Source organism: Choloepus didactylus, chromosome 24, assembly GCF_015220235.1.
Source record: "Choloepus didactylus isolate mChoDid1 chromosome 24, mChoDid1.pri, whole genome shotgun sequence".
In the NCBI taxonomy this organism is placed as follows: domain Eukaryota; kingdom Metazoa; phylum Chordata; class Mammalia; order Pilosa; family Megalonychidae; genus Choloepus; species Choloepus didactylus.
The window spans coordinates 1732048-1876226 of record NC_051330.1 but is presented as its reverse complement, the minus strand read 5'-3'; the positions used below and the strand labels follow the sequence as shown (position 1 = coordinate 1876226).

The window sequence follows — 144179 nt, the reverse complement described above, 5'->3', positions numbered from 1 at the left end:
AAAAAAGAGGGAGAAGAGAAAAAAGAAAAAAAAAGTGACCTACCAAAACATTTTATACCCCAGATCCATCCCAGCATTGATTTCTAGCCTTTCTATGGTACATTTGTTACTGTTGATGAAAGCATAGTATGATACTACTGTCAGCTAGAGTCCATAATTTGCAATAGGTGCATTTTTTTCCATACACCATTCTGTTATTAACTCCTTGTAATAATTTCATACATTTCTTCTACTTCATGGAGGAAATTCTTTATATTTGTACTGTTAATTGTGCTGTTTAGTTTTAGTTGATGATGTCAGTTTTATCGTGTTACTCTCTGTATTCAAATACAACATGACTGTTCTTTGGTCAGTTTTATTGATGTTTCTGACCTCTAGCTATTAATAATTTGAAAATCATCGCACCTACTCTCTCTTCCAGGCATTCTATTATGTTGTTCCCTCACAAAATTTGTTACATATGTTATTTCACCAATCTGAAGGCACACATTTTACATTCTGTTATGTCACCCTAATTTCCACATTGGTTTTAGTTCGGTATGGTAGGAAATTTCAATGCACCCATCTCAATCTCTGAATGTAGATTTTCATATCATCTCTAGGCTCCTGGTAACAACATTCCCATAGTTTTTGCATGTTTAAATCTTTGTGGATACGGAATTCTGGGCCATAATTTTTATCTCGAGTCAGTACTGTCCTTGGACCCAGTCATAAGTTGGACCTCTGCCCTGGCCTTATGACTCAATGTACCTTATGCTTTGGAGAGCCTTCCTCAAAATTTACGTCCCAGTGCAGTCAAGGAAGGCACTACTCCTGGTCCAGGACATGGGTGGATCCCCATCCTGTCTTTCCATTTGGCAGAAATGCAGAGAGACAAAGGCTCTTTGACCCTTTGCCCTGCTTGTGGGGTCTACCAGATGCCTTGACAAGCTCTGGGACTACATGTTCCTACTAACCAACTTTTGGTGATATTTATCCTCTCTATTGTTTTTTTGTTCTCTATGTCATTTATTTCTGCTTTAATCCTTGTTATTTCTTTTCTTCTACTTGGTTTAGGATTGGTTTGCTGTTCATTTTCTAGCTTCTTCAGTTGATCCATTAGTTCTTTGATTTTGGCTCTTTCTTCCTTTTTAATATATGCGTTTAGTGCTATAAATTTCCCCCTTAGCACTGCTTTTGCTGCATCCCATAGGTTTTGGTATGTTGTGTTCTCATTTTCATTCGTCTCTATATATTTAGCAATTTCTCTTGCTATTTCTTCATTAACCCACTGATTGTTTAGGAGTGTGTTGTTTAACCTCCAGGTATTTGTGAATTTTCTAAGTCTCTGATGGTTATTGACTTCTAATTGTATTCCATTGTGGTCAGAGAATGTGCTTTGAATAATTTCAATCTTTTTAAATTTATTGAGGCTTGTTTTATGTCCCAGCATATGATCTATTCTGGAGAAGGTTCCGTGAGCACTAGAAAAGAATGTGTATCCTGGTGATTTGGGATGTAATGTCCTGTATATGTCTGTTAAATCTAATTCATTTATCAGATTGTTTAGGTTTTCAATTTCCTTATTGGTCTTCTGTCTGGTTGATCTATCTATAGGAGAGAGTGATGTGTTGAAGTCTCCCACAATTATCGTGGAAACATCAATTGCTTCCTTTAGTTTTGCCAGTGTTTCTCTCATGTATTTTGTGGCACCTCGATTGGGTGCATAGACATTTACGATTGTTATTTCTTCTTGCTGAATTGCCCCTTTTATTAGTATGTAGTGGCCTTCTTTGTCTCTCAAAATATCCCTGCATTTAAAGTCTATTTTATCTGAGATTAATATTGCTACACCTGCTTTCTTTTGGCTGTAGATTGCATGAAATATTTTTTTCCATCCTTTCACTTTGAGTTTCTTTGTGTCTCTGTGTCTAAGATGAGTCTCTTGTATGCAACATATTGATGGTTCATTTTTTTTGATCCATTCTGCAAATCTATATCTTTTAATTGGGGAGTTTAATCCATTTACATTCAACGTTATAACCGTGAAGGCATTTCTTGAATCGGCCATCTTATCCTTTGGTTTATGTTTGTCATATTTTTCCCCTCTGTCTATTAATATCCTTTATTGTACCCATACCGAATCTCTTTAGTACTGAACCTTTCTCCAAGTCTCTCTGTCCTTTCTTTGTTTCTCTGTCTGTAGGGCTCCCTTTAGTATCTCCAGTAGGGCAGGTCTCTTGTTAGCAAATTCTCTCAGCATTTGTTTGTCTGTGAAAAATTTAAGCTCTCCCTCAAATTTGAAGGAGAGCTTTGCTGGATAAAGTATTCTTGGCTGGAAATTTTTCTCACTCAGAATTTTAAATATATCGTGCCACTGCCTTCTCGCCTCCATGGTGGCTGCTGAGTAGTCACTACTTAGTCTTATGCTGTTTCCTTTGTATGTGGTGAATTGCTTTTCTCTTGCTGCTTTCAGAACTTGCTCCTTCTCTTCTGTGTTTGACAGTGTGATCAGTATATGTCTCGGAGTGGGTTTATTTGGATTTATTCTATTTGGGGTTCGCTGAGCATTTATGATTTGTGTATTTATGTTGTTTAGAAGATTTGGGAAGTTTTCCCCAACAATTTCTTTGAATACTCTTCCTAGACCTTTACCCATTTCTTCCCCTTCTGGGACACCAATGAGTCTTATATTCGGACGTTTCATATTATCTATCATATCCCTGAGGTCCATTTCGATTTTTTCAATTTTTCTCCCCATTCTTTCTTTTATGCTTTCATTTTCCATTCTGTCATCTTCGAGGTCACTGATTCGTTGTTCAACTTCCTCTAGTCTTGTACTATGAGTGTCCAGAATCTTTTTAATTTGGTCAACAGTTTCTTTAATTTCCATAAGATCATCCATTTTTTTATTTAGTCTTGCAATGTCTTCTTTATGCTCTTCTAGGGTCTTCTTGATTTCCTTTGTCTCCCGTACTATGGTCTCATTGTTCATCTTTAGTTCTTTGAGTAGCTGCTCTAGGTGCTGTGTCTCTTCTGATATTTTGATTTGGGTGCTTGGGGGTTGGGTTATCCATATCGTCTGGTTTTTTCATATGCTTTATAATTTTCTGTTGTTTTTGGCCTCGTGGCATTTGCTGAACTTGATAGGGTTCTTTTAGGATTTGTAGACCAATTGAAGTCCTTATCTTTAATTTATCAGATCTACAGCTTCGTAGAGTACACTTTCTCTAACTAACCAGCAGGTGGCGTCCACGAGCCACCTGTTCTCCACAAGCCAGTTCTCCCCTGCTTAGCCTTTTTGGTGAGTGGGGGTGTGAGTCTTGTGGGGTCCAATTGGTGTACCAAGCTTGCGTGTGTAGTTGGTGTTGCCTGCCCTGTATATGGGGCGTGTTTCTGGGCAGTCGGGGCGGGGGGTGGCTCTAACAATCAAATCTCCCTGGTGATCTTAGAGTTTTAAAGCTGCTGCAATAGTCTAATCCTTCAGTTCAGTCCTGCCACAGTTTGTCTCTGACACTGACCCACAAGTCCTTGGTATTGGCGTATGGCTCCTGAGACTTGCAAGTGGGCCCCTCTTCCAAGCCGTGCACCCCGGGTCCTCTGTTGAGGGATGACTGTGCTATGTCACACATGAGTGCCATCCCCCCAGGGAAGTTCTGGGCTGCTGGGCTGTGTAGGGAGGCTCCCAGTCTGCTGAAATGATGGCTGAATGGGGCTTTGTTAATTCACACTGTTCTACCTTCCCAACTCTGGGACAATCAGCTGAGGTTGCAGGGAAGGCTAACGTCCACGCCCAGTTTTGTGGTGTGTGCCTGTTATTTGAAGCACTTCCGTCACACTGGGTTGTCTGGGGCAGTTCTGGGCTATGGGGCTGGCGATGGGCAGGAGTGTTTCCTGTCCACCAGGATGATGGCTGTGAGCGGACACCCCCCTTTTCTTGGGAAGTTGTGGTGTTTAGTGAATTTTCTCAGCCACTGGATTATTGCGTTTTGTCTCAGAGCTCTCCTAGTTCTGCTCTTGACTTGACCTGCCCAAATTGCAAGTCTTTGAAGCTTTCTGTATTGGGCTTCTTAGAGTAATTGTTTTAGAAAAAGAAAAAAGGATTTAAAAAAAAAAAAAAAAAAAAAAAAAAAAAAGGGCCCTCCTCAGAGATAATGGGTTATTGAAATGCTAAGAGACAAAGCAACCAGGGCCATTAAGGAAAGGTCCACAGGGCAGAGAGACCAGCTTTTCTTCGGGATTTGCATATGCGCCTCAGGGCCCTTCCCCTTTCTATGTTCACCAGAACTCCAAAAATCCTCCGCTTTTATTTTGGAGTTTTTCGTGTCGTTTTTTTTTTCTCTATGCCTGTCTCCTCTCTGCTGGGCTGGCTGCTCTCAGATTCTCTGGTATCTGGTCTCAGTCTATCTGTGGTTGGAGTTTGGATCAGTAGAATGAGATTCCGATAAGGGCTGCCACTGCAGTTCTCCCTTCTCCTTCCCGGAGCTGACAGCCCCTCCTCCCACGGGACTGAGCCTGGCAGGGAGGGGCGTGGGTCCCCTGGCCGCAAAAACTTACAGATTTCGCTGATCTCAGCAGTTCCACGTTTTCATGAGTGTTGTATGAAGTATGCCCAAAGTCAGATTGCTCTGTGGTGTCCAGTCCATGCAGTTCCTGGCTTTCTACCTACTTTCCTGGAGGAGTAACTAAAACATACAGCTCACCAGTCTGCCATCTTGCCCCGCCCCTCCCCTCCCATAGTTTTTGCATGTTTAAATCTTTGTGGATACGGAATTCTGGGCCATAATTTTTATCTCGAGTCAGTACTGTCCTTGGACCCAGTCATAAGTTGGACCTCTGCCCTGGCCTTATGACTCAATGTACCTTACGCTTTGGAGAGCCTTCCTCAAAATGTACGTCCCACTGCAGTCAAGGTAGGCACTAAGTCTGGTCCAGGACAAGGGTGGATCCCCGTCCTGTCTCTCCATTTGGCAGAAATGCAGAGAGACAAAGGCTCTTTGACCCTTTGCCCTGCTTGTGGGGTCTACCAGATGCCTTGACAAGCTCTGGGACTACATGTTCCCACCAACCAATGTGGTATTTTCTCATGGAAATAATTTTTTTATTAAGGCAGGGATTCCCACAAAAGATATTTTCCCAGGGCCATTGTGCCCAGGTGCAGCCCTGTTTAGGGTTTTATGGAATCTGGATTTTGGTCTTCCAACGTTGAATATAGTCTCATTGTTGGAAGCCAGACTGATATGCTTGCTCTCGCAAGAGACTTAATCCATTTTTCAAGCTGCCCAGAGGCTTCTCTGTATTGTTGATGTTCATAACTTTACCAACAGGCATCTCAGTTTTGACAACTCTGAATAAGTTTTCCCTAGTATGTTCTTCAAATCTACAGACCCAAATCTTCTTTACTTTCAGAAATGCTTTGTAATAGTCTGTTTAAAGGTCCCACTCTGTTTATTTTCTTCCTTGAATACTCCAATCTTACACTGCCTTCTTTTCATAGCTAATTTTTTCTTTATATTTCCTTTAATCTCATTTATTTCCACTTCAATTTGCTCACGTCTCTTCTTTCTTCTATGTACATTACTGTGTGCACTCTACTCAATTTTGTCTTAATTTCTGTGGTAGTTTAATAGTTTCCCTTTCCCTGAGTTTTTAATCATTGCTGCATCAAAATTCATATCCCACTTTCTTTTTTCATGTTTCTTGACGTTTTGAATCTCATCCCCATTTTCATGCTTCATACAGGTAATTGATTTGTTATATGTTTAAAATTGTGATTCATAATGAAATGTTTCTCCCAATTTTCCTCTGATCCAGGGAAATATTTTCTTTTTGCTGGTTTGTGTCCTTTACCTGTTTCTTATATTTCCTCTTCCTTTGATCACATTTGTCTTGTTTTTTTGTACTAGCTCTCTGCCAATCCTTTCTCATTACTCATCATTGAAGGATGAGTGTTTTTCATAAGCTCTTGTGTGAACTGTGCATGATGGACAGCAATGGCCTCGTTTTAGGATCCCTGGAAATGTTTCTTATGATCCTGGATGTCTTATTTGTTTGTTTAGCTTTTCCTTCTCCCCAACCACAGGGAACAGCTGTTATGGGGCTCAACAAATGTAAACCTTCTCTTATCCTACTCTGATACTGTGACAGCTACTCTTTATGAAGTTGGCTTGGCCATGTGATTTCTTATTTGTACCAACTTCCCAAATACAAACATAACCACCAACCTGTGTACATTGTCACATATACAGCAAATAAGGGATTTAGGTTTTAGACCTGAGGGTGTACTTCTCACCTCTGAAAAATATCTGTTGTTACCACTTTCTGGGATCTGCAGATGCAGAATAATCTTTCCAAGCATCCCTTCTCCACTCCCTTCTGCACACAGTGCTCAATCACAGCATGTCTGGCACCCTGTTCAAGATTCTGGTCTGGTGTCTTGACTATCTCCTGGTTTTGCTGAAAATAAACATTAAATTTTTCTTTCTAATCCTCCTTGCTACATTTTATGATTGATGTTAATTTGAGAGGGAAATGCTGATTTTCGCCTTGATATTAACATTCCTCTTTACGCTTGTGTTGCATTTCCTTTGGTCATTCACATCTAGTTTCAAGGTCCTTTTCTGTATCCCTCCTACTCTTGTGAGATGGTAGTTCAGAGTTGTGGGTATATACTGTGGCCAGGAATAGTGGCAGAAGAATTCTTTGCCCAGCTTGAACATGACTGGTTTAATATGGCATTAAAATCTTCAACTTTGTCTTCACTTGTACCATCTCTAACTATCTGGTAAAGGAAACAGTAGATACAAAAATGTTACTCATATGTGTGTGTCTTTATGTAAGACTTCTTGATCCTTATGCCTTAAGAGGAAGCTGCTAAATTACAATTAATTTCATCTGATTGTCTATGGTCATCAGCCATCGCCATTTCCCCAAATCCCTCAGATGATGTATCTATCCTATGCAGATAAGCACATGTGTACAATATTTTCAGTAATGTACATACTTCTATATACCTATTAATGGTTTAGTTTATTTGGACAGATGACAATGTGTACTCAGAACAGACACTGAGAGGTGAAGGAGGGGCAGTGGGAGAGCATGAGGATGATAAAATGTGCAATCCAGGCATTGTTCGGGTCCTGGGAGCTAGGGTCCTGCCACCAAGTTACAACATTCACGACACTGCTGTTGAGTGTCTAATCAATGAAAGACACTATGAAGATCACTCTGGGAAAATAAAGAAGGTAAGACAGTGGTTCTCCGAGTGTTTCCCAAACAGCAGCATCAACATCCCCTGTGGACTTGTTAGAAATGCAATTTCTTCGATGCCAGCTCAGACTTACTGAATCAGAGTCTCTTGGGGCTGAGGCCCAGCAATTTTATATGTTAACAAGCCTATATGTGAGAACCCCTGTTCTACTGACATAATTCATGCTTCTTCCCCAGGTCTAATTTTTAATAAAAATTGGGCCATTCTGTGTTCTGAATAAACACACTAAGTGAAGATTTTAATATACAATGTGCTATAAATATTTATATTTATATAAATATTTAGTCATTTTGTCCAGCATAAAAAAGGGAGCAAACTGAAAGGGGGAATGGCTGAGTTTTCAGCCTTAGTTTTTACATAGTTAAGAGTAGGGAGCTGCAAATTTTCTTGCAGATTCAAAACTAAAATTGCTCCCAAAGTTCAACAGTCATGGAAATTGCTGTTATTAATTTGGAACAGTGTTTTCCTTTCTGGGTGTGGGTTCAGAGAAATACAAATTTCAGTTTTCCACTGACTTATTTTTATCCAGATGTAATAAGAATGAAACAAATATTTGGAGCTGGGAGATAGAATTGTGCTACGTGGCAATTCTTGCAGGAGTGTGTTAGCATTTTCTCCTATCCATATCATTTTCTTGTGTAAATGAGGGCCTCCTAAATTGGCAAAGGGAAGGGAAAATGAATGAACAGCGATTTCCTAGTAACATCAGACAGAAGGAGCATTTTCACACAACACAGACTAGAGCACAAGGGTCAAATGATTTTTTTTTCTTTTTCCCACAGGTCACCCAGATCGTGATGGGGAGAAACAACTCCACATCTGGAGGAGGCTTCATCCTGGTGGGCTTCTCAGAGCAACCAGGGCTGGAGAGGATCTTGTTTGTGTTCCTCTTGATAATCTACCTTCTAAGCCTCATGGGCAATGGGACCGTCACTCTGGTCTCACGCCTGGACCCCCGTCTCCACACCCCCATGTATTTCTTCCTCACTCATCTCTCTTGTATTGACCTCATTCATGTTACCTGCGTCAGCCCTCAGATGTTGTTCAACCTTCGGGGACCAGACAGATCCATAAGTTTTGTTGGATGTGTGATCCAGCTTCTCATCACCCTGGGTCTCGGGGGCACTGCCTGTGTCCTTCTGGCCATGATGGCCTATGATCGCTATGTTGCTGTCTGCCAGCCCTTGCATTATTTCACCCTCGTGCCTCCACAGCTGTGCTGGGCACTGGCCAGCATATCCTGGTTTCTTGGTTTCAGCAACTCATTGATCCACACTCCTATCACAATGACCCTTCCCCGATGTGGGCACCACCGGATAAACCATTTCTATTGTGATACACCCCCAGTGATGGAGCTGGCTTGTGTGGACACCACAAATTACAAGAAGGAAATTAGGATCCTAAGTAGCATCTTCCTTGTCTCTCCTCTCTCATTGATCTTGGTTTCTTATGGATGTATTGCCCATAGTGTGTTGAGGATAAAGACTTCTGGGGGGAGATAGAAGGCCCTTGGGACCTGCGGCTCCCATCTTACGGTGGTGTCCATTTTCTACAGTACTATCATCTATGTGTACATGACTCCCAAACCAAAGTCCTCTCAGGATGTGACCAAGTTTGGAGCACTCTTATACAATCTCATTCCACCTTTTATCAATCCTGTAATCTACACTCTGAAAAATAGAGATGTCAAGGAAGCAATAAAGAAGCTGGTGATGCAGAAACAAAAAGGGTAGACATAGGTTTTTCTTAGACTCCACTCTGATAAAGAATTGGAGGAAATTTCCCAAAGAATGCTTCCTGTGAAGGTATAGATTTGGGTTTGAATATTGGGTTAGATAACAACTTGCTATGCAATCCTTATAAATTAGTGCATCTTCTCTCTGATTTCCTCTCTGCTTTAAAATTGTGACTTTCGTGGCTATTCATGTTTATTGGAGGAACCAGAAAATTTGTAGAATGTACACAAATAAATTTCTGGTTAATAAATTGTGGTGATACAGGAATCAAAGTATGGGGTTGCCATATGGCCCTACAACACAATTATAGGGTATATACCTGGAAGAACTTAGAGCAGGGTCATGGACATTTGCACACTGGGGTTTATGGTGGGAGTATTCATGATTCGTAATGGATGGAGATGGCCTAAGGGTACATTGAATGATGAATGGTATGGCGATCTGTGGTGTATACATACAATGGAGTATCGAGTGTCTACAAGAAGGAATGAAGTTGTCAGTTATGCAACTAGGTGAACCTTGAGGACAGTATGTTGAGTGAAATGAACCAGAAATGAAAATACAAATATTGTAACATCTCACTACTATGGACTAACTATAATGTGCAAACTCTGAGAATTGAATCTGAGAGCATAAGTTATTGGGGAATGGCTTATGGTAAAGTTTCTTACGTTGTAAGCTCTCACAGCAGTTACATCTATTCCTGAATTGTAATGGTTACTTCTAAATTCTGAGATGCTGAGTTTTTTGTTTATAACCTGGTTGGTCCCTGGAACTTTGGATATATCTGTGACACCTAAGACTCAGACAGATTTTGGAAGCTATGAATGTCAGCATTACTTTGTATAGCAACTGTTAAAGAAGCTGAAAATGTGATCAGTCTTCATAGAGATATGAACAAAATGGGCTTGTTTAAGACTAAAGTAAATGTGACTAAAGGGTAAAGGATGATATTGACAGTGTTTTAAAACTTCACCTTCTGTGTGAGGCCAAAGGAAGTGGTGTTTATTTGGTGCCAAATCTATATTTTCTGTAGCACACTATATAATTTAACTTGTACAGTCAGTTTATTCAAATATAATAATTTCATAGAACTTTGAATATGGAGTGAGCTCTGGTTGGCTTGTACAGGTGAGTGTGAAGCCCCAATATATCCAGGGTAATTTGGGCAGAAAATAAAAAAAATATTTGCCCAGTCCTCCCGAGGGACTGGGGAAAAATGTGGGAATAGTAAACTTCCCCACCTGTGGAATTACTGATACTCTCACAAGCATTGGGTCTTACCAATTTCGAAGGCTGAGCCCTTGATCTTGTGGCTTGCTCTTATGAAGCTTGTTACTGCAAAGGAGAGTCTAAGCCTACTTATAGCTGTGCCTGAGTCAACCTTGGAAAACCTTTTTTTGTTGCTCAGATGTTGCCTTTCTTTCTAATTCAGCTCTTGAGGTAAACCCATTGCCCTCCCATCCCCCTACATGGATCATGTCTCCCAGGGGTATAAATCTCCCAGGCAAAATGGGACGTGACTCCTGGGGATAAGCCTGGACCCAGAATCATGGGACTGAGAGAGCCTTCTTGACCGGAAGGAGAAGAGAAATGAAACAAAATAAAGTTTCAGTGGCTGTGACATTTCAATTGGAGTTTTCATTCTGGATTTTACTCTTATGTGTTATAGATAACTGCTTTTTAGTTCTTAATGTATTGGAATAGCTAGAAGGAAATACCTGAAACTGTTGAACTGCAACCCAGTAGCCTTGATTCTTAAAGATGATCATGTAACTACATATCTTACACAGTGCGACCCTGTGATTTTGAGAACCTTGTGGCTCACACTCCCTTTATCCAGTGTATGGACAGATGAGTTGAAAAATGGGGACAAAAATAAAATGAATGTCAGGGTGAATCTGGGGAGTGGATGTTTTAGGTGTTCTTTTTACTTTCATTTTTATTCTTATTTCTATTTTTTTGCAGCAGTGAAAATGTTCAAAAAATGATTGCGCTGCATGCACAACTATGTGATATTTCTGCAAATAATTGGTGGCACACTTTGGATGATTGTATGGTATGTGAATCACCTCAATAAAATTTAATTTTAAAAATTGTGGTGGTAAATAAACCTAAGAGAACTCCGTAAAAAAATGTGAATTTCTTGAGGTTATGTTCATTATTTTCTAGTTACATTTCCAATTTTTTTTCTTGTTCCATACTATCTCTTTCCTATTCCTATTTCCATCATATCCATATACTGTTTGTGTGCCATTTTGTCATATTTTATGTGAATGATTTACTAAAATGTTTATCTTAATCAAAGGTATACATGCTTAGAGTAAGAAAAGCCAACTTGTTCTACAAATCATGGTAAAATGAACTCATTTCCCCCCCACTTTCCTTTATTTCAATAGACATAACTTACAACTCTTTTAATCCTCAAATCTTTGTATTTACCTCAGAATCTCAATAGTACACATTTACTTGTACTTTACTCTTGATTTCTCAATTATAGGCATCATCTTTCCAAATGGCAAATGTGAATTTAGTTCTTCTCTTTCCCATCTCGCTTCTTACGTGTACATTCTCCATCATCCCGTCAGCTGCAGTCTGATCGGGGATTGATCAATGTTCAGTGTTCCCATTATTATGACTCCAAATGCACTTTAGAAATTAGGTACTTGGTAAATTATAATTTTTCCACCATTACTGTAAAAGTGATTGTTTTTCTTGCAGTTATAAATTATTTTGTATTTTTTATCTTGCTAGTCTCTAAATGCAGAAGTTACCAACAAATCCTGTTAGAGATTCTGAAAAGTCTTCTTTTCCGATGAACTCTTGGAGGCTTCAGAATTTTTCCTGTCTCTATTGGTTTCCGTCTGTGTCGAGCACACAACTGTAATTCCAATGTCTTTGCTTCTTTCTTAATTCACTTCCTTGTTTTGGTGGAACTGTCTCCCCTTGCTTCCTGAGAAAGGATATATGGGAAGGAAATTTTTTGAGACTTTCTATGTCTACAATGTTTTAAAATTTGCTACCATTTAACCATTTATGTGTGTGCAATTTAGTGTTATCAATTACATTTAAAATGTTGTGCTACCATCATCACCAACCATCACCTGAATTGCTGCTTGGGAATGAGCTCCTGTAGGAGGCACAGGCCTTCTCCCTGGGAACCTGCAGCCCTCAGGTCTCCTTGGGCCTTCTCATCGGTCTCGGAGGCTAACTGATAAACAGAGATTGTGGGTCCCTAGAGCTATGCCAGAGCCAAGCCAACAGCTGATTCCCAGTTTTCCCAAGTTGCCTGTCTGAGAGAGCAATCGGTGGTAATTTCCCTGCATGGAGGAGGACAATTTTTAAAGCACAGCACCATTTGCCCTTGTTCTTTTAGAGACTAGGTGGATACCATATTGGAAATTCATTGCCACTTGTCCTCACCATACTAAATCTCCTCAATGGAGTTTTGACTAAAACTAATGGTGTGTGTAACACTTAAAATTGGGGCTTATCTATTGAAAAGAGGGAGAGATGGGAGAGAAGAGAGAAGAGACTATGTAGGATTGGCTCTAAGGGAAAACTGAAGGGAGATTCAAAAAGGAAGAAAGAACAAGAATTTAGAAATATTTTACTGAATACTAGAAAAATCTGTGATTGTAGGCTTTACAACATGACTGGACTTCAATACTTATTTTATTTTCTAAAATGTCATTAGTTTCACTGTCATCACCTGTAATCAAAATCCACAAGAAACTCCCCAAAATGTTGGAGCTTACTTAAGAAATAGCTCAGGGGTGTGTGTTTGGGATTCTTCTAAATGCAGAAAGGAAGAGTCAGGTACACCCATGTGAGAACTAGCAGCTGAAGAGAAGACTCCTACCCTCACGGAGGTGGTGGTGGTGAGTGTGTGTGGGTGTGGGATGGGGGTAGGATGATCGTGCGAGTGCACACACATGCACCGGGGTGACCTCTCAGAGACCAGTGTGACACCAGGGACTGAGCAGCAGGAAGAGGCCCTGTGTCAGGCACTGACCCCACTCATCCTCACTGCACTCTCCATCCTTGGTACGTGCAGGAAGGAGGTTAACCTTCTCTCCCCGAGCACTGTTCCTGCATCCCACTGCCGTGTGTCTCACCTTTACCCAGAGTGAGAGACAGAAAACGATTAAGGAGAGAGGAGGGGGATTTGGGTGCACACAGTCCATACCTACATCAAACACTGTTTAGGAAATTTTGAAGGATTCTTTGTTTATTTCTGGTTCTTTCGGGACTGATGTGAGTGATGGGCCTTGGCACTTCCTCTGTTACAACCTGCCCATAATTAGTGCTTTTGCTTTTTTTAAACTTGAACTGTAGGAGTGGGTCCACTTGAAGAGCAATTCTAAGTAACAAAAATCTGAGGAAAGAGAGAAATATTCAGAAAAGGATGAAAAAAATGGAAAACACATTATAAGGAAAGGTTCAGGGATGATTTGATTGTACTCAGCATATAAATATTGTTAAGTGGGTTTGGGATCACTGGTTTTCCTGGATAACTGGCTACTAAAAGAGACAACCTTAGGCTAAAGCAGGTAGATTGCAGTGGACACAGGAAGTGACTTCCTAACCATCAGGGAGAAGTGAGCCTGAAACAAGCCCTAAAGGGCAATCACTGGTGGTGAAGTGCATAGAGCCTCTAGGTCGACTGCAAATTGCCCAAGAATGTTCCTCACACTCCTTTAGGACAAATAATCACAAATAATGCTTCAACAAAGAGCATTTTATATATGTCATTTTGTACTTTGTGAGAGTACAAGTAGGCTAAATATTTAGTGAAATAGCTGCTTCACAGTGTTTGCCATTCAAAATTTTGATAGATGCTGTAAATGATCTCAAGAGAGTTTTTTCTAATTTAATCATTTCATCTCTAAAAAACCATAGTGAGTATGGAGTGTAGAGTAGTTAAATTTGCATGTTTCTTCTCATGAATGAGATTATAACCTTTTCTTAGTTTCAGAATTATTTTTATTTCCTTTTTGGGGAACTCTCTCTTCACACCCCTTGTTAGCTATCAGTTTGTAATCATATTTATTTGAAGATATTTTTTATATTTTAGGAAATTTAGCTTATTATGAGGTGAATTAAAAATAATTGTTTGAGTTTTCAATTTTTATTTTGACTTTGTTTTGAAGGTTTATGAAATATAGAAATTCAGTTTGGATACTTTTATGTTTTTTGGTTTGTATTAATGTTATAAAACTCTTCTTCCTTGCAACATCCATTAACAATTCTATCATGGTTTCGTCTTGTTCTATTGTACTTTCTTGTTTGTGTTTACATGATTTTCCCATTTTTAAAAAATTTCTCCTGGTGTAAGGGTTGAGGTATGTGTCCTTCTTTCCCTTTTTTTCCAGATGGCTAACCAGGTGATTCAACATCTATTGAATAATCTCTTTCTCCACTGATTTGTGTTGTATCATTACCAAATGCTAAATTCCTGTAGGTATTTGGGTCTCTTTATGAATTGCGATCGCAGTTGACTCGTCTGGGGGGGGGGTGGCGGCCGGTTGCTAAATCCTAGGCTCTCGGGATTGCTCGGAGGGTACCGGCGGCGGGGGCTCTTTCCCGAAGGCGAGGGCGAGGCGGGGGACTTGGCCAGGTCCCCGGCGGTGGCGTGCAAAGTATGGAGGGCGGCGAAAAAGGAACAGGCGGGACACGTTTCTTTTAGGGTGAAGAAGCCAAGAGAGAGTTTATTAGGGGAGAGTACAAGCTTATATCGGGCGGTTTAGAGGGCAGGGTAGCTGTAGAGGTTAAAGGCTTGGATTGGTTCTGAGAGGGCGCAGAGGTTGTTTGAAAAGGGGCGGGAGTTGCTCCGGTAACGGGGAGTGGGCGGGCAAGGTAAAGGGGGCGGTTTTTTCCGGCAAGCTTCCCCTGACGGTTGTACTTTGGGGTGAGGAAATGGGGCCTGCATTCGGCTCCACTTTCTCAGGCCCGGGGGGCCGTGGAGGGCGCTACCACCCGTGCCCCACTACCTTTCCTAGGGGCTGATCAGTTCCCCTGGCCCAGGCCCGCCAAGTTGGAACTCGATAACAGTGTCCCGCAATGAATGCTGTTTTCTCTTCCACAGAGCTCTCTATTCAAGCATCCATAGCACATGGTTGAAATTATTCAGTTTTTAGAACACGTTGTAGTTTCTGGATGGACTAATACCATCTCATGGCAATATTTTTTAAAGATTTTCTTGGCATTTCTTGCTTGTTTAGTCTTCACATAAACTTTATGAGCTTACCCCACTCCAGATAAAATATTATGGGAATACTTTTGCATCACATCATACTCTGCTATTATTAATTGTCTTTGTCTTGTTTTTTTGGTTTTTGGTTTGAATTCAATGTTCTATATTAATATAATGAAAATGACTCCACTTTTTATTGCATTTGCCTGGCATATTATTTACACTCTGCCATTTCCCACATTTTTTGGAATCATATTGCTCAGGGTACACTTCACTTTGTTCTCCCATCGGAAATCATTTTTATTTTAATGGGGATGTTTAATTCATTTACTTTTATTGTTATGACAGATGTATTTGGTACTAATTATATTATATATGCTATGATTTGCATTTCTAGGTTTTAGGAAACTTTTCACTTTGTTGACTATTGTCTATAATCTCTTTCATGTGTGTGTATCTCCTGATAGAACAAATAAATGTTACTGTATTAGTTGTATGACAATATATTTATTTAATGATATTAAATATTAATATTAGTTAATGATTTTGATATTAAGTAATAACATTTCATAGTATTTAATTTCTTTAAAACATTTCTATGCATTTCCAATTACAAGGAATGATTAATATAATTTTCTTATCCCTTGACATTCATTCACCATTTTTATTTTTTGAATTAAATATTTAATGCAATTTTATTGAGATACGTTCAAAGAGCGTGCAAGCTATCCAAAGCATACAATCAGTGACAATCAATGGCTCACACTATCATCACAGAGTTGTGCCTTTGTCACCAGAATCAATTTACCAACATTTTCATTACTCCTGAAAGCAAAAAAATAAAATAAAATAAAATAAAAAGGGAAAGGGAAAAGAGAAAAAGCAAAACCCCAAAACACCCTGTACCGTTATCCCCCACCCCCATCATAGGTCCGTAGCCTTGCTGTGGTACATTTGTGCTGTTGATGAAAGGATATTATGATAATTCTGTCCGCTATGGTCCATAATTTGCAATAGGTGCATTTTTTTTTCAAATACCGTTGTGTTATTAACTCCTTGTAATAGTTTCATACATTTGTTCTAGATTCTGGAGGAAATTTTTATATTTGAACTGTTAATTGTACTGTTTATTATTTTCAATACTTTTTATTGTGAAACAACATATATACAGAACAGTGATGAATTTCAAAATATGATTTAAGAAGTGATTGGAGAGCAGATTTCAGAGAATGTTACAGGTTACAGTTCCACAATTTCAGTTATTTCCTTATTGTGATATACGACATATATTGTACTGTTCATTTTCACTTGATCATGCCAATTTTATCATTGTTACTCTTTGTATTCAAATATACGACTTTCTTCTTTTTCTGATTTATTCGTGTCTTTTGACCCCTAGCTATTAATAATTGGAAAATAATTGCACTTCCTCTATCTTCCAAGTATTCTTTACATTTTCCCAACGAAAATGTGTTGCCTAAGTTATTTCAACAGTTTGAAGACACAAACTTATAATCTCTTATGTCACCCTATCACCCACAGTGGTTTTAGTTTGGTTATGGTTTTAAATTTCACTGCACCCTGCTCATCTTCTGGATATAGATTTTCATATCATCTCTGGACTTCTGAGAACACCATTTACATGGTTCCTGAGTGGTCAAAACTCCAAGGGTATAAAATCCTTGGGCCGTACATTTTATCTTAAACTCAGTACTATCCTTGGACCCAGTCATAAGTTGGACCTCTGCCCTGGCCTTATGACTCAATGTACCTTATGCTTTGGAGAGCCTTCCTCAAAATTTATGTCCCAGTGCAGTCAAAGTAGGCACCCAGCCTGGTCCAGTACAGAGGTGGATCCCCGTCCTGTCTTTCTGTTTGGCAGAAATGCAGAGAGGAAGGCTCTCTGCCCTTTTGCCCACCTTTTGGGATCTACCAGATGCCTTGACAGGCTCTGGGACACCTTGGTCTTTCTGACTAATGTGGTACTTCTGCTTATAGAAATAATTTTTTATTACAGCAAGAACTCCACAAAATATACTTTCCCAGGCCCATTACACCCCAGGTTTTTGGCATTTAAGAGATCTGCTTTAGGGTCTTCCAATGCTGAATATTGTCTCATTGTTGGAAGCCACATGATTTGCTTACTCTCATAAGAGGCTAAATCCATTTCTCTAGCTGACAACAGGTTCTGTATCATTGACATTCACTCACTTTACCAGCGTGAATTTGTGTTGACTGCTTTGAATCAGGTTTCCCAAGGGTATGGTATGTTCTTTAAATTTATAGTTTCAAATCTTCTTTAATTTCAGGAATGCTTTCTAATAGTGTGTTTAAATTTTCCACTATCTTTATTTTCTTCCTTGAGTATGCCAATCTTAACCTGCCTTCCTTTCATAGCTAATGTTTTTTTTTGTATCCTTTAAACTCATTGATTTCTGCTTCAATTTGCTCTTCTCTTACTTCTTTCTTCTTTTTATGTTACTGTCTACACTCCATTCAGTTATGTCTTCATATCTGTGATAGTTTAATGTTTTCTTTCCCTGAGTTTCTTAATCTTTCTTCGGTCAAAGCTCATACACAACTTTCTTACCTTATGTTTCTGAAAACTTTGAATCTCTTCCCAATGTTTATGCTTCTTTGATGTAATTAATTGGTTAAAAGTTTAACATTATTATTTATGGTGAAATGCTTGCCCAAATCTTCCTCTGCTCCTTGGAAATATTTTTCTTTTTCTGGCTTGTGTCCTATACTTGTTACTTATATTTCCTTTCCCTTTTATGATATTTGTCTTATGTTTTTGTAGTCTCTCTGCTAGAACTTTCTCTTTACTCTTCATTGAAGGATGAGTGTTTTTTACAAACTAATTATTTGTATGAAATGTGCACGATGGACAGCGAGGGCCTCATTTTAGGATCCCTGGATTTGTTTCTTATGATCCTGGGTTTTTGTATGTTTAGCTTTTACTTTTCCCAAACCACAGGGAACAGAATTTGGGGGCTCATCAAATGTAAACCTTCTCTTCTCCTACACTGAACATGTGACAGCTACTCTTCGTAAATGCAGCTTGTCCATATGATTTCTTTTGTGTACCATCCTCCAGCTTTCCAAATCCAAATGTTGCCACCAACCTGTGCACGTGGTCACGTACACTGCACATAAGTGTTTTAGGCTTTAGACCTGAGGGTATATTTCTCACTTCTGAAAAATATCTATTGTTGCCTATTTCTGAGATCTGAAGCTGCAGAATAATCTTTCCAAGCATCCTCCCACCATTTCCTCCTACATACAATATTCAATCCTACCATGTTTGGCAGGCCTTCTCAAAATTTTTGGTTGGTGTCTCGGCTAATTTCTGGTTATGCTGAAAATTGACAATAATTTCTCCTTTTAATCCTGCTTGCTATATTTTATGTTTTACATTAATTGGAGGGGAAATGCTGATTTTGCCATGATATTAATCTCCTTTTATTCTTGAGATACATTGACAAAGGGCAAAGGGATGGGAAATGAATGAACAGGGAATTCTACTAAATTCAGTCAGAGGCAGCATTTTCACACACCACAGACTAGAGCACAATGGTCAAAGGATTTTATTTCCTTTTCTCACAGGTCACCAAGAAAGTGATGGGAAGAGACAATTCCACATCTGGAGGAGGCTTCATCTTGGTGGGCTTCTCAGAGCAGCCAGGGCTAGAGAGGATCTTATTTGTGTTCATCTTGATATTCTACCTTCTAACCCTCATGGGCAATGTTACCATCATTCTGGTCTCACGCCTGGACCCCCATCTCCACACCCCCATGTATTTCTTCCTCACTCATCTCTCTTTTATTGACCTCACTCTTGTGACCTGCATCAGCCCTCAGATGTTGTTCAACCTTCGGGGACCAGACAAATCCATAAGTTTTGTAGGATGTGTGATCCAGCTTCTCATCACCCTGGGTCTCGGGGGCACTGAGTGTGTCCTTCTGGCCATGATGGCCTATGATCGCTATGTTGCTATCTGCCAGCCCTTGCATTATTTCACCCTCATGCCTCCGCAGCTGTGCTGGGCACTGGCCAGCATATCCTGGTTTCTTGGTTTCAGCAACTCATTGATCCACACCCCTATCACCATGACCCTTCCCCGATGTGGGCACCACCGGATAAACCATTTCTCTTGTGAGACACCCCCAATGATGCAGCTAGCCTGTGTGGACACCACAAATTACAAGAAGGAGATTATGATCCTAAGTAGCATCATCCTTGTCTTTCCTCTCTCACTGATCTTGGTTTCTTATGGGCGTATTGCCCGTAGTGTGTTGACGATACAGACGTCTGGGGGGAGACAGAAGGCCCTTGGGACCTGTGGCTCCCATCTCACAGTGGTGTCTATTTTCTACAGTACTCTCATCTATGTGTATGTGATTCCAAAGGCAAAGCTCTCTCATGATGTGACCAAGTTTTTGGCACTGCTATATAATCTGATTCCACCTTTGATGAACCCAATAATCTACACTTTGAGAAACAGAAGTGTTAAAGAAGCAATAAGGAATCTGGTGATGCAGAAACCAAAAGTAGAGAAATAGATTTATCCTGAATTCACTCTTTTAAAAATTGGAAGAACTGTCCAAAGAATCTTGCTGAGGAGCTGTTGATTTTGCGTTCAGTAATGGGTTAGGTAATGCCTTTCTATATAATCTTTGTAAATTCCCCCATCCTCTGTCTGATTTCCTGTCTTCCTTATAATACTATTTTTGATGGATATTCATGGTTATTGGGGAAGATATGTATTTCTCTCTGGTGATAAATAAATCTAACCAAGAGAAATGGCCCTACAATTTGTGAATTTCTTTAGGTTCTGTTCATTATTTGCTGGTTACATTTCCAATTTATTTTCTTGTTAAGCATCATCTCTTTCCTATATCCTACTTCATTTCTGTTCATAAACTGAGTGCCCTTTGAAAGTTTTTATGAATTGACTTATTATTAAATAGTCATACTTTTATCAAAGATATCCATATACATTGTTTGAAGAGGTAACTAATTCTCTAAAACATACTAAAATGAACAGGAGAGTCAACTTTGAACCTATTTTCTTTATTTCACCTCTTTATTTCCAAATCTTTTTGTATTTACTACAGTATCCTCATAAAAACATATACTAATAATCTTGATTTTTTTTCAGTTTTAGGCATTGTCTTTTGAAACAGCAAATGTGAATTTAGTTATTCCTTTTTCCACTGTATCCACATTTGTGCACACTCTCCATCATCCAGCAGAATTACAGTCTGAACTGGGTGTGATCAATGTTCATGTTTATGTTATTATGACTCCAAATGAACGTTAGAGTTTAGCTTGTTGTTGAATTATAATTATTCCACCAATCCTGTAAAAATTATTTTTTTCTAGCAGTTTTAAATTATTTTACATTTTTAACTTGCTTGTTTCTCAATAGAGAATTGACCAAGATGTCAATCTCCAACTTTCTGTCAAATGTTTCAATATTTTTGAATAAAGTCATTCTTTTTAATTATTCTGCAAATTCTTCTGTTGGAAAAACTCTTGTAGTGGCTTCTGCCTTGCTCTAGTCTCTGTTGGTTGCCCTCTGAGTCAAGCGTACAGCTGTAATCCCAATCGCTCTGCTTCTTTCTCAATTCACTTCCTTTTCTTGGTGGAGCTGTCCCCAATAATTTCCCTACAAGGAATATATGAGAAGCAAATTTTTTGAGACCTTCTATATCTAGAATATCTACCCTCATTCTTTTTTAAAAAAGAAATTTCACCATTAACCAATATATATGTGTCCAATTCAATGTCATTAATTACATTTACAATGTTGTGCTCCCATCACCATCATCCATTAGCAAAATTTTCATATCAGCCAAAAGAAATTCTATACTCAATAAGCTATAACTCTCTAGTCCTCTTTCCCTTCCATCCCTTATAATTTCTAATCTATTTTCTGTCTCTATGAATTTGTTTATTCAAAATGTTTCATGTAAGTGGAATCATAGTTTATTTGATCTTTGTTTCTAGCCTAATGTTTTCAAGATTCATCCCTGTTGTAGCAAGTATTAGATCTTCATTCCTTTCTGTGGCTCAATAATATTTCTTCACATGCACACAGCTTTTTTGATTATCCATTCATCTGTTGGTACATACTTGGGTTGTCCCACCTTTTGACGATTGTGAAAAGAGATGCCATGAACGTTGGTATAAAGGATATGAGTCCCTCCTTCCATGCTTTTGGGTTTGAGTGGTTTAGTGGCCAGTCAAGCCAACTGGTTAGGATTTTCTCTGTTGGAAAATTTGTGACTGCTGATTGAATCTCTTTATTTGATATAAATCTATGGAGATTGTCTATTATTTTCTAAAAATATAACTTCTTTTTTATTATAGAAATTGTTGGTTTACAGAAAAATCATGCAAAAAATTCATAATTGTCATCACTGAACTAGCATTAATATGTTCATTAAATTTTTTACATTATAGGAGTTTTAGATTTATGAAATAAATACAGCATTCCCGTGTACCCCATATTGTTTACACTTTGCAGCAGTGTGTTAACTAGGTTACAATTGATGATAGAATACTAAATGTGTACTGCTAACTATAGTCCAAAGTTCATATTCCGTAGATTTTCTCTCCAAATATGACCCTATTATTAACAACTTGTATTAGTGTCTTACTTTGGTTATAATTCATGAAAGAACATTTTTATACATGTACTATTAACTATAGTCCATAATTTAAAATAAGGTTTAAGGTGTTATACAGCCTTATGCTTTACCTTTTAATTTTTATTCTAGTAACATACATGTGACATAAAATTTCCCCTTTTAACCACATTCATATATATATAATTCAGTGCTGTCAGTTACATTCACAATAAAGTTCTATCATCACAACCATCCATTTCCAAAACTTTACAGTTAACATATTGCCTGTAGTGTGCTGAGGATAAAGACATCTCGGGGGAGACAGAAGGCACTTGGCACCTGTGGCTCCCATCTCACGGTGGTGTGCATTTCATACAGCACTATCATCTATGTGTACATGACTCCCAAGTCTAAGCTCTCTCATGCTGTGACAAAGTCTGTGGCACTGCTATATAATCTGATGCCTTCTTTTATAAACCCCATAATCTACACTTTGAGAAACAGATATTTCAAGGAAGCAATAAGGAAGCTGGTGATGCAGAATCCTAAAAGAAAAGATTTAGGCTCCTCCTGCATTTCACTCTGTTAAGGAACTGGAGGAATTTTCCAAAAAAGTCATTTCATCAGAATCTGTAGATTTGGGGTTGATTATTTGGTTAGGTAATGATTTGCTATGTAATCTTTGTAAATTAGCCCATCCTCTCTGATTTCCTCTCTGTCTTATAAGTGTGTCTTTCATGGATACTCATGGCTATTTAGGAGAACAATATATTTGCAAAGAATTTCTGCCTCATGGTAAATAAATCTAAACAAGACAAGTCACCTAAAAATTGTGAATTTCTTCAGGTTATGTCCATTATTTTCTGGTTACTTTCCCAATTTTTTCTTGTTCAATATCATCTCTTTCCTATATATAATTTCCATTCATCCACGTACTTCTGTAAGCGATTTTGTCACATTTTAGGTGATGACTTATTAAAAAGTTTTATTTTTATCAATTATACACGCTCAGAGTTTGAGGAGCCAACTCATTCTATAAAACATACTAAAATGAACAGCAACTCTCCTCTCCACTTATTTTCCTTTATTTCAAAAGCAGTAAAATTCAATACTTAATTTTCAACTCTTTGTGTATTTACTTCAGAATCTCAATAATAAACAGGGACTTCTACTCTTGATTTTTCAGTTTTAGGCATTATCTTTCCAAATCACAAATGTAAATTTAGTTATACCCTCCTGCCTCACCCACATTTGTGCACACTCTTCATCATGCCACAGATTTACCATCTGAACTTGGTTTGATTAATGTTCAGTGTTGAATTATTATAACTCTGAATGCACTTTAGATTTTTGCTAGCTGGTATATTATAATTATTCTACCATTATTGTAAAAATGATTCTTTTTATGGCAATATAAATTTTTATACTTTATCATTAGTTTCTAAATACAGTAATTACTAATAAGTCAACCTCAAACTCTGTCAAATATCTGAATGTCCTCAGAATATGGTTATTTATAGTAGATATTCTGAAAATTCTTCTTCATAAAGAAGGCCTTTTGAATGCTTCTGACTTGCCCTAGTCTCTATTGATTGTCCCCTGTGTCAAGTATACAGCCTGGTTTGCAGCCTGCCCTATGAAAACTGTACTTGTGCATCCCTACAATTGCTGAGAAAATTCTTATAAACATCTCATAACCTTTACAGATATCTAGTGTCAGTTCTGTTTCTCTAGAGAACCCTGACTAATACAACTTTTATGTCTATAATGACTATCCTCATTCTTTTTTAAAAATATTTGTTACCATTTAACCATTTATATGTGTACAATTCAGTGTCATGAATTACATTTACTGGATCTAAGATGGCGGCATAGAGAGGAGTGGAAGCTAAGTAGTCCCCCTGGAACAACTAAAAAAAACCAGAAACAACTAGTAAATAATCCAGAATAACTGCAGGGGGACACTCATCATACACCAACCTGAATTGGGAGGAATGCTCGAGATCACAGAATAAAATCTGTAAGTAAAAACGGTGGATCCAAATCAGGAGACCCCTCCCCCACAGCCCGAGCTACAAAGCCTTGTGGTGCCAGAGAGAAGCTTTCTCCCAGCCAGGGAATATAGCTCAGCTGAGCTACAACTGGGTTTTAATTAGCAAGTGTGAAATGCTCACTATGAGGTACAAATCCCCAACAAGCAGACAGAGGCTTTGGGTGATGACTGACCTTGGAGAGCTGGAGGGTCACCTCGGACTAGCTCTGTTCCTTTTTCGACTCAGTGGAGAAAGCCTCAGCCATTTTCAGTTCCCAGTTCTGAGACCCAGACAAGGGTATAGCACAGGCAGAGAGAGACCACTGAAATGCTAATGACCTCCCCTTAGGGCATCTATCTTCTCTAAGAGGAAAGGGGTGTGGCCCAGCTCTACTACCTGCCTTCCATTCAGAACTTACCCAGTCAAGAATTATAGGCTAACAGGCACCACCTGCTGGGTAGAAAAGCACAGTGACCTGAGGCATCAGAGGGTGTACCAATTTTCTAAGATACACCCTCAGGGAAACTGGATACTGAATATTTCTTCCTTCTGGGACCTTAGCCCATTCTGGTCTGGGGAGGTCTGATTGGGGTAACCAAGGAAACCATGCCTGGACAACAGAAAACTACAACCTACATCAAGAAGAATGAGGTTATGGCCCGGTCAGGGGAACAAACTTGCACTTCAACTGTGATGCAGGAATTGAAACAACTAATAATAAATGAATTCAAAAAGTTTAGGGAAGATATGGCAGAAGAGATGAACCATTTAATGAAAACACAGGATGTACATAAGGTAGAAATTGAAAGTTCAAAAAACCAACTGGCGGAATCTATGGAAATGAAAGGCACAACACAAGAGATGAAAGACACACTGGAAACATACAACAGCAGATCTCAAGAGGCAGAAGAAAACACTCAGGAACTGGGGAACAAGGCACCTGAAAGCCTACACACAAAAGAACAGATAGAGAAAAGAATGGAAAAATACGAGCAACGTCTCTGGGAACTTAAAGACAAAACGAAAAGCAAGAATCTACATGTCATTGGTGTCCCAGAAGGAGAAGAGAAGGGAAAAGGGGCAGAAGCAATAAAAGAGGAAATAATCAATGAAAATTTCCCATCTCTTATGAAAGACATGAAATTACAGATCCAAGAAGCGCAGCGTACCCCAAACAGAATAGATCCAAATAGGCCTACGCCAAGACACTTAATAATCAGATTATCAAACATCAAAGATAAAGAGAGAATCCTGAAAGCAGCAAGAGAGAAATGATCTATCACATACAAAGGAAGCTTCATAAGACTATGTGTGGATTTCTCAATAGAAACCATGGAGGCAGGAAGGAAGTGGGGTGATATACCTAAGATACTGAAAGAGAAAAATCACCAACCAAGAATCCTATATCCAGCAAAACGATCCTCCAGATATGAGGAAAAGCTTAAAATATTCTCTGACAAGCAGACAATGACCAAGTCTGTGAACAAGAAAACTGCTCTACAGGAAACACTAAAGGAAGCACTGCAGGCAGAAAGGAAAACACAGGAGTGAGAGGTTTGGAAAACAACTTTGGGAGACAGTAGCACAGCAATGTAAGTATACTGAACAAAGATGACTGTGAATATGGTTGAAAGAGGAAGGCTGGGATCATGTGGGACCAGAACAAAAGACGAACGATAAAGACTGGGACTGTATAACTCAGGGAAACCTACGATGCTCAATGATTGTAATAAAAGGTACAAATATGTTTTTACATGAGGCAGAACAAATGAATGTCAACATTGCAAGGTGTTAAAAATAGGGTGGGATTGGGGGGAAAATACAATCAATGCAAACTAGAGGCTAGAATTAACAGAAACATTGTATTATGCTTCCTTTAATGTAACAAAAGCAATATACCAAAGCTAAATGTGTATGGGGGTGTCTGGAATAGGGAAAGGGTATGGGACTCCAAGCATTGGTGATGTTGTTTGACTCTTTATTCTACTTTAGGTTAATGCTATCTTTCCTTTTGTCACCTTCTAGCTATCAAGTTTTTTTTTTTTGTTTTTCTCTCTTTCTCTTGCCTTTTTCTTTTGCCTCTCTGCCTTCTTTGACTCTTCCTCCGTCTTTGTGGAAGAAACATCCTTATATAGAGAGTGGTGATGGTGCTCAATACATAAATACATGACTATACGGGGAACCAACGATTGTTTACTTAGGACAGAAAGTATAGTGTTTGAACAAAACCATCTTAAAAGAAATGGGTTGCAGGGTAGTGAATCTCCCTGGCAACGTGGAATATGACTCCTGGGGAGGAATGTAGACCTGGCATCGTGGGATGGAGAACATCTTCTTGACCAAAAGGGGGATGTCAAAGGAAATGAAATAAGCTTCAGTGTCAGACAGATTCCAAAAGGAGCTGAGAGGTCACTCTGGTGGGCACTCTTACACACAATTTAGACAACCCTTTTTAGGTTCTAATGAATTGGGGTAGCTGGCAGTAGATAACTGAAACTATCAAACTACAACCCGGAACCCATGAATCTTGAAGACAATTGTATAAAAATGTGGCTTATGAGGGGAGACAGTGGGATTGGGGGGGCCATGGGGATCACACTCTCCTTTGTCTAGTTTGTGGATGGATGAGTGGAAAGGTGGGGGAAGGAAACAAACAAACAAACAGACAAGGGCAGCCAGTGTTCTTTTTTATTTTAGTTGCTCTTTTTCACTTTAATTATTATTCTGGTTATTTTTGTGTGTGTGGTAATGAGGGTGTTGGGGATTGATTTGGGTGATGAATGTACAACTATGTAATGGTACTGTGAACAATCGAATGTACAATTTGTTTTGTATGACTGTGTGGTATGTGAATATATCTCAATAAAATGAATATAAAAAAAAGAAATAGGTTGATGAAGAAAACTTCAGGACACTTATATTGACTGAAATAAGACAGACACATAAAGGCAAATATTGCAGGGTCTCACTGATATGAACTAATTATAATATGTAAACTCATAGACATGAAATATAAGTTACCAGGATATAGAATGAGGCTAAAGAATGGGGAGTAGCTGCTTATTATGAGCAGAATGTTCAACTAGGGTGAACTTAAATATTTGGAAACGGACAAGGGTGATGGTAGCATGTAATGAGAATAACTAACAGTGCTAAAAGGTGTGTGAAGGTGGTGGAAAGGGTAAGCTCAGAGTCACGCACGTCACCAGAAGGAAAGTTGGAGGTTAAAAGATGGGAATGTATAAAACAATGAATCTTGTGGTAGGCAATGTCCATGATTAACTATACAAATATTGGAAATCTCTCTCATGAACTAGAACAAACGTATGTCACTATAACTAGAGGTTAATAATAGAGAGGCATATAGGGAAAAAATATATACCTATTGCAAACTATATGCTATAGTTACTAGTATTTTAACATTCTTTCATCAGCAGTAACAAATGTTCTGTACCAAAACTATGAATCAATAATGGAGGGGGGGGCATGGTTAGGGGTATAGGAGGATGTGAGTTTCCTTTTCTTTGTTTCTTTTCTGGAGTAGTGAAAATGTTCTAAAAATTGAAAAAACAATAATTGTTTTGATGGATGCACAGCTGTATGGTGGTGCCGTGGGCAACTGATAGTACACTTTGGATCTTTGGATAGTTGTATGGTATCTGAACAATCTCAATAAAAATAAGTAAGTAAGTAAGTAAGTAAGTAAGTAAGTAAGTAAATAAATAAATAAATAAATAAATAAATAGGGGTAATAAGAGATATGGGTGTTTTGGGTTATGATAAGTCAAGCCCTCAATCTTGAGGCTTGCACTTGTGAAATTTATGACTGTAAAGGGGAGGCTAAACCTCCCTATAATTATGCATAAGGGTCATTTCCAGAGAACATCTTTTGTTACTCAGATGTGGCCTTTCTCTCTCTAAGCCCAAATCTGCAAATAAATTCATTACCCTTCCCCCTGTATGGAACAAGACTCCCAGGGGATTGAGCCTCCCTGGCGATGTGGGACATGACTCCTGGAAATGAGCCTGGCTCAGACATTAAGGGACTGAGAATTCCTTCTTGATCAAATGGGGGAAAAGAAAGGTAACAAAATAAGGTTTCAGTGGCTAAGAGATTTCAAATAGACTTGAGACACTATCCTGGGATTTACTCTCATGAAAGCTCCAGCTAGATATTCCAAATGGCCACAGTATATCAGCCCAAATCAACAGTAGTCCCCCAAATCCTAAATAATTCCCAAGTCCTTCTCTGATACTCAATAAAAGTTAAAATTTTTCAAAAACTTAAATCCTCCAGGGTGTTCCTATGCCAGATATGTAAAAAAAAAAAAAAAAAAAGAGGCAACAGCCTCTTCAAAAACATCAATCACATCCATCCCCCTTCCCAATAATATCGACAGCCCTTTTCAATATGAACAAGTTTTGCTCGTCACTTCCCAGCTATCCCTGAAGATTTAGACAGTGATCAAATGAAGAGGGAGTAGTAGCAACGGACAAGATAGGATTTAACAGAGTATTATGAATACCGAACCTTTATATAAATGCATTATTTTAGTCTCCAAGTTATTAGAACAGCTGTAAGGAGAAAGGTGAGATTTTGGAAATGCAACCCATAACATTCTTTGAATTTTGCTCTATAACTACTTCTTAAATCATACTTTGAAAGTTATCACTTTTCCAAATATATGTTATATTTCACAGTGAGGAAATAACTCATATTGTGGAACTGTAACCCATAACATTCTTTGAAATTTGCTCTATAACTACCTTCTAAATCATGCTTGAAAAGTTACCACTTTTCTGTATATATATATTATTCTTCACAATAAAAAATGTTTTAAAGATTGGCAAAAAAAAATTTGAGTAAACTTTCTCCAAAGAGGATATATGGATGGCTAAAAGGCATATGAAAAATGCTGAACATCACTAGCTATTAGGGAAATACAATTTAAAAACCTAATGTGATATATTTTCATACACACTAAAAAGGCTACTATTTTTTAAAAGACAGAAAATTACAATGTTGGAGAGGATGTGGAGAAATATGAACACTCATACATTGCTGGTGGTAATCAAAGGGTGCAGCTTCTGTGGCAGACAGTCTGACAGTTCCTCTGAAAGCTACGTATAGAATTACCATATGACCCAGCAATCATTTTGTTACTTGAGTACCCAAAACTATTGAAAGCTAGGGCTCAAAAGAAATTTGGACACCTGTTTTCATAGCGGCATTATTCACATTTGCCAAATGCAGGAAGCATCCCACGTACACATCAGCTGATGAGTGGCTAAACAAAATGGTAAATATATACAACTGACTGTGAAATGGAATGAAGTCTGATACATGCAAAAATATGGTTGGACCTCTAGACAATATGCTGACTGAGCTAAGCCAGATACAAAAGGACAAATACTGTATAAGCTCACTAATATAAAACAATATGAATAAGCAAAGTCAGAAGTGCTCTGTTGGGAATAGAGAATGGGGAGTCCATGCAAAATTTGTGCAGAATTGCTATTTTTTATTTAGTTTTGTTATGAAGGTTTGGATATGTATGGTGTAAGTGTAGCACAGTATCGGAAGTATAATTAACAGCATTGAATTATAAATGTGAACTGTTGAAATAGGAAATTTTATGTCCTATATATGTTATTTGAATAAAAATTAAGATTTAAAATATCAGACTACATAACAGAGTGAACCCTATTATAAATAATGGACTTAAGTTAGTTCAAGTATAAGAATGTTCTGCCATGAATTATAACAAATGTTCCACATTAATAAAAAGTGTTAATTTAGCATGGTATATGGGAAAAATACACCTACTATAACAAGGGACTGTAGTTAAAAGTATAATTTTAATATTCTTTCATTAATCATAACAAAGGTACATTAATGCAGTGTCAATAAAGGTGAGTGTATGGAATGCTGTAATTTTACATGATTTTTCTATTAACTACAAATTCTCTAATGAAAAATTATTTTGAAATATGCATGTCCTTATAAAATAGAAAATGAAAGACAAAGGGAAGGCCACATGATGATGGAGGTGGAGACAGGACTGACACTGCTTTAGCCTAACTGCAGGAAGGCCTCACAGGAGCCACATGAAGCTGAGACATCATCATGGAATGGATTCTCCCTCAGAGTCTTCAAAAGGGACTCTCCCTGCTGACACCTTGATCTCAGAGTCCTGGCATCCAATACTGTGAGGGAATACATTTCTGTTGTTTTAAGCAACAGTATTTGTGGTCGTTTGTTACAGATCCCTACGAAATGAATGCAGATTTTGTTACTGGGTATTGGATGCTACTGCAATAAGTACATAAAAGTGTGGAAGTTACTTTGGAATTGGGTAATGAGTAGAGATTGGAACATTTTGAGGAGCATAATAGAAAAAGTCTAGATTACCTTGAATACACGGTTAATGGAAATTTGGATACTAAAGTCAATGCTAGTGAGGCTCAGAAAGAAGTGAAGAGCATGGCAGAGAAAATTTCTATCATCTTAGTGAATACATATATAATCACGAACAGCATAAGGTAATGAGGAATGTGTTACTCTAACCTAGAGAGAAAGTAAACCTTATTTTCAAGTGTCATAAAATTGGCTTGAATTGTATTCACTGTTAGGTGGTGGACTGGTTTCCTAGGCTGCTGTAACAATGTCCACAAACTGGGTGGCTTGAAAAACAGAAACTGATTAACTCACAGTTCGAGCAGCTAGAACTCTGAAATCAAGATGTCAGCAGGGCCAGGCATCTTCTGAAGGACCTAGGGGAGACTCCTTTTTCATCTCTTCCTAACTCCTGCTCTCTCCCAGAAGTTCTTAGTGCTCCTTGGCTTGTAGCTGCCCCACTCCAATCTGCCTCCATCTTCACATTTCCTTCTGCCTAGGTGTTTCTCCCAATCTCCCTCTCTTTAAAAAGGGTAGCAGTCATTTTATTTAGAACCCACACTAATCCAGTATTACCTCATATAAAAAATTTTTATTAATGAACTTGTGGGTTTACATAAAAATCATACATAAAATATGTATCATACATACATACATCACCCCACCCCCAACGCTTACATTGGTGTGGAAATTTTGTTACAGTTAATGACAGCACATATTTATAATTCCATTTTATAACAGTAGTTACATTTGTTACAATTGATGAAAGATTATTAAAGGAGTACTATTAACTATTGTCCATGGTTTATGTAGGGGTATTTTTCCCTGTTCTCCCAACCTATAATTTTTTTCATGCATATCTTTATTTTATTAGTCATCTATCAATACACTGGATAAAGGAGGTATCAGTCCCAAGGCTTTTACAGTTATTTACAGATACAATCACTATCAAAGATCAAGGCTACTGGATTACATTTCACCATATTCAGGTATTTCCGTCTGGCTACTCTAATACCCTAGAAACTAAAAAGTAATATCTATATAATGGGTCAGTAGTCATAATCATCTGTTAAATCCTAACTTCCCCACTACAACTCCTCCCACTTATTTGATCATACTCTCAATCTTCAAGGATATCTGGGCAGTGGCCCTTCCAACTAGTTCATGCTGAAAAGGGGTGTCAACACTGTGGGGTAGAGGAATGTAGCCAGTTGATGTTCGTAGAGAGACTGGTACCTCTGGTATATCATCTTAACTTTATTATATTTACAAAGACCGTATTTCTAAATAAGTTTCCATTCACATTTTACCTTCCCACCAAAAATTAACAAGTTTCTATTTCTCCACATCCTCTCCAACACTTGTTACTTTCTGATCTTTTAATGGTAATCATTTTAGTGGGAGTGAGATGGTACAACATTGTAATTTTAATTTGTAATTCTGATGGCTAATAACTTTGAGCACCTTTTCATGTGCTTATTGGCTATTTGTATATCTTTTTTGGAGAAATGTCTACTCAAGCCTTTTTTTTTTCCATTTTTAATTGGGTGATGTCTTTTGCTGTTGAGTTGTAGAAGTTATTTACATATTCTGGATATGAAATCCTTAAAAACACAGTGTTTCAAATATTTCTTTATTCTGTAGTTTGCCTTTTTATTTTCTTGTTAAAATCCTTTGATGCACAATAAATTTAATTTTGATGAAGAACCATTCATCTATATTTCCTTTTGTTACTCACAGTTTGGTTGTAAAGTATAAAAACAACTGCCAAATAAACATTCCAAAGATGCTCCCCCAAGTACTGTTCTAGAAGTTTTAGCTTATATATAGTTCATATATAAGTTGTTTTATGCATTTTGAGTTAAGGCTTTAAATGGTGGATGTAGGACATATACCTTCATTTTCTGCATTAGGTTATACAGTTCTCCCAGCACCATTTGTTGAAGAGATTATTCTTTCCCAGTTGAGTGTACCTGGAAACTGTGTCAAAGACCAGTTGTGCAAAGGCGTGAAGGTTTATTTTTCAACCCTCAATTCAATTCCATTGGTCTATATATCTGTCTTTCTTCCAGCCTGTTTTGATAAAAACAGTTTTAAAATCAGAAAGTGTGAATCCTCCAACATGGTTCTTTTTCAAGATGGATATGGCTATTTGGGGCTGCGTGCTGCTTCATAAGGATTTCAGGATTTGTTATTCCATTTCTATGAAGAAGCCTATTGGAATATTCACTGGAATTGCATTGAATCTGTATAATGCTTTGGGTAGAATTAACACCTTAAGAATATTTAGTCTCCCAATCCATGGACAAAGAATGTCCTTCCATTTCTTTAGGTCTTCTATAACTTCTTGTAGCAGTATATTCCGGTTTTTAATATAAAAGTCCCTTACATCATTGGTTAAATTTATTCCTAGATATTTGATTCTTTTACCAACATGGTAAAAGGAATTCTTCCTCCCTCATCTTTGAATTGTTAATTACTAGTGTATAGAAACAAGATTGCTTTATTTCCCGTTATTTTGTTGACGTTTATTCCTATGCCATAAAATCATCCACAGTGTACAATCAGTTGTTCACAGTATCACCCCATGATATGATTGTGCATCCATCACCACAATCAGCCCACGAACACATTCATTACTCCAAAAAAAATAATAAAAATAAGAATAAAAATAAAAGTAAAAAAGAACCACCAAAACAACCCATTTCCCCAACACCCCCTATTATTCATTTACTTTTTGTCCCCATTTTTATACTCATCTGTCCAAAAACTGGATAAAAGAAGTGCGAGCCACAAGGTTTTCACAGTCATAGTCACACTATACAAGCTATATAGTTATACACTTGTCTTCAAGAATCAGGACTACTAGGTTACAGTTCAACAGTTTCAGGCTAGGCTCCTACGTACACACTGTTCAGTCAGTGTTAAGGTTCAAGTCAATCACTGGGTGCCAAAAGGCTTTTGGGGCTCATGGATCCCACCTCTTGGTGGTTCTATCTTTTTACGCCTCAGCCATCTACACATTCCTACAACTCATGCACAGTGATTCTGAGAGGAAGGGAAATTTCATTGCCCTTTTTTGTACTGTAATTACCCCCATGCTCAATCCTCTGATTTATACCCTAAGGAACGCGGATGTGAAGGTACTGGGGAAAGGCAGCCTTGGGGTAGGAGGGTTACGAAGACCTATACAATGTCTGTAATAGCTCTAAGATCATCGAGCCCATCCTGTTCTTTGGAGGTCAGTTGGTTGGTAATTCCTTCCTTGCTTACATACTAAAAGTGGGGACTCTTGGAACTCTTTCTAGTTCTGTGTCTATAATCATTTTGTGGGGGAGAATAAGTATTTATTTGGACACAACTTCCCAAAGAAATGAGTTTGGGAGTTGGGTAGCAGATATCATGGCCACTTTGAGAGGGGGCAGGGTTCTAGGTAAGTGTGAAGGAGAAAAGACTTAATCTGCAATGACAGCACCTTTTCCAAAAGCCAGTTGCTGCCAACATGGTGCCAACTAAATGGCACTGAACCCAAGGTAAAAGACATGAGCTCATCTTGCTCTTTCACTAATTAGGCGCTGGACATGTCCCTTCACACCTAAGGGACAATTCCTAAGGTCTCTTCAGAGGTCACCTTTATATGACACTTAGAGCAGATAAAGAGATCATGAATGGAGGTACTTCTCGTAACATGTAGAGTCTCAGACCTGGATGTCATTTACCTACTTGAAGAAAAAGGCAAAATCATTATAGTGGAACTGAAGAAGAAGAGAGAAGAGAATAGAGAAGAAATGAACATTAAAATAATGAGCCAAGAGTAAGTGATATAGAAGAAAGGAAATAATAAAAGGGAGTGTCAAACACAACAAAAAGAGTTTTCTGTGTGAGAGAGTGGTGGGAAGTTCAGGAGCCTCAAGGCTAAGTGTGAAGACAGTGGGGACTTCAAATCCCACCCGTCGTCTCAATCCGTGTACTTAAATGTTCGTTCCATGTTAAAGTGCAGATACTCTTTTGAAACCTTTATAGGCTCAGTAATTTCCAGTCTGAGTTAATCATCTTTTATTCCAATAAGAATGGCTGATATTTGCTTAATATTTTAGAACTTTTTAATATAAGTTTTCAATATCTTTACAGCAGCATTGTGAGATATTTACTAGTGTCATATTTCCTATTTATGCATGATGAAACAGAAGTTGAAAGACTTTAGGTAATTGATCTAAGTTCACAAAGCAAATATATGATGCTCAGATTCTCATTTCCGCCACCCTAAAACCATCCCTTACTACCATACACTGCCAATGACCTTTTTCTGAGAGTGAATCTTTAATTGGGAAAGACTGAGTCTGGAAAGAATGGTAGTTGCAGGGGGAATTAAATGTGAGCTTAACAGACTTCACAGTTTTACTTCCGTGACTCTTGGTCAGGATTCAAGACACTTGGGTGTGACTCACATATTTTTCTGGTCTGAGAGAATATATTTTCACTGTTTAAAGCTAATGATTCCTGTAAAAATAGTCTGCATTTATTGAATTCCAATATTGTTGAAGCATCATTATATATAATGTACTACATTATCACAAAATTCATACAACATGGTAGTTAGATATTATGCTTTGACCCCACCTTATTTTATTGATCAGAGAAAACCAAATGTTAGCTATTTTGTGTTACTTGACTCAAGTTACACAGGCACTCAGTGGAGGGCCAAGATTTGAATCTGGGGTGTCTTCTTCCAAAGCCAACTCTCCTAGCCACTGCCTAAGAATATATACCTTTATATTTATAGCTCAAGGTACTAACAAATAGAGGTGTTACAATTTTATGCAACAAATGGTTTTCCATCTGAACGCTGTTCCTATGAAAATCCCCATATTCTAGTATGAGAATCAAGGTCTAAACAATTCAATTCAATATGAATTAACTAATGGAGAAACAGAGGTTATCTAAACTAGAAGGAACAAAATTTTATAAAATTATTATGTGGTTAATGTGTTATTCTCTCATTTGACACATAGGGAAAATGACCACCCAATTATATCAGCAGGAGCACATCCCAGACTCGGACAATTTTAAGAGGACTCTGGAACTGCTGGGCAGACCCAAACGTTTCATTTTGAAATCAGATCCCATGCGAGGTAAATGCATTCTGAATGGAAACTTGCACCCCTTGGGTCTCTCTGCATCTTCTCATCCATGACAGTGGCTAATTGAACACCAGAGATTATGGGTCCCTGTAGGGATGCCAGAGCAAACAAGTAATTCCTAGTTTCTTCAAATTGCCCTTCTGACAGAGGAAATAGAGGTGACTTTCCTGCATGGAGCATGAAAATATTTAAAGCAGAGCAGTGTTTGCCCTTTGTCCTTTAGATGCTGGTTGGATGTGTCTGAAATCCATTGGCACTTGTATTACCCTGCTCAACCTCCTCAATGGAGTTTTGACTAAAACTAATGACGCATGTAGGACTTAAAATTGGGGACTCTCTATTGAAAAAAGAGTGACAGGAGAGAAGAGAGAAGAGACTGTAGGATTAGCTCTAAGCCAAAAACTGAAGGAAGAATTAATAAGGAAGAAAGAACAAGAAATTACAAAAATTTCAGTGAATACTGGAAAAACCTGTTACTATAGGCTTCACAGTATTCTGGGACATTATAATTTATTTTACTTACTAAAATGTCAATAGTTTCACTGGTATCACCTGTAATTAAAATCCATAGGAAACTCCCCAAAAGGTTGGATGCTTACTTAAAGAGATAGTTGAGGTGAGTGTGTGTGTGTGTGTTGGGGGGGGGGGGGTTCTTTTAACTGCAGAAAGGAAGAGTCAGATGCACCCACGTGAGAACTAGCAGCTGAAGAGAAGACTTCTACCCTCACGAAGGTAGTGGTGGTGAGTGTGTGTGTGTGTCTGGGGTGTGGGGAGGGATGATCGTGCGAGTGCACACACATGAACCTTCAGTGACCTCTCAGAGACCCAGTGTGACACCAGGGACTGAGCAGCAGGAAGAGGCCCTGTGTCAGGCGCTGACCCCACTCATCCCCACTGCACTCTCCATCCTTTGTATGTGCAGGAAGGCGGTTAACCTTCTCTCCCCGGGCACTGTTCATGCATCCCACTGCCGTGTGTCTCACCTTTAACCAGAGTGAGAGACAGAAAACGATTAAGGAGAGAGGAGGTGGATTCGGGTGTATGGAGTCCTCACCCATGTCCAACACTTTACAGAAAAATTTGAAGGATTTTTGTTTCTTTCTAGTTCTTTCTTGGACTGATATGAGTGCTTGGCCATGGCACTTCCTCCATTACAACCTTCCCATACTTAGTGCTCTTGCATTTTTACTCTTTAACTGCAGGAGTGGGTCCATTTGATGGGTAATTCTAATTAACAAGGATGTGAGGAAAGAGAATTATCCAGAAAAGGATGAAAACAATGGAAAACACATTATAAGAAAAGGTTCAGGGATGATTTGATTGTACTCAGCATACAAATATTATTGTTAAGTGGGTATGGGATCACTGGTTTTCCTTGACAACTGGCTACTTGTAGAGATAAATATAAGCGAAAGCAGGTAGATTGTAGTGGACATAGGAAGTGACTTCCTAACCATCAGGGTGAAGTGAGCCCGAAACAAGTCCTAAAGGGCAACCATTGGTGGGGAAGTGCATAGAGCCTCTAGGTTGATAGCAAATTGCCCAAGAATGTTCCTCCCACTCCTGTAGGACAAATAATCACAAACAATGCTTCAACAAATAGCATTTTATATACATCATTTTGTACATTTGTGAGAGTACATGTAGGCTAAATATTTAAAAGTGAAATAACTGATTCACAGGGTTGCCATCCATAATTTAGATAGATATCGTAAATTGCTCTCAAGAGTTTTTTTCTAATTTAAACTTTTCAACTCTACAAAACCATAGTGAGAGCGGGGCTGAAGAGTAGTCAAATTCGAATTTCTCTTATCATGGGTGAGATTGTAAACTTTTCTTAGTTTCAGAATTATTTATATTTCCTTTTTTGGGAACTCTCTCTTCATACCCCTGTAAGCTATTAGTTTGTAGTCATATTTATTTGGAGATGCTTTTTATATTTTAGGAAATTTAGCTTTTCATAGTGTGAATTACATATAATTGTTAGAGTTTTCAATTTTTCTCTTGAGTTTTACTGAAGGTTTATGAAAGACAGAAATTCAGTTTTGAATATTTTTGTGTTTTTTGGATTGTATTAATGTTAGAAAGTTCTTCTTCCTTGCAATGTCTATAAAGAATTTTATCATGGTTTCTTTTTGTTCTATCATAGTTTCTTTTTTGTATTTACATGATTTATCCATTTTTAATAAATCCTGGTGTAAGGGTTAAGGTATGTGTTCATCCTTTTCTTTTGTTCCAGGTGGCTAACTAAGCAATTCACCATCTACTGAATAATCTATCTTTCTGCCACGGATTTGTGTTGCGCTATTACAAATACTAAATTTCTGCATGATTTTGAGTCTATTTAGGAACATTCTTTTCTGTTCCACAGAGCTATCTATTCAAGTATCCAGCACACTGCTTATTCAGTTTTTAAAATATGTTATAATGTCTGCAAGGAATAATATCATCTCATTGCACTATTTTTAAAAATATTTTCTTGGCTTTTCTTGCTTGGTTAGTCTTCACATAAACTTTATAATGAGCTTATCCCACTCCAAATAAAATATTGTGGGAATATATTTGCATCACATCATACTCTGCTATTATTAATTGTCTTTATCTTGTTTTTGGTTTTTGGTTTGAATTCAATGTTCTGTTATATTAATATAATGAACATTACTTCCATTTTTTATTGCACTTGCCTGGCATATTATTTACAATCTGCCCTTTTCTATATTTTTTGGAATCATATTGCTCAGTGTATGCTTCACTTTGTTCTCCCATATGAAATCATTTTTATTTTAGTGAGGATGTTTAATTCATTATTATTATTCCAGGTGTGTTTGGTACTAATTACATTATATATGCTATGGTTTGTTTTTCTAGATTTTAGAAAATTTTCACTTTGTTGACTATTGTCTTTAATCTTTTTAGTTTGTGTATATCTCCTGACAGAACAAGTAAATGTTCCTGTATTTAATTGTATAACAATACATTTAATGATATTAAATATTAATATTAATAATAATATTGATATAAGAAATAATTCTTTATATTATTTTATTCCTTTAAAGCATTTCTATATATTTCCAATTACAAGCAATGATTAAATTAATGTTTTTATTACCCTTAACATTCAGTAACCATTTATATATTTTGAATCAAATTTTAATGCAATTTTATTGAGATATATTCACACACCATTCAATCTACCCAAAGAATAGCTCAGAGCATTATCACATAGCTGTACATTCACACGAGAATCAATTTTTGAACATTTTCATTACTCCAGGAAGCAAAAAAAAAAAAAAGAAAAAGAGAAAAGAGAAAAGAGAAAAAAAAAGGAAAAGCCCAAATCCTTTATCATTGATCCAGTCTTGCTGTCATACATTTCTTACTGTTGATGAAGGATATTATGATAATTCTGTCAGCTGTAGTCCATAATTTGCAATAGATGCATTTTTTTCACATACCATTGTGTTGTTAACTCCTTGTAGTAGTTTCATACATTTGTTCTAGTTCATGGAGGAAATTTTTTATATTTGTACTCTTAATTGTACTTTTATTATTTTTAAATACTTTTTTACTGTGAAATGTAACATATATACATAATAGTGATAACTTTCAAAGTATGATTTAACAAGTAGAGAGCAAATTTCAAATAATGTTATGGGTTACAGTTCCACAATTTCATTTACGTCTTTATTGTGATATATAACATATACTGTGTTTATTTTTAGTTGATGTCAATTTTATCAATCTTATTCTTTGTATTCAAATATGCTATGATTCTGTTGTTTTGTCAGTTTTATTCATGCCTTTTGACCCCTAGCTATTAATAATTGGAAGATCACTGAACTTACTCTATCTTCCAAGTATTCTTTTTATCCCCGCCCCCAAATGTGTTGCTTATGTTATTTCAACAGTTTGAAGATACAAACTTATAATCTTTTTTGTCACCCTACCACCCACAGTGGTTTTAGTTTGGTTATGGTTTTAAATTTCACTGCACCCTGCTCATCTTCTGGATGTAGCTTTTCATATCATCTCTGGACTTCTGGGAACACCATTTACATGGTTCCTGCGTGGTCAAAACTCCAAGGGTATAAAATCCTTGGGCCGTACATTTTATCTTAAACTCAGTACTATCCTTGGACCCAGTCATAAGTTGGACCTCTGCCCTGGCCTTATGACTCAATGTACCTTACGCTTTGGAGAACCTTCCTCAAAATTTATGTCCCAGTGCAGTCAAGATAGGCACCCAGCCTGGTCCAGGACAGGGGCAGATCCCCATCCTGTCTTTCCATTTGGCAGAAATGCAGAGAGAGGAAGGCTCTCTTCCCCTTTGCCCGGTTTCTCAGGTCTACCAGATGCCTTGACAAGCTCTGGGACACCTTGTTCTCACTGACCAATGTGTTCTTTTTTATATATAGAAATAATTTTTTTAAAACAGAAACTCCACAAAATATACTTTCTCAGGCCCATTACACCCCAGGTGTTTAGGGTTTTAAGGGATCTGCTTCAGGGTCTTCCAGTCTTGAATACACTCTCATTGTTGGAAGCCAGACTGATTTCCTTACTCTCACAAGAGACTTAATCCATTTGTCTAGCTGCCCAAAGGGTCTGTATCATTGACATTCACTAATTTTACCAGAGAGTGTCTCAGTGTTTCCTGCTTTGAATCAGGTTTCCCAGGGTATGGTATGTTCTTGAAATCTATAGACACAAATCTTCTTTAATTTCAGGAATGCTTTCTAACAGGGTGTTCAAATTTTCCACTATATTTATTTTGTTCCTTGAGTCCTCCAATCTTGCCCTGCCTTCCTTTCATAGCTCATGTTTTCTTTCTATTTCCTTTAAACTCTTCATTTATTTCTGCTTGTTTGCTCACTTCTCTTACTTCTTTCTTCTATATACATTACTATCTGCACTCCATTCAATTTTTGTCTCCTTATCTGTGATATTTTAATATTTTTCCTCACCCTGAGTTTCTTAATTGCTGCTGGGTCACAGTTAATATCCTACTTTCTCACCTTATGTTTCCTGAAGTTCTGAATCTCTTCCCAATATTTATGCTTCTTAGAGGTGACTGATTTGTTATATGTTTAAAATTATTATTCATGGTGAAACACTTGTCCCAGTTTTCCTCTGCTCCTTGGAAATATTTTTCATTTTTCTGGTTTGTGTCCTTTACCAGTTACATTTCCTCTTGCTTTGACACATTTATCTTATGTTTTCTATACAGGCTCTCTGCTAGTCCTTTTTCATTATTCATCATTGAAGAATGAGTGTTTTTCACAAACTATTTTTATGAAGTGTGCATGATGGTCAGCACAAATACCTCTGGATTTGTTTCTCACGATCCTGGGTTTTTTTTATGTTTAGCTTTTACTTCTGCTAAACCACAGGGAACAGAAACAGGAATTTGGGGGGCTTATCGAATGTAAACCTTCTCTTCTACTCCAATAACATGACAGCTACTCTTTATAAATATGGATTATCCATTTGATTTATTATTTGTACTGTTCTCCAGCTTTCCAAATCCAAATGTAGCTGCCAACCTCTGCACATAGTCACCTACATGGCAAATAAGGGGGTTAGGTTTTAGACCTGAGGGTGTATTTCTCACTTCTGAAAAATGTCTATTGTTGCCTCTTTCTGAGATCTGTAGCTGCAAAATAATCTTTCCACACATCCTCTCTCCATTCCCTCCTACATACAGTATTCAATCCTGCCATGTTTGGCAGACCATCTCAGAATTTTTGGTCTAGTGTCCTGGCTAATTCCTGGTTTTGCTGAAAATGAACATTAAACTTCTGTTTCTAATCCTCCTTGCTACATTTTATGATTTATGTTAATTGGAGGAGAAAATGGTGATTTTGTCATATTATTAATCTCTTTTTTATGCTTGAATTTCATTTACAGTGGTCAGTCACATTCAGTTTTAAGCTCCCTCTCTAAATTCTTGTGATACGGTAGGTCATGCTTGTGAATGTATATTGTGGCCAGGAATAAAGTATCAAAAGAAAGCTTTGTCCTGTGTGAACATACTGAATTAACATGGCATTCAAATCTTCAACTTCACCTTAACTAGTACCATCTCTACATATCTGGGAAAGGGAACAGTAGATAAAAAAAACTTATTCATATGTGTATCTTTATGTAATGATTCTTGATCCTTATGCCTTAAGAGGAAGCTGTTGAATTACAATTAATTTCTTCTGATTTTCTGTGGTCATTAGCAATTGCCTTTTCCTGAAATCCCTCAGGTGATGTATATACCCTATGCAGATAAGTACATGTACACAATATGTGCAGAAATGTATGTACTTCTACATATCTATTAATGGTTTAGTTTATTTGGACTGATGCCTACGTACACTCAGAACAGACACTGAGAAGTGAAGGAGGAAGCAGTTTGAGAGTGTGAGGATGATAAAGTGTGCAATCCAGGCATTGTTGAGGTCCTGAAGCTAGCGTTCTGCCACCAACTTCTTCAAGAACTTCTACTCAGTATTAGAGGGTCATTATTATTTCTTCATCAATCTGTTAACTAATAATTTCAATAAGGAAACTGATGTTGAGTATCTACTCAATGAAAGATACTATGAAGATTATTCTGCAAAAACAAAAGAAGGTAAGACAGTGGTTCTCCGAGTGTATTCCCAAAACAGCAGCACCAACATCCCCTGTGGACTTGTTAGAAATGCTGTTTCTTGGATACCAGCTCAGACTTACTGAATCAGCATCTCTGGGGGTTAAGGTCCAGAAATCTATGCTTTACACACCTTCATGGTGATGCTTACACACACATGTGAGAACTATTATGTACTGACATATTTCATGTTTCTTCCAAAGTTTTAATTTTTAATAAAAATTAGGCCACTGTGTGGTCTGAATGAGCTAAGTGAAGATTTTAATAAACAAAGTGCTATACACTTTTAGTCATTTTGTTTACCATAAAAAGAGGGCAAATTATAGTGGAAATTGCTGGTGTTCAGCCTTATCTTTTATATAGTTTGAGTAGGGAATCCTGAATTAACTTTAATTTCAAAACCACAATTCCTCCCAAAGTTCACCCATCATGGAAATTGCTATTATGAGTTTGGAGTGGGACTTTCATTTTTTGGTGTGGTTTCAGAGGAATACAACTTTCAGTCTTCCAGTGTCTTATTTTTATCCATATGTAATAAGAGTACAACAAATATCAAAGCAGTGAGGAGATATGTGGCTGCAGGAGTGCATTAAGCATTTTCTTCTACCCATATGATTTTCTATGCCTAAACGAGGGCCTCCTAAGTTGGTCAGCTGTTTCTTTTTGGCCAAAGGGAAGGGAAATGAATGTACAGGGATTTCTACTAAATTCACTCAGAGGCAGCATTCTCACACAGCACAGACAGAGCACAGACAAAGCACAATGGTCAAAGGGTTTTATTTCCTTTTCTCACAGGTCACCGAGAAAGTGATGGGAAGAGAAAATTCCACATCTGGAGAAGGCTTCATCTTGGTGGGCTTCTCAGAGCAGCCAGGGCTGGAGAGGATCTTATTTGTGCTCATCTTGATATTCTACCTTCTAACCTTTATGGGCAACGGGACCATCATTCTGGTCTTCTGCCTGGACCCCCATCTCCACACCCCCATGTACTTCTTCCTCACTCACCTCTCTTTTATTGACCTCATTCATGTGACCTGCATCAGCCCTCAGATGTTGGTCAACTTTGGAGGGCCAGACAAATCCATAAGTTTTGTAGGATGTGTGATCCAGCTTCTCATCACCCTGGGTCTGGGGAGCACTGAGTGTGTCCTTCTGGCCATGATGGCCTATGATCGCTATGTTGCTGTCTGCCAGCCCTTGCATTATTTCACCCTCATGCCTCCACAGCTGTGCTGGACACTGGCCGGCATATCCTGGTTTCTTGGTTTCAGCAACTCATTGGTGCACACCCCTATCACCATGACCCTTCCCAGATGTGGGCACCACCGGATAAACCATTTCTCTTGTGAGACACCCCCACTGATGGAGCTGGCCTGTGTGGACACCACAAATTACAAGAAGGAGATTACGATCCTAAGTAGCATCATCCTTGTCTTTCCTCTCTCACTGATCTTGTTTTCTTATGGACATATTGCCCAAAGTGTGTTGAGGATAAAGACTTCTGGGGGCAGACAGAAGGTACTAGGGACCTGTGGCTCCCATCTCACGGTGGTGTCCATTTTCTACAGCACTATCATCTATGTGTACGTGATTCCCAAGTCAAAGCTCTCTCATGACGTGACCAAGTTTTTGGCACTGCTATATAATCTGATTCCAGCTTTTATCAACCCCATAATCTACACCTTGAGAAACAGAGATGTCAAGGAAGCCATAAGGAAGATGGTGACGCAGAAACCCAAACTGGGGAAATAGGTTTTTTGTAGATTCAGTCTGTTAAAGAATTTGAAGAACTATCCAAAAGAACCTTGCTGAGAAACTATAGATTTGGGGTTCAATAATGGGTTAGGTAACGACATTCTATTGAATTTCTGTGTAGTCACCCATCCTCTCTATGTTTTCCTGTCTTCCTTATAATACTGTCTTTGATGGATAGTCATGGTTATTCTGGGAAGAAATATATCACTCCCTGATGACAAATAAATCTAACCAAGACAAGCCCCCTAAAAGTGAATTTCTTTAGGTTCTGTTCATTATTTGCTGGTTACATTTCCAGTTTTTTTCTTCAGCATCATCGCTTTCCTATATCCTATTTCGATTCTGCTCATATACTATTTGTGTCTTTTTAACAGATTTTTTATGAATTGATTTATTATTAAAAATCATACTTTTACCAAATCATACACAGAATTTGAAGAGCCAACTAAAATGAATAGGATACTATTCTCTTTATTTAAAATGAAAAAACTTTCAACTCTATTTTCAACTCTTTTTTGTGTTTACCTCAGCAACCCTGTAAAAAGCATATGCTACTTCTCTTGATTTTTTCAGTTTTAGGCATTCTCTTTTGAAACAGCAAATGTGAATTTTATTATTCCTTTTCCCACTCTATCCCATGTGTGCACACTCTCCATCATCCAGCAGAGTTACAATTTGAACTGGGTTTGATCAGTGTTCATGTTTATATTATTATGACTCTCAATGCTCTTTAGAGTTCAGCTAGTTGGTAAATTATAATTATCCCACCAATTCTGTAAAAATGATTTTTTTTTCTGGCATTTGTAAATTATTTTGTATTTTTTAACTTGCAAGTTTCTAAATACAGAAGTTACCAAGATATCAACCTCAAACTCTCTGTCAAATATCTGAAGCTCCTCAGAATATGGTCATTCTTTTTAATTATTCTGCAAAGTCTTCTTTTTGGAGGAAATATTCTAGTGGCTTCTGACTTTCTCTAGTCTCTATTGGTTGCCCTCTGAGTCAAGCGTACAACTTTAATCCCAAGAGCTCTGTTTCTTTCTCAATTCACTTCCTTGTTTTGGTGGAGCTGTCTCCCATAGTTTCCCCAGAAAGAATATATGGGAAGCAAATTTTTTGAGACCTTGTATGTCTCAAATATCTACCCTCATTCTTTCTTTAAAAATAAATTTCACCATTAACCAATATATATGTGTCCAATTCACAGTCATTAATTACATTTACAATGTTGTGCTACCACCACCATCATCCATTAGCAAAATTTTTCATCTCAGAATCTCAGAAATTCTATACTCAAGAAGCTATAAATTCATAGTCTTCTTTCCCATCCACCCCTTATAATCTCTAATCTATTTTCTGTCTCTATGAATTTGCTTATTCTAAATGTTTCATGTAAGTGGAATCATACATTATTTGAACTTTTTTCTAGCCTAATGTTTTCAAGACTTTTCCATGTTGTACTAAGTATCAGATCTTCATTCTTTTCTGTGGCTCAATAATATTCCTTCATATGCACCCAGCATTTTGTTCATCCATTCATCTGTTGATACATTTGGGTTGTTTCCACCTTCTGACAATTGTGAAAAATGATGCTATGAATGTTGGCATGAAGTATCCAAGTTCCTCATTCCATGCTTTTGGGCTGGAGTGGACTAGTTGCCAGTCAAGCCAACTGGTTCAGGACTTTTCTTTGTTGGAAAATTTGTGATTGCTGATTGAATCTCTTTATTTGATATAAATCTGTGGAGATTGTCTATTATTTTCTAAAAATATAATGTCTTTTTTATTAGAGAAATTGTACATTTACAGAAAAATCGTGCAAGAAGTAGTTGTCACACACCAAACTATTATTATATATTTTTATTAAATATTTTACATTACAGAAGTTTTTGGTTTATAGGAAAATCATGAAAAAATACAGTCTTCTCATATACCCCCTACTGTTGAAGCTTTTCAGTAGTGTCATAACTTGGTTAAAATTGATGAAAGAATATTAAATTTGTACTGCTAACTCTAGTCCAAAGTTCATATTCAGTATATTTTCCACCCATATATGACCCTATTAACATGTATTAGTGTGATACTTTGTTATAATTCATGAAAGAACATTTTTATGCATGACTATTAACTATAGTCCATAATTTAAAATGTGGTTTACAGTGATATATAGCCTTTGCTTCACCTTTTAATTTTTATTCTAGTTACATACATAGACATAAAATTTCCCCTTTTAACCACATTCATGTATAACTCAGTTCCGTTTAGCACACTCACAATAATGTGCTTACCATTACCACCATCCATTTCCAAAACATGAATAGAAATTCTGTACAAACTAAGCATTAACTTCCCATTCTCTCACCCAACCCAGCCCCGGTAGCCTACATACTGCATTCTAAATCTGAGTTTGCATATTCTACTTATTTCACCTCAGTGAGTTCAAACAATATTTGTCCTTTAGAGTCTCTCTCAGTTTCTGTTTATCTGGTGAATATTTTAAAATCTCCCTCATTTTTTGAAAGAGAATTTTGCTAAGTAAAGAATTTTTAGCTGACAGTTTTTTTCTTTTTCAGTACCTCAAATATATCATTCCAATGCCTTCTCACCTCCAAGGTGTTAAGTATCCCTTGTATGTGACAAATCCCTTTATTCTTGCTGCTTTCAAAATTCTCTCATTATATTTGGCATTTGACATTCTGATTAGTTATGTGTCTGAGCAGGTCTATTGGGATTTATTCTGTCTGAAGTATGTTACACTTACTGGACATGTATACTTTTATCTTTCATAAGAGTTGGGAAATTTTCAGCCATTATTTTCTTAGATATTCTTTCTGTCCATTTTCCCTTCTCTTCTCCTTCTGGTATATCCATAATACATTTGTTTGTATGCTTCATGCTGTCAGTCAAATCCCCGAGACTCTGCTCATGTTTTTCTCTTCTCTTCTCTAGCTGTTCTTTTCACAGTATGATTTCAACTGTCCTGTATTGCAGTTCACTGATTATTTCTTCTGTCTGTTCAGATCTGCTGTTGTATGCCTGTAGTGTAAACTTAGTGTAGTTGCAGTGAATTTTCTGATATCCATGAAGGGATGTGCTGCAACTTGATGACTTCCTACCTGGATTATATTTATAGGGATTTTCTCCAGCATAAACTTTTTGATGTATAAAAAGGCGTGACCTTTGGCTGAAGGATTTGCCACATTCTTTACATCTATAGGATTGTAGAAAGACCCTACAAACGTAATGAGTGTGGGAAAACATTCAGGTGTATCTCATCCCTTAGTAATCACGAGAGAATTCATACCAGAAAGAAACCATATCGATGTGAGGAATGTGGGATGTCTTTTGGCTAAAGTTCAGCTCTTATTCAACATCAAAGAATTCATACAGGAGAGAAACACTTTAAATGTAATACACTGGGAAAACGTTTAGACAAAGTTCATCATGTATTGCACATCAGAGAATTCATACTGGAGAGTGTAATACATGTGGGAAACTTTTCAACCACAGGTCATCCCTTAGGAATCATTATAAAATTCATAGTGAAGAGAACCCTGTTCTAGTTTGCTAATGCTGCCAGAATACAAAACACCAGAGATGGATTGGCTTTTATAAAAGGGGTATATTTGGTTACAAAGTTACAGTCTTAAGGCCATAATGTCCAAGGTAACACATCAGCAATCAGGTACCTTCACTGGAGAATGGCCAATGGTGTCTGGAAAACCTCTGTTAGCTAGGAAGGCACATGGCTGGTGTCTGCTCCAAAGTTCTGGTTTCAAAAAAAATGGCTTTCTCCCAGGACATTCCTCTCTAGGCTGCAGTTCCTCAAAAATGTCACTCGTAATTGCACTTGGGGTATTTGTCCTCTCTTAGGTTCTCTGGAGCAAGAGTCTGCTTTCAACGGCTGTCTTCAAACTGTCTCTCATCTGCAGCTCCTGTGCTTTCTTCCAAGTGTCCCTCTTGGCTGTGGCTCCTCTTCAAAACATCACTCACAGCTGCACTGAGTTCCCTCTGCCCATCAGCTCATTTATATGGCTCCAGTGATTAAGGCCCACCCTGAATGGGTGGGGCCATGCCTCCATGGAAGTATCTCATCAGAGTTATCACCTACAGTTGGGTGGGGCGCATTTCCATGAAAATCTAATCAGCACCAAAACGTCTGCCCCACAAGACTGCAGCAAAGAATATGGCTTTTTCTGGGGGACATAATACACTCAAACCAGCACAAACCCCTAGAAAGATTTGCATGTGCAAAATCCTTAAGCCAAAGCTTATCAAGGAATACATTCTTGTGATGATGTAATAAATGTAATTAATATGAGAAAATTTCTCTATAGGAATTTAGTCCTCATCAGATGTTAAATTCCAAGGATAAACCTTGACTATGCAATAGATATGAGGAAAGAATTCATGTCTGTCAGTCACTTTTAAAATAACCTGAGATGAAGAATTCACAACAGGAGACAGTAACTTTGGGTGTTTGTAAAAAAAAAAAAAAAAAAAAAAAAAAAAAAAAAATTTTTCTTTTCTCTCTTCCTTTCTACAGCAGTATACGTTAGATGTCATATATGATCAGTATACGCTAGATGTCATATATGATTGTCATAAACATCTGGGTGGGTGAGGAGGTTTGTGCTGGATTTATCACTAGGAAAACATCAAACCATACAGACTGGTAATATATTTTTTACAATACCTTAATAGCATACAAAAGAACTGTTTAAAGAAACTGTACATTTTTAGAGAAAAGGACCAAACAAAAGATAAGAAATGAACTGATCTACCTCTCAGTTTCTAGGGTTTGTCCTTTTCCTTACCTGGTGTCAAACTTTGTACATGGATTTCATTAAAAAAAAGACAAAAGTAAACTTATTAAGAATAAATTGGAGGACACAAAGATAGAGCCCAGGGCATTCCCTACGGTTTCCAGGAATACTGTTGGTTGGGGCTTGACATACTGTGGTAGTTTTCAATATCTGGTTAAAGCTTGCATAACAGTAACCTCCGGAATACCCCTCAACACTATTTGAAATCTATTAGCTACTGAAACTTTATTTTGTTCCATTTCTTATTCCCCTTTTGGTCAAGAAGGCATTCTCACACACACTGCCAGGCCAGGCTTATCCCTGGGAGTCAAGTCCCATGAAGGGGGTAGGGTAATGAGTTTATATGAAGAGCTGGCTTAAAGACAGAGCCAACATCTGAGCAACAAAAGAGGCTCTCTGGGGGTGACTCTAAGACAAAATTACAGTAAGGCCTAGCTTTGCCATTGCAGTAATAAGTTTCGTAAGGGAAAGCCACAAGATGGAAGGCTGTCTTATTAAATTTGTAGTCCCTAATGCTTGAGATAATATCAGGAAGTCCCCCAGTGGTAAAGTTTATAGATCTACATTTTTCCCAAGTCACTCAAGGGGATGTTGCAAATACTCTTGTTTTCTGCCCATAACATAGAACATATCCTGGTTTTACATTAGCCTGAACTGAATAATAAGATCTCATTCCCTATTCTAAGTTCTATTTAATTAGGTTGTTTAAATAAAGTGCCCAGTCATGTTAAATTAGACAGTGTGGTACAAAAAAATTTAATTTTGAACCAAATATACAGCTCTTCCTTTGGTTTCACACAGAAGTCAAGGTTTGAGAATACAGGCAATATCATCCTTTATCCTGCATTCTGATTCACCTCAGTCCTAACAATGTACCTGTCGTTCAAATCTCTAATTGAAGTCTGAATTCTGATCTCTTTTTCAGCTCTTTAACAATTGCTGTATGGAATAATGCTGACTTTTACAGCTGTAGAACTCTAACTCTGAGTCTCGGGTGTCACAGAGACACCCAATACTCCAGGAAACTACCAGATTGTACATAGAGCACAGCATTTCAGAATTTAGAAATGACAGTTAAAACTCAGGAATAGATGTAACTGCTGTAAGAGCTTACAATCTAGGTATTTTTATAATGCACCTTATTTGAACATTCTGTACTCCTTAATCAACAACTGTCTGATCTCTTCCCACTTTTCATCCCCTGATAACCTATGCTCTCATATTCAAATTTCAGAGTTTGTTTATTTTAGTAAATTTATATCAATGAGACCATACAATATTTGTCCTTTTGTTTCTGGCTTATTTCACTCAACATAATGCCCTCATGGTTCATTCACCTAGCTGCATGCCACAAGACTTCATTCCTTCCTGCTGCCACTCAGTAGTCCATTGTATGTGTATACCACAGTTCACCCTTCTGTTGAAGACTCAATTACAGCATGAGCTAGGTGGCAATACCTTGCAGGGCTGGGGCAGTGTTCTTCAGAAAGCTGTGTATGCTCTCAATTGGCATCCTCTCTATGGGGCTGCTTCTCCTATAGCCAGGATTCATGGGCCCAGGAATCAAGGGGTGGAAACAGGAGTGGCACCACTCACTATCACTCCTAGCGATCCACTAGGGAAATTTTTGCTTTTTGTCCTTGCAACCTTAACTCTGCTGGTTTACAAGTTTTAGTTTCAAAAGGAGGAGTGCTTCTACCAGGAAACACAATGATTACATTGAAGTGGACGTTAAGACTGCCACCCAGCCACTTTGGGCTTCTTATGCCTCTGAATCAACAGGCAAGGAAGGGGATTACTGTACTGGCTGGGGTGATTGATCCTGACTATCAAGGGGAAATGGCACTGCCACTACACAATGGAAGTAAAGAAGAGTTTTCCTGGAATACAGGAGATCCCCTAGGGCGTCTCTTAGTACTACCATGCCCCGTGATTCAAGTCAATGGAAAACTGCAACAACCCAATCCAGGCAGGACTACCAATGGCCAAGAAACTTCAGGAATGAAGGTTTGGGTCACCCCACAAGGCAAAGAACCATGTCCAGCTGAAGTGCTTGCTGAGGGTAAAGGGAACATGGAATGGGTAGTAGAAGAAGGTAGTGATAAGTATGAACTATGAACATTTGACCAGTTACAGAAACAAGAACAATGATAGCATGAATATTTGCTCCTTGTTTTGTTACGAGTATGTTTGTATTTGTCTGTAAAGCAAATATCCTTGCTTTCTTCTCTGTCTTATCCCCTTATCATATGACATAAGCTGTATTGTTCATTTTGCAGTATTTAAGTTAAAAGAAATCAATTTTAAGAGTTAATGTCACCCAAGGACTTGCACCCTATTCTGGGGAGATTTAGGGCCTTCTGGGTTGTAAGCAGGACAGAGGAGTATTGTTAGGCAAAATATATGTCTCTTATTCTTCTCTTCTTAGAGATAAAGTATGGTTTAAGATGATGTGTATAACTGCCAAGTTGACAAGGGGTGGACTGTGATAGTTAGGTTCATGTGTCAACTTGGCCAGGTGATGGTACCCAGGTGTCTGGTCAAGCAAGCACTGGCCTAACCATTACTGCAAGCAACACTGGGGGCTGGTTAATAAACCAGAAAGCTGGTTTATTAAGTCATCGGTCAACTGGCTGCAGCTGTGACTGATTACATCATGGAAGGGTGTGTCTTCCACAATGAGAGAATGCAATCAGCTGGATTTAATCCAATCAGTTGAAGACTTTTAAGTGAGACCCATAGAGGACCTTCACTTCTTCTTCAGCTAAGCATTCAGTGAAGCATTTACTGAATTTACTGAGGAATTCATCAAAGTTGCCAGTTTGTTCCTCAAGAGTTCATCGAACATATTCATTAGAGTTGCCAGTTTGTTGCCTGCCCAACGGAATTTGGACTCATGCATACCCACAGCTGCATGAGACACTTTTATAAAATCTTATATTCATAGATATCTTATACTCAGAGATATCTCTTGTTGATTCTGTTTCCTTAGAGAACCCTAACTAATACATTCACCCACCATACTTTCCATCCTAAGCAAACAATTAATGTTTTCCTGTAGAGGCACATATTTATGTATTCACCACCATCACCACTATCTATGACTGGGCCATATCTTAGTTTTTCCTAGTGTAGATTGTAGTTTTCTGTTGTCTAGGCATCTGGTTTCCTTGGTTACCCCAGTCAGATTTTCCCAGACCATCAGGTTTCAGGTTTCAGAATGGGGTTATATTCAGGGTGTATCTTAGAAGAATGACAAGACTTTCCTGTGAGGTCTCCAGTCTCTGTGCTTTCCTAACCTGCCCAGCAGGCAGCGCCTGTCAGCCTGTCACTCCATAATGGTGTGAGGAGGTGTGGCCCCTTCAGTTTCTGTTTTGGCTGTTTTCCCCCAATCTCTGGGGTCTGATTCTGAAGGGAAAGCTGGGCCCCATCTCCTTACTTTTACGGAAAACACAACCCCTAGGGAGTTATCATCTGCAGTTGAATAGTCTGACTGTTATCTCTACCCCTGTCTGGGTCAGACCACTGCAGACTGAAAATGGCTGAGGCTTTCCCCTCTGAGCCTCTGAGGTTGAAAGAGAGAAAAAGGGACAGAGAGCCCCCTTTTGGAGCCAGTACACTGCCCCCCAGTTTCACTTGGCCAGAGGTAATACCTGGTCTTCTGGGCTTCCCCTCCCAGGACAGAAAAGTCCTCTGGTTCTTTTAAGGTCAGTCGTCACTAAAAGCCTTTGTCTGCTTGTTGGGGGTTTGTGGCTTGTATTAAGCAGTCCACATTTGTTAATTAAAACCCCAGTTGGAGCTCAGCTTAGCTACTTCACTCTCTCAGAGAGTGCTGCTAGTTTCTACTACAGCGAGGTTTTGCAGCTCAGCCTGCCATGGGGGGAGGGGGCTCTCAGCATGTTTCTGCAGCTTTTACTTACAGATTCTGTGCTGTGATCTCAGGCATTCCTCCCAATCCAGGCTGGTGTATGATGTGTGGATAGTCACGGTTGTCCCCCAGCAGTTATTCCAAATTATTTACTAGTTGCTCCTGGTTGTTTATTAGTTGTTCCAGGGGACTGACTAAATTCCACTCCTCTCCATGCCACCATCTGCCCCTCCTCCTCTCCTATTCTATTTTATGCAAGGTAGTATCTTCCTAAAATGGACTGCAATGGTAGCAGATATCCACCAGAGGAATGACTGCTGGGTTTGTACTTACTTGCCTACTGCTGTAAGTTCAAGTTTGCCCTGGGCCATCTTACCTTTCTCAAAACAAAATTGATCTGATTCATTAATCCTAATTTATCCTACTATCCTACTTTTCTGTACACAGTAAGACCTTCCAACACCCAGCCTGGGCCCTAACATAAGCCCTTGGGAAACTCCTCAGTTTACCGTCACGGCAGCCCAGGAAAAGTACATCCACTCTAAACTAGAAGACTATTCCTCAACTCAGGATGAGAAAGGGTGGCTGTACCAGTTTGGATGTACCATGTCCCCCAAAATACCATTATCTTTAATGCAATCTTGTGGGAACAAGCTTATTAGTGTTGAAGGTTGAAACCTATTGGTTCAGTGTTTCCATGGAGATGTGACTCAATCAACTGTGGGTGATGATTTTGATTGGGTAATTTCCATGAGGTGTTACCCCACCCATTCCGGATGGGTATCAATTGGATCACTGGAGTTCTATAAAGGAATTCACAGACAGAGGGACTCAGAGCAACTTAAGAGTGACATTTTGGAAGAGCTGCAGCTGAGAGGCACATTTTGAAGAAAGCCATTGGAAGATGAAACTGACATTTTGGAGAACGCAACCCAGGAGCAAGCAGATGCCTAGAGAGGAACATCGTGGGAGAAAGCCATTTTGAAACTAGAACTCCAGAACAGATTCCAGCCACATGTCTTCCAAGTGTTCCAGTTTACTAATGCTGCCTTTTTGCAAAATACCAGAAATGGATTGGCTTTTAGAAAAGGGAGTTTATTTGGTTACACAGTTACAGTCTTAAGGCCATAAAGCATCCAAGGTAATGCATCAACAATCAGGTACCTTCACTGGAGGATGGACAACGGCATCTGTAAAACCTCTGTTAGTTGGGAAGGCATGTGGCTGGTGTCTACTCCAGAGTTCTGGTTCCAAAATGGCTTTCTCCCAGGACACTCCTCTCTAGGCTTCAGCTTCTCTCCAAAATGTCACTCTCAGTTAATCTTGGGGCAATTGTCCTCTCTTAGCTTCTCCGGAGCAAAAGTCTGCTTTCAAAGGCCATCTCCAAAATGTCTCTGCAGCTCTTCTCTCAGCTCCTGTGCATTCTTCAAAGTGTCCCTCTTGGCTGTAGCAAGCTCACTCCTTCTCTCTGAGCTTATATAATGCTCTAGTAACCTAATCAAGGCCCATACCAGATGGGCAGGGCCACACCTCCATGGACATTATCCAATCAGTTATCACCCACAGTTGGGTGGGTCGCATCTCTATGGAAACACTCAAAGAATTTCAATCTAATTAACACTGATAGGTCTGCCCACACAAGATTACATCAAAGATAATGGCATTTTGGGGGACATAATACATTCAAACCAGCACATTTCACCCCCTGGACCAAAAATGACATGATCTTTCCATATAAAAAATACATTCATCCCATCACAATATCAGAAAAACTTAAATCATTTCAGTAAAAATAGGTAAGTACAATACCCCATCAAAATCGGTTACAAGCATGGTCTATCCAAAAACAAAATTCCCCTCTGGCTCTGCACCTGTAAAACTTAAAAGTTATCTGCTTCCAATATACAAAGAAGGGACATTCATAGAATAAACATTCCCATTCCCATATGGAGAAACTGAAAGGTAAACAGGGTTTAAGGGACCAAAACAGTCCCTAAAACCCACAGAGCAAACTCCATTAGATTTCAAAGTCTGAGAGTCATTTACAGAACAACATTGCATCCTTCGGGCTTGAGAGCGGCTTTCCCACACTTTCCAAGGGCCCACGTGGCAGCCCTTTTCTCTCCAAATGCTGGCGTGAGTGCTCCAACATATCCACACGTTGGGGAGACCACCTTCTTCTCGGCCCCACCCTCTTCAAATATCACTGCAGCACCAGGATTCTCTTCCATCTTCGGGGCACACACTCAGCCCCTTCAGAACAGTGGGGTGGCGGCCAGGCTCTCCCCAGTCCTCCTGGGAATGTGCTCCACCCTCTCTGAGGCCTGGGGTGAAAACACTCTGTGTTGGTTTGAATGTATTATGTATGCAATCTTGTGAGGCAGACATTTCAGTGTGGATTAAGTTGGAACATTTGGATTAGGTTGTTTCCATCGAAATGCGCCCCACCCAACTGTGGGTGGTAACTCTGATTTTATAATTTCCATTGGAGGTGCGGCCCTGCCCTTTCAGCATGGGCCTTGATTAGTTTACTACAGTATTATATAAGCTCAGACAGAAGGAGGGAGCTTGCTACAGCCAAGAGGAACACTTTGAAGAATGCATGGAAGCCGAGAGAGGAGCTGAAGCTTACAGAGACATTTTGGAGATGGCCTTTGAAAGCAGACTTTTGCTCTGGAGAAGCTAAGAGAGGACAATTGCCCTAAGAGCAACTGAGAGTGACATTCTGGAGAGAAGCTGAAGCCTAGAGAGGAGCGTCCTGGGAGAAAGCCATTTTGAAACCAGAATTCTGGAGCAGATGCCAGCCACGTGCCTTCCCAGCTAACAGAGGTTTTCCAGATGCCATTTGCCATCCTTCAGTAAAGGTACCCCCTTATCTTGGACACTTTATGGCCTTAAGACTGTAACTTTGTAACCAAATAAACCCCCTTTATAAAAGCCAATCCATTTCTGGTGTTTTACATTCTGGCAGCAATAGCAAACCAGAACAGAAATGAAATCAAATATGGGTTTAACAGACTTCACAATTTTCCTTTGGTCAACCTTGGCCAGTATTCTTGACTCGGGAATTACATATTTTTTGGTCTGAGGTAACAAGTTTTTCCTGTTCAAAAATAATGTTTCCTGTAATAATAGTTCCCATTTATTGAACTCTAATATATTTGGGCATCATGATACAAAATATACCACATTTTTACACTTAATTCTTACAATCTTAAAGGTGTATTATTTCCCAATCCCACCTTATCTTTACTGATCACAAGACTGAAGGTCAGATAATTATTTTGTGTAACTTAACTCAAGTTACCAAGTAACTAAGTGGAAGGCCAGGATTTGAACATGGGCTGTCATCTTCCAAGGGTTACTCTCCTAGCCAATGCCTAAGAATCCATACTTTTATATTTATAGCTCAAGTTACCAACGAACCAACAACGGTGATACATGGAAAAAATGATTTTGCTTTGGAATGTTGGGTATATGAAAATTCTTGTATCCTAGTATGAGAATCAAGTTTTAAACAATTCAAGCATATGGATTAATCTAAAGGAGACAAAGCGACTATGTGAACAAGAAGGACAGAATTTAATAAAATTATTATGTGGTGAATGTGTTGTTCTTTCATTAAGCACAGAGAAAATGGCCACTCAATTATATTAAAGGGGGCATATCCAATTATTAAACAATTTTTAAAAGATGACTGGTATGTTGGGCATATCCAAACATTGCTTTTTGGAAGTAAGGTCCCATGGGAGGCAAACGCACTCTCATTGGGAACCTGCACCCGCCTGGTCTCCTTCCACCTTCACATCCGTGTGCAGGGGAGAGGGGAGCTAATTGATCACAAGGGATTGTGGGTCCCTGTAGCTATAGCAGAGCCAACAAGTGATTCAGATTTTCCTAAACTGTCCATCTAAGAGAGGAATCAGAGGTGACTTCCCTGCATGGAGCAGATTATTGATGGCACAGCACCTTTCTCCCTTTTTCTTTCAGAGACTAGCCGGATGCCATTTGAAATCCATTGCCATTTGTCCTTACTGTACTAAACCTCCTAAATGGAGTTCTGACTGACACCAATGGTGCATGTAGGACTTAAAATTGGAGTTTATCTACGGAAAAGACAGAGAGATGGGAGAGAAGAGAGAAGAGGCTGTGTAGGATTGACTTTAAAGAGAAAACTTAATTTATTAAGGAAAAAAGAAAAAAGTACTTAGAAATACTCCAGTGAATACTAGGAAAATTTGTTACTTTTGTCTTTAAAACATTCTTGGATTTTATAACTTACTTTATTCTTCAAAGGTCATTAGTTTCACTGATATCGCCTGTAATTAAAATCTATAGGAAACTCCCACAAAGGTTGACAGCTTACTTATGAAATTGGGTGCACTGGGGGGACGGGGGGAGAGGAAGAAAGGAAGAGTCAGAAATACCCATCTCAGAACAAACAGCAGATGAGAAGACTCCTGTCCTCACAGATGTGGTGCTGGTGTTGATGGTGAGTGTGTGTGTCTGGGGTGGGGAAGAGGGATGATCGTGCAAGTGCACACACATGCACCCGAGGTGACCTCTCAGAGACCCAGCGTGATACCAGGAGAGGCCCTGTGTTCCACACTAATCCCATTCATCTTCATTGCAATCTCCATTCTTTTGCATATGCATGATGGTGACTGAACTCTCCCCAAACACTATTCATATATCACAACACCCAGACGTGCCTCTCCATTAACCACAGTGTGAGACAGAAAATGATTAAGGAGAGAGGAATTGGATTGGGTGCATGGAGTCCTCACCAATGTCAAACACTCTTCAGGATATTTTGAAATATTTTGTGTTTCTTTCTAGTTCTTTCTGGGACTGATGTGAGAGCTGCACCATGGAACTTCATTTATTACAACCTACCCATACTTAGTGCTTTTGCTTTTCATACTTTAATTCAAGGACTGGATCTATCCAAAGGGCAATTTTATTTAACAAGGATGTGAGGAAAGAGAACAATATCCAAAAAAGGATGAAAACAACGGAAAACCTATTAATAGGAACAGTTTAGGGATGACTTGATGGTACTCAGCATACAAATTTTATTGTTATGTGGGTATGGGATCAGTGGTTTCCCTTGCCATCTGGCTATTGGAAGAGATAAACTTAAGCTAAACCAAGTAGTTTGTAGTGACTTCCTAACTATTAGTGTGAAGTGACCCTGAAACAAGTCATAAAGGGCAGCCATTGGTGGCACACAGATTAGTACTTCTAGGACTAATCTAGAAGTACTCAGAACGAACAGCAGATGAGAAGACTCCTATCCTCACGGATGTGGTGTTGGTGGTGAGTGTGTGCGTCTAGGGTGGGGAAGAGGGATGATCGTGCAAGTGCACACACATGCACCCGAGGCGACCTCTCAGTCTGCTCTACCTAGGAATGTTCCTATACCCCTTCTAGGACACACAACCACTAACAATGCTTCAGTGAATAAATTTTTATATACATCCTTTTGTACATTTGTGAGAGTACATGTAGGCTAAATTTTTAGAAGTGAAATAGCTAATTCACAGGGTTTGCCATTCATAAATTTGATAAATATCATAAATTGCTCTCAATAGAGTTTGCTCTAATTTATACTTTTCAGGTCTACAAACTGAAAGTTAGAATGGTGCAGAAGAGTAGATTAAATTTGCATTTCTCTTATCATGAGTGAGATTGGGAGCTTTTCTCTCTGTTCATACACCCTGTATCTATTATTTTGTTATCTTACCCATTTGTAGATAGTTTTTACATATTAGAAAATTTATCTTTTTATGATGTGAACTACAAATATTTGTTCCAGTTTTCAATTTTTTCTTTTCACTTTGTTTTGAAGGTTTATGAAATATAGAAGTTCACTTGTGAATATTTTTAATGCTTTTTGGTTTTGTATTTATGTCAGAAAGGCCTTCTTCCTTGCAAGGTCAAAAAGAATTCTACCATGGTTTCTGCTAGTTCTATTGTAGTTCCTTTTTTACATATAAATAATTGAACCACTTATACTGGTTTAAGATTTGAGGTTTGTGTCCGTTTTTCAAAATGACTAACTAGGTGATTCAACACCTATTGTATACTCTGTCTTTCCCCCACTGATTTGTGTTGTATTGTTATCAAATATCAAATTTCCCCATGTATTCTCATATATTTATGAAATTTGTTTTCTATTCCATGGATCTATCTATTCAAGTACTGATAAAACACTTTAAATTATTGAGTTTTTAGAATATGTTATAGTATCTGGAAGAAGTAAAACCTCTCATTACTCTTTTTAAAAAAAGATTTTTTTTTTTGACATTCCATGCTTCCTTAGTTTCCACATAAATTTTCAAATGAGCTTGTCCCACTACAAATAAAATCTTGTAGGGATTTTTGGGGGATCATGTCCTACTCTGATATTATGAGTTGTCTTTGTCTGGGTTAATGGTTTTTGGTTTAAATTCAACATTGTATTAGACTACTGAAGTGTGCATTATTTCCTTTTTTCTTGCATTTGCCTTTTATGAATGGTATAGTTCTGGGTATGCTTTACTTGGCGACCCTATCAGAAAGCATTTTTATTTTAATGGGGAAGTTTAATTCATTTACATTTATTGTAATGATAGATTTCTTTGGTCCTAATATATTATTATATGCTTTGCTTTGTTTCTGTAGATTTTAGAAAACCTTTCCATTGTTGACTGTGGTACTTACTCTCTTTGACATATATCTCCTGACAGAAGATATAAATTTCTAGTGCTTAGCTGTATATAAAAATACATTTAATAATAAGTATTTAAAAATTAATATTCATATTAAGAAATAAATACTTTATATTTTATTTCTTTAGAAAGTGTCTACACATTTTAATATGAGCAATGGTTAAATATATTTTTCTTCTCCTTCCAGTTTAGTTCACCATTTACTTTCACTTTTAGTTGAGGATCTCAATTTTATTAGTTACTCCTTGTATTCTCAAATATGCTATTGGCTCTATTTGTTGTCAGTTGTAATCATGCTTTTTGACCCCTTGCTATTAATAACTGGAAAATCACTGTACTTATCCTCTCTCACAGTTTTTTCCCCATGTTTGTCTCCCCAAATGTGTTGTATTTGTTATTTCAACAGTTTCAAGGCATGGAATTTTTACCTTCTCTTCTGTCACCCTACTCTCCATGCTGGTTTTAGCTTGTTATCATACTAAATTTCAATGCACCCTGCTTATCTTTTGGATGTAGATTTCCATGTCATCTCTGGGCTCATGGGAGCAACATATCCATAGTCCTCACATGTTTAAAACTTTGTGGGTATAAAATCCTTGGACCATTCTTTTTATCTTAACAATCATTACTTTCCTTGGACCCAGGCAAAAGCTGGACCTCTGCCCTGGCCTGAAGCCTCGGGGTACCCTATTCTTTGGAGTGCCTTCCTCAAATTTTATGTCCCAGTGCAGTCAGGTGAGCACCAGCCTGGTCCAGGACTTTTGCGGATCCCCATCCTGTCTCTCCATTTGGGAGAAACAGAGGGAGAGAAGGGCCTTTGCCCCTTTGCCCCGCTTGTGAAGCCCACCAGATGATTTGACAAGTTCTGGGGCTCCAGGCTCTCACTGGTCACTCTAGTATGTTTTTCATGGAAATGTTTTTTTATTAAGACAGGAGTCCCCACAAAAATATTTGCCCAGACCCAATATGACCCAGGTGCACCCCTGTTGATGATTTTATGGGCTCTGCTTTAGGATCTTCCAATGCTGAATTCTGCCTCAATGCTGAAGCCACACTGGCATGTTTGCTTTTCAGGAGACTTAATCCTGTGATTAAGGTTCCTTATCTAGAGCATTCACTAACTTTACCAAGGAGTACCTCGGTGTTGACCACTCTGAATCAGTTATCCTGGGGATTTAGTATGTTCTTCAAATCTATAGACTCAAATCTTCTTTAATTTCAGGAATTCTTTCTAATAATTTGTTTAAACGTACTACTGTTTTTTTTTTCCTTCAATGAGTACTCCACTCCTACATTATCTTCCCTTCATAGCTAATATTTTCTTTCAAATTCCCTTAAACCCATCATTCATTTCTATTTCCATTCATTCACTTCTCTTATTTATTTATTCTAATTTCTTTACTTTGTACACCCATTCTATTTTGTCTTCATTTCTGTGTTAGCTTAATATTTTCCCTTTCCTGGAGTTCCTGATCACTGCTAGGCCACAGTTCATATCATGTTTCATCCCTTAAGTTCTTTTAAGTTTTGAATCTCTTCACTATGTTCATGCTTCTTAGAGACGATTGTGTGTTGTTATATTTTTAAAAATTATTATTCATGGTGAAATGCTGATCCCAGTTTTCCTCTGCTCCTTGGAAATATTTATTTCTGGTGTGTGTCCTTTACCTGTTACTTACATTTCCTTTTTCTTTGATCACATTTTTCTTACAATATTTTTATAGGCTCATTTTTTGTTGCTCATCATTGAAGGATGAGTGTTTTTCACCAACTATTTGAATAAAGTTTCTGTGAGGGACAGCCAGGACCTCATTGCAGTATTATTGGATTTTCTTCTTATTTTTTCAGGTTATTTGTATATTTATTTATCCTTTACTTCTCTCCAACCAAGGGGACAGAAGTTGTGGCGCTCATCAAATGTAAGCATTCTCTTCCTCTCTGACACTGTGACAGCCACTCTTTACAAATATGGCTTGTCAGTGAGATTTCATATTCAGCCAACTCCTCAGCTTTCTGAACCCATACTTTGTCAACAGCCCGTGCACACGGTTACCTACACTGCAAATAAGGAGTTTAGGTATTAGACTGGAAGGTATACTCCTCTACTGAGAAGTGTCTTTTGTTGTGGCTTTCTGAGGTCTGTAGCTGCAGAAGAATCTTTCCAAGCAACATTTTTTTTCACTCCTTTCTGCATATAGTATTCAATCCCACCATCATTGGCAGCTCTTCTCCAAGTTTTTGATCTGAGGTTTCAGGTAATTCCTAGATTTGCTGAAAATGAACATTAAATCTCTGTTCTAATTCTCCAAGCTACTTTTTATGACTTATATTAATAGGATGGGGAAATTCTGATTTTATCCCATGATATTAAATCTCGCTACGTTTGAGTTGCAATTCCAGTGGTCATTCACATTCAGTTTTAAACTCCCTTTCTGAATATTTGCGTTCTTTTGAGAGATGATGGGTCAGATTTGTGGGTATAAATTGTGGCCAAGAAGAAAGTGTCAGAAGTATTCTTTGTCCTCAAAGAACATTACTGGATTAATATGGCATTCAAGTCTTCAACTTTGCCTTCATTAATACTACCTGTAAACAACTAGATAAAAATACTTATTCATGTGTATGTGTGTGTGTGTGTGTGTGTGTGTCTTAATGGAAGACTTCTTGAGCCTTATGCTTTAAAAGGAAGCTGTTAAATTACATTTAATTTAATTTGTTTTTCTGTGGTCATTATCAATACTATGTCCCAAAATCTCTCAGGTGACGTATGTGTTCTATGCAAATATGCATATGCACACAATACATGCAGAAATGTATGTACTTGCTTGTATCTATTAATAGTTTAATTTAATTGGCTGATGCCAATATGAACTCAAAACAGCCTCTGACAGGTGATGGAGGAGGATGTTTGAGAGTGTAAGGGTTCAGAGGAAATACAACTTTCACTCTTCCACTGACTTACTTTTATTCAGATATAATAATAGTAAAATAAATATCAATGCAGCTGTGAGGCAGTCACAAGAAGAAGGCATGGGAGGGACAGGACGAGGAAGGGCTGGTCCATTCTTTCTGTACCAGATAATCGGGATGAACAAGGCGAATGTGTCAACACCAGACTAAGTCATTTCCTTCTCCCTATCTGGCTCCCTCTTTGAGTAATGCCCATTCATCAGCAGCATTGACTTCTTCAAACTCAGGGACTGGGTCAAGTCACCTTAGTTACTGTACCTTAATAAAATTTTTACCTTTAGAGTAAGCTATTTTATTCACCTCACTGGGAGAGTTGATTTGATTGATGCTTAATTGATTATTAGGAGACATCGAAGAGGTAATTTAGAATGTACAGAAGGTGATCTTATGAAGGAGAAAGCAACATAGAACTCTAGGTATTTAGGGACATAAGTCTAAATAAGGAATGAGGATTTCAAGAGAAAAGCAGGCAGAGAATTCTGCTATGAGGGAATTCTTGCAGGACTTTGTTAGCATTTTCTTTCACCCATGTCATTTTCTATGTTTAATTTGTACTAAATTGCCCAGCTTGTCTTGTTGGGCAAAGGGAAGGTAAAATGAATGAACAGGGATTTTCTACTAAATGCTGCCACAGGCAGCATTCTCACACACAATAGAGCACAATGGTCAAATTATTTTTTTTTCTTTTTTCACAGGTCACTGAGATGGTGATGGGAAGATACAATTCCACATACGGAGGGGGCTTCATTTTGGTGGGGTTCTCAGATCAGCCATGGCTAGAGAGGATCTTATTTGTGCTCATCTTGATATTTTACCTTCTTTCACTCATGGGCAATGGAACCATTATTCTTGTCTCCTGCCTGGACCCCCAACTCCACACCCCCATGTATTTCTTTCTCACTCATCTCTCTTTTGTTGATCTCATTCACGTGACCTGCGTCAGCCCTCAGACATTGCTAAATCTTGGGGGACAAGACAAATCTATAAGTTTTGTTGGGTGTCTGGTCCAGCTTCTCATCACCCTGGGTCTCGGAAGCACTGAGTGTGTTCTTCTGGCCATGATGGCCTATGATCGCTATGTTGCTGTCTGCCAGCCCTTGCATTATTTCACCCTCATGCCTCCACAGCTCTGCTGGAAACTGGCCAGCATATCCTGGTTTCTTGGCTTCAGCAACTCATTGATCCACACCCCTATCACAATGACCCTTCCCAGATGTGGGCACCACCAGATAAACCATTTCTATTGTGAGACACCCCCAATGATGCAGCTGGCCTGTGTGGACACCACAAATTACAAGAAGGAGTTTATGATGGTAAGTAGCATCTTCCTTGTTTTTCCTCTCTCACTGATCTTGGTCTCTTATGGGCATATTGCCCACAGTGTGTTGAGAATAAAGACACCTGGTGGGAGACAGAAGGCCCTTGGGACCTGTGGTTCTCATCTCACGGTGGTGTCCATTTTCTACAGTACTATCATCTATGTGTACTTGACTCCCAAACCAAAGCTCTCTCATGATGTGACAAAGTTTGTGGCACTGCTATATAATTTGACTCCAGCTTTCATGAACCCCATAATCTACACCTTGAGAAACAGAGATGTCAAGGAAGCAATCAGGAAGCTGGTGATGCAGAAACCAAAAAGAGGAGATATAGGTTTTTCCTAGATTCAACTCTATTAAAATATTGGAGGAACTTTCCCAAAGAACTTTCGAGAGAAGCTGTAGATTTCAGGTTGAATATTGGGTGAGGTAATGACTTCTATGTAATCTTTGTAAATTAGCACAACCTTTCTATTAATTCCTGTCTGCCTTATATTTGTGTCTTTCATGGATATTCATGATTATTGGTGGAAGCAATGTATTTGTGGAGAATCTAAAGAAGACATTGTCTTTTAAAATTTGGAATTTCTTTAGATTCTGTTCATTATTTGCCGGTTACATTTAATAATTTTTTTTTTGTTTGGTACCTTCTCTTTCCAATATCCTGTTTGCTTAATCTAATTATTTCATATCAGTAAGCTCATACAATATTTATCCTTTTGTGTCTGGCTTATTTCACTGAGTATAATGTCCTAAAGGCTCATCCATTTTGTTGCATGTTTCAGGACTTCATTCCTTTTTATGGCTGAACAATATTTCATTATGTTTTGTTTATCAATTCATTGGTTGATGGACACTTTGGTTGCTTCAATATTTTGGTAATTGTTAATAATGCCACTATGAACATCAGTGTGCAAATATCTCTTTGAATTCCTGCTTTCATTTCTTTTGGTTATATGACTACTAGTGGGATTGCCAGGTAATACTGTAATTCTACACTTTGCTTTTTGAGGAAATGCCCAACTACCTTCCACAGCATCTGCATGATTTAACATTTCCTCCAGCAATGAATGAGTGTTCATATTTCTCCTCATCCTCTCCAAAACTAATAATTTTGTTTCTTTTTTAATTGTCAGCCCAGTGAGTGTAAAATAGTGCATCACTGAGACTTCGATTTGAATTTCCCTAATAGGTAGTGATGTTGAGCATCCTTTCATGTGCTTTACACTCAGCTGTATACTCTCTTTGGAGAAACATTTATTCAAGTCTTTTGCTCATTTTTAAAATTGGGTTGGTTGCCTTTTCATTTTCATGATGTTCTAGTTTGCTAATGCTGCCAGAAGAATGCAAAATACCAGAGACGGATTGGCTTTTATAAAAGGGGGTTTATTTGGTTAAGAAGTTATAGTCTTAAGGCCATACAGTGTCCAAGGTAATGCATCAACAATCCAGCACCTTCACTGGAAGATGGCCATTGATGTCCAGAAAACCTCTGTTAGTTGGGAAGGCACGTGGCTGGCGTCTCCTCCAAAGTTCTGGTTTCAAAACGGCTTTCTCCCAGGACGTTCCTCTCTAGGTTGCAGTTCCTCCAAAATGTCATTCTCAGTTGCTCTTGGGGTGTTTGTTCTCTCTTAGCTTCTCCGGAGCAAGAATCTGCTTTCAACGGCCATCTTCAAACTGTCTCTCATCTGCAGCTACTCTCTCAGCTTCTGTGCATTCTTCAAAGTGTCCCTCTTGGCTGTACTAGCTTGCTCCTTCTGTCTGATCTTACATAGTGCTCCAGTAATTTAATTCAGACCCACCCAATGGGCGGGTCAACACCTCCTTGGAAATTATCCAATCAGAGTCATCACCCACAGTTGGGTGGGGTGCATCTCCATGGAAACACTCAAAGAATTACAATCTAATTAACACCGATAGGTCTGCTCACACAAAATTACATCAAAGATAATGACATTTGGGGGGACATAATACATTCAAACCCACACACATGATAAAGTACTCTGAAGCACAAAAGGTTTTAATTTTGATGAGGTCCCATTTACATATATTTTCATTTGTTGCTTGTGCTTTCAATGTAAATTCTACAACTTAAGATACTGAAGATGCTTCTCTATATTTTCTTCTCGGAGTTTTATAATCCTGGTACTTAAGTTTAAATCTTTGATCCACTTTGAGTTAATTTTGTACATAGTTTAACAAAGGGGCTGTGTTGGTTTGGATGTATTATGTCCCCCAAAACACCATGTTCTCTGATGCAATCTTGTGTGGGCAGACGTATTACTGTTGATTAGGCTGGAACCTTTTGATTGTTTCCACGGAGATGTGACTAGTAACACCTTTGATTAGGGTGTGACCTGTTGATGGGACTGTTTCCATGGAGGTGCGGCCCTGCCCATTCATGTTGGGGCTTCATTTAATCACTGGAGTCCTTTGAAGATGTTGGCACAGACCCAGATGCGAGCTGCCTTAGCTCAGAGATGCTTGGTGTTGTGGACCCCTTACATTGGCTGCAACTTAGAGAAATATTTTGTAGATGGCTGCTGAAAGCTGACACTGACATTTTGGCGAATGCCATCTTATAAGGCAACCTGGGAGCAAGCAGATGCCAGCCATGTGCCTTCTCAGCTGACAGAGGTTTTCTGGATGCCAATGGCCTTTCTCCAGTGAAGTTACCCAATTGTTCATGCCTTACCTTGGACATTCTATGGCCATAAGACTGTAACTGTGTAACCAAATAACCCCCCTTTATAAATCCAGTCCATTTCTGGTATTTTGCATAATGGCAGCATTAGCAAACCAGAACAACATATATAAGCAAAAGAAGCAAAACTGTCAATTATTCACAGTTTATATTACATAGAACATCCAAAACAAATGGCAAACTCCTTATTACAATTTATGACAGACTTTAGCCAAGAACGTGTATAAAAACCAGTACTGTATAAAAAAAATTGTATTACATATGCCAGAAACAAACATTCACAAAGGGAAATTTAAAAGACATACCAGTTACAGTGGCATCAAAAATATGAAATGCCCAGAAATAAAATTCATGAAAAATATGCAAGACCACTACAGAATAAATTACAAATCTAATATATGGACAATTATTAGACCTAAATAAAAGAGAAGATTTACCACGCAAATAGACTGGTGGAACCAATTTCGTGAAGATGTCAATTTTCCTCAAGTTGATTTATAAATCCAATGAATCCAAAGTCTCAGCGTTTTTACTTACAATTTGTCACGCTGATTCTAAAATGTATTTGGGAATATATGTGAGTCATCAGAGCCAAGAGACTTGAGCAAGAACTTACGCAAGAATGACTCAGTCTCCCGGTTCCTAAGACTTAGTTCACTGCTCTCTCATCATGGCGGAACCGCTGACCACTATCCCAGCGCAACTTGCCCCCCTCACCCGCCCAGATCCCCGACCCTGCTCTCCTCTCCTTTTTCCCGGAACACTAGCATCTTCTAAAAATTTATATAATTATAATACCAAGGGTTATCGTCTGCTCCCCGCTCCCAGGAAAGTTCTCGAAGGCGGTGACCTTCGGTCTCTTCACTGACTACTGCAAAACGCCTACAATGGCTGGCACACAGTAGGTGCTCAGCACATTTCTGTTGACTGACGGAAGGGGAAGGAGGTTTGTACCGGGCCGTTTCCTACCTGCCTTGGCATCACTCCCGCAGAAGCAGCACCGCAGGGTCGGGACCCTCCGCCACCCTCACCTCAGCCCCTCACAGAGCGCGGCGGCGCGGCGACCCCGGGGGAGCTCCCCGCGAGCCCGCCAGCGGGTCTGGTCACGTGACGGGGCGCAGCCAGGGCCCCGCCTCCGCCGGCAACCGCGGCGAACTACACTTCCCAGAATGCTCGGGCACGGCGCGGACTCCATTTCCCAGAAGCACCAGCGGCCGCACCTACCCAGTCTCCTGCCCCGCCCCGGCCTGCCCGGCTCCGGGCGCCGGCGTTTGCCTCCGGGGCGAGCGGCTCCGGGGCGCGAGGTCGGCCCAGGCGTCCGCTCCCGCAGGGGTCGCGACCCGGGACGGCTATCGCGGCCGGTGGTCCCGGGGCCTCCGCTGCGGCGTGAGGCCGCGGGTGAGGCCGGGCTCCCGGGAGTCCCCGCAGGCCTGGGGACGAGGTGAGCGGGGGCGAGGGCGGCAGGAGGCGGGAGGGAGGACCCGGGCCCGGGCGGGGCGGGGAGGCGAGGGCAGGGCTCGGCCGCCGCGGGGCTCCGAGGGGCCTTTGTGGGCGCCCCGGGCCGGACCCCGCGGACCCTGCCCCTGAGCGCGGGGGGCGGACGCTTGTCCCCACGGCCGCGGACCCTGCCCCTGAGCGCGGGGGGCGGACGCTTGTCCCCACGGCCGCGGACCCTGCCCCTGAGCGCGGGGGGCGGACGCTTGTCCCCTGGGCCGGACCCTGCCCCTGAGCGCGGGAGGCGGACACTTGTCCCCTGGGCCGCGGACCCTGCCCCTGAGCGCGGGAGGCGGACACTTGTCCCCTGGGCCGCGGACCCTGCCCCTGAGCGCGGGGGGCGGACGCTTGTCCCCTGGGCCGCGGACCCTGCCCCTGAGCGCGGGGGGCGGACGCTTGTCCCCACGGCCGCGGACCCTGCCCCTGAGCGCGGGGGGCGGACGCTTGTCCCCACGGCCGCGGACCCTGCCCCTGAGCGCGGGGTGCGGACGCTTGTCCCCTGGGCCGCGGACTCTGCCCCTGAGCGCGGGGGGCGGACGCTTGTCCCACGGCCGCGGACCCTGCCCCTGAGCGCGGGGGGCGGACGCTTGTCCCCACGGCCGCGGACCCTGCCCCTGAGCGCGGGGAGAGGACACTTGTCCCCATGTCCGCGGACCCTGCCCCTGAGCGCGGGGGGCGGACGCTTGTCCCCACGGCCGCGGACCCTGCCCCTGAGCGCGGGGGGCGGACGCTTGTCCCCTGGGCCGCGGACCCTGCCCCTGAGCGCGGGGGGCGGACGCTTGTCCCCTGGGCCGCGGACCCTGCCCCTGAGCGCGGGGGGTGGACGCTTGTCCCCTGGGCCGCGGACCCTGCCCCTGAGCGCGGGGTGCGGACACTTGTCCCCTGGGCCGCGGACCCTGCCCCTGAGCGCGGGGGGGCGGACGCTTGTCCCCACGGCCGCGGACCCTGCCCCTGAGCGCGGGGGGGCGGACGCTTGTCCCCTGGGCCGCGGACCCTGCCCCTGAGCGCGGGGGGCGGACGCTTGTCCCCACGGCCGCGGACCCTGCCCCTGAGCGCGGGGGGCGGACGCTTGTCCCCACGGCCGCGGACCCTGCCCCTGAGCGCGGGGGGCGGACGCTTGTCCCCACGGCCGCGGACCCTGCCCCTGAGCGCGGGGGGCGGACGCTTGTCCCCACGGCCGCGGACCCTGCCCCTGAGCGCGGGGGGCGGACGCTTGTCCCCACGGCCGCGGACCCTGCCCCTGAGCGCGGGGGGCGGACGCTTGTCCCCACGGCCGCGGACCCTGCCCCTGAGCGCGGGGGGCGGACGCTTGTCCCCACGGCCGCGGACCCTGCCCCTGAGCGCGGGGTGCGGACACTTGTCCCCTGGGCCGCGGACCCTGCCCCTGAGCGCGGGGTGCGGACGCTTGTCCCCTGGGCCGGACCCTGCCCCTGAGCGCGGGGGCGGACGCTCGTCCCCTGGGCCGCGGACCCTGCCCCTGAGCACGGGGAGAGGACACTTGTCCCCATGTCCGCGGCCCGCCCCCTCCCACCTGCTCCGGGCCTGCCCAGGGCATCTTACCTGCCCGGGCCTCGATAACGCGTCAGGAGATGGCTTTTCTCCCCCCGCCGTCCTCACAGTCCGCGTGGCGCGGGATTATCCGTGTCAGGGGAAGGTCGGTGTTTGGGCTCCCGCGATGGCCGAGCCAGGACTGGAACCCAGGGCTTCGGTTTCTGGTCCCCTTCCTCAGAACAGCTGCCCCCACCCCACCCCACCCCACCACGGGAAAGCCACCGTTTTCCTTTTCTGAAACAGTTTTCTCGCTAAAAATCTGGAAATGGATTCCTTTGCAGGAAAGGGAGGAGCTGGGGGGGAAGCTCGAGGGAGAGAAATATCCGGGGGCCCGTGGTGCGGCCCTTGGAGCGGAGGCCCCGGAAGCCCCCGCGCTGGGGACCCAGGTGGGCTCCTCCCCAAGGCTGTGTGACCTCGGGCCGGCTCCACACTCTGCCCCTGGCTTCCCCCCCGGACGGTGGGGCTGCTGGTGATGCCCCGGTGCTTGGGGGCTGAGACTGAGGGAGGCTCTGCTGCGCGTAGGGCCAACTGCCCCAGCTCTCCGGACAGCCTGTGAGCCACGGAAGGAGCCCGGGCCTGCTCTGTGGTCCGCCTGCGCCTCGCTCCTTCTCTGAGGGCCGGTTCGGTCATTCTCAGTGGGTGTAAGGATTTCAGACCCGCTGAGTCTGAGGGGTGGAAAGCAGAAGGGGCTTCCTGTGAGCTCGCTTTTTCTTCTCTTACATCAGTCTTTTGGAGACTCAGCCCATCCTCAGAGGAAAAGCCCAGAAAGAGGACATGGCTACTGGACAGGGGGAAGGAAGTTCTCAGGTGAGTTAATTGCCGTCTTCATTCATGGTGGATAGACCTTTTCCTTACTCAGTCCTGAGTAATCTGCTAACAGACACCCAAAGATGGTACCTTAAGCTATTTACCCTAGCTTCTGGTCAGCAGTTATTTAGTTTTCTTTTTAACTTTGCTGTTATAAACACCATGATAAATATCCTTGTATGTGTGTTTTTGTGTACTGAGCAATATGATGCAAATACGCTCATCAGCGAATTTAAAAATATACACATTTTAAGGCTAATTAATATTCCCACGAATAGTCCTGGTACTGCTATACTTTTCTCACTGTGGTTAACAGGTTCACACTTTACCCTGCTCAGTATATGTTTGTCATTGGTTGAACGTTCATTAAATAAGTGACCTGGAACCCGCAGAACCTTGAGTGATCTCGGAAGCATCTTGTGGGTGGCCTGCCGGCCCCTCGGTGCTGCCTTCATCACCCTGTGTGACGGCCGAGCCTGGGTGAGCTTGAATGTCTTGGCATTGCAGGTGTCCGTGACCTTCAAGGACGTGGCTGTGCTCTTTACTCGGGATGAGTGGAGAAAGCTGGATCCTTCTCAGAGACACTTGTACCAGGACGTGATGCTGGAGAACTATAGGAACCTGATCTCAGTGGGTAAGGAAATTTCCCTCTATAGGCTCATAAATGTGAACGTGGGATATCTCAGCACCTCCTTCCCTGAATAAAACCCATGGGCCATCAAAAAACTTTGAGTTTTGCTTTAGAATTGTCCAAATCGGAATTTGGAATTGCCCCATGTATAGGAATGAGGAGGGATTAGTATTGAGAATTATCCCGTTTCTTCTACACAATTGCACATTAAAAATACCCTCATAGTTCAGGCATCATTTTCTCTGATTGTTCTGTGGTTTGTTTGCAAAGACTTCTCTTAGAAGTCATCTTCACTCAACCTCTTTCACTGACTTACCACTTGGCTTTTCCCACTTCTCTTATCTGGCCAGATGAACGTTACATAATCCATCTTTGATAGGACATTACATAGACTTTTCTCATTTTAAACAAGTTATGTGGTACATAATCCTTTCTATAGATACCTGTTAAAAATCTTAATTCAGTCTGTGCTTCTAACATATTCCTTCTTCCGGAGAAAGCTAATGGTACACTATTCATCATGGGTGTGTAGTTGTTCTATTTCTCTGACATGTAATTACTTGCCCTTGATTAAAACATGGTCAAATTCTAACACATCCCCTTGCGCACATTGTGGGGGCACAATCTTGAGCCTGTCACAGAAGCTCTGCTTGTACCATCCTCTAAGCTTTCCTCTCACATCTAATACCTCCTTGTATCAAAATAAAACCACGTCTCTCTTTCTTTTTCTTTGCTCTATCAGCAGGACTTCCATTTTCCAAACCAAAAGTGATCTCCCTGTTGCAGCAAGGAGAAGAGCCCTGGACGGTAGAGAAAGAAAGTCCGAGAGGCCCCTGTCTAGGTGAGTGGTGGGGCCGAGGTGCCTGGGAATCACTGCAGACAAGCATCTAAGTAATAAGCGGAGGATGTACTTTGGAAATGTTGTTTGGGAAACTTTCTTCCAAGTTCTTACTCCTCAAGAGCAGGCAAATGGGAAAGAAACTAAGGCCCCCCAGACATGAGCTTCCTCTTATCCTCTTATAGTCACTTAACAAATTAACCTCTTAGGATTTCTTTTCTTATTCTTTACTGTTGTTTCAAAGGAGGACTATGTTTTCATATATTCATTGAATTAACATAGTATATTTAAGGAATTCTAAACAATTCTTTCTGGCTGAAGCTCGGTATGTAAATGGGGACAGAAAGATGAGGAAGGAAATGAGATGAGAAAGCTACGTAGGGGCCACATTACGAGCTGCTTTAGTACAATTCTGAGACATCTGAACTGTCCTTTGGATACTGAGAATAATGAAAGAATTTTAAGCAGAAGAATTATATGGTCCTTGATATTTCAGAAATATGATCTGAATCAGAAAGAATTTAAGTGATTTTCAATAACAGAAAGCTAAAGAAGCTATAGCATACCCTTACTCTGGCATACATTGCCGTAGTTAAAATAAAGAACATACTGATAGGGACAGAGTTCCATGGCACATTAAAGGCAAAAGTAAGTTATGATTTAATACTGCGTATGGTTAAAGAAACTAATGTTTGTGTTAGTCTTTATGTATAATATGCATATAAGTACAGAGAGAAGGGTTGGAAGGATATACCTTAACTGGTAGTAGTAGTCACATTTGGAATGAGATCTTGAATGGGGATGATAAAAGATGACTTTATTTTAAATGTAATATTTTAATTTTTTTGCAAAGAGTATATGTTCATGAAGTCCTTATGTAATTTGAATTTAATAAGAAAAATAACTTTGGAAGCATTGTGGGGCATTGATTTAAAGTGAGGCAAAACTGGAGGTGGGAAAGCTTACAGAGACTGTTGCAGTACTGTAGGCAAGCAGTTGTTAAGGCCTGGATGAAGCAGAAAAACACAGGAGGAGGAGCAGGTTTCTTAATGTATTGGACGGTTTTGTTGTGGCATCAGTTTCATTCAGATACTCGGTGAAATACTCAGACAATTGGTGGGAAATTGTATAGCGTATACAGGGTTGGAATCCAGAAGGCGGTCAGGGAGTCCTCAGCACAAAGGGTGCATTTGAAGCCTTGAGCTGAGCAGGTGAGGCAAGACAAGGGAGGACAGAAACCCAGGAAACATCAGCATGTACTAGGTGGGTGAAGAAAGGAATCTGAGGCTGAGCCTGAGAAGACGTCAGAGGAGAGAATGGGAGAGGTGGCTATCATGGAAACTGGGGAGTGAGAGAGGTTTAAAAAGGGAGGCTCAGGATCTGGGGTCAGAGGATTGAGATTCAAACCCTTACGCCCTCCTTTTCTGAACCTTAATACGTGATGAGTCTGTGCTGGGCACTGGTGGGAACATGGGACAGAAAGGGATCCAGTCCTAGTTCACATGGAGCTCACAGCCTAGTTGGGAAAACACATGTTAATAAACTAAGCGCACAGTGGTGTAAAGTTATACATTCTGGTAAAAGAAAAATACAGTTCTATGGGAATGTGTGTGCTCACTCCATGCTCAAAACCTCTAGTGGCTTCCGTCACGTAGAATCCAGTCCTCATGATCTCCTCACCGCCACCTCCTCCTGCTCTGTGCTTCATCCGAGTACTCTAACCACACTGACCCCATGCCGTTCGCCAGGCAGGCCAGGCAGCAAAGGCTCCCCTGAGGGAGTTCTGGGGTATCTGAGGATGTGGAGAACTGTTTCCAGGCGTAGGAAATGCCAATGTGAAGGTCATGAGAAAGGAAGCCAGTGCATCAAGACTGGGGGTGAGGGAAGCGGTACAGGCATCAGGAGGGAGAAGCAGGGACCAGGCCACGCGGAGCCCTGGGCCCCGTCACAGCATCTGACCTGTGCTTGAGAGCCATGCAGAGCCACTGAGGAGTCTTGGTAGCCTGGCCACGTGCCCGGGTTTCCAGTCTGAAAAGATCACACTGCAGCACTGCGGAAAGCATGGTGGAGTGGAAACAGGAGAAGGGTGTGTTCGTTTTTGTTTTGTTTTTTTTTAATTTAATTTTATTGAGATTGTTCACGTACCATACAATTATCCAAAGATCCAAAGTGCGTAATCAGTTGCCTATGGTACCATCATACAGCTGTGCATCCATCACAATTATTTTTTTTCAAGTTTCAGAACATTTTCATTACTCCAGGAAAGAAAGAAAGACAAAAAAAGAAAACTCAAATCTTCCCATACCCCTAACCCCCCCCTCCATTACTGACTCATGGTATTGCTATAGTACATTTGTTACTATTGATGAAAGAATGTTAAAATACTAGTAACTATAGTACATAGTTTGTAATAGGTATTTTTTTCCCTATATACCCCTCTATTAGTAACTTCTAGTTATAGTGTCATACATTTGTTCTAGTTCATGAAAGAGATTTCCAATATTTGTACAGTTAATCACGGACATAGTCTACCACAAAATTCACTGTTTTATACAGTCCCGTCTTTTAACCTCCATCTTTCCTTTTGGTGACATACGTGACTCAGCTTCCCCTTTCCACCACATTCACATACCACTCACCACTGTTAGTTATTCTCACAGTAATATCGTTACCTCTGTCCATTTCCAAACATTTAAGTTCAACCTATTTGAACGTTCTGCTCATAATAGGCAACCGCTCCCAATTCCTGAACCTCATTCAGTATCCTGGTAATTTATATTTCATGTCTATGAGTTTACATATTATAATTAGTTCATATTAATGAGACCATGCAATATTTGTCCTTACATCTCTGACTTATTTCACTCAATGTAGTGCCCTCAAGGTTTCTTCATCAGTCTATTTTTTTTTACAGATGGTTTTGTTCACCCACCATACTTTCCATCCTAAGTAAATGATCGATGGTTCCCTGTATAGTTATATATTTATTTATTCACCACCATCACCACTATCTATATAACGACATGACTGTTTCTTCCACAAAGAAAGAGGAAGAGTCAAAGAAGGTAGAGAGACAAAAGAAAAAGAAAGAAAAAAAAATGACAGCTAAAAAGCAACAAAAGGAAAGATAGAGTTAACCTAAAGTACAATAAAAGAGTCAGACAACATCATCAATGCAAAGAATCCCTTACCCTTCCCTTATGTCCCTCTTAAATGCATGAGGACTGGATTTTACGTGTTAGCTATATTCTCTAGTTTGCATTGATTATATTTTTCCCCAATGCCATCCTATTTTTAACACCTTGAAAGGTTGACATGCATTTGTTCTCCCTCATGTAAAAACATATTTATACATTTTATCACAATTCTTGGGCACTCTAGGTTTCACTGAGTTATACAGTCCCAGTTTTTATCTTTCCTCTTTCCTTTTGGTGTCCCACATGCTCCTAACCTTCCTCTTTAAACTATACTCACAGTCATCTTTGTTCGGTGTACTTACATTGCTGTGCTACCATCACCCAAAACTGTGTTCCAAACCTCTCACTCCTGTCTTTTCCTATCTGTCTGTAGTGCTCCCTTTAATATTTCCTGTAGTGCAGGTATCTTGTTCACAAACTCTCTCATTGTCTGTTTGTCAGAGAATATTTTAAACTCTCCCTTATATTTGAAGGACAGTTTTGCTTGATATAGGATTCTTGGTTGGCAGTTTTTCTCTTTCAGTGTCTTAAATATATCACACCACTTCCTTCTTGCCTTCATGGTTTCTACTAAGAAATTCGCACATAGTCTTTTGAAGCTTCCTTTGTATGTGATGGATCGCTTTACTATTGCTGCTTTCAGGATTCTCTCTTTGTATTTGACATTTGGTAATCTGATTATTAAGTGTTTTGGCATAGGTCTTTTCATATTTCTTCTGTTTTGGGTATGCTGTACTTCTTGGATCTGTAATTTTATGTCTTTCATGAGAGATAGGAAATTTATTGATTATTTCCTCTTTATTGCTTCTGCCCCTTTTCCTTTCTCTTCTCCTTCTGGGACATCTCTGACACGTACATTCATGTCATTCAGTTTCCCTGAGACGTTGCTCAGATCTTCCATTCTTTTTCCTATCTGTTCTCTTGTGTGTAGGATTTCAGGCATCTTCATCTCATGTGTTTTGCCTTTCATTGTCATAGATTCTGCCAGTTTTTCAAACTTCTGATTTCTACCTTATGTTCGCCCAGTGTTTTCTTTATAGCCTTCATCTTTTTTATATCTTCCCTGAATTTGTTGATTTGGTTTTTTATTTGATTCAGCATCATTCTTTGAAAATCTTTAATAGATTGTTTCCATTAAAGTGAAACAGTGTCTCAGCTGTATCTTAATTGAGGTTTAATTTTTTTCCTTTGGGCCATATCTTCGTTTTTCCTAGTATAGATTGTAGTTTTCCGTTGTCTAGGCATCTGGTTTCCTTGGTTACCCCAGTCAGGTTTTTGGAGACAGCAGGGTTCAGGCTTTAGAATGGGGTTATATTCAGGTGTATCATAGAGGAATGACAGACTTTCCTGTGAGGTTTCCAGTTGCTGTGCTTTTCCTAACCTGCCCAGCAGGTAGCGCCTGTTGCTCCCGAGTGGTGTAAGGAGGTGTGGCCCCTTTAGTTTCTGTTTTGGCTGTTTTCCCCCAGGCTCTGGGCTCTGGTTCTGAAGGGAAAGCTGGGCCCCACCTCCTTACTGTTAGGAAGGATACACGCCCTAGGGAGTTATCATCTGCATAAATTGTCTCTCTGACTCTTATCTCCACCCATCTGGGTCAGAGCACTGCGAACTGAAAGTAGCTGAGGCTTTCTCTTCTGAGCCCCCAGGTTGAGAGAGAGAAAAAGGAACAGAAAGCCCCCTTTTAGAGCCAGTACACGGCCCCCTAGTTTCACTCATCAGCCAGAGGTAACACCTGGTCTTCTGGGCTCCCCCTCCTGGGCCAGATGCATCCTCTGGTTCTTTAAGGTCAGTCATCACTAAAAGCCTCTGTCTGCTTGTTGGGGGTTTGTAGCTTGTATTCAGCAGTCCACTTTTGTTGATTAAAACCCCAGTTGGAGTTCAGTTGAGCTATATTCACTTGCTCGGAGAGTGCCGTGGCACGCGCTACCACAGTGAGGTTTTGCAGCTCAGCCTGCCGTGGGGGAGCGGCTCTCTGCATGGTTCCGCAGTTTTTACTTACTGATGCTATGCTGCAGTCTCAGGCATTCCTCCCAATCCAGGCTGGTATACAATGTGTGGACAGTCACGGTTGTCCCCCAGCAGTTACTCCTAATTATTTACTAGTTGTTCCTGGTTGTTCATTAGTTGTTCCACTCCTCTGTATGCCGCTATCTTGCCCCTTCTCTCTAAAAATATTTTTATCCAATTTTGAATTGATATTTGTAGGTGATATTAGTGTATAGTTTTCTTTCTTGCATTATATTTATCAAGGTTAACTTTCATTGTTATAAAAGGATGTAGGAAGTTTTTCTTCCTTTTTAGCACTATAGAATAATTTATAAAGCATTGGGACTTTCTGGTCCTTCAAGGTTTGCTACAATTCCCCAGAGCCTTTTTGTGGGGCAATTCCATAATAACTCTCATTTTCTTCAATGAAGATTAGTCTGTTTAAGAATTGCTAATTCTAATGGGGTCAATTTTGATAATCTGTATTTCTCTAGGAAAGTATCCATTTTATCTAGGTTTTCAATTTTATTTGGATAGGGATTTCTGTGCTCTCCCTTATTAATTTTATTTTTATCCTTATTATTTTTCCCTTAGGCTTTGTTTTCATTTACTTTTTCTTTTTATAGTGTTTTGAGCTGGGAATTTTTTTACATTTTTCAATTCAGGGTAAAAGTAATCTTTCCTCATGGTCACTCCAGCTCTTCCTCAGGTTTTTTGCTAGAGTCCCTCCTCTATCTCCGTAGTATTCTTTTTCTCAGTCTCCCTTTGTGCACCACAGAGTCTTATAGCACAGGGATGTGGCAGGGGCATGTGGAATTGTGACACTGGGATATTTTTGCTTTTTCTCTTTTCACTCACATTTATTTTGCAGTTTTGGCATTCTCTGTCTTCCAGTAATATGGAAGGTGTGTTTTCGCATAGAAATCTCTTAGTTGTGAAGTTATTTCCTGTCAACCTGGAAAGAAATTTTGGTAAATTGCTTACTGCCCACCTACCATTGTCTGCAGCTACCCAGAAATCTTTGATATTTACTCTTTAAACATAAGTTTATCATTCAATAAGTATTTAATTTTCCACTTAGAAGGTATTGTATTTTGTTAAGATTGTGTCCTCTGTAATGATTTTTTTATCTTCATTTGCAGAAACCAGCTTTTAAATTGCAGCTCTCTTAATAGATATGGTCTATAAGATTAACTCCTCTTCCAAGGAAGGACAGAAAGACTTAGTTTTTAATTTTAGTATGAAAAAGTTAAAATACATAAATGTAAAGAGAAGAGTATAATGAATCCCCATGTATCCATTACCCAATTTCAACAATCATCATTGTCAATTTTGTTTTATCTCTACCAGTAATTGCAGGGGTGATTTTGTCCCCAGGGATACTTTGTCAGTGTCTCGAAAGAATTTTGGTTTTCACAACCTTGCAGAGTGCAGGAGGGGATGTGTTACTGGCATCTAGTGGGTAGATGCCAAGTATGCTGCAAAATATTCTACGATGCACAAGACAAGCCCCCACAACAAAGAATCATCTGGCCCAATGTCATCTGAGGCTGAGAAAGCCTGATCTATACCCTGGCTTCATGAACTGACATTTCTATGATATTGAATTGTTCTACCCAATAAGGGGAGATGTCTTTCCATTTGTTCAGGTCTACTTGTATATCTTTCAAGGGTGTTTTAAAATTCTCATATAGGTTTTTCGTATTTCTTGTAAATTTTTTCCTAAGTATTTAACCTTCTTTTTATTATTATAAACTGAGTTTTCTATACTATTATATACTCATTTTTTATTGTTAGTGTAAATGAAGGCTAATGATTTTAGTATAATATCCTGCTACTTCACTGAATTATTTTTATCATTGATTCTCTGGGATTTTTAGATATTGTATCATGTCATCTGCAAGTGCAGATAGTTTTACTTCTTTACCCATTCATGTCTAATTAAATTAGCAAATGTCAGTACCGATAGTACATTGATAAATAGTAGTAAAAGAAATGGGCATCCTTGCCTTGTTCCAGATCACAGTGCAAATGCCTCTAGTGTTTCTTCATTAAATAAGATACTGGCTTTAGGATTAGTGTATATATTTATCATGTTGGGGAAGTGTCCCTCAATTCCTTTTTTTTTTTTTTAAGTGTTTTTATTGTGAGTGGTGCTGAATTGTTAAAGGCTTTCTCAACATCTCTAGATACACTCATAAGATTTTTTCTCTCTTAGGTGTATACATTATAATACACTCTAGTAAGTGCTATAATAAGGGGAATGGATTGTTAGAGCTTGGGGTCAGGAAAGCCTGCAGAGAGTAAGAGAATATTTGAACTGAATCTGCAGGCTGCAGAAGAGTTTAACATGTATAAAAAGGGTGAAGAAATTCAATATTAGAAGTAATTGCAGAAATGAGAGAGAAGTCATGGAGAAAATTCAGGAGTCTTTCATGAGCCATGGATATCAGATTGTCTTTCCCAGTCCATACTCCACCTCTAATCCCTGTCTCCATTCGCCAGGTCACTGTTACACTCTCACCTTCCTTAAAAGAGATTGCTTATTCTTTTATTCACCTAACACTGTAGTTTAAAGCAGCTTTACTTTTCTGTTATTTCTTCTTGCCAATATATTTTCACCAGATAGCAAACCCTTATTTCAATATCATTAATATTGTTTCCTTCTAGATATTTAGTCTCAGCCAATTACATGACTAATTTGCAATTTCTCTTTTTTTCATTTTTTGTTTTATTTTATTTTCAGGATGGAAGAACAGTACCAAAACCACAAAGTCAACTCAAACTCAAGACTCATCATTTCAGGGACTACTGAAGAAAATTCTCAAAAGGGAGGAACTCTCGCTCTTCCAATCAGAAAAACCCTGTATATGTGAAAACAGAGTAAAGAAACAGCAGGACAGAAATGAAGGTTTCCAAATAATTTCAATCACTCATAAGAAAATCCTTACAATGGAAAGAAGCCATAAAAATTTTGAATTTGACCAAAACTTTATGCTGAAATCAGTCCTTGTTAGGCAACAGAGGGTTTCTAGAGAAAAAGCACCCTTAAAATGTGAAATACAAAGAAATAGCTTCAAGCAGAATTCAAATTTACTTAACCAGCCAAAAATCAATGCAACAGAGAAACGCTATAAATGTAATATATGTGAGAAAGCTTTCATTCACAATTCATCCCTTCGTAAACATGAGAAAAACCATACTGGAGAGAAATTATTCAAATGTAAAGAATGTTTGAAAGCCTTCAGCCAAAGCTCAGCTCTTATTCAACATCAAAGAACTCATACTGGAGAGAAACCCTACATATGTAAAGAATGTGGGAAAGCCTTCAGCCATAGTGCATCCCTTTGTAAACATATAAGAACTCATACTGTGGAGAAATCCTATAGATGTAAAGAATGTGGCAAGTCCTTCAGTCGAAGGTCGGGCCTTTTTATACATCAAAAGATCCATGCCCGAGAAAATCCCTATAGATATAAGCCTGGTAGGAAGCCATCTAGTTGTAGCACATCCCTTCCTGGATGTCAGAGAATTCATCTCAGAAAGAAGTCCTATTTGTGTAATGAATGTGGCAATACCTTTAAGTCTAGCTCATCCCTTCGTTATCATCAGAGAATTCACACTGGAGAGAAACCTTTTAAATGTAGTGAATGTGGGAGAGCCTTCAGTCAGAGTGCGTCTCTTATTCAACATGAAAGAATTCACACTGGAGAAAAGCCCTATAGATGTCATGAATGTGGAAAAGGCTTCACTTCTATTTCACGACTTAATAGACATCGAATAATTCACACTGGTGAGAAGTTGTATAATTGTAATGAATGTGGTAAAGCCTTAAGTTCCCACTCAACACTTATTATTCATGAGAGAATTCATACTGGAGAGAAGCCATGTAAATGTAAAGTGTGTGGAAAAGCCTTCAGACAAAGTTCAGCTCTCATTCAACATCAGAGAATGCATACTGGAGAAAGACCCTATAAATGCAGTGAGTGTGGGAAAACATTCAGGTGTAACTCATCCCTTAGTAATCATCAGAGAATTCATACTGGAGAGAAACCATATCGATGCCTGGAATGTGGGATATCTTTTGGCCAAAGTGCGGCACTTATTCAACATCAGAGAATTCATACAGGGGAGAAACCCTTTAAATGTAACACATGTGCGAAAACTTTTAGACAAAGCTCATCACTTATTGCACATCAAAGAATTCATACTGGAGAGAAACCATATGAATGTAATGCATGTGGGAAACTCTTCAGCCAGAGGTCATCCCTTACTAATCATTTTAAGATTCATATTGAAGATGACCACTTGAAAGTAGATTAACCAGTTTGAAAGCCTTAAACCAAAGCTTATCAGAGAATACATACTTGAAAATGATTTAGTAAATGTAACAAATATGATAAAACCTATTTTAACTTTGTTCTCATCAGATACTAAATTCCAAGGATAATCCTTGACTGTGTAATAAATAAGGGGAAAACTTTCATACCTGTCAGTCACTTTTTAAAATATCCTAAGATAGATAATTCACAATTGCAGCCATGGACTTTGGTCATTTGTAAAATACAAGGAGGAATTTTTCTCTGCATTTCTACATGACTTTATATATTTGATGCCATGTATGATCATGATAAAAATCTGGGTGCAAATGGATTCTCATTAGGAAAAAACACCAACTGTAAGCTAGTAGCATATTTATTACATCTAATATTTTAATAGCAAATGAAAGAATTTATCTTAAATATATATATGCATTTTTAGAGCAAAGGACCAAATAAAAGTTATAAAACAAACTGTAAACTACCTCTCAGCCTCTGAAATTTGCTTTTCCCTAACTTGTCAAACTTTGTGCATGGTTTTCATTAAAAAAGAGAAAGAAACTATTCTTTTACTCCTTTGTTCCTCTAGTCATTGCCAAGCTACATCTAACAGCCTCCCAAAATTTCTACACAATTCCTAATTTTGTTCTCAGATTTTTCTTTATTGTTCTGAAGCCGTATTTATTTTAAAACTATACTTGCTATACTGTTAATTATCATCTTAGGTAATTCAAGTAGCAAAAAGACAGTTTGTTTAGGCAATTGCTGTAAGGGTAAAGCGATCGTGTGCAGCAAGGTTCTGAAAAGGACAGCCCTAATCTCATTAAATAAAACCATATATTCCCACTTGGTGTCTTCTAGTGTTGAAAAAAACAATCAGACAAAAAATACAAGGGAAATAATTCTAAACTTTGGGAATGGTTCACTTAATGTTTACTCCAGGCTTTGGACCAGATACCAGGCTAGGTATTGGAGATTGTAGAGGAGAAACAGGCCATACTTTGAAGAAGTTATGAATTGTGGGAGGGGCAAGAGCAGAATTGAAGGGTGTTCCAGTTTGCTAATGCTGCCTATAGAGTCAAGAAAGCATCCAACCAACACTGAGGCGTGAGCCAAATTCTAGAGAAAAATTAGTTCTCCAGAGAGTGAGATGAATTTTCCACGTAGAGGGAGCTATATATGCAACAGTGTGTGTGGGTGACAGGTGGCAGAGTGTGTAAAACCTAGTAAAAAAGTAATGAGCAGAATGACAGGTATTGAACCTTGGGAGAAGGCAGAGGCCTGGTAACAAAAAGTATACTTGACAAACTAAGGAGTTTGAATTTTCTGAAGTTTATGGAACCAGTTAAAGATCAAGTGAGATAAGTTGTTCTGATGACAACATTAAAGAGGATGAATTTAGGAGTTAAGGGGCAGCTGAACATTATGAAGCCTAGAAGTATGGTCTGTTACAGGAATATGAATCATAAATGAATGAGGGTTTAAACTCAAGTAGGAACAGTGGGGATGGAGAATAGACAAATATTAATATGGTAAAATACAAGGTTTTCACAAATAGTTGGGAGGGAGAGGTGAGTGCGTGAGAAGGTAGCTAGATGACTCGCAAGGTTTTTTGCCTTGTTTAACTGGAAACGTGGAGGTGCCATACACTAAAATAGGCAACAGAGGGAATTAACAAGTTTGATTCAATTCATGTTAAATTGATCATACACACTCAAGTCACATGTGAGCTGGAAATAGTAGAATTTAGAGTAATTAAAATACAGTTGCTAGTCATAATCATAGTAAGTGAAATTGACCAGGAAAGCATATACATCGGAATAAGAAACAAACAAATCCTCGACAAAGCTCAGGAAAAAATATATAGTTGGTAGAAGAAAACTAACTGAACTAAGCTGAGAAGAACTAGTCATACTGATGGGAGAAAAGCCAGAAGAGTTATGTCACTGAACCCAAAGGAGAAATGAATCTCATGTAGTCAACAGTGTTACAAATCACAAATCAAGTAATAGGAAAATAGTAATTTGTAATTGGTAACTAGGAGGTCATTGGAGACCTTGGCAAGAGAGATTTCAGAGAAACAGGGTGAACAGAAGCCAGATTCTACGTGACATTACTGTAGGAAGGTGAGGACAAGTAGGCTATTGTAGACCATATCAAGAAGCTGAAATAGAGGAAACAAAAGGGCTGTATTTAGAAGGGAGAAAATGATTTAGGGTTTCTGTTTTAATGTTTAAGGCAATAATGTACACACATGTTGAGGGCAAATTAAAAATATCATTGGGTGGAACCAATTCTCTGAGGTGTTGGAATGGAGGAAAAAGTCTGCAGATAGTTGCGAATGCAAGAAAGTTTCCATTTGATTTTCACATGGTAAGGAATTTCTGCCACAGACTTTTCTCCAATGTATGAGAAAGAGCTCATTATTTAAGATGTTAAGTGACTTCTAGATGTTTGAGTGTTTTAAAAATATTAACCAAATTAATGGTTTTCATTCTATGCTTCAGATTCTTTAGTCATGAATTTGTTTACTCAGATTTAAAAAAGCTCCGCTTTTATCAGTTTTAAGTGTTTGGCCTCTGTTTTTTGCTTTTTTTTTTTTTAATAATTGCTGGTGCAATAAAGCTTGAAAATCATCCAAAGAGTGTTAAGCCTGAGCAGAGATTGGAAAGAATATAGTTCAACAGGTGTACGAGGTAGAAGGGACAGTCTCCCCAGTATGCGTAAAAGCTTATGCAATGGCAAGGAGGCATGAGAGGAAATGTGCATTCTCTATACTATTGTACACAGTATTTTTAAATTTCATTTTCCAGTTGTTTCTAACTAGTAAAGAGAAATATGATTGATTTTTGTATATTGACCTTGTGTAGCAACCCGTGACCTGAGCAAAACAGACCTGCAGATCTTTGGTGCACAGCAGTCTGCGTGACCTAGGCAGCTAATGTTTAACCTATTGCCTTTGTAAGCCAGTGAAGAGAAAAAGGGTAAATTGACCTTAAAATGTAACTATATGCAAGCAGGCAGGAAGTGAGAGGCTCTTAGTCTCACAAAAAGAGCAAAATGTAATTGTTCAAGTGCTAGTCTGGTTCCTTCATGCACCACCCCCCAGGTCAGAGTGACCTGTTCCTGCATCTATGCTCCCCCCACCCTTAGGAAGGCCTTTGTCTTAGACCCTTACAAAAGCTTTCTGCCCTTTTTGCATTGCGTGGTCACTTCCCTGTGAATGCGATGCCTGCCCGGCCTGAGAGAGCCGTCAGGATCTCTCCATGACTTCTCACCCTGTAAGCAAGCCCTGAATACAAGTTCACGTATCAGAAAGTGCTCGTCTTCTTTGGCCTCTGGATTGGCATGGCCCTCATGGGCTGTGTCACCTTGTATCTGGTAACCTTGCTAAATTCATTTATTTCTAATAGCTTTTTAATATTCTTTTACATTTTCTCCATACCCAATCATGTCATATGTGAGTAATGACTTTTATTTTTTTCTTTTCCAATCTTAATACCTGTTATTTCTTTTTCTTGCCTTATATCACTATATAACACTGGCCAGTCAAATGTTTAATAGAAATGATAACATTCAATATTTCACCATTTAATATGATGTTATCTATAAGGTGTTTGCAGATACTTGTTATTAGAATAAGGACATTCTCTCTTGGATTCTTAGAGTGCTATGAATTTTTATCATAAACGGTAGTAGTGGTTTGTCAAATCGTTTTCTGCTTTGATTGAATGATTATTTTGTTTTTCTCTTCATTCTTTAATATAGAGAATTACACTGAATGAGTTTTATGTTAATCAGTGTTGTATTCCTGAGATAAATCCTACTTTGTCATGATGCATCATTATCTATGTGTAAATGTGTGTATACCTACGTGTACATATATATGGAGACACTACATGTATATATACATACACATGTATATGCTTGGTTCTGTTTGCTAATTTTTTTTTAAGATTTTTATATCTGTGTTCATGAAGACATTGGTCTCTAATTTTCCTTGAAATATCATTTGCAAATTCTGGCATTACGTTATGCTGCTATAGAATGACATGGGAAGTGCTTCTTCTTTCTCTGTTCTTTGGGTGACTTTGTGTAAGATCAGCTTTCCTCCTTAATAAATAGAAGACTGATGAAGTAACCAAGATTGTGTTCTCTGAACATAGACCAGAAAGAAATGTCTATCAGGTATTTCTGAGGGGAGGATGGAATAAGAACACCTGGAGAGGAAGGGAAAGACAAGCCAGAAGCAAAAGGTGAATACAGCATCTGTGCTGGTTTGAATCTGTTATGTATCCCATAAAAAGCCATGTTCTTTAATGCAGTCTTGTCGGGCAGACCGATTGTGGGTGGGATCTTTTGATTAGGTTGGGTCTTAAATAGTTTACCGGTGCCCTCTATGAGAGGATAAAAGGCAGAGACATTTTGAAGAGAGATTCAGAGAGACACTTAGAGAGAAAACACCCAGAGACATTTTGGAGACACCCATTGAAATCAGACGGTTGGAGATGCTAAGCTAAGAGATGAAGCCCAGAGTTTGCCCCAGAGAAGCTAAGTGAGAACCCACAGATGCTTAAGGAGAAAGCCACTGGAATCAGAAGCTGAAAGCAACACAACCTGGGAGCAAAGGACCAGCAGACGCCAGCCCCGTGCTTTCCCAGCTGACAGAGGTGTTCTGGATGCCATTGGCCTTTCTTCAGAGAAGGTATCCTCTTATCGATGTCTTAGTTTGGACACTTTTATGGCCTTAGAACTGTAAATTTGTAACCTAGTAAATCCCCTTTATGAAAACCAATTCATTTCTGGTATTTTGCAGTCTGGCAGCTTTAGTAAACCAGAACAGCAGCATAGGGACCAGTGGAGACACTGGCCTCCTGATAGGATAAAAGAAACATAATACTGGAATTAAAGGCTAGAGTCCAGGCTGTCAGAAACTTTCAATGCTATCAGAGACTACAGGAGTTTAGATACAATCCTAGAGATAATGAATCACTGTATATTTCTGAGAAGCAAAGTTACCTAAAGAACATATTTTAGGAAGAATGATGGGCAGAGGATTCAAAGATGATTTGAGTTTCAAACATGAGAAGATTTTTTTCATCAGACTTACTAGAGGTTATCAATTTATTGATATTTCACTACAATTTTAGAAAGTTTTCATAGCTTCAAAAAGAAACCCTGTACCCTTTAGCTACTACTCCTTTATCCATATAATTTCTATCTCTATAGATTTCCCTATTCTAGACTTTCATATGAATGGAATCATATATTTTGTGATCTTTTGTGACTGGCTTTTTTCACTTAGCATAATATTTTCAAGTTACACCCACATTCCATTGTATGTATATACCAATTTTATTAATCCATTCATCAGGTGAAGAATATTTTGGATTGTTTCCCCCTCTTAGCTTTGATGAAAAATGTTTCTATATACATTCATGTGAAATTTTTTGTTTTAATACCTCTTTTCAGTTTTTTCAGATATAGATCTAAGAATGTACTTGCTGGGTCATATGATAACTGTATGTTTAGCGACTTCAGGACTTCCAGATATTTTTCCAAATTGTCTGCATCATTATACATTTCCACCTACAGTGTATGAGGATTCTGATTTCTCCACCTCCTCATCAACAATTTATTAGACTCTAGTCATCCTAGTGGGTATGAAGTGGTATCTTGTGGTTTTAATTTGAATATCTCTATTAGCTAATAATATCAATCATCTTCTCATGGGCTTAATGGCCATTTTTATATCTTTATTGCATAAATGCCTATTTAGATCTTTTGTCTACTTTTCAAATTTGGTTATTTGTCTTTCTATTATTGTATGGATTCTCTGTATAGTTCGATATGATTTGCAATTAGTTTCTCCCATTGTGTGGATTGTCTTTTTACCTTCCTGATACTGTCCTTTGAGGCACAGTTTTTGTTCTGTTTTGTTTTTTTAATGAAATCCAATTTATCTATTGTTTTCTTTTGTTGAACACTATTCCAGTCATATCTAAGAAATATTTGCAAATATGAGGTGGTGAAGATTTACCCATATATTTTCTTCTCAGAATGTTATAGTTTTAGTTCTTACATTTAGGTATTTGATCCATTTTGAGTTATTTTTTTTATATCGTGTGATTTAGGAGTCAGATTTCATTCTTTTACATGTGGATTTCCAGGTTTCCCGGCACCATTTGTTGAACACTATTCTTTCCTCCATCGAATGGACTTGGTGCCCTTGTCACAATCAGTTTACTCTTTTTCTAGTTCGTCAAGGTGCAAAGATAGGTTTTTAATTAGAGGGTTTTATTTTTTTTAATCCAATTTTACTGAGATATATTCACATACCAGAAAATCATCCAAAGTGTACAATCTCAGGTTCACAGTATCATCATATAATTGAGCATTTATCACCACAATTTTTGAGCACTTTCATTACTCCAAAAAAATAATAAAAATTTAAAAGAACACCCCAAACACCCCACACCCCTTATCTCCCATATTTATTTATTGTTTTTGTTTTCTTATTCATCTGTCCCTACACTAGATAAAGGGAGTGTCAGTCGCAGGGTTTTCACAATTACACACTTTGAGAGCTACATCATCTTCAAGAACCAGTTCAACAGATTCAGGTATTTCCTTCCAGCTATTCCAACACACTAGAAACTAAAAACCTACCCCTTCTTTTTGCCTCCCGAAGGCACGAGCACCGACAGGCTCTAAAGAGGGGCTTTTTAGGGGTCGCTGGGGTAAGGTCGTAGCACACACCCCCAAACTCACCAGGGTGGCCCCGAGGCTGGGGTGGCCCGGGCGCCCGCCAGCTCCGCGCCTGCGCATTCCGGCAGTCCGCGCCTGCCCCGCGCCTGCGCATTCCGGCAGTCCGCGCCTGCCCCGCGCCTGCGCATTCCGGCAGTCCGCGCCTGCCCCGCGGCCTTGTGGGAACTGTAGTCCCGCGGCTGCGGGGTGGAGGCGCCCGCGGGGCTGCAGCCGCCCTCGGCCGCTCTGGGCCCCACCGGGCGAGGGTGAGCGCGCAGCCGGGACCCGGACTGGCCCGACGCGGGTCTGAGTGCGCGGCGGGCGGGTGGGCGTCAGGCTAGACGGCCACGGGGAACCCGGGACAGCGTGGGCGGGCCCTGAGGCCTGGGGGGCGGGCCGGCCGCGGGTGGGTCGCGGCCTCTCCGGCGCTTGAGGGTCCCCGGGCGGCTGACCTCCAGGCGCGCCTCTTCTCCCGGTGAGAGAGACCCCTCGGGCCAGGGTCGCCCCGGGACGCGCCGCGAATGTGGGCGGTGGGGGGTGCTGGCTCGGGGGCGTCTCCCGGCTCCGGCGCCTGCCCTTGGTGGAAACCGCGTCTCGGGAGCCCGCCTGCTGTGGGCGCGCGCTCCTCCGTCCCTGTCGGCAGCAATGGGGAGGCCAGCCCCGTGCAGTCTGGTGCAGGGACTCCTTTCAAAACTATAATGTAAGACATTAAAGTATGTGTACGTATGCACACACAAATCCACCATAGAACGACTAGAAAATTCAGATGTGCAGAAAGGAAATGCAAAATTCGAAATCTGCATGTCGGTGTGTATATGTGTGTATACATATACACGTACATATGTATATATACATACATAAACATTTAAATATGTATTATATATATTTTTAAATATATAAATATATTTTATATAAAACATTAAAATATGTGTACGTATGCACACACAACTTCACCATAGAACAACTAGAAAATTCAGATGTGCAGAAAGGAAATGCAAAATCCGAAATCTACATGTCGGTGTGTATATGTGTGTATACATATACACGTACATATGTATATATACATACATAAACATATTTAAATATGTATTATATATATTTTTAAATATATAAATATATTTTATATAAAACATTAAAATATGTGTACGTATGCACACACAACTTCACCATAGAACGACTAGAAAATTCAGATGTGCAGAAAGGAAATGCAAAATTCGAAATCTGCATGTCGGTGTGTATATGTGTGTATACACATACATATGTATATATGTATAAACATAGGCTATTTTTTTATTCAAAAATTTGGCTATTGGAATCCATACAGTTTTGCAATGTGTGTTTTCTCTATTTCTGAAAATTGAGTGACGAAACAGATTTGGTAAGGTTGTGCAAAGTGACCACATCTGAAGCATGCAGCTCCATCATGCTTTACATACATCTTTACCTGTGTAACCACCAGTCAAGATTAAGAATACTCGTTATATTACTTAATATATTGAAAACATTTACTAATACCAATTTTTAAAAACCAGGGAAGTCGTCATCTTAATGGATGGGAAGAAACTATGACTGTGCCATGAATTTACGTAATCCTCTCTTTAGGCATTTATGATGTTTCTCTTTTTTTTTTTCCCTCAATATTATAAACACTGTAGGACATCCGGCTACATACATCTTTGCATTCTTCTCTCATGCTGTAAGTCTCTTTAAGTGAAATTTCTGGGTCAAGAGTACTGCAAGACTTTTGGTACTTCCTGTCTTAAGTCTCACCAGAAATGTATCAGTTTCCAAACACCTGGAGCATGAGAGTGCCTGAGGACCCACCAGCCCTAAGTGTAACTTGCTTTAACCTAAGAGGGGCAAATGATAGGGTTGTGTAGTTTTGCATTTTGAACACTAATAAATATATTTGCGCAGTCTGCCTTTCATATTTTCTTTTTATATTGGATACACAAGTGTATATTTCCCTATTATACAGTAACGTTACATTTTCCTATGGCCAGATAAGAAAACCTTCCCTTCATGTTTGGGTCTTTTATGTCATTGTTCGGAAGGCCTTCTGTTCTATACGATCATAAAAATGTTCTTCTGTAATTTCTTCTAGTACTTTAATTTTATATGTATTGTGGCTTTTTTTTTTTTTTTAATTTACTGTGGTAACATACATCCAATGCAAGTTTTCCCATTTTAACCACTTTCATATGTATAATTCAGTGACATTAATTACATTCACAATATTGGGTACCATCACCACCATCCGTGATCAAAATTTTTTCACCCCGAACAGAAACTCTGTATCCTTTAAGCAATAACTACCATTGCAGCCCCAACTCCCCAACCTCCACTTCCCCAGTTCCTAGTAAATTGTAATCTACTCTCTGTATGTATGAATTTGCTTGTTCTAGGTATTTTGTAAAAGTGAAATCATACACAATTTCTTCTTTTGTGTCTGGCTTATTTTACTCAACATAATGTCTTCAAGTTTGATCCATGTTGTAGGATGTATCAGAACTTCATTCCTTTTTACAGCTGAATAATAGTCCATTGTTTTATGTATAAATTGTAATTCTTTTCCAAATGGTGAGCCATTTGTTAGAAGTTATTGAATAATTCATCATTCACTGAAGTGAATTGTCATTTTTTTCATATTCTGAATTCTTACATATAAGTTTTTTTCTGAACCATTTGTGTTGGGAGGATTTTAATTTGTTTCATTGATCCTTTTCCTTGTTAGACTATAACATCCATGAGGAAGGAGATTGTATTTGTCTCATTTATAGCTGTATTTACCCCCTACCCTTGGAATGGTGCCTGGCACATAGTAAGTGGTCAGCCACATATTTGGTGAATAAATAAATTTGCCTATTAAATAACACAGTTCTAACTAATGTAGCTTTGTATCTGGTGAGGCAAGTTCATTATCAGTATTCTTTTCAAAAATTCCTGGCTGTTGTTATACAAGATAAATAACTTTGAAATAATCATTTTCCCCAGAATTAACTTTAAAATAATATTATCTAGGTACAGCTTGGTTGCGAGTGCATTAAGTTTATAAATTAATTTCAAAGAAATGAAAACTTAGAATGTTGAGACATCCTAACCAGGAATATGGTATATCTCTCTCTGTTTAGTCATCTTTTGTCACATATCTTAATAAGTTTAATAAAATAAACATAATAACAATTGTTTTTTTTTATGTAAACGCTGTACACTTGTTACTTAGTTTATTTGTAGATATTCTATTTTGTGGTGGTGGTTGTAGGAGTCTGGGGTCTCATGGTTTCCTTTCCTTTCCTCAGCTCTGCCGTCTCGGACTTCTGTCCGTGCTCCGGGAAGGATCCCACAGGAGGACGGCAATGGCCTCTGGGCCTCTGCCCCTGGAAGCTCAGGTGAGCTCCTTTTCTTTTAGACCTTTCCCTTCCTGCAGTACTGAAGGTAGGCTTCGCTGCAGAGGGTGGAGCTGATGAGATAGCCACACGTTGGCTCTTCCTCCTGAAGCCCTCCGTGTCCCTCACCTCTGTTCTCAGCAGCCCTGGCCCCCTGAGCTCTTGCTGCTGCTCGGCGGCCAGAAAACGAAGAAAAATCATATGAGAGATGGTCCTTGTGCTTATAGGGCTTATGGACCCTCAGGGAGCATAAAAGAGGACACATCTGTACCGGATACAGTAACAGTAATTACACATCGTATATGAAAATATAAGGACAAGTGTGGTCAAGTACCCAGATTGTCAGTGTTCCGAGACCTGGAGGAGGGAAGGATGAGTGTCGCAGCTAGGAGAAATGGGGAGTGTCGGCCTGTCTCAAGGGTTGGGTGCAGACAACTGGAGAGGGTTTGCTGTGATGGAGTCAGTGTGTCCCAGGTTTGAATCCTGACTACCATTTGATAGCTGCTTTGCCTTGAGCAAGTAACTTGACTTCCCTGAAGCATCAGTTCTTTGTGTTGGTAAAGGAAATAACAGTATTAACTGAATGTTTGCCACATATTTGGCATTAAGAATCGCACCTGCTTTATTTCGTTTCCTAGCACCTACTTCGTAAGTTCACTGAAAGTTCAGATGAAATAGCGTAGGTTCAGAGTGCCTAGCAGGGCTCCCGGAATGTTGAAGGAACTTGGTAGAACTTGGCGTTCTAGCCACGAGCTTGGCATTTTGAAATTTTAGAGGTGGGTGTGGCAGTGGGAGGGGTTGGCCAGAGTCTGGGGGATCCCGTGCCTTGTTTGGGGTCGAGTGCTGGGAGGGAGGAGTGTGTGTGGTGGTGTGGAGGGCGCAGGGTTGGGGGAGAACCGTGTAGGTCAGTCTGAGGAATTTCAGTAAAGGGGTTGGCATGATAAAGCTTTTCCGGGAGAAAGCAGTGTCCAAGCAGATAGAGGAAATCACGGAGCGGGAAAAATGACAGAATCCCAGGGTTTTTTGCAGAGAGATCGCCTGAAGATGGCATCTGCTGGTTTTTACTTCTCTGGAAAAGGAAATAAGACATTGCAGGGACTTGGCCCAGGTGACACTAAATTTTTTTTTTCAAGGTTTAGTTTTTTAACCTTGCTGTCTGCAATAGCAAAGGACTTGTAGAATTTTGCCTAGTCTTATGATCATGTATTAGGGTTCTCTTAAATATGTCACTTGTTTTTTTTAATCAGAAATCCAATTTAAAGAAGGTTTCATGGAGACAAATATAAAATGTTTTTATTTCTATCTGTAGCCCTTTTCTCTCTCCCATATTATCAAGCTCAGCTTTAAAAGGCAGAATAACTCACATGCAAGAAGGGCAACTAGAGAGAGAATATTTCTGGGAGAGGGGAATGATTTAAAGAGGTGGCCTTCAGAATATTTAGGTTGATGAAGGTTATGGTTTGGTTTACAGTAGCCTAGATTTTACTTTATTTAGTTAAAATAATCTTAGTTAAATATTGAAATCGGCTTTTTTTTTGAGGTATAATTTACATGCAGTAAGACAACCCAGTTTAAGCGTTCAGTTCATTGAGGTTTGTCAAATTTATATACCCATGTAACCAGCACCCTAATAAAGACACAGAAATTTTCATCACTCCAGAAAGTAATCTTTGTGCCTCCTTCCAGTCCACATTCACCATCCTTTCTAGAACTTCATGTAAGTGAATGTGTTCTTTGGTGTCTGGCTTCTTTTGCTCAAGATAATGTTTTTCAGATTTATCCATGATATTGTGTATATCAGTAGCTCCTTCTTATGGCTGAGTGGTATTGCATTGACTATATCACATTTTGTTTATCCATTCACTTGTGGTAGACATTTTGATTGTTTCCTGTTGTTGGCTATTATGAATAAATCTGTGAACATTCACATACAAGTCTTTGTGTGGACATTGCTTTCATTTCTCTTGAGCAAATACATAGGAGTAGAATTGCTGGATCAAGTGTATGTTTGACTTTATAAGAAACAACTAAATTGTCTGCCAAAGTAATTGTACCATATTACAGTGCTGTCAGCAATGTGTGAGAATTCCAGTTGCTCTACATTCTCTTCCACACCTGGTATTATCACTTGTTTTAATTTTAGCTGTTCCTGTGGGAGATGAGTGGTATCTCATGAAATTTTGAAAAGAAAAAAAAAAGAAACTTTTTTATTATGAAATAATTTCAGAGTTAAAAAAACCATTTCAAAAGTAATACAAGGAATTCATGTATATCCACCAAGATTCCCCAAATGTTAACATTTTGCAACACTTTCTTTCATTTTCTCTGTCCCCTCAATATACAAACATATATATATATAATTTTTTGTTCTGAGTCATTTGATTGTTTTAGACATGATGTCTCTTTACCTCTAAATACTTGAATAAGTATTTCCTAAAAACAAGGATAAGGACAGTGTCTTACATAACAAAAAGACTGATCAAAATGAAGAGCTACAGACCTTATTTACTTCCTGCCCGTTGTCTCATGCAGGTCCTTTGTCTGGTCCAGGATCTAATCCAGATCACACTTTGCATTTACTTGTCATGTCTTCTTCGTCTCCTTTAATCTGGAACAGTTCGTCGGTCTTGTCTTTGATGACCTTGATATTTTTGAAGAATATATAGGCCAATTAAACTTGTAGACTATCCCTCAATTTGGGTTTATCTTTCCTATATTGACGAGTATATAACTATGAATTACCCAAGTATGGTTTTTAATTGCCTTTAACTTTTTAAATCTGTTTTTTTCTGAATATAAATATTAGACATTAAGTTGTAAAAAAAATTGAAAAGGCTGTGTAAGATAAAATTCCATGTCTCAAACGCTCAGAAATAAATATGGGTGTACATTCTTCCAGCCTTTTAAAATACCCGTTTATATATTCTTTGCCCACTTTTATAGTGGATTGTTTATATATAAAAGAAGCCATTTGTATAATATGGCTATTAATCCTTTGCCATAAGTTGCCAATATTGTTCTCTGTCATTTTTTAAATTAGTTTATAACAGCTTTGCTATGGAAAAGCTTTGAAGTTACATGTAGTTAAATTTTCTTTTAGAGTGTTTGGCTTTGGAGTCATACTAAGAATGGCTTTCTGTACCCCAAGATTATATAATTTTTTTTTTTATTTTCTCTTAGTTTTATAATTTTACTGTTTTTTATTTAGATTCTTGAGTTATCTGGAACTTAATTATATGACATGAGGTAGAGATCTGACTTCATTTACCATGATGTGGAGAGGCTTTTCATTCATCCATCCATTCACTTAATAAATATTTGGCACCTTCTGTGCTATGTGTCGTGGACACTGGGACTGTATCAGTAAATAAGACAGGCAAGATTCTATTTCTAGGAAGGGAAAGCAGACAATAAAAAGAAAATGTTATTGAAGATTGTGTTAGGTGCTGTTGAAGACCGTGCAGCAGGGGATGTGGGAGAATCTAACTCGGGAGTCTCTTAGCTAGGGAGATCGGCAGTGGCACTTCTGAGAGATGGTGTTTGAACAGATGTGAGTGGTCCAAAGGAGCCGGCCAACTGAAGAGCTGGAGGAAGTGAGCGTGTTCTGAGAAAAGAACAGCTAATGCAAGGGGCCTAAGGTTGGACTGAGCATGGCATTTGAAGTGATATAATCTATTGAATACTTCTCCATGGATTTGAAATGCTACCTTTAAAATATATTGATTATCCATATATGTGTGAGCATATTTTTCTGGATTCTGTTCTATTACCTTACCTATATCTGCTGTGGTATTACACTATTTTATTTGTTGTTCTTTTAAAATTGATTTTGTAACTTTATAGGGCACATCTCCCCTCATTTTTCTTTTTTCAAAATTTTGGTCACTGTTGTATACATTTATCCTTCTAGATGAACTTTATTATTTATTATCATGTTCCAACAGTAACAATCAAAATGAACAGATACAATTCTGATTTTAATTTCATTAAATCTATTTAACAGTTTGAGGAAGACTACCATCTTTACAATGGTTATTTTTTAAGTAAAAAAATTATTCTATTTATTCAGGTCTTTTATTATGGCCTTTGTGAACTTTTTACAGATTCAACCTGAGGATCTTACATATTTTTATTAAATGTGTTCTTAAGCATTTCATTTTTTTGCTATTGTAAGATCCAACTATGATTATGATTTTATTAAACAAGCTTGGATTCCTAAGAATTATATGTCTGAAGACCCTTTTGCTGTGTTGTTTGGTACCTAAAGCGTCATCACCACCATATCTTCTCTATAAATTATACTTCCATCATTTAAAAAATCCTTATTTGATACTCTCTTGACCTTTTCAAAGAATAACAAAACCAAAAAGCTTTTGTTCTTAGGTTTAAGAAAATCTCTGCATGATGGAGATAAGTCCATGAAGCTGCTTATTCAAACACCATGAGTTACCTTGCACTTAATATAGTACTGGGGGGCAAAAAAAGGCTTACTAAGTGGAAAGGAGAAAGGGGAAAACATCTGAAGGGATTAACAACACATACCTTTTATGAATTAATTCATTAAGTTTCACATTTCATGAGAGAGCAAGCTCTGTGGCACACATGAAAGCTGTTATCTTTAGGTGATGAGAATTTAGGAAACAGAGGAAGACAAGTGAATAGCACATAGCAGTCTGAATTTGGAGTTTTAATTTTGCTTAATGTATTGAGCTAGCAAGGCTGTTTGTTGAAAAAAAAGCTGTTTAATTTTCTGAAGGGGAATCCCATAAATCTGTTTGATATCTTCCTTCACAAAGAAGGGGCTTAAGTTTTGTTTCCACACATATTGTACCTTATCTGAAATTCATATGTTGTCTTCCTTTTTTTTAATTTGCATTTGCCTACTATGTCTTGTCTCCTTTCTTTTTTCTTTCTTTTTTATTTTTTGGTTTGTATTTTATATCTCTAACTTTTCTGGTTTGTGCTATATAGGTCTATGTTTTGTAGGTACCATATAGTTGGATTTTAACCCAAGTTTCGAGTTTTGTCTTTTAGTAGAGAAATATCAACCCATTTATGTTTGTTGTTGTACATGTATTAGGCCATTATCCAGTTATTTAATAGTTATTTAATGATTTATCTTTGCTATGCCTTCTCATTTTGTCCTTTATATTTGCTGAATCAATGATGTTTTCTAGGTCCCTCTTTTCCTTTCATAAAAGAAATTCTGCCGTGTATTGCTATCCTGCTAGTGGCTACCTTTACTTTTTCTGATGGTATCCATCAGTGATTTTTAACATTTCTGTCATTTTGATATATAGATTTAAAAAAACTTAGGGAAAAATAATGAACTGTACCGTAGTGTTGGCTTTTTCTGGAGTCTATAGTAGGATCTAATATACACACAATTTTTTGGATTTGATTTATCACTTGTCTCTTCATCCCTTTTCTTTCCACTAATTTTATCTGCTTTGCCTGTCGACATATTTAAATGCTCCTTGTCCTTAAATGAAGACCTTTTCCATTGCTTTATTTCTATGACCTGTTCCTTATTAATTTCCATACAGTCTTCTCTCTCTTCTTTTCCACAAGAAGTTTAACTTTTATCTGGTTCCTTCTGATTGCTTATCTCTCATTTATTCTTCTATCCATTGTAAGCTGCCTCCGGCCTCCAGTGCTCTGCTGAAATTACCTCATTTTTGAATCTGCAGCTCTTTATTTTATTATCGTTCTGTTTGATCCACTCCAGCTTCTCCTACTCTTGACCACTATCTCCTTCTTGAAACGCTCTTCTCCTGCGCTCTACCCTCAATCCTGAATTTTCTTCCATCTCTCTTTTGTCTTTCTCTGACTCGCATTTGCTGGGGTTTCCTAGGGCTCTTCGCTTTGGTTTCTTTTCTTATAACACGGAGAGTTTGATGACTGTGGGTTAAGTCCCAGCTGTGTAATCTTGGATACATTATTTAATCTTTTTGAGCCTCAATTTCCTTGTCCATGAAATGATACTAATATCAATCTAGCAGGTTGTCATATGTAGTAAATGAGGTGAGGTGTGTGAATCTCCTGTTAGTGTAAAACGCGGTACAAATGTGAGTGGTTTGTGGTGACAACCACTCGGTTATTTATTCCCGCATTAAACAGATACTGAGTGCCTGCAGTGTTTCAGTTCCTGTGCTAAGGGCTAGGCGACAAGGCTGTAAAGGATTTTACATTTGAAATGCCTTCTCCAAGTCACGTGGGTTTTTTATTGGTTCTCTCATAGACCAGTCACATTCCAGCTTTATCCAGTTTGCACATGCTTATCTCTCTTCTCCTCTATCCTGTTTGCACGTGCTTGCTTCCCTTCCCCACCTCCACTTCTCCACTGGAAATCTAGAGCAGCCTTTAGTGCCTTCTCTATGACTCCCTTCCACCCTCCTGTGTGTTTCGTATTATGTTTATCTGTGATTATCTCGTGATAATATCTGTTTTAGTGGGTGTGAAATTTTGTGCTACAGATGTTACTTTTCTTTTGTATTTTCCATGAAATGTAACAGGTTTTCCTCATACAGATCTCTGAGTACTATAGAAATAAGTTCCCCTGTATCCTATCCCTTCTCTTAGTGCTGCTTGTTTCCTCACTTCCCTCGGAGGGTTCTGTTTATGTAATCTCTGGGTGAGCAGGATTTTATAGTTGCAGGAGTCAGTGACATTCACGGATGTGTCAGTGAACTTCACTTGGGAGGAGTGGATTCACCTAGATTCTGCTCAGAAGAACTTGTCTGGGAAAGCTAACTGCAGGAACCTTATGTCACTCGGTAAGATCTTTTCCTTGTAATTCAAAACCTACCTACATTTTATGCATGATTTTTCTGTAAACCTACAGTTTCCCTGATAAAAGGGGGGGTGGGGTGGGGGAGAACCTACCTATTGACAATATTTTTTTTCTCCTCAATGCAACCTGGCCTCTGAAATTCACAAATTTGGACTTGCAATCCCTGATCTTGTAGGACATTGATTTAGGATGTTTGCTTGATGAGTGTCTCCTCTTTCTAGATGACATGTCTTTTCTCTATAGAATTGAAAACAGGAAGCTTCAGAAGCCTTCCTTTTTTTTTTTTTTTTTTTTTTTTTTTTTCCAGAAGCCCTGAAGGGGAAAGGATAAAGGATAAGAACATGTGCTGGGATTGGGCTTTTTGTTTGTTTGTTTTTTGTTTTGTTTTAAATACAATTTTATTGAGATATAGTCACACACCACAGAAACCATCCGAAGTATACAATCAGTGACTCACAATCAGTTGTGCTTTCATCATGATGATCAATTTTAAAACATTTTTATTACTCCAGAAAAAGAAATAAAAATTAAAAAGTAAACACATATCCATATCCCTTATTTCCCCACCCCATGATTGACCCATACTAGTGTGGTACATTTGTTACTGTTGATGAAAGAATATTAAGATATTACTATTAACTATAGTCCATAGTTTACAATAGATACATTTTTCCCATGTACCCCTGTATTATTAAAACTCCTTCTAATAGTGTCAAACAGTTATTCTAGTTCATGAAAGAACTTTTTTATATTTGTACAGTTAATCACAGTCATTGTCCACCACATGATTCACTGTGTTATACATTCCCATGTTTTAACCTCCAGCTTTCCTTCTGGTGACATATATGACTCTAAACTGCTCCTTTCTACCACATTCACCCACAAATCAGCGCTGTTAATTATTCTCACAATAGTGTGCAGCTGTCACTCCATCCATTTCCAAATGTTTATGCTCAACCTAGTTAAACATTCTTCATATATTAAGTAACAACTCCCCATTTTCTAGCCTCATTCTATATCCTTGTAACCTATATTCTCTATTTTATGTCTATGAGTTTACATGTTATAATTAGTTCATATTAATGAGATCATACAATATTTGTTCTTTTGTGTCTGACTTTTTTCACTTAACATAATGTCCTCAAGGTTCATCCGTGTTGTTGCATGCTTCAGGACTTCATTCCTTCTTACTGCTGAATAATATTCCATTGTATGTATATACACATTTTGTTTATCCGTTTATCTGTTGTTGGACACTTGAGTTATTTCCATCTTTTGGCAATTGTGAACAATGCTGCTGTGAACATTGGTGTGCAAATGTCTGTTTGTGTCCCTGCTTTCAGATCTTCTGGGTATGTATCATGTAGTGGGATTGCCAAATCCTAAGGCAACTCTATTCTTAGCTTCCTGAGGAACCCCTAAACCGCGCTCCACAGCGGCTGTACCATTTTACATTGGGATTGGTTTTTCTAGTCGGTTCAGAACCCAAGCAGTGTCTTTCCTCCCAAGCAGGGCATCAGCTTTCCAAACCAAATACGATTTCCCAGCTGGAACAAGAAGAAGTGAGCCCAGTAGAAAAAGAACTTCCAGGGTACCTCTCTCCAGGTGAGTCTCAGGCTGCGAAGATTGTTGCATAAATGCATCACATTAGGGAGAAACCGCTTCAGAGATCCCTGATTCTGTGGTGAAACTAGTGCCATCTGATGCCTGTTATCTCTAATAGCTCTGTTACTGATGTGTTTCACTTTTCCCAGCTCAGCACTCATATTTTCTTCTTATCTGGGAGAGAGGTAATGCATTATGAGGACTGAGTGACTATGTTTGTTGCACTTTCACACTGCTTGGAACATGCTAAGTAGTCGGTAATCGTTAACAATTATTTCCTTTTCCGTCTTCATCCGTACTTTGAATCTGCATCTTTCTGTCTCTTCTGGGATTTTACTCTCTTTCGTGAGTGTTTCTTCTTTTCAGCCATAACCTGTATCCATATCATCTTTTCCCTTATTTATTTAAACATTTGTAAGCTTTATTCTCATTTAAAGGTAACTAACTTTTCTCTTTCTCTGTGTGGTAAAGATATTTTACACAGTCGTCATTTAAAACAAATGTAAATTGACTTTGGTCTTATTTTCTCTTCTAGTAACCTTACATTGTATATATTTCCTTTCTCACTCCCAAACAGTTATTCTGCTTCTACTATCCATGCAATCTCATTATCTTCTAAACATATAATGCCTCTTAATCTTTGTTATGTGGTCTCTAACCCCTGTCACAACTGATATTTTTTTAGTAGTTATCACTGATTCTTCTCTGAACAAATGCATCTTACACCTTTATCTTCTCTACTTTATGTGAAAGCACTGATCACCTCTTTTTAACAGCTTTTTAAATGAAAAAGATAGGCAAATTTTTATTTGATCTCCGGATATAAATATAAAGTAATAAAAGAAATCATTAAAAGAACATAGAAAAAATTGAAAACTTGATGACCATCAATGCTGGTTTCTAGTAAGCTTTCTAAAACACATGATTCTAGGAGAGAACTCAGTGGTTCAAAGGATATTCTTGGCTCTTGCTATATATTATACAACTTTGGGTATTATTTTATATTTTTAATGTTAATTTATTAGGAATAAAATGATCCCTTCAGGGAGCTTTAATGGCTTTGATAACAGATTTCTATGGATTTGAGGACTATTGCTATTTGTATTTCTTCTTATGAAAATAACCTATTTATTCAACAATTATTTATGGAGCACTAGGTCCTGTTCCTAACACTGGGGACAAGGTAGTAAACAAAACAGCCAGACTTTCCACACAGAGCTTATATTCTAATGGGGAGAGAATAACTTAATAAAAAAAGGAAGGAAAGAAAGAGGGAAGGAGGGAGGGAACGAATGTGATACACTGATAGGTGCTATGTGGAAAATCAAAGCAGCATAAGGGAACTAGATTAGTTGATGGGGTGGTGTGGGAGGGTTGCTGTTTTACCTGGTAGGACCAAGGAAGTCCTCTCCTTTAATGTGACTTCTGAACAGATACTCAAAGTGACGGGCCGTGCAGGAGAATGCTCTGAGCAAGGGAATAAGCAAGTGCAAAGACCTTGAGGTGGGAGATTGGGCGTTATTTGAAGGGGAGAGTGCTAGGAGGTGTGAAGATTTCTTTAAACCTTATCTTTAAATTCTTCTTTGGAAACTTTTGGTTCTACTGTCATACTTTTTATTTCTATGAGGCATTTTTCCTTATTCTCTAAGTGTCCCTTTTTTTTTAAATTCACTTTTATTGACATGTATTCACATACCATACAGTCATCCATGATGTGCAATCAACTGTTCATAGTACCATCATATAGTTGTTCATTCATCACCGCAGTCTATTTTTGAACATTTTCCTTTCACCAAAAAGAATAAAAATAAGAATAAAAAAGAAAAGTAAAAAAGAACACACAAATCAACCCCCCTCCATCCCACCCTATTTTTCATTTAGTTTCCGTCCCCATTTTTCTACTCATCCATCCATCCATCCATCCACTGGATAAAGGAAGAGGTTTTCACAGTCACACTGTCACCCCATGTAAGCTACATAGTTATACAGTCGTCTTCAAGAATCAAGGCTACTGGGTTACAGTTTGATAGTTTCAGGTATTTACTTCTAGCTATTCAAATATACTAAAACCTCAAAAGGGATATCTATATAGTGCATAAGAAGGACCACCAGAGTGACCTCTTGACTCCATTTGAAATCTCTCAGCCACAGAAACTTTATTTTGTTTCATTTCGCTTCCCCCTTTTGGTCAAGAATATGTTCTTAATACAATGATGCTGGGTCCAGGCTCATCCCCAGGAGTCATATCCTGCATTGCCAGGGAGATTGACACCCCTAGGAGTCAGATCCCATGTAGGAGGGAGGGCAGTGAGTTCATCTGCTGAGTTGGCTTAGCTAGAGAGAGAGAAAGGGCCACATCTGAGCAACAAAGAGGTACTCAGGGGGAGACACTTAGGCACAATTATAAGTAGGCTTAGCCTCTCCTTTGCAGTAACAAGCTTCGTAGGGGCAAAGCCCCAAGATAGAGGGCTCAGCATACCAAACTGTCAGTCCTCAATGCTTGTGAGAACATCAGCCACAACCCAGGTAGGGAAGTCCAACATTTCCGCATTTTACCCCAGCTCCTTACGGGGGCCCTGTAAATATATTTTTATTCTCTGACCACATTTCTTTGGGATGTATCGCTATTTCACACTAACCTATACAAACCAACCAGATCTCACTTCCTATTCAAAGTTCCATGTAATTATGGTGTTTGAATAAATTGACCATACAACTTAAATTATTTAGCGTGCTACAGAAAATATAGATCCTGCACCAAATAAACCTCTCTTCCCTTGGTGTCACACAGAAGTTGAAGTTTTAAAACACAGTCAGTATCGTCCTTTACGCTTTGGCCTGATTTGCCTTAGTCCTAACCAGATCCACTTCGTTCATATCTCTAACTGAAGTCTGAACTCTTCTTCAGCTTTTTAAATAGCTGCCGCTGAGCTCTAGCCCTTGAGTTTCAGGTGTCACACAGATACCCAAAGTTCCAGGGACCAAACAGGTTATATACAAAGAGTTCAGCATCTCAGAATTTAGAGACAACCGTTACAACTCGGGAATAGATGTAACTGCTGTAAGAGCTTAGGATCCAGGGACCATTACAATAAGCTTTCTCCTGATAACCAGTGCTCTCAGACTCAATTCTCAGAGTTTGCACATTACAGTTAGTCCACATTAGTGAGGCATTATAATGTTTGTCTTTTCGTTTCTAGTGTGCTTCACTCAAAATGCTGTCCTCAAGATCCATTCACCTAGTTGCATCTCTCACAGCTTCATTCCTTCTTGCAGCTGCTCAGTATTCCATTGTGTGCACACACCACAGTTTACCATTCTGTTCATCAGTTAGTGTACCCTTAGGCCACCTCTACCCATTGCAAATCATGAATACTGCCTCCATAAACACCAGTGTGCAAATGTCCATTCATGTCCCTGCTCTCAGATCTTCCAAGTGTATACCCCAGAATGAGGGTGCTGGACCTTAAGGCAACCACATACTTAGCTTTTTGTGGAACCACCACACTGTCTTCCAGATAGGCTACACAATTCTACTTCCCCACAACAGTAAATAGGTACATCCCTCTGTCCATGTTTTCTCCAGCACTTGTATCCCTCTGTTTGTATTTTCCCTGCAATTTTATAGAAATATATTCACATACCTACAATCATCCACAGTTACAGTCATTCACAGTATCATCACATAGTTGTACGTTCATTGCACAGTTGGCACTTGAACACATTACTCCAAAATTTTTTTTTAAGAATAATAAAAAAGATTAAATTAAAATTCAATACAATACAATAATAAGACTTACTGCAAAGGACAGTCTAGGCCTGCTCATAATTGTGCCTAAGCGTCTCCTCCTGAATGCCTCTTTGTTGCTCAGATGTGGCCCTCTCTCTCTAGCTAAGCCAACGTGGCAGGTGAAATCACTGCCCTCCCCTCTACGTAGGATCTGACACCCAGGGGTGTAAATACCCCTGGCAACGTGGAATATGACTCCTGGGGAGGAATCTAGACCCGGCATCGTGGGATGGAGAACATCTTGACCAAAAGGGGGATGTGAAAGGAAATGAAACAAGCTTCAGTGGCAGAGAGATTCCAAAAGGAGCCGAGAGGTCACTCTGGTGGGCACTCTTACGCACAATTTAGACAACCCTTTTTAGGTTCTAAAGAATTGGGGTAGCTGGTGGTGGATACCTGAAACTATCAAACTACAACCCAGAACCCATGAATCTCGAAGACAGTTGTATAAAAATGTAGCTTATGAGGGGTGACAATGGGATTGGGAAAGCCATAAGGACCACACTCCACTTTGTCTAGTTTATGGATGGATGAGTAGAAAAATAGGGGAAGGAAACAAACAGACAAAGGTACCCAGTGTTCTTTTTTACTTTAATTGCTCTTTTTCACTTTAATTATTATTATTGTTATTTTTGTGTGTGTGCTAATGAAGGTGTCAGGGATTGATTTAGGTGATGAATGTACAACTATGTAATGGTACTGTGAACAATCGAATGTATGATTTGTTTTGTATGACTGCATAGTATGTGAATATATCTCAATTAAAAAAAAAAATATATATATATATAAAAAAAAAAAAAAAAAAAAAAGAAAGGAAATAATGAAACAAGCTTCAGTGGCAGAGAGATTCCAAAAGGAGACGAGAGGTCACTCTGGTGGGCACTCTTACGCACAATATAGACAACCCTTTTTAGGTTCTAATGAATCGCAATAGCTAGCAGTAAATACCTGAAACTATCAAACTACAACCCAGAACCCTTGAATCTTGAAGATGATTGTATAACAAAGTAGCTTATGAGGGCTGACAATGTGATTGGGAAAGCCATATGGACCACACTCCCCTTTGTCCAGTGTATGGATGGATGAGTAGAAAAATGGAGGCAAAAAAAAAAAAAAAAAGGCACCCAATGTTCTTTTTTACTTGAATTGTTCTTTTTCACTTTAATTTTTATTATTATTATTTTTGTGTGTGTGGTAATGAAAATGTTCAAAAATTAATTCTGGTGATGAACACACAACTATATAATGGTACTATGAACAACTGAATGTACGCTTTGTATGACTGCATGGTATGTGAATGTATCTCAGTAAAATTGAATTTAAAAAAAATAAACAGACAAACGAGCAAAAATTGGTGGATATAGGTATCTGGGGGGCAATGGTATGTTGAAGTTCTCTGTATGAGATTTGCATTATTTTTGCAACTGACCTGTAAATTTGAGATTATTTCAAAATAAAAAGTTAAAAAAATTTAAAAAAAGACTAAAAAACGATAAAAAAATTAACATTCAATTCAATTCAATAATAAGGTCAGACAAACCCCACCACCAAGAATCCCACACCCCTCCCTTATATCCCCTCTCGTAGACATTAGCTTTGGTTTGTTGCCTTTGTTACCACATGTATGCTTGAAACTATGTTTTCCTCTCAGACTTCTTTACCTCTTTTCAGACGTACCCATTGGGATGGCTCCTAAAGATTCTTCACTTGTTAATGACTTCATGACTGCATTTTCACATTGTATTTTTTTTTTAATAATAAATTTTATTTTGAAATAAGTTCAGTCTTACAGAACAGTTGTAAAAACAGTACAAACCCCATACATAGAACTCCATCATACCCCGACCCCCCTCCCCCGATACCCCGATCCATCACCTTTAAGATCCTGTCACACCACTGTCTCTTTCTTTCCCTCCCTCCCTAACACCCATCATCTATTGCTCTGTCCTCTGAACATATGGGAGCAAGCTGCACATATCTTTGAACAAACAATATAATTCCTATATACCTTTCCCATGGACAAGAACATTATTTTATGCAATCTCATTAAACACAGCTAAGAAGTTCAAGAAATTCAACATTGATATAAAGCTTACATTCTATATATCCCTTTTTTTTTTTTCTTGTGTTCCATCTGTGTCCCTTCGAGCCTCCTCTCCTCCGACCTCAGATCCCATCCAGGATCATCCTTGGCATTTAATTGTCATCTATTTAGACTGTCTTATTTTTTTTTTCCATTGTGGAAAGATACATATAGCCTAAATCTTCCTATTCCACCCCTCCCTAGCATTCCCTTAGTGGGATTAATCACATTTAGAATGTTGCAATGCTATCACCTTCTGACCATCCATTTCTAGAAGTTTCCCTTCACCCCAAACAAAAACCCCTACTCTCATTTCTTAACTCCCCATTGCCACTTCCCCCACTTCTTGGAACCCCTGCTCTACTTTTCATCTCTTTGGTCATATTCTCTGATACTTCCTTTGTGTTTACCATGGGGCTGAAATTTAACATCTTTAATCTATAACAATCTTGTTTTTCTTTGATACCAACTTAACTTCAATAGGACACATAAACTGTGTTCCTATACTCCTCCATTCCCCCACCTTTATGTAGTTCTTGTCAAGAATTACAAATTTTACATTGAGTCCAAAACCACCGATTTATCTTTACAGTTTATGTATTTTAGATCCTGTAGGAAGTAAATAGTGGCGTTATAAATCAAAAATACAGTAGTATTGGTCTTTATATTTACCATGTGATCTTTACTGGAAATCTTTATTTCCTCATGTGGTTTCAGTCAATTGTTTAGTGTCCCTTCCTTTCAGCCTGCTTAGGACTTATCTGCTGGTGATGAAATCCCTCAGCTTTTGATTATCTGGGAATGTTTTCATCTCCCCCTCATTTTTATCCTTCAGGTGTTTGTGAATTCTCCAAGTCTCTGATGGTTATTGACTTATATTTGTGTTCCATTGTGGTCAGAGAATGTGCTTTGAACAAATTCATTTTTTTATTTTTTATTTTTTATTTTATTGAGGCTTGATTTTATGTCCCCTCATACAGTCCATTCTGGAGGAAGATCCGTGATCACTAGTGAAGAACGTGTGTCCCAGTGACCTGGGATGTAATATTCTATATGTGTCTGTTAAAAGTCTCTATATCTCTCTTTCATTTCTTTGTTTCTCTGTTGGTAGGGCTTGCTTTAGTATCTGAAGTAGGGCAGGTCTTTTATTAGCAAAATCTCTCAGTATTTGTTTGTCTGTGAAAAATTTAACTCTCCCTCAAATATGAAGGAGAGTTTTGCTGGATAAAGTATTCTTGGTTGGAAATTTTTCTCTCTCAGAATTTTAAATATGTTGTGCCACTGTCTTCTCGCCTCCATGGTGGCCGCTGAGTAGTCATTACTTAGTCTTATGTTGTTTCCTTTGTATGTGGTGAATTGCTTTTCTCTTGCTGCTTTCAGAACTTGCTCCTTCTCTTCAGTATTTGATAGTCTGATCAGAATATGTCTTGGAGTGGGTTTGTTTGAATTTATTCTATTTGGAGTTTGCTGGGCATTTATGCTTTGTGTATTTATATTGTGTAGAAGGCTTGGGAAGTTTTCCCCAACAATTTTTTTGACTACTCTTTCTAGACCTTTACCCTTCTCTTCGCCTCCTGGGACACCAATGAGTCTTAAATTTGGACATTTTATTTTATCTATCATATCCCTGAGATCCATTTCAATTTTTTCAATTTTTTTCCCCATTCTTTCTTTTATTCTTTCATTTTCTGTTCTGTGCTCCTCAAGGAGGCAGAGTTGTTCAACTTCCTCTAATCTTGTATTATGAGTATCCAGAGTCTTTTTAATTTGGCCTACAGTTTCTTTAACTTCCATAAGATCTTCTATTTTTTTATTTACTCTTGCAATATCTTCTTTATGCTCTTCTAGGGTCTCCTTTATGTCTCTTATATTCTGTGCCATGCACTTCTTCAAGTCTTTTATATCCTGTGCCATGCTCTTATTGCCTGTCTGTAGTTCTTTGATTAATTCTGCCAGGAACTGTGTGTCTTCGGATCTTTTGATTTGAGTGTTTGGGTTCAGGTTCTCCATGTCGTCTGGTTTTATCATATGCTTTAAGATTTTCTGTTGCTTTTGGCCTCTTGGCATTTGTTTTACTTGATCTTTAATTTGTTAGAATTGCAGCTTGGTGACATACACTTTCTCTAACTAACCAGTAGATGGCGTCCGTGAGTCACTTATTCCCCTCAGGTCAGTTCTCCCCAACTTTGTGGTATGTGGGGATCTGATTCTTTTGGGGTCCAATTGGTGCACTTAATTTGGGTGAGTTGTTGGTGCTGTCTGCCCTCAATGAGGGGTGTGTGCCTGAGCGGTTAGGGAGGAAGGGAAAGTTTAACAATCATACCTCCCAGGTGTTCCTGGAGATTTAAGGCTGTTCTCTGCCACTGACCCAAAAGTCCTTGGTATTGGCGTAGGTTCCCTGGGATTTCCAAGTGGTTCCCCCCTCCCTGCTGTGCTTTTCCAGGACTGCTGCTGAGGAGGGGAGGGTCGTGCCACGTCACAAGTGAGCGCTGGCCTCCAGGGAAGCCCTGGGCCGCCGGGCTGTGTAGGGGCATTCCCAGCCCGCTTCAAAGATGGTTGAATGGGACGCATTAACTTCCCCCTTTCCGCACAGCTCTGCTCTCCCAGCTCTGGGACAGTCAGCCGTGGGTGTATTCAAGGCCACTGTTCACGGCCAATATTGTGTCGTGTGAGCGGTGCTGCGGGAAAGACTCCGTCAGGCTGGGTTTCTCGGCTCGGCTCTGTGCCATGTGCTCAGCCCCAGGCAGGAGAAGCCCCGGCCGCTGGGGAGACAGCTGCGGGGCTGGGTTTCTCGGCTCAGCTCTGTGCCATGCGCTTGGCCCCGGGCAGGAGCAGCCCCGCCCGCTGGGGAGATGGCTGGGAGGCTGGGTTTCTCGGCTGGGCTCTGTGCTGTGTGCTCGCCCCGGGCAGGAGCAGCCCCGCCCGCTGGGGAGACGGCTGCGGGGCTTGGTTTCTCGGCTCGGCTCTGTGCCGTGTGCTCGGCCCGGGCAGGAGCAGCCCCGCCCGCTGGGGAGACGGCTGCGGGGCTTGGTTTCTCGGCTCGGCTCTGTGCCGTGTGCTCGGCCCGGGCAGGAGCAGCCCCGCCCGCTGGGGAGACGGCTGCGGGGCTTGGTTTCTCGGCTCGGCTCTGTGCCGTGTGCTCGGCCCCGGGCAGGAGCAGCCCCGCCCACTAGGGAGACGGCTGCAAGTCGTGCATCTCCCCTTTGCTCCCCTGGACCCGAGACAATCAGCAGCGGGTGTGGGAAGGGGTATCCTCCACCCCAGACACCGAGGCGTTAGTCCAGACCACTCCCATCTTATCTGCAGCTGTTCCTGGGCTTCTTTTTGTTTTGTTTTTTTTTTAAACACCGACCCACCATTTCCCCACACCGCAGCGTGGCCGAGGGACTCAGCCAACACACTCACTCGTTTCAGAATGCAGACTCCTGGTTTCACCAAACACATGTTCCCTGTGGCTTTAGCAAAACTTGTCCGGCTGGTGCTACTCTGGAAGTGGTATTCTGGGTCCTTTCTGTTTTTTTATCTAGTGTTTTCTGCGGAGGTGTTTTTTCCTCTGTCTTACCTAGTCGCCATTTTAGGTTCCTCTCGCATTGTATTTTAATTATCACTTTGAATGTCTGTCTCCCCACTTGTATGTAGTGTCACTGAATAGTCATCATTTAACTTACTCTTTTATATCCCCTGCCTAGAACACTGCCTGCCAGAGTAGGTATTTAATATGTATTTGTTGAATGGATCTTGAACAGCATTAAGTAGAATTTTTAGAATTCAGGTGGAAATACAGATTTGAGAATCATAAGCGTATTTGTGAAATTCTTATCACAAAGAGCAAGTGAGAAGGGCAAAGCAGCAAGGATAGAACCCTGAGAACTTTTGGTCCAGGGCCAAAGGTGCTCTAGCAAAGGTGACAGCAAGTGTGGCCAGAAGAGGACGAGAGGGTTTAGGGGAGAGCAGGTTTAAGGGAAGAGAGAAAAGCAAAGGGAGACTACAGTAGTGTCAAATCAGATAGGGCTGAAAAATGTCTCGGATTTGGAGATAAGGAAGTGGTCTGTGACCCAGGACAGAGCACTTTTGGTGCTGAGGGAAATTTGCTGTGGGTAGAAAAGTGAAGGAGAAACCAACAAGTGAAGTACAGACTGTTGTTGGCTTTGAAGGGAAAGGAAGAAGAGGCCAGAACTGTAAGACGTCAGAGGTGCCTGTTTTGTTTTTTTAACCAAGGAAAGATTTGAATATTTACAAGGGCAGACAGGAGAGAGAATGAAGATAAAGAAAAGAGGAGGAATAGAGCCCAGAAAACATGATGGTTTGCAAACTCCAGATCTTGTTCTTTCTAGATTTTCTTGGATGTTACTGCCAGAGTAATCCACGATTGAGTCCTCTTATTATCCTATCCAGAAACAAGAAGAAAAGCATCGATTGATTACTGTGCTCAGCTCTTTCCCAGTCATCATCTAATTCACTCATCATAACAAACCTATGGAGTAGGTATTGGTATCCCCTTTTACAGTGGAAGCAATGGGCTCACAGGGGTGAAATAATGTGACAAAATTTGTACACATGGTTTTTTGTTTTGTTTTGTTTACTGTAAGTTTAATGCTAATTCCAGAAAATCATAACTTTCTTTCCTTGCACTATGACTTCCTGTTCAATGGTATATCTGGTAAAAATAGAACCTCTGTTTCCTGGCCTGATTTTCTTTTAGCCCCTCTCCCCTCAAGCCTACTCCCATTTCAGTCACGCCATTTTTAATGCTCCCTGCTGGCTCGGTGACTGTAGAGTGAAAGCCATCGAGTCGGCCTCACTCTCTGCCCTAATGACACCCTCCTCCCTTCCCTTTCTCCACATATAAATCCTGCCTCCTGGAGGCTGAAGTTTTACTTTTACAGTGAAGCTTGACTATTTTACCACTTTTTTTCTCATGAACTACATTATCACTTTATTCTACTCCTACCTTTCCTAAAAAAAATTTTAAAACACTGTTCATGTCTTACTAGAATTCATCACTCTAGTCCTTAATTGCATACAAATGCTGGCTTATGGTTTTTTTTGCAAAATAATAATTTTTGTTCTCATTATAAAAGTGTGAGACATGTATGAAAACATTTAAAGGAGAGAAAAAAATAAACTAAAAATCCCTCTTAGCACTTTGGTAGAAATCCTACTATTCCATCTTAAAGTACTTGACTTGTATCTTTTGTATTTTAGATTTGAATCACCTTCATTTTTATATATTACGCATTATACCTCTGAATTGCCTCTAGATTTGGTATTTTATACATCACCTGGGGATTGAAGAGGTATGGGACACTGCATACTGACTAAAAGCCTAGTTTCATCAGCAGCTTTATCTTATTTTTCTGTGCTAAAAGTTTGTGGGTGTTTTGTTTTGTTTTACAATTATTGAAAGCTTTGTTGAATTTTACTCCTATTTTATTAAAAAAAAAAGGAGTAGGAAATATAAAGACAGAAGCACTGTTCCTAGTGACAGCATTATCACTAGTAAACTTGGTAATGTTGAAACGAAGATGGAAGTTATCAGTAATGTGGATAGAGTGAACTTTTTAGCCTTTAATTGATGGTCATTAGACTTAAATCAGTTGGTGATGTTTAATTATAAAAGAAACAGAAAAAAATTTAAGACCATGTATTAAGTATTAGGAATCTGTCGTCAAAGATTATGTTTAAAAAGTGAGTTGTAATTAGGTATTGTATAATATCATTAACTTCTCCAGGATTCAAGTCTATACCCCTGAACATGTAAGCCTGTTGTTTGAGCTTTATACATATGTTAAAAAAAAAAAAAACTATTTTATTAGAGTGGTTGTAGCTTTACAGAAAAATCATACAGAAAGTACAGAGTTCACATATATGTGCCCTCCCCCACCGCAGTTTCCCCTATTATTAACATTTTGCAGTAGTGGGACAACTGATGAAACCATATTATTATTATTATTATAGTTATTTTATTAACTATAGTCCATAATTTACATTAGGATTCACTCTTCGTATGGTACAGTTCTATGGTGTTTTTTTCTTTATTCCAGTAACATATATACATCCTAAAATTTCACATTTTAACCACTTTCATGTATTCAGTTCTGTAGTGTTAATTACATTCGCAATATTGTGCTACCATCACCACCATCCATTATCAAAACTTTTCCATCATTTTAAATTATTGTCAGAGATGTACTGGGTAACTATGTGGTATATGTCTTTGTGTGTGTGTGCGTGTGTATGTGTGTGGAGAGAGAGAATTTATTTGCTATTACAGAGTCTCTATATTCTTGCTGACGTTCTGTGAGAGCCAGTAGTCTTAAAGTCAGACTATTTAGATACCCTTTTCTTTCTTATAGTCTTTCCATCAGTATCCCTGCTGATGAAAGCAAAGATGTGTATCTGTATTAAACCTTAGCTAGGCTCAAAATAGAGGGGCAGAAACCTCCACTACCCATCTGGGCTGGTTTGGAACTGTTATGTACCCCAGAAAATACCATGTTTTTTAATCCATTCTTGTGAGTGGAGACCTGTTGTGGGTGGGACCTTTTCATTAGGCTGTTTCCATGGAGATGTGACCCTTCCCAATTAAAGGTGGGTCTTAATCCTTTACTGGAGTGCTTTATGAGAGATCACGGAGACAGAGAGAGAGAGAGTTTAGAAAGAAAACATCTTAGGAGAAGCAAGAAGGACCCACAGGAGAAGTCCTAAGAGAGAAATGTCCAGAGACATTTGGAGACAGCCTTTGAAACCAGAACCAGGAGAGAAGCCCCAGCAGACGTCACCATGCACCTTCCCTTGTGACAGAGGAGCCCCGGATGCCATCGGCCTTTCTTCAGAGAAGGTGTCACCCTGTTGATACTTTAATTGGGACATTTTCTGGCCTTAGAACGGTAAATTTGCAACCTAATAAAACTCCATTAAAAAAGGCAACCCATTTCTAGTATATTGTGTTTTGGTAGCTTTAGCAAACAGAAACAGATTTGGTACCAGAGAAGTGAGGTGCTGTGAAATGCAAATACCAAAAATGTTGGAGTGGCTTTATAAATGGATAAAGGGAAGATTCTGGGAGAATTGTGAGGAGCTTGATAGAAAAGGCCTAGATTGCTTTGAAGAGTCTGTTGGTAGAATATGGGCTCGAAAGATATTTCTGATGTGGCCTTAGACGGAAATGATGAATGTGTCATTGCCAACTAGAAGAAAGATAATCCTTGTTTTAAAGTGACAGAGAATTTGGCAAAATTGAGTCCTGGTGTCAGATGGAAGGTGGAATTTGAAAATGATGAGGTGGGATACTTAGCTGAAGAGATTTCCAAATTAAATTTGGAAAATGGAGCCTGACTTCTTGCAGCTTATAGTAAAATGCCAGAGGAAAGGGGTAAGCTGAGAACTGAACTCTTGGTTACAAAGAAACCAGAAATTGATGGTCTAGAAAATTTGGGGCTCTCAGAAAATGAGACCCCAGAGGATAGTGCCCCACATGAGGATTTAACCAAACGTTGAACTGGTCAGCCATCTCAGGACAAGTCAGGATTGGAGATGGAGTTATCCAGAAAGGGTTTGTGGAAAGTTCTGTCATCTGATGGCTTTGACCCTTGTATGCTGCATGCTAAACTGAGAAGTTTTTTGTGAAATCTGTATGAATGGAACCACTGCCAGCCAGGACTAAAAGGGACAATAAAGGGGACAGATTAAAGGAAAAATGACTTCAAAGGCAAAACCATGGAAGCTGAGGTGTGGAGCCAGGAAACCTTGGGCCAGGAGAGCAGACCTACCCATGCACGTGGAAAGGGTGTGTTTGCCCCAGAATTTGCAGAGGGCAGGCCTTCCACCCCACTGTTCAGGAGGAGTGTTGCTGCCCCAGGCCTCAGAGAGGGTGGAGCACATTGCCCTGGGATTGGGGAGAGCCTGGCCACCACCCACTGTTCTAAGAGGGTTCAGAGAGTGCTCTGGAGATGGCAGAGTGCGAGTGCCACCCTGATGCTTGAAGAGGATGGAGCCGAGAACATGGTGGTCTCCCCAAAGCTTGGAGAGAGCAGGGCCACCGTGTAAACCCTTGGAGAGGGTGGGACTGCTGCTCTCCCAAGCCCCAAGGATAACATGTTTTCTGTAGATTACTCTGAGACTTTGAGATCTGATGGAGTTTGCCCTGCAGGTGGTCAGAACTGTTTGGAACCTTTGACTCTTGTTTTCCTTTCAGTTTCTCCCTATAGCAATGGGAATGTTTATCCTACCCTGTTCCTTCTTTGTATATTGCAAACAGATAACTTGTTCAACAGCCGGAGGGATATTTTGCCTTAGGACAAACCATGCCAGTACCGGATTTTGATAAGACTTTGTACTTAATATTGTTACTGAAATGACTTAAGCTTTTGTGATATTGTGATGGAATGAATGTATTTTGCATAGGGAAAGAGCATGTCTTTTGGGGGTCCAGAGGGTGGAGTGTGCTGGTTTGGATCTGTTACGTACCCCAGAAAACGCCATGTTCTTTTAATCCGTTCTTGTGGATGCGAATTCAAGGTGGGTCTTAATCCTTTACTGGAGTCCTTTAAGAGAGCTCACAGAGAGAGAGTTTAGAAAGGAAATAACCTAGGGAGAAGCAGGAAGGACCCACAGGAGAAGCTAAGAGAGAAATGCCCAGAGACATTGGAGGCAGCCGTTTTGAAACCAAAGCCCAGAAGAGAAGGCCCAGCAGACGTCGCCATGCACCTTCCCATATGACAGAGGAACCCCGGATGCCATCAGCCTTTCTTCAGAGAAGGTATCGCCCTGTTGATACCTTAATTGGGACATTTTCATGGCCTTAGAACTGTAAATTTGCAACCTAATAAAAGTCCATTAAAAAAGGCAGCCCATTTCTGTATACTGCACCCCAGCAGCTTTAGCAAACCAAAACACCCTCTTCCCTCTAATTTCTTCCCTTCTCCCTAATATAGGCACTTCAAAATTCTGTATCCACCTTCCACATCTCACTCCAAGCACTGAAATGTCTTTATACACATATTTCAATTTGTTGTTAAATGTTACCTGTCCTCCTTCTGGCTTCATGATTTCAGTCATTTATTCAACACATACTTAGGGAGTTACAGTATGTACTGGGTGCTGTGGTGCTGTTTTATGTGCTGGGGAAGCAGCACCACACAGAGAAGGGCTTCTGCTTCCATGGATCTTGCATTCTAGTTTGGAGGGACGGACACCAAACATGTAAACAAATAAATACATTAAGAAAAGCTCACATAAAAAGTGGTGTGAAAAATGTGACTGACAGGGATAAGATAATCCATGTATAAGACAGTGACTGGAATGGTGGTGACATCTGAACTAAAGCCTGAATGGTTAAAAGACTATACACCACGGAGATTTGTGGAAAGAATAAACAAATGGAAAAACAAGTGTGAAGTGTGGACACCTGTGTGGTTTGAAGAGCGAACTCAAGCCAGTGTGGCTGGAGTTTGGTGAGTATAGGAGAGTATATGGGTTGAGATGAGATGGCTAAGGCAGGCAAGGGCTAGATCGTGTCAGCTCTTGAAGGTCACAGTAAAGTTTGCATCTTAATTCTCTATTTAAGGGAAGTCAGTGAATGAAAATCTTGAACCAGGTGAGCTACCACTACCACACCACCGTAGACTATCCTGTCGCCCCCTAATATGTTTACACCACCACAATCCGAGCAATACTACAAAAACGTAAGTCAGGTGATGGCACTGCTCTGCTCAACCCCCACAGTGGCTCCCCACTGCACAGAGTAAAATCCAAAGAAGTTGACCCACCAGAACCTACCTGATGGGCCTTCTGTTACCCCTCTGACCTCATTTCCCACTGCTCTGCCATTGGCTCCCTCTGCCTCAGCCACACTATCTGGATTGCTCATCCTCCAACAGGTCAGGTCCAGTCCTGCCTCGGGACCTTAGCACTGCCTGTTCTCTGCGACACTTTCCCTCAGATACGCCTCTAAAGTCTTGGCTTAAATGTAACCTTTTCAGTGAGGCCTTTCCTGACTACCCTCTTTAAAATTGCAGAGCCCTCCTTTCACCCACCATACTCCCTATTTCCATTTTATTGCCCTGTTTTCCTCCATAGCATGACCACTTAAATTCTAAATATTTTACTTATTTAGTATGTTGATTGCCCTTCTTTTTCTCATTAAATTGCAATTTCCAAAGGGCAGAAATCTATTTTATACATTGCTGTATACTTAGTACCTTTAAAGGTGCTTGGGTCGATAAACATTGAATGAATGATTTGATTTATCCTGTACAGAAGATCATTCTGGCTGTTGTATAGAGGATGCATTGTAGGATGTTAAGAGTATAAGTACTAAGTCCAATATAGCAGTTATTGAAATCCTGAGGGGCAGGAGCAGCATAACTGTTTACTACAAGGGAATAGAAGAAGTATTAAAGGTGAGAAGGAATAAATCATCTTGCCCTAGGAAAAACACGACCTGCCACCCAACTCCTGTACCCCAGTTACTCGGCGAGCTCCTAGACTCTACCATGGCCTGTTCCAGCAGCAAGTACAGAAGGATCTGGGCTGTACCAGACATCCTGGTCCTGCTTATGTCCTGATGAGTGCTAAAATTATGTAAATCCTATTATCAGTTAGGAAAGGGTGAAAAAGTGTTCTAAGATAGTAAGGAAGTATGGGCTATCAATCGAAAGCCCAGTTTAGGAAAAGAAGAAAGGCAGAGAAAGATGTATATTACTCGACCTAAAATAATAATGGGAATGGTAATAGCTATCAGTCATCAGACCTTATTATGGCCAAATATAATGCTATGTACTTTACAGAGCCTTCATTTAGTGAAATAGCAAAATGGCATGGATCTGAAACATTGCCCAGATTTGGGAAGTTTTCAGCCATTTCTCCAAATATTTTTTTCTGCACAAAACTCTCTCTCTTCTCTTTATGGGATTCCATGGAAACTAATGTTCGACTTTTAGGTATTGTCGCATAGGGCCCTGAAGCTCCTGTCTATTTTTAAATCATTTAGATGGAAAAATTTGAATAATTTTGATGTACTTTGAAGTTTCAGGTACTCCTTCCTCTGTCACCTCCACTCTGCTATTGAGCCTATCTAGCATGTTTTTATTTTGTTTATTGTATATATTTTCTTATTTATGTAACTGTCCCTTTTTTATGTCTTTTTTTGCTGATTTTATTTCCATTTATTTCACATATTTCACCCTTGTTGGACCATTTTCATAATGTCTGCTTTAAAGTCTCTGACAGATGATTCCAGTATATATGTATATATATATGTGTGTGTGTATATATATATATATGTATATATATATATCCTCTCATTTGGCATCTGTTGATTATCTTTTGTCATAAAACTTGAAATTTTTCTGGTTCTTTGTGTTCTCAGTGATTTCAAATTGTATTGTGGACATCTTGAATATTATGTTATGAGTCTTTAAAAATCCTACAGAAAATATTGATATTTTTATTTTACCTAGCAGTTGACCCATTTGACTTCAGGCCACAAAGCTCCATCAGCTTTCTGTGGATTGTGGTTATGATGTCAGTTCAGTTTTGTTTTGTTTTCAATTTTTTTTCATTTTTTTCCCTTTATTAGAGAAGTTGTGGGTTTAGAGAGCAATCATGCATAAAATACTGGATTCCCTATACCACCCCACCACCAACACCTTGCATTGATGTGGAACATTTGTTAAAATTGATGATAGCACATTTTTATAATTATACTATTGTTTCAGTTTGCTAAAACTACTGGAATGCAATATACCAGAAATGGGTTGGCTTTTACAATGGAGATTTATTAGCTTACAAATTTACAGTTCTAAGGTCATGGAAATGTCCAAATTAAAGAAACAATAGGACAATACTTCTCTGAAGAAAGGCTGCTGGCATCTGGGGCACCTCTGTCCCATGGGAAGGCACATGGCCAGCATCTGCTGGTTCTTTTCTCCCTGGTTTTGTTGCTTTCAGCTTCTGGCTTCAGTGGCCTCCTCTCTCAGCTTCTGTGGGTGTCCTTGTCTCTCAGCTTCTCTAGAGTGTCTCTGAACTCTCTGGGCTTTCTCTGTGTGTCCTTTATCCTCTTATAAAGGATTGCAGTAAGGGGATTAAGACCCACCTTGAATGGGGTGGGTCACATCTCAATTGAAATAACCTAATCAAAAGGTCTCACCCACAGTAGGTTTGAACCCACAGGAATGGACTAAAAGAACATGGCCTTTTCTGGGGCACATAACAGCTTCAAACCACTGCAACTATTAATTAAAGTCCATGGTTTAACTTAGGGTCCACTGTTTCTGTAGTATAGTTCCATGGATTTTTAAAACATTTTTTATTCTGTTACCATGTATTTAATCCAATATTTCCCCTTTTAATCACATTCAGATATATATTTCCATGCTGTTAATTGCATTCACAATATTGTCCTACCAGCACCACCATTCTTTTCCAAAACATTTCCATCATTCCAAATAGGAATCTCACATTTTAAGCCTTAACTTCCTATTCCCTATCCCCACCCTATCCCCTGGTATCCTGTTTTCTAGATTCTGACACTGTGAGTTTACTTATTCTAATTTTTTCAAATCAGTGAGATCATAAATATTTGTCCTTTTGTGTCTGGCTTATTTCACTCAACATGATGTCTTCAAGGTTCATCGATGTTGTCACATGTATCAGGACTTCATTCCTTTTTACAGCTGAATAATATTCCATTGTATTATATACATTTTATTTTTCCCGTCATTGGTTGATGGACACTTGGGTTGCTTCCAGCCTTTGGCAATTGTGAACAATGCTGCTATGAACATCAGTGTGCAAATATCTGTTCGAATCCCTGCTTTCATTTCTTTGGGTATACCACTAGTATTAGATTGCCAGGTCATATGGAATTCTATACTTAGCTTTCTGAGGAAGTGCCAAACTGTCTTTCCCATTGGCTGCACCATTTTATACTGCCACATCATCTCCAACACTTGTTATTTTCCACTTTTTTAATAGCCACCATTCTAATGGGTGTGAACTGGTATCTCACTGTGGTTTAGATTTGCATTTCCCTAAATCGCCGATGAAGATGAACATCTTTCCATGTGCTTTTTAGCCAATTATATTTCTTCTGTGGGGAAATGTCTATTCATGTCTTTTTGCCCATTTTTAAATTGGGTTGTTTGTCTTTTGGTTGTTAAGTTGAAGGATATCTCTATATGTGCTCGATGTTAATCCTTTATCAGATATGTGGTTTCCAAATATAAATAGACCAATTCTATTCCCTTGGTCTGTGTCTCCTTTCTAATTTAGATGTCTTTTATTTCTTTTTCTTGCCTTATTGCTCTGGCAAGAACTTCCATTACAGTGTTGAATAATAGTGGTGACAGTGGGCATCCTTGAAGTGCTGTGTATTTGTGCCACGGTGCCTACTTTCAGGTTGCTGTTTGTTTTGAGTCTAGTATAGAGGGTACTTGAGGGGGAAAAAAAGATAAATTCCCTGTGGCTCAGTGGTACTTTGGATTTTGGTCTTCTTCCCCAATTTACCTGCTAGTATTTACTTTTCAGTCTTTAAATAATTGCTCCATGTATTCCTTTTCACTTCTGGCTTCATATAGTGGAAGAGACAAGGAGAAGTGTGCTTACTTCATCGCATCCAGAACTGGATCCTCCATGTTGGTTTTAATTGTATCTTCTTTTTCTAACCTGTAAGGTGCCAGTTCAGATCACTGATTATTCACCATCCCTATGTTCTTCACACCTCTTTGAAGTTATGCTTTTCAATCTAAGTATGACATTCTCTTCATTCTGAAAATAGTAGTATATTCTTTTTATTTTCATTCAATTTAAAATATTTTCTGATTTCCATTGTGATTTCTTCCTTGACTCATGGAAATTTAGTATGTCACTGCTTAATTCTAAACATTGGAGTTTAGATTTGAAGCATAATCCATTAACTCTTGTTTGTTGCCTGTAACAGTTTAAATGGTACCTGAATTCTCATCTCCGTAAAGATTTTAGAGAATTTGCACATGAAATCACCTGTGTCTAAGGTTCTTTTCGGGGGTCTCTGAAAACATTGTCTTTATCTTCCATGTTTTTTTGATTGGTGTAGATTTTTCTGTTTCTCTCAGTCTCTTCTGATAATGTATAGTTTTCTAGCAAAGTTGCTATTTGATCTAGGCTTTCAAATGTTTTAACCTATATTGAGCAAAGAATTCCCTTAATTCTTGTACTTTGTGTGTTGTGTATCAAGAATAGCAAGAGTTTGCAGTGTGGGTAACTTATTCAACTCAAATATCCAATTAATTTATTTCATGGTTTTGTATAATGTAACAACCTGAACAACTTGATTACAGTATATAGTGAATATTTTGAAGGTAGGACCATGTTTGGCACATAGAAGGCACTTATTAATTGTTAAGTAAATGTTAATTAGGATCTGTATTGTTTATTAAGCGATTGTCCTTCAACTCCAGAATTGCCTTTCTGTACCTTTGGAATGCTACAGGTGCTCTTCTGCACAGTACCTGGAACTATGTTTGGCACTTAGAAGGCCCTTAATAGTTACAAAATAAATGAGAAAATTGGTGAAATAGGTAAGAAGATACATATTGAATGTCTACTAGAACATAGGTGCTTCTTCCTCCCTCCTCCCTCTTCCCCCCCTGCCCTGCCCTCCCTTCCTTCCCCTTCTCTTTCTCTCTTTTAAATGCAATTTTATTGAGATATATTCACACAACATACAATCCATCCAAAGTATAGAATCATTAGCTCACGGTGTCATCACAGAGTTGTGCATTCATCACCACAGTCAATTTTTTAGAACATTTTCATTACTCAAAAAAAAAAAAGAAAGCCCAAAACATTCCATACCCCTTATTCCCCCCATTCTTTTTTTAAACAGTTTTATTCACACACCATGCAATCCGTCCTAAGTGTACAATCAATGGCTCTCAGTATAATTACATAGTTATGCATTCACCACTATAGTTAATATGAGAACATTCTCATTTCTTCCAAAGAAAAAATCCCATAGCCCTTCTATCTCCCTGTTATTGAGATGTAGCTTTGGTGTAGTGCCTGTTACCATTAATGTCAGAATATTACAATGTTACTGTTTGCTATAGACCTCATTTACATGAAGTGTATTTTTTCACATATAACACCCTAGTATTAACACCTTGTAATAGTGACATATGTTTGTTTTAGTTCATGTAAGACCTTTCTTATATTTATGCAGTTAACCACCATCATTGCCCATTCAGTTTCACTAAGGTATACAGTCCCAGTTTTTATCCCCTAGCTTTCCTTCTGTGGCATACACAACTCTAGCCTTCCTCTTTCAACCATACTCATACCCAGCTGTGTTAACTACACTTACGGTATTGTGCTACCATCACAGAGTATTCTGCTATCCATTTCCAACCCTTTACAATCAACCGTATTGAGCATTCTGTTCAATTCTTATTGAACATTGATCGACTGCCCAATCTCTGCCCTCTTTCTATCTCCTGATACCTATGCTTTTGACTTTAACTCTGAGTTTGCTCATTACAGTTAGTTTGTATTAGTGAGACTGTACAATATCTGTCCTTTTGTTTCTGGCTATTTCACTCAACAGAATGTCCTCAAGGTTCATTGACCTTGTTGCATGCCTCACAATTTCATTCCTTTCTGCAGCCACACAATACTCCATCGTATGTATACACCACTCATCAGTAACTGAACTCTTGGGCTGCCTCCATCCATTGGCAATCGAGAAATGCCGTATACACTGGTGTGCAATTGTCTGTTCGTGTCCCTGCCTTCAGTACTTCCAGGTACACACCTTGTAATGGGATTGCTAGATAATATGGCGATTCTGTACTTAGCCTCCTGAGGAGCCACCACACTGCCCTCCTTAGGGGCTGCACAATTCTACTTCCCTCCCAACAGTGAACCTCTTTAGGAGTGTCCATTATTGACAGAATATAATTAGATTTACTTTTGAAACAAATTAGTAAGTTTCTATTGGTTTAACGGAAATGTTTGCTTTTCTTTTTTGTTTTCTAGCTTAGGTAATATGATCTGGGCTGTCTGTTTTGTGTGATTCTTGGTTTGCGCCCCTTGCCTTCCCTGTTAATTTGGAAAGCATATAGTTCTTTATAGCTTCACTAGTCATTGCCTTTTTAGTTTTAAATAATATTCTAAATCTTGTATTTCTTAGTTTAGCACTTTAGAAATAAAACCCAGTGTCTTTTCTTCTTAAAAAGGAAATTAGTACACCTATGTTATCCCTGTTTTAGTTCTCATTTCTGTTTGCAAATGTTGTCCAGTCTGCTATCATCAGATATTATTTTTGTTATATTAGCTTTTCCTTAATAACTTTTATCAATTGCCATCACTGTATTTCAGTATTTACCAGTATTGTTTATTCTGTGCTTATGTAGATTCAAAGTTTTACTGCCAGCCTTTTTACACCCAGACTTCCCCATTCAAAAGTTCACTTTTTGTTCATCTTTATTTTGACCAAACTGAATCTTTAAATAAAATTTCAGGAATAGTTTAGTAGAACTATAATTACTAAAACTTTCATATTTAAAAATGTATTTTGGTTTTCTCTGCACATGTATATAGTACTGGACATTCTGAATTCTTTGGTCCATCGGTCTTTCCTCAGTCCTGTGTAGCTATGGCTTTGTTGTCTTTTGGTATCTTGTGTTCCTGGGGAGATTTCTTAGGCAAATTTTTAAAAAATTGTAGGTAGTCTATTTTTTTTCTTTTTCTTAAGCAGCAAGTATTCAGAACAAACTTCTAAAATAGGTCTTTAAATTCCAAGAAGCTATACTGAGTCTTTGACATATTGCTCTTTTATTTTCTGTAATATGTAATGATGTTTGAGCTAAAAATAATTACTGTTTGCCAGTATAACAAATACATTTTTTTGACTCCCAAGTTATCTGTTTATTTATCTATGTTCTGTTCATTATTCTTCTGTACATACTTGTTAACAATATAGAAGAATTATGACAGGTCACATTTGGTTGTACACTTGTCAGTTAACATTTAAAGATATTATCTGATTTAACCTAGATATCATAATTATTTTTAGATTTCTATGAAAAAACAGAAGTTAAAAATTAGAATTTTCAGCCAAGCCAGTTTTTACCTCATAAATATGTGCATGTGCTACAGAACTGATCTCCCTGCCTACAACTCATTACAAAAGTCTGCATTCAGCAGTTCCAGATCACCTCACAATCCTACATTTTAATTTCTTTTTCATTAATATATCAAAAGGAAAAATTCTGAATTCATGTCTGAATTTTGTTGTAAAGCATTCTTGATAGTTATTTTCCCCAGACTGATATTCCTGGTGTGAACTCCAGCTGAACAATTTTTCACCTTCATTTTAGTGTTGACATTTCCTCAGTATGGGAAACTTAACATTGATGGGGAAATTGAAAACACCAAAGACTTTCCTTCATTCCATATATACGTAGAATGCATTATACAATGTGAAACTTCACCTGTATTCTACACATTGCTTTGTAAGTAAAGAATTTCTCACATTTTTTTCATTGAGTAGTCACTCCATCAAATATTATATCTTGTTCTCCTAGAATATCCTCCTCATAGTAAGGATATTTCTGTTCATTTTTATGGTTTAGGAGTTATTCCTACTCCGAGCTGTACTTGTATACTGAAAGATGGAGCTAAGCTGAAATTTATTATAGGTAATTACAGACTTTGAGTTTATTCTAAAATAGTAAAATCATGTTATTTAAAGATTGATTGTAAATAAAAGCATTTACCCATTTATTACATTGAAATATTTATTACACTCCTGTGTGAATTCTTTTATTTTAAATGTTAGAGCTGTGGCTGAACACTCTTCCATACACAAAACATATTTAATGAGTTCTCTGATGTCCAATAGCAGAATAATGTCTAAAGGTTTTCCTACTTAGATGGGAGAAATGTTTTCTCCCCAGTGTTAATTACCTTACATCATCTGAGATTATCAGTGAAGCATTTCCCACATACATGGCAGGTGTATAGTTTCTTCTCACTGTGAGTTCTTTCATGTAACCTAAGTTTACCACATAAATGGGAGGATTTCTGACATAGATGACCGACTTAAAGTTTCTCCCCAGTGTGAGTTCTCTCATGTTGCCTAAGTTTTCCATGTAGATGGAAGGATTTCCCACATGATTGGCCAACTTATGGTTTCTCCCCAGTGTGAGTTTTCTCATGTTCCTAAGTCTATCATGTATGTAGAAGGATTTCCTGCATAGATGGCAGACATGTGGTTGCCCTGCAATGTGAATTCTTTCATGTCACCTAAGTTTACCACAAAAACTGAAGGATTTCCCACATATATTGCAGACATTAGGTTTCTCCCCACTGTGACTTCTTTCACATTGCCTAAGGTTACCACAATGACTGAAGGATTTCCCACATATATAGCAGATATTGGGTTTCTCCCCAGTGTGACTTCTTTCATGTTGCCTAAGGGTACCACAATGACTGAAGGATTTCCCAGATATATTGCAGACATATGGTTTCTCCCCAGGTGAATTCTTTCATGTTGCCTAAGGTTACCACAATGTCTGAAGGATTTCCCACATATATTGCAGATATTGGGTTTCTCTCCAGTGTGAATTCTTTCATGTCACCTATGGGTACCACAATGACTGAAGGATTTCCCACATATATTGCAGATATTGGGTTTCTCCCCAGTGTGACTTCTTTCATGTTGTCTAAGGGTATCACAATGACTGAAGGATTTCCCACATATATGGCAGACATATGGTTTTTCCCCAGTGTGAATTCTTTCATGTTGCCTAAGGGTATCACAATGACTGAAGGATTTCCCACATATATTGCAGATATTGGGTTTCCCCCAGTGTGAATTCTTTCATGTTGCCTAAGTTTACCATATTGAATGAAGGATTTCCCACACATATTTCAGATATATGGTTTCTCCCCAGTGTGAATTCTCTCATCCTGTCTGAGGGTAGAACTATCAGTGAAGTCTTTCCCACATACATGGCAGACATATGCATTTACTTCAGTATGAGTTCTCTCACATTGTCTGAGGGTGCTATTAGCCATGAAATCTTTTCTACATCTGTGGCAGGCATATAGATTCTCCACATTGTGAATTCTTTCATGTTGCCTAAAGTTAAAACTTTGACTGAAGGAATTTCCAAACAGATGGCAGACATATGGATCCTCCACAGTGTGAATTCTTTCATGTTGTCTGAGGGTAGAACTACCAGTGACATCTTTCTCACATAGATGGTAGCCATGTGGCTTTTCTCCAGTGTGTAGTTTCTCAAGTTGCCTAAGACCAGAATTATTTATGAAGACTTTTCCACATAGATGCCAGTTATATGTCTTAAGTCCACTTTGAATTTTCTTATTTTGACCAATGAATGAATGATAATTGAGAACTCTTTGAAATTGTTTACATTGGGTTTCTTTCCCATGCCAGTCATTGTGAAGTGAGAGAAATATTCTCCCAAATCATCACTTTCAAGGGGATCCTCTTCAGTGTGAGAAATCTGCTTTGGTTGGTAGATATGTCCTTCTTAGAGATACATTGCATGGTTATTTCTTCTTTTTTATGGTCATTTTCCCTGCCTGGACTCTGTATTTAGAGAAAACTTAATCCTTCTCTCCACAGTTCTCCTTGTTCTGACTGTGAAAGCACTTCTGATATGCAGACCTGATACCCCATGAACACCAAATGATTCATATTCTCCAACATAACATCTCTGAAAATCTTTCTCTGGTTCATGTCCAGCATGGCCCACTCTTCCTTGGTAAAGTTGATAGTTACATCATTGAAGGTCACTGATTCCACTGGTTTCATTGTCAGTTGTTCTGCACCAACTGTCTTCCTCTGGGTTTTCACTCTCTGTCCAAGCACTAAGCATCCAAGCTCTGAAGGCATGTGGATGGCACCTGCTCACTCCCAGGCTGCATTTCAAAATGGCATTCTCCAAAATGTCTCTTGGCTTAGCTTCTCATGGCAAACTCTGGGCTAACATCTCTGAAGCATCAGAAAAATCTGTTTTCGGTGGCTGTCTTGAAAATGTCTCTCTCAGCTATAGCACTGAGATCCTTCTTTCTTAGCTCTTGTAGAATTCCAACAAATACATTTTGTTGTTCTCATTTTTTTGAAATATATTATATATGCAGAAGAGTGGGTAAAATACCTGTACTATTTATTCAACAAAAACCTAAATAGTGTTTACTATGTGCCAGATAGTAACTGCTCTTCTAAGCCCATTATAGATATTAACTAATTTAGTGCTTATATCAACCCTCTGAGATAACATTAACAGATGAGGAAACTGAGGCATAGAGAGGTTAGGTAACCTGCCCCAAGGTTACACAGACAATAGTTGTAGAACTGGATTTGAGCCAGGTAGTTTGTCTCCACAGCAGCTGTCTTGATCACTACACTGTGCTGCTTCTCTATATAGTTAATAATTAATGAGGAATAAATAATGCAAACACCCAGGTACCAGGATCCATATTAAGAAATAGAACATTACTAGTATACTAGAAGCACTTTGTGTGCACCTACTCATTCACATCCTCTTACCTCTATCCAAGACATACCATTATTCTGACTTCTGTGATAATTTCCTTTCCTGACTTTTCATTATACTATTATCATTCGTAAATGAATCTTCTAAACAATATTTAGTTTTAATCCATTTTAAACTTTATCTAAATGGAACTTACTATATATATTTTTCTGACTTTGCATAAAATTATTTATTCATCCATAATTATATTTGTAACTTTAACTTATTAACATTCATTAGCTGTCAGTTATTCCATTATATAAATATGTGAGAATTTAGTTACCCATTCTATTGTTAATGGATATTTGGGTTGTTTTCAAAATTTGCCAGTGTGAACAATGCTAGTTAGAAAAATCAATTCTGATGTACCTTTGCAAGGTAGACTTATCTAAGTATATATATGCAGTAGTGGACTTGCTAAATCATACTCAGTGTGGCTATTCTGCATTATGGGATAGTGCTAAACTGTTCTTTAAGTACCAAACCAGTTTTCACTTCCACTAGCAGTATTTTAAAGTTCTGCATTACTGCTTATCCTTGACAAAGTTATCTGAAATTGTCAATCTGAATGCTTAAATTTTGTTATTCAAGTATATTTGATAATATCTCCTTGTGGTTTTAATCTGCCTTCCATCTGCGTTGATATTTACTCACCATTCAGGCTGCTTTTTCTTAAATGCCTGTGCAAGCCCATTTTTCTCTTGTGCCCTATGTCTCTCGGTGTTTCCTAGACATTTTTTGCCACGTCTACATTGTTGCAAACATCTTCTCACATTATGCAGCTTTTTTTTTACTTTATGATATTTTTCTCCATTTTAGTAAATTTTTTCTTTTTAGAGAAGTTGTAGGTTTACAGAAAAATCATGCATAAAATACAGAGTTCCCATATACTACCTTATTATAAATACCTTGTGTTAGTATAGAACATTTGTCACAATTCATAAAAGAACATCTTTATATTTGTACTATTAACTATAGTCCATCTTTATGATATCTTTTGATGGTTGGAAGCATTTATTTATTCGCCCAAAGTTGATTCTTCTTCATTTTCTGTTTCTTTTTTCCTCCCTCATCACCTCTCCTGTCTTTATTATTTAAAAATTTTATTTCTTGAACCTCTATATAGTTTCTAAATTTGGTCTTTTCTGGGTGGTATCACCTGTCTTTTTTTTTTTCCATTGTTTTATTAGAGCATTCGTAGGTTTACAGAGATACCATGCAGAAAGCACAGAGATCTCATATACTCCCCCACACATGCAGCTTTCCCTATTAACATTTTGCATTACTGTGGTACCATTGTTACACTTGATGAAGCAATATCATTACAATTTTACAGGTAACTATAGTCCTCACTGTATATTAGAGTTCACTCTTTGTGTTTTACAGTTCTATGTTGTTTTTATTCTGGTAACATATATACAGTCTAAGATTTCCTACTTTACCCACCTTCAAGTATACAATTCAGTGGTGTTAGTTATATTCAGTGTTGTGCCTCCGTCCCACCATCCATTACCAAAACTTTTCCGCCACCCCAAACAGAAACTCCATACCAGTTAAGCATTAACTCCTCGTTCCCCACCCCCCAACCAGCCCTGGTAGCCTATATTCTAGTTTTGAACTATGGATTTGCATATTCTAGTTATTTCATTATAAGTGAGATCATACAATATTTGTCCTTCTGTGTCTGGTTTATTTCTCTCAAAATGATGTCTTCAAGGCTCATCCATCTTGTAGCATGTAAGAGAACTTTATTCCTTTATATGGATGAAGAAACATTCTCCTATATGTATATACCACATTTTGTTTATCCATTCATCAGCTGATGGATACTGGGTTGCTTCTACTTTTTGGCAATTGTAAATGATGCCTCTGTGAATATTGGTCTGCCAATGTCTGTTTGAGTCCCTGCTTTCAATTCTTTTGAATATATACCTAGAAGTGGGATTGCTGGATCATGTGAAATTCTATATTTAACTTTCTGAGGAACTGCTAAAATGTTCCCCACATGGCTGCACCATGTTACATTCCCACTTATAGCACACAAGGGTTCCTGTTTCTCCACATCCTCTCCAAAACTTAATTTCCTTGTTTTTTTTAATAGTAGCCATTCTAGTGGGTGTGAAATGGTATCTTGTTAGGGTTTTGTTTTGTATTTCCCTAATGCCTAATGATGTTAAGCATCTTTTCATGTGCCTATTGGCCATTTGTGTATCTTCTTTGGAGAAATGTCTATTCATGTCTTTGCCCGTTTTTTAAATGGGGTTGTCTATTTGTTGTTGAGTTGTAGGAATTCTTGATACATTCTGGATATTAAAACCCTATTAGATATATGGTTTCCAAATATTTTCTCTCATTCTGGAGGTTGTCTTTCTTGATAAAATCCTTTGATGTACAAAAGTTTTTGATTTGATGAGGTCCCGTTTATCTGTGTTACTTTTGTTGCTCATACTTTTGGTGTAATAATTTAAGAAACCATTGCCTAACACAGGCCATAACAGGCCCTATGTCTTCTTGTAGTTTTATAGTTTTGGTTCTTATATTTGGGTCTTTGATTCATTTTGAATTAACTTTTGTATATGGTGCAAGGTAGGAGTCTACTTGCATTCTTTTGCATCTGGCTATCCAATTTTCCGACCATCATTTTTTGAAGAGACTATTCTTTCCCCATTGTGTGGACTTGTCATTGTTCTCAAAAATCAGTTTGCTATTAGATATGAGGGTTTATTTCTGAACTCTAAGCTTGATTCTATTGTTCTGAATGTCTGTCCTTTTGCCAAATGTGTATTGTTTATTTATCTTTGAATAGAGGCAGTTCTGTCTGGACTTTGTATTTGTCTAAGATTAATGTGAACGGATTTTCCTTTGCTCTCCATGGTGTTTACTGGGTAGCACTTTAAATGTTCCCAAAGAACTTGAGTTAGATAGCTGGATATGATGATAGTATGCTGGGGCAAGAAGCACCCTCCAATTCATGTGTTGCCTATTGATATTTTTGTATTCAGTAGGTCCTCTGTTTAGGGTTATTTGGTGGTGTGTGTGTTTTGGAGGTAGAGCCAGCCTGACCTTCCACTTTTTGCCTCTTTTTATATATGCAGATCAGGTTGATGGGAGGAGACTGAGTTAATGCATATCCCTCACTTCAAAGTAAAACCCCATGGCTCACAGGTCTTTGGTTGTTGGTGCAGTGTTGATCTCTGCTCTTTTGACTTTGGTCAATAATTGTAAAGCAGATTGCAGTTTCCTGTCTTCTGCCCCTCAGTGCCTCCAGGCCATTTCATCTGAGATAAGAAATGGGATCTGAGAAAATAAATCTAAGCAGCTATGAGGTCCTTCCTTCAGCCCTCTCCCAGGCAGTTCAATAGACTCCTCCCTGGACTGCACCTGCCACCAATTCTCATCTTTCAAGAATGGAGATTTGGGAAAGGGCCAAGCTCTTTAGGATTCTCTTACCTTCACAAGAAATGTACAGTCCCCTTAAAGGTTAGAGGGAGAAAAGCATTCCACGATTTTGTTATCTTCCATTAAGAGCTGAATTTTCATTCACTGGTTTGTATTATGAGATTGTGACTATTTCCTAGTTTAATTATATAAGGTATAACTTATTTTAGTTCATTTTGGTACATTTCAGGGATGGGAAGTACATGAATGGACACTTATTCCACCACCAGTTGAGGAAAATATACTGTTTTTCTAACTCTAATCTCATTCTCAATCCTTGGTCTGAATCTGGGGATTTGGAGAAAAATGAAGATATTATTTTCATTGTATTTACAATGCCAGGAAAATAGTGGCTTACTCAGTGGCTTTGATAATTACACAGGTTCCTCTTTTATTCTTTTAACAAATATTTTTTTAAAAATATTCATGTCCCTTTAGAAATTAAGAATGCCTTTACCATTTTTTATCTATCAGATTGACAAAAAGTGGGCCATTCACTGTATGAGAAATTAGCTATTCTCAAAAATCTTCAGGGTAACAAAATATGGTGTAACAATTTTTTACAGCAATTTTGGCCATAGGTATAAAAATAAAATGTAAACCTTTTTATCCAGCACTTTGGCTTCTAAGGATTTATCCTACAGGTATCCTCCCACTAGTATGTAAATATATGCACAAATATATTAATTGTGCCATTATTTGTAATAGCAAAAACAAAACTGAACCTAAACTAGGAAACAAACTAAATATCCATGAGTAGAAAATCAGTTAAATAAATGTTACAATGAACAGGGGAATGTTAATTGCTTTAAAAGCTTTTTGGAAATACTGCCAAGATACTTTTTTATGTAAAAGTATAAACTAGAAAGAGAAGTTACAGAAGAGTAGTCCTAATATAATCCCAATTGTGAGTTTTTAAAAAGAGACTTATAAAATTATATTTTATATATAAGTGCATGAGATTTTGTATGCCTATGTGTATTTATACACTTTGGCATAGAAAGTTTCCAGGATGATGCTTAAGAAACTGTTAAAACTGTTTGCCTTTGGGCACTGGAGAATGGAGGGGTCTCTATTTTTTTTCACCTTACAGTCCTTTATGCTGATTAAATTTTTACCATGCACAAGAGTTATTTTCATAATAATATATTTTTAAATGTAGCTCATAAAGAGAAAATTATCCTCATTTAGAGAAAAATAATGATGATAAGAAGATAACCCATAGCCAAATGAAATGATCAACCATTAATACTTATATATGAGTTAAGCTACAAATCTGCATGGTGTGTAGTAAATTAGAGTGTAGTAAAAGAAGCATCAAGCAGCCCTGGATTTGATTCTGGTTCTGCCACTGTGAGCTGTATGTCCTTGGGCAAATTAATTCACTTTGCTAAGCCTTAAGTTTCCTTGTATTTAAAAAAAAGGTAATACTAACAAACTCATAGTACTATTTTGATGACTAAATGATATATAATACATGTTACAGATTGTGTTTGAGATGCCAGAGAAAGGGAAGACACCATAATCCTTAGTTAAGAGAATTTTTAAAAGTACATGGCTCGAGCTAGTCCCTGAAAGACGTTTAATCCTTGATAGTAACAAAGGAGATTGTAGCACATTTGGGGGACATCTGGAAGACTGACCTAATTGGGATGGGGCCTCTCTGTTGATAAATAGTATTAAGAAAAAGTAGTATTATTTTAAAAACTAGGTTTCTAAATCATTACATGGGAGTCTGCAAAATTTTGATCATGAGGAATAACAATTGGAGTATGGAAAACTGCAAAAGAGCATTGGTCTTCTATAGGTTAGGACCAGAAGAGAATGGACAAGAGTATAGAAAATTTAGGATTCAGGTCTGCATAGCTAGCAGATACCACAGCCAGTTTACAAGGACTCACAAGAAGCAAACATAGAATAAAGTATTTGGGAATCAGTATGTCAGGCTATAGGTCTTCGTGGGCACATTTTAGGATTTGCAAACAAGTCAGATTGATTCTTAGATAAGAGATCCTAAGCCTCCTTCATATTTGTAATGATTGTGGCAGGACCTGGGCCCATAAACTGTACAACTGTAAAGCTTCCATTTATTGAGGATTTACTGTATACCTGCCTTGATGCTAAAGTGTTTACATACATTTAAGCTCTACAGAAACCTTTATTTCCCCCTTTATAGAGATGAAGAAACAGGTTCAGAAAAGTTAATTAACTTTCTCAAAGTCTCATAACTAGTAAATGTCAGAACTAGGATATAAACGAAGGTTTATAGACTCCAGAAAATGAACTTTCTACCTTTGTACAACACTGTCTATCACAGGCTCTGTGCCAGAATAATTACAGCTAAACAGACTTGAGCTTCTTAATGTAAATAAGGAAGAAGGAAAGCTGTTGAGACAAACAGCACTATGGACATTATAATTACCATTTTGTAAAGTATCAAGTTTGTTCTAGTACTGTATTTTCCAAACAGGTATGTTCTCAAAGAGTAATTTAAATTCACTGTCTCACTTAATCCTTCTCAGATTATTTTTATCCTCAATTTATATGTGTGAAAACTTGGGTACAGAGAAACAAGTAAACTAATTCCGAGGGTAAGTGTAACAGAGTTAGGGTTCGAACCCAAGTTTTTCTGTCTCCAAAGTTAACATTCTTTTCACTGTGACACACTGTAATGTTCTAGGAAGATTAATTTGGTGTCAGAGTTACAGGGTGCCTTGGAGGAGGGAAGAAGCTGCTGGCAGGAATACCGTGTACAACGTGGTAGGGCTTTCTGATCTGCTTACCCCAATCCTAGGTTTTCTGTTTATTTTTCCTTAGTTCCATCCTCTTTATTTAGTCTACTCATATGGTCAGTGATCGCACTGTCCATCCTTCTTGAATGGGCTCTCTCCTATCTCTTTTTACACACTGGATCTGCTACCACCTGCCTCTCATTCGCCTCTTAGCTATAGGCTGGTTCACTCCTCTTTTCCTCTCTTGCTATTTGTAGAGACATCTTTGAAAGCTCTCATACGTGGCCTGTAGTTACTCTTAGTTTCATTCTCTCATTTCCCATCTTACACAGTTTTCAGTCTCCCAGCACAGGAATCAGTGTGCATTTGAATTTTTTTATTTTTTTCAGACTGGGAAACAAGACTTGAAACCAAAGAGTCAACTCCAAAGCCCAACATTACTGAAGATGTATCCCATGGGGTAACAACGGAAAGGGAAGGTCTCTGGCATTCTGCTTTAGGGGAAGCCTGGGAAACTGGTGACTGGTTAGAGGGGCAACAGAGAAACCAGGATAGACATCTGGGCCAAGTGGCAGTTTCCTGTAATGAGACGCTCACTGAGAAGAGGGTCTGTGGAAGTAATGAATTTGAAAGATGTTCCAGTCAGAGTTCAGTCCTTGATATACAACCAAATATTCCTGTAGGAAAGAGGCCACATAATTGGAATTTGCATGGGAAAGATGCCAAACAAAATTCTGAATTATTTAAAACTCAGAGAATGTTTGTAGTGAAGAAACTCTATGAATGTAATGAGTGTGGGAAAGCCTTCAGCCAGAGCTCATCACTACTTAAGCACCAGAGGATTCATACTGGGGAGAAACCCTACAAGTGTAACATGTTTGGAAAGCACTTCATTGAACGTTCCTCTCTTACTGTTCATCAAAGAATTCATACAGGAGAGAAGCCCTACAAATGTAATGAATGTGGGAAGGCCTTCAGTCAGAGCATGAACCTTACTGTTCATCAAAGAACTCATACTGGAGAGAAACCCTATCAATGTAAAGAATGTGGAAAAGCTTTCCATAAGAATTCTTCTCTTATTCAACATGAACGAATTCATACTGGAGAAAAGCCCTACAAATGTAATGAATGTGGGAAAGCTTTTACCCAAAGCATGAATCTTACAGTCCATCAGAGAACTCATACAGGAGAAAAACCCTATGAATGTAATGAATGTGGAAAAGCCTTCAGTCAGAGCATGCATCTTATTGTACACCAGAGAAGTCATACCGGAGAGAAACCCTATGAGTGTAGTGAATGTGGAAAAGCCTTTAGTAAGAGCTCAACACTTACCCTACATCAGCGAAACCACACTGGAGAAAAACCCTACAAATGTAACAAATGTGGGAAATCCTACAGCCAAAGTACATACCTCATAGAACATCAGAGACTTCATTCTGGAGTTAAACCCTTTGAATGTAATCAGTGTGGAAAAGCTTTCAATAAGAATTCATCCCTTACTCAACACTGGAGAATTCATACTGGAGAGAAACCGTATGAGTGTATGGTTTGTGGAAAGCATTTCACTGGCCAATCATCCCTTACTGTACATCAGGTTATTCATACTGGAGAAAAACTTTATGAATGCAGTGAATGTGGAAAAGCCTTCAGCCAGAGTGCATACCTTATTGAGCATCAAAGAATTCACACTGGTGAGAAACCCTATGAATGTGATCAGTGTGGAAAAGCCTTCATTAAAAATTCATCCCTTATAGTGCATCAAAGAACTCATACAGGAGAGAAACCCTAACAATGTAATGAATGTGGAAAAGCTTTCAGTCGGAGTACAAACCTTACACGCCATCAAAGAACTCATACCTGAAAAAACTTCTCACTGGAATAAATATGGAAAAACCCGTCACCATGATTAACTCTTAAGTAATAAGATAAGTCATAATGCAGAAACCTAATAAATTTAACAATTAGGGAATTTAGTTGAAGTATAATGTACCATAGCAGACACTACAGATCACTGCAAAGAAAATATAAAAATGGAGAAAAGTGGTAATATTTTCTGTGTATGAGCAAGTTTAAGTAGGTAATGTTCTAACAAAAAGGACTAATGCTAATATAAGTTCTATTATTGTATAGTACTGAAGAGATTTTTATGTTTAATTGATTCTCCTTTGGACATCAGAAACTTCATACCAGACAGAAAATGTGAGAGTGCTTAAGTAGAGAGCTAAAAGACCCGGGGTCTAGTCTCTGATCTGCCACTAAATTGGGCAAGTCATCTATTCTCACAGGTCATAGTTTTATCTGACACATAAGAGATTTTGCATTTAGAAGGTTTCCAGGGTCTCTATCAGCTCCAAAATGCTACAAATTTATAAATAACAATGATTGCTGGAAAATCCTTGCTCTTTTACCAAGTAGTATGATATTTTTTAGATGTTTCTATTCCACAGATTTTCCACAGGAAACTGATTTCCTTGGATGTTTTGAGTCAAAATTCTCTGCAACTACTGACCCCTGTCATTCCTCTATTCCCCTCCTCTCCACCTGTATTATCTTCTTTCCTAAAATATAGGCTGGTTGCTACCAGCTGATAGAATAATTGTACAGATCTAAATGAGACAGTATGCTGTTTTGAGTTCTAAATTAATAGTCATTAAACTATCAAATAAGCTGATTCTTTAGAAAACAATATAACTTCATACAGATTTTAAGTGCATAGGAATCAAATAAACACCTATCTATATATATATTCTGAATCTAAAAGGGGAAAGGAGAAGGGAGGCAGAGGCTGAACACTTAGAGACAGAGAAATTTGACATAACGTTAACAAAATATTTGTAACTTAAAACATTAAAACAATATAGGGAAATTTCATAGGTTTTAAAGTTACAAAATTAGGTAAATTTATTTCACACAAAGTTAATGAATGGTAAATATGTGCTAGACATGAAGCTATGCATTAGAAATATAAAAATAAATATGTACCTTGTTCCCAAGGGCTAAACTAAGACAGTGGCAGTGGGATGGGAGAAGACAGGAAGAATTTAAGTGATAATGAGTCAGAATGTAAATAACTTGGTAGCTGACTAAATGTGGGTAGTTGAGTGAAAAATAAGAGTCTGTGGTGGCTCGAGTTTCTTATTTGGAGGGAGAGCAGTGCTATGATTACAGTAAAAGACAGAGACACAGAAAGCTGACCAATTTTGTGAGGGCAATGATAAGTTCTGTTTTTTGGCATTTTGATGACTGCGAGACATCCAAGTGAAGAATCCTGATAGATGGCAGAATACGTACGAAGTAGCGATAACAGTACCCCTAGATTAATGTCACTGAATGGGGTAAGTGGAGGAAGAGGAATCAGCAGAAGGTGAAAGTAAACAATGGCTGGGTGGGTGGGGGGATCAGGATAAAACAAAAGTTAAAGGAAGAGAATTTTAATAATAAGAATAGGAATAGTTAATATTGTCAGTGCTACTGAGGGGTAAATTAAGACATAGGACTATGTCCTTGGTTTGGATTATTGATAACCTCTGTTAATTTCAGTGGATTGAAGAGTGAATTAAAGGTAGAAAAGGACTTCATAATTTGAGAAAGGAGAGACTTGACAAAAGGTATCTGGAGAGGAGGGTATGTCAATCAAAAGATATTTTGGCTACTAATAACAGGAAGCACCATTAACAATGGCTTAACCAAACAGATTTATTTTTCTCACATAACAAGTCTGCAGGTGTTAGCATTGGTTCAGAGACAAAACAGTATCTTGAATTCCATGGATTTTCCATCATGGTCACATGATAGCTGCCATAGCTTCAGGTAAAACATCTGATTTCAAGGCAAGAAGGAGCTTGGATAGCACCAGCATCATCTAGGCCCTTTGTTGGAAAAACATTTCCCAGTAGGCAAAGAAAGGAGTTTTAAGAATGGTGTTGACCCCTACGTGGGATCAGACACCCAGGGGAGTGAATCTCCCTGGCAACGTGGAGTATGACTCCCGGGGAGGAATGTAGACCTGGCATCGTGGGACGGAGAACATCTTCTTGACCAAAAGGGGGATGTGAAAGGAAATGAAATAAGCTTCAGTGGCAGAGAGAATCCAAAAGGAGCCGAGAGGTCACTCTGGTGGGCACTCTTACGCACACTTTAGACAACCCTTCTTAGGTTCTAAAGAATTGGGGTAGCTGGTGGTGGATACCTGAAACTATCAAACTACAACCCAGAACCCATGAATCTCGAAGACAGTTGTATAAAAATGTAGCTTATGAGCGGTGACAAGGGGATTGGGAAAGCCATAAGGACCACACTCCACTTTGTCTAGTTTATGGATGGATGAGTAGAAAAATAGGGGAAGGAAACAAACAGACAAAGGTACCCAGTGTTCTTTTTTACTTCAATTGCTCTTTTTCACTCTAATTATTATTCTTGTTATTCTTGTGTGTGTGCTAATGAAGGTGTCAGGGATTGATTTGGGTGATGAATGTACAACTATGTAATGGTACTGTAAACAATCGAAAGTACGATTTGTTTTGTATGACTGCGTGGTATATGAATATATCTCAATAAAATGAAGATTAAAAAAAAAAAAGAATGGTGTTGATTTGGCCAACTCAACACTCAATTGAACATGTTTATAACTAAATAGGTGATGGGTGGAAGAGTCTAAAGGTGGGAGATGGAGAGGATGTGCAGCTCATAGTGGGAGAACAGGATTTGAAACCCAGGTAGAAGCTATAGGAATCTTCTGTGACAGAAGGAAACTTTCCTTGGGAGAGGGAAGAATCAAGAAATGATGGGTACAAAAGAATAAAAGTTTATGGGTGGCAATGATGGGAGGTTTTTTTGTGTGTGGGGGGGGTTTGGTTTTTTGTTTTTTTTTTATGGATTCTGTATTTGGTCCTTGAGCATTTCACTTTCCTTGGGCTACATGATCTCAAATGACCTGTCCAGGGTTAATATTTTACAAATTTTGAGTCACTGCATCTATCTTAGTCTTCACTATCCTTTATTTCCTCTCCCTCTTGTCCCATGCCTTCCTTTGAGCATTTATTTTGCTTCATTGAGCATTTATTTTGCTGCCCTCTTTGTTATTTTCATATGGTTTCTACCTATCTCTTCTCTCTGCCTCCTTACCTCCTCTCTTCCATTACTATCTCTTGAGGTCATGTGGGGAACACAAGAAATATGAAGGGGAAGACAGAAACTCCAGGTGAGGAGATAATTAAAAATCTAAGTTTCTGAGGATACAATCAGTTCAGTAGTTCATTCCCCCTTATGCCTTACCTGATCTACCTCCAAGAATTTAAACTTAAGAGTAGTCAAGGAAACCCAGGATCTATAGAGTCAGGTAAAGTGTGTGTGTGTGCATGTGCATGCATGTGTGTGTGTGTAAGAAGCACAGACAAGAAGCTTAATGTCAATGATTTACCTCATTTTCCTCAAGCCTCCATGCTTGGAGTGGTGGGGAAGAAATGGCTGTAAAGAGTAGTCACAGAATAAAGGGTCTGGGACAGAAGGCAGTCACATACCCTCCTGTTAATCCCATACCTTTCCCTTCAGTGTTCTGTCTCAGATAGAACTGTAGTTTCCGTAATATGAGAATTATTTTTCTCTTGACTTGAAATGCAGTATAGCGAGTTTTCGCGGGAACTGTAAGCCATCAGTAGCCAAGGATATAAGCATGTCCTTTCTCCCTCTCTCATTGCTCACCATTCGTTGCATTACCACCATCACATGGGCTGTTGTCTCACTGTGGCAGACTGAATGTCCCCCTCAAAGATATGTTCAAGTCCTAACCTTCCTCCTGTAGTTGGGAACTCATTTGTTAATGACATTATTTGTAAATAGTTTCTTCAAAGATCCTATTAAGATGAGGCCAAACCAAATCAAGTTGGGCCGATTTTAATCTGGTATGACTGGAGTGCTTATAAGCAAAGGAAATTTGGGACATCAAAGTAAAAGCCATGGGAGAGGAAACAGAAAGATACAGACTTTGGAGAAGTCATGGCAAGCCAATACCTTGATTCTGGATTTCTAGCCTCCAAACTGTGAGCTAATAAATTCCTGTTGTTTAAGCCCAACAGTTTGTGGTATTTTGTTACAGCAGCCCTGGCAAAGTAAGACACTCACTGATGATTGGCTTCCATTGCTTACAGTTAAATTTGCATATAACCCAAAATGCCAGCATCAGCTCTCATATTAAGTGACCTTTCAGCTTCCTCCAAGTCTCTCTATCCAAACTCTAAAATACCATGAAAGAAACCTGATTGGTCCAGATCATTCCTTTTCAGCCAGGCCTCAGAAATTCAATTTTTTTCTCACCAGGTGCCCATCTCTGTTCAAATCAGCTGGTGAGAGAGAGGCTATATTGTAGTTACTCTCCACTCAGTAGGGCCTGTGGCAAACAGTGACAGATATGTCACTAGATATTTACTGAGCCCTACTCAGTGTTGCTGGAGATCAAGAGCTCTGAAGGAGCTCATGGTAAGGGGAAAAATAAATCAAGAATTAGGATGATTTCTAAGATAGCAAGAAACACAGGGTCCTCTAGGACTGTAGAGAATGGGGTGTTAGTGGTATAGTTTCTCTACTGCTGTGTCTTTTCTCAAAAGGCAAAAAATGGGGCCATTTCCCTCACTTGAGCTCTCTCAAATGGGTGGGTGACTGGATATTTAAAAAGGTTACCAGTCAAAGTTCTCCGACTAATAAAGGTGAGCAGGGAGAATCTGGTGCCAGTACCCTTCTGACTGTGCATAGCCTTAGTACTTGGACTTTCATGAGGACTACATCTGGCTCCTGAAAAAAATCACAACAGCTCTGGAGGGGAAGAGATGAAGAGCTGAGGAATGCTTGGGATATAATTGAGGGAGGTTACTTCCCTGTCTTAGGCACATATTGGCATAATCATTTCCTACCTGCAGTCAGCAGATACATGAGTACGTCCCTGTGCTAGGTGTTGAAGTGTCTACTAGGATGAATAAGATATGGTTCCTGCTCAAAGTTTAGTTCATTCATGCAACTAAGATTTATTTAGCCCCATCATAAGTCAACTTGCAGGAATTCTGGGATGAATGACCCTTCGTCCCTGCTGTCAGGTACCTTCTAATCTTGGAGATGCCAACATATGAACTGAAAATTACAGGATAAGGGTTATACAACAAAAGGACAAGGTGCCATGAGAATGAACCCGTTGGATATAGAATAGAAAATGGGAGGAAATGAAAAGGTGGAAAGAACCAAAGGAGTAAAGCCAAGAAGACTAAGAGAACACAGTGTATATTTAGGAAATTTTAAGTAATACATAATTTGAGCATAGAGTAGAAGTGGCAGAAAATGTAAGTAAAGGAAGAGCTTATTGCATCATGCTGCAAGGATCTTAACAGGGCTCAGGAAATGAGCACCAGGGACTACTAGGAAATAGGCATTATCTGTGGAAGAGTAAGCAGACTGGCGTTGTAGATCTTGGGCAGATAGAAGTGTTCACTTGCCTACTTAGTTTTCCAAGCTGGTATAACAAGATACCATAAATTGGTTGGCTTATAGAATAGGAATTTATTGGCTCACAGTTTGGGAGGCTAGAAGTCCAAAATCCAGGTGTGCAAGGCCATGCTTCCTCCAAAGCCTGCAGCGTTCTGGTGGTGACTTGCCAGCAATCCTCCGTCACATGGAGATCTGTCTCCTCTCTCTTCCTGTGGCTACTACTCCTCCCACATCCAATTTCCTCCACTTACCAAGGTCTCCAGTCATACTGGACGAAGACACACCCGGATTCAGTTTGACCTCGTCTAAGTAGAATCTTTGAAGATCCTCTTTACAAATGAGTCCACACTCACAGGACTGGGGGTTAGGACTGAACATGTCTTTGGGGGACATGATTGAATCCACCAAACATATCCATAATAAAGAGTGAGGGAAGATGGGGAAAGGAGTTCTCGAAACCACATTAGAACCTCCTTTCTCTGAGGAGACAGGATCCTCACGAGAGCCCTTGAGAGAAGGGCAGGCTGCCCCGGTGGGTGCTCAGAACAAAAAACAAAGTTAGTGTGGGAGTCCTGCCTAGAGCAAGAGGGTATGCTGGGCTCCACATTACAGGTTTTACCATTTCTCTTCTGTTCATGTCTTTCTTGTTTATTAAAAAAGTACACTTCCCCCTAACAGACTACAAGAGCACCAGGAGAAATAGGTCAGATAAATAGGTCAGATAAATGGAGGTTTCACTACTTTTTCCAAGGGTTTTGGAATCCTTAGGCTCCTGTAGGTCAGCTTTCAGCCATCTTGGGCAATAAGAAATGAGGACAACCGTGTCACCTTTCCTCTGTCTGCAGAGGCGGGACTCCTGGTTCCATTTCCTAGATGTGAGACCTTGGGCAAGTTACCTCACATACCGATGTCTCAGTTTTCTCTCCTATAATACAAACCTCATAGCTTTGGAATACATTAGGTAATAGCAGAAACTGCAAATACAAGTGCCGTGCACAAGAGTTATCTATAAATATTACATCCTTCTCCTATATCTGAAAACAGAATAACATTCATACTCCTTAGCATGTCATCCAAGACCCTTAAAATTATCTTAGATTCACTAGGGTCTCAAAGCAAATACCAAGTAGAAAGGTGATATTCTTGTGGAAGAACATCCCTCACCCAGACTATTAGGGCTCCCAAACTGGTTTCCCTGCACCCCCTCTAGCCCTACCATAGCCTGTTCTCCCCACATCTGGCTACTGATTCTATCAAAATGTGCCTGGCCATGTTGCACATATCCCTCCAATGGTTTCCCTTCACCCACAGAATAAATCTAAAGTTCCTCTGATGGCCTTCAAAGCATCTACTACTCCAACCTCATCTCCCACCCTCTGTTGTTACTATGCTCTCTATCGTCAGCCTGGCCTTACTAAGCCTCAAACTCATCAAGCATATTTCTATTGTTGGACTTCATTTCTGTTCCTTCTCCTTAGAAGGCTCTCCCCCAGATATTCACATGGTGTCTTCCCTCACTGTATTAAAATTTCTGCTCAAATGTCACTTCCTCAAAGAGAATGTCCCAGAACACTATTTTAAATAATCCCCAATCCCCTGGCACACTCTAATCCCTAATACAGGTTTACATTTTTTTATATCACTTATCACCTGGTAGATTTTTTTTAATTAAATTCAGTTTTATTGAGTTATATTCACAAACCATAGTTATCCATGGTGTACAATCAGCTGTTCACAGTACCATCATATAGTTATGCATTTATCACTCCAATCTATTTTTGAACATTTTCCTTACACGAGAAAGAATAAGAATAAAAAATAAAAGTAAAAAAGAACACCCAAATCACACACCCCCCATCTCACCCTATTTCTCATTTAGTTTTTCTCCCCCTTTTTCTACTCATCCATCCATACACTGGATAAAGGGAGTGTGATCCACAAGGTTTTCAAAATCACACTGTCACCCCTTGTAATCTACATTGTTATACAATTGTCTTCAGGAGTCAAGGCTACTCGGTTGCAGTTTGATAGTTTCAGGTATTTACTTCTAGCTATTCCAATGCATTAAAACCTAAAAAGGGTTATCTATATAGTGCATAAGAATGTCCACCAGAGTGACCTCTCGACTCCATTTGGAATCTCTCAGCCATTGAAACTTTATTTCGTTTCACCTCCCCCTTTAGGTCAAGATGTTCTCAATCCCATGATGTCGGGTCCAGATTCATCCCCAGGAGTCATATCCTGCATTGCCAGGGAAATTTACACCCTTGGGAGTCAGGTCCCATGTATGGGGGACGGCAGTGAGTTCACCTGCTGAGTTGGCTTAGATAGAGAGACCACATCTAAGCAACACAGAGGCACTCAGGAGGAGACTGTAGGCACAATTATAAGCAGGTTTAGCCTCTCCTTTGCAGTAATGAGCTTCATAAGGGCAAGTCTCATTATAGGGGGCTCAGCATACTACACCGTCGTCCTCAGTGTTTGTGAGAACATCAGCATCAGTCCAGGTGATTGGAAGTCCAACTCTTCTGCATTTTCCCCCAGCTCCTCCAGGGGGCCCTGCATATATATTTTTATTCTCTGCCCAAACTACCTTGGGATGTGTCGTTATTTCACTCTAACCTATACTAACCTACCAGATCTTACTTCCTATTCAAAGTTCCATGTAATTATGGTGTTCGAACAACCTGATTGTAGAAGTTATATTGTTTAGAAAATATAGATCCTGCACCAAATAAACATCTCTTCCCTTGGTCTCACGTGAAAGCTGAAGTTTTAAAACACAGTCAGTTTGAACCTTTACCCTTTGGCCCAATTTGCCCTAGTCTTAACCAGATCTGCTTCATTCATATCTCTAATAGAAGTCTGGGCTCTTTTTCAGCCTTTTTTTTTTTTTTAACAGTTGCTGTGTGTGCTAATACTGACATTCGTATCTGCTGAGCTCTAGCTCTGAGTTTCAGGTGTCACACAGATACCCAATGTTCCAGAGACCGATCAGGTTATACACAAAGAGATCACTTGATAGATTTTTAACTGTTTTATTAACCACCTCCCCTAGAAGAGTTGTATCTCCCTGAGTGCAGGGTTTTCACTGTGAGTTCTCCAGCCCCTAGAATATTGATTGACAATAAGTGCTCTATATGGTCCTAGAAATGCAATTTCCAATAAAACCTAAAACAATGTTGTCGTGTCACATAAATGAAGTCACTGACACCACTTTCTAAAAGCTGACCAATAATTCCCTAACTGACAAACCTTCAATCACAACTAGACTTTATTGACCACTGACAAAATTAACAACCCTCTCATCTTTCCTTCCTGAGCTCCACAAAAACACAATTGTTTCAGTTTGCTAAACCTGCCAGAATACAATATACCAGAAATGGACTGGCTTTTTCACTGGGGATTTATTACATTGCAAATTTACAGTTCTAAGGCCATGAAAATGTCCAAAATAGGGCATCAATAGGTAGATACCTTCTCTGAAGAAAGGCCAATGGTGTACCTGGTTCCTCTGTCACATGGGAAGGTACATGGCCACACTGATCCTTCTCTCCCGGGTTTAGCTTCTGGTTTTAGTGGCTTTCTCCAAAAACGTCTCTGGGCTTCTATCTCAACTTCCTTTGTGGGTCCTTCTTCTTCCAGGGTGTTTTTTTTCCAAGCACCTCTCTCCATGAGCTCTCTTAAAGGACTGCAGTAAAGGATGAAGACCCACATTGAATTGGGTGGGCCACATCTCCATGGAAACAACCTAATCAAAAGGTCCCACCCACAACAGCTCTGCCCCCACAAGACTGGATTAAAAGACCATGGTCTTAAAAGGGGGATGTGAAAGGAAATGAAATAAGCTTGAGTGGCAGAGAGATTCCAAAAGGAGCCGAGAGGTCACTCTGGTGGGCACTCTTACGCACAATTTAGACAACCCTTTTTAGGTTCTAAAGAATTGGGGTAGCTGGTGGTGGATACCTGAAACTATCAAACTACAACCCAGAACCCATGAATCTCAAAGACAATTGTATAAAAATATAGCTTATGAGGGGTGACAATGGAATTGGGAAAGCCATAAGGACCACACTCCACTTTGTCTAGTTTATGGATGGATGAGTAGAAAAATAGGGGAAGGAAACAAACAGACAAAGGTACCCCGTGTTCTTTTTTACTTTGTTTTCATTTTACTTATTATTCTTGTTATTTTTGTGTGTGTGCTAATGAAGGTGTCAGGGATTGATTTAGGTGATGAATGTACAACTATGTGATGGTACTGTGAACAATCGAATGTACGATTTGTTTTGTATGACTGCTTGGTATGTGAATATATCTCAATAAAATGAAGATTAAAAAAAAAGTGGGAAAAAAAAAAAAAAAAAGACCATGGGCTTTTCTGGGGTACATAACCCATCCAAACCAGCACATACTACTCAAAGGCAATTAAGTATCTCCAGTTGCGTTTTCCTATACATCATCTCATCCTACCCCACTCCCCCCACCCCAATTCCTCCCCACTCCTGCAAAATACGATCAACAAAAATTAAAATGCCACCTTCTCTAAATATCACCCAGTTGTCCAAGACAGACTTGTTGGT

At 39.2% G+C, this 144179-nt stretch overlaps 6 protein-coding genes across 6 annotated transcripts; 5 read left to right on the top strand and 1 right to left on the bottom strand.

The window, feature by feature from the left end:
- Window positions 1-18805: 18805 nt before the first annotated feature.
- On the top strand, window positions 18806-37638 carry LOC119519725 (olfactory receptor 2W3-like). The gene is made up of 4 exons (XM_037817477.1): window positions 18806-19735; window positions 33208-33445; window positions 35263-35382; window positions 37631-37638. The coding sequence occupies exons 1-4, from the start codon at window positions 18806-18808 to the stop codon at window positions 37636-37638; spliced, it is 1296 nt and encodes a 431-aa protein (XP_037673405.1).
- Window positions 37639-42790: 5152 nt separating this feature from the next.
- Window positions 42791-43780, top strand: LOC119519724 (putative olfactory receptor 2B8). The gene has a single exon (XM_037817476.1). The coding sequence runs from the start codon at window positions 42791-42793 to the stop codon at window positions 43778-43780; it is 990 nt and encodes a 329-aa protein (XP_037673404.1).
- Window positions 43781-62864: 19084 nt separating this feature from the next.
- LOC119519723 (olfactory receptor 2G3-like) lies at window positions 62865-63824 on the top strand. The gene has a single exon (XM_037817475.1). The coding sequence runs from the start codon at window positions 62865-62867 to the stop codon at window positions 63822-63824; it is 960 nt and encodes a 319-aa protein (XP_037673403.1).
- Window positions 63825-67210: 3386 nt separating this feature from the next.
- On the bottom strand, window positions 67211-69185 carry LOC119519722 (collagen alpha-1(VII) chain-like). Its single transcript, XM_037817474.1, has 2 exons — window positions 68671-69185; window positions 67211-68579 (listed from the first exon to the last, which is right to left on the bottom strand). The coding sequence occupies exons 1-2, from the start codon at window positions 69183-69185 to the stop codon at window positions 67211-67213; spliced, it is 1884 nt and encodes a 627-aa protein (XP_037673402.1).
- ZNF354B (zinc finger protein 354B) lies at window positions 67394-81839 on the top strand. Its single transcript, XM_037817735.1, has 5 exons — window positions 67394-67624; window positions 69954-70035; window positions 70543-70669; window positions 71412-71507; window positions 79431-81839. The coding sequence occupies exons 2-5, from the start codon at window positions 70003-70005 to the stop codon at window positions 81005-81007; spliced, it is 1833 nt and encodes a 610-aa protein (XP_037673663.1). The 5' UTR covers window positions 67394-67624; window positions 69954-70002; the 3' UTR covers window positions 81008-81839.
- Window positions 81840-82249: 410 nt separating this feature from the next.
- Window positions 82250-136181, top strand: ZFP2 (ZFP2 zinc finger protein). The gene is made up of 6 exons (XM_037817473.1): window positions 82250-82256; window positions 87778-88016; window positions 91050-91139; window positions 97789-97912; window positions 99442-99534; window positions 132516-136181. Exons 1-6 carry the CDS (start codon window positions 82250-82252, stop codon window positions 133913-133915), a joined length of 1953 nt encoding a protein of 650 aa, XP_037673401.1. The 3' UTR covers window positions 133916-136181.
- Window positions 136182-144179: the final 7998 nt, after the last annotated feature.

Bases quoted from the DNA above. Each gene is read 5' to 3' on its own strand.
- ZNF354B (XM_037817735.1), top strand. From the start codon at position 70,003: ATGGCTACTGGACAGGGGGAAGGAAGTTCTCAG. The intron at 70,036-70,542 runs GTGAGTTAATTG...TTGGCATTGCAG, and splicing joins AGGGGGAAGGAAGTTCTCAG to GTGTCCGTGACCTTCAAGGA. The intron at 71,508-79,430 runs GTGAGTGGTGGG...TTTTATTTTCAG, and splicing joins TCCGAGAGGCCCCTGTCTAG to GATGGAAGAACAGTACCAAA.
- LOC119519723 (XM_037817475.1), top strand. From the start codon at position 62,865: ATGGTGATGGGAAGATACAATTCCACATACGGAGGGGGCTTCATTTTG.
- LOC119519724 (XM_037817476.1), top strand. From the start codon at position 42,791: ATGGTCAAAGGGTTTTATTTCCTTTTCTCACAGGTCACCGAGAAAGTG.
- ZFP2 (XM_037817473.1), top strand. The intron at 97,913-99,441 runs GTAAGATCTTTT...CCTCCCAAGCAG, and splicing joins CAGGAACCTTATGTCACTCG to GGCATCAGCTTTCCAAACCA. The intron at 99,535-132,515 runs GTGAGTCTCAGG...TATTTTTTTCAG, and splicing joins TCCAGGGTACCTCTCTCCAG to ACTGGGAAACAAGACTTGAA.
- LOC119519722 (XM_037817474.1), bottom strand. From the start codon at position 69,185: ATGGGGACAAGTGTCCTCTCCCCGTGCTCAGGGGCAGGGTCCGCGGCC. The intron at 68,580-68,670 runs GTCCGCGGCCCA...CCCCGCGCTCAG, and splicing joins CCCCCGCGCTCAGGGGCAGG to GGGCAGGGTCCGCGGCCCAG.
- LOC119519725 (XM_037817477.1), top strand. From the start codon at position 18,806: ATGGGAAGAGACAATTCCACATCTGGAGGAGGCTTCATCTTGGTGGGC. The intron at 19,736-33,207 runs GTAGAGAAATAG...GGGTGCCAAAAG, and splicing joins TGGTGATGCAGAAACCAAAA to GCTTTTGGGGCTCATGGATC. The intron at 33,446-35,262 runs GTCTGTAATAGC...TTTGACACATAG, and splicing joins GTTACGAAGACCTATACAAT to GGAAAATGACCACCCAATTA.